The sequence below is a fragment of the Oryx dammah genome, unplaced genomic scaffold (assembly GCF_014754425.2).
Source record: "Oryx dammah isolate SB20612 unplaced genomic scaffold, SCBI_Odam_1.1 HiC_scaffold_8, whole genome shotgun sequence".
Taxonomy (NCBI): Eukaryota; Metazoa; Chordata; class Mammalia; order Artiodactyla; family Bovidae; genus Oryx; species Oryx dammah.
In genome coordinates, this window is record NW_024070192.1 from 8,002,792 (window position 1) to 8,143,088 (window position 140,297).

Here is a 140,297-nt window from a genome sequence, read left to right on the forward strand (position 1 = left end):
CAGGCAGATTCTTCACCTGCTGAACCACTGGGGAAAACCATTTCCAACAGTGCTGTTATACAAATACAGGCAGGTTGAATTGGGTCAGGTGCTGACACTATGGCGACAGTTAGAGATGCCCACAGCCCGTGTTTGGGTTCATGCGTCCGGAGATGAAAATCTAAAGGGACAACAGGCTTCAAGGCCATGGGTAAATAATATTTCCTTGATGGCCCTTAATCACTTAACTGAGAAATCAAGAAGTAGCAGGTGGGCATGTTATAAATAGAGCAGTAGATGACCAAAAAGAAAATCAGAGGGGGTTGAAGTAATCACCTTGGAAATCAGAATCCTAGAGCAGGGAGAAGACATGAGGACAGTTATATTATTGTATTTATTGGTTATTTCATTTATTTATTTTTTGGCCGTTCCCCATGGCATGAGGAATCTTAGTTTCCTGATCAAGGATTGAACCCATACTTCCTGCAGAGGAAGTGGGGAGCCAGGGAAGTCCTGGGGACAACTGTGTTTTGATATAAGCCTCTTTATTTCACTGAAACATTTGCATGTTACTCAGTAAAAATAAAAAAATTAAAGAGAAAACTTAGAATCAAATGAGACATCCTATTGAGAATTTGAAAACACAGTGCAATATTTATTGAGCAGTAATTATAGGCCAGGCTTTTGGAGCTATCTGTTAGGAATGAGAGATAAAAAAGCTATAGTCATTTCTCTTAAGAGGCTCACGAACCAACAGAGGGAACAGAATGTATGTTGAGAAAGTATGTAAGAAATGAATGTAAGTTGATGCGATAACGTGTTATTATGTGGAAGACAGGGCACACAGCCTAGGGCACGTTCTGTTTGAGGGCGACGCTTCAATCCACAGTGATACCTAAACTTTTGCTCCTCTTTCTTCACAAGTTTTCTGAATTATTTTTCCTTTTACTAAAGCAATGCGTGCTCCTTACTCAAAAGGCAGAAAATGAATTTCAGCACAAAAGGATGTGAATTTGTGATTATACTTTCTCAAAGAACCTACTGTTGACCCCCGAGGGCATGAACATCCAGATCCCTTTTCTTTGCCTATTATACTCACAAATGTAGCTGTATAATATCCTGGAATGTTATTTGGTTGTTTTCCTCCCTGTGTTTTCTCCCTTTCCCATTGGTGCCTGCCTCCCACCCACCACCAGCAGCCAATGGTCAGCTCCACGTTCATTGCCCCCATGGACACACGTGCAGACAAGAGCTGGAAAATAAAGAATACCCTGCAAGACCTTCTGGCTTTTCCCCTCCAAATACCTAAGCCCTCAAATGGGGAGAAGATTTGGGGAAATAGGTAAAATATCTTGGAGAGGGACCTTTCTAGTTCCTATGCCATCATCCCCTTCCTAGAAATATTTACTCTGGGAGGAGGAATGAAAGGAGGTGGGAGAGAAGGGAGGGCTCTAAGGACCCAAGATTAGAGGGCTCCTACTTCCTGGTAGCGTTACTAGGGTCTCTTAAGACCCCTGGAAGGAAGTGACTGCGTGTAGAAACTGGGAAGATAGAAACCACATCACAGAACATTCTCACGTGTAAACCAGGTGACACAGAAGAGCCAAGAGGTAGTGATGATGGATATCTTGCAGCAAGCTGATGGCTAAGAATCAGCTGCCCTCTCCTGGGCCTTGGCACCATATCAGACATCCTGGAGCCCTTGATGCCCTCCTGGGGATGGGGTAGAGGAGTAAGAATGGTTGAGGTTAAGTTTTTCTGATTCTAGCTAGGGGTCCAGAATCAGAAACCAGAAGGTTATAGAAAACACAGTTTGGTTCTTACACCAAAGCAAAATACGATACCAAACAGAAACCAGGGGACTTCTCAGGTGGTCTAGTAGCTAAGACTCTGCATCCCCAATGCAGGGGGCCCAAGTTTGATACCTTGTCAGAGAACTAAATCTCCCATGCCATAACTAAGACTCAGCACAGCCAACTAAATATATAAAATATTCACAACAATAACCAAAACAAGAAAACAGAATCCATAGGTCTGATTCCCAGCTCACTCTTCATGATTATCTCTGAAGCCAAAACAAAGATGCATGGCATCTTCTAGGATAAATTTGTTCCAGACTAGGGAAGCCAAGCAGACAGAGACCTGGTCTTTACACATCAGAGAGCAAATTGGAGATTGGCACCAAAACTTTTGTCGGTTTGGTGAACTTGTGTTTGTCTTGAAATGATATGAGAGGTAGACCAATAACCTAGGTTTGAAATCATAGAATTGTCTTAAAATCCTTATTACCACTGCCCCATCATATCTGTCACCAAATCCAGCTGATTTAACTTATTCTCAGTCTTTTATTTTTGGTCCTGCTGTCATCATAACCTTGCCCCAGGCCCCAAGGACTCTATCTTAAACCACTACCTTGGTCCTCTAACCTGTCTCCTTAAAACTTTCTGTGCCCCAGGGAGTTCCCTGGCAGTTCAGTGGTTAGGACTCATCACTTTCATTGCCCGGACCAGGATTCAATCCGGATCAGGGAACTAAGATCCTGTAAGCCATGTGGCACCGCCTAAAAACGAACAAACAAATAAAAACCCCACTGTGCCTGGCCATCTACCTAACCTACAATCTATTGACAGAGTAACCTCTGTAAAGCATACATTTAATCAAGCTACTCCCTTACTCTAAAATTTCTTAAAAAAAACAACAACCAGAAAATCTATTAATAATTTTCTGCTGCACCAGGTCTTAGTTTCAATGTGTGGGATCTTCAATTTTAGTTGTGGTATGTGGGATCTAGTTCCTGGATCAGGGATGGAATCCAGGACCCCTGCACTGGGAGCCTGGAATCTGAACCACTGGACTGCCAGGGAAGTCCTACAATTCTTAATAGCTACAGAACAAAGTTATTTAAGGTCACATTCATTTTTTTATCAGTAAGTGTTGACACTGTGTTACATATGTACAGTGTCTGGGACCTGTTCAAGTTATTGGAGAAATGGAGACGAATAAGACAGTTCCTACCCACAAGAAATTCATAGTCTGGCAGAAAAAGACACATTTAGGATTTATGACATCTGGATGGATGTGATGGAGAGACGTGGAGGGTGGTGTGATGCTGGGTCACTGGGGCCAGCCTGTCTGCGTTTGAACATCAGTGACAAGGGTGACCTTGGACAAGTGATCTAATCTCTCTCATCTATAAAGGAGTTGATGATGCTAATAGTATCTACTCTCTGGCTCGATATGTGATTAGTAATCATAACTCCGAGACCAGTGCTTAGTACACAGTGAACACCTTATCAGTGCTTATTAAATGACCCATCTGTCAGTCTCCCATTCCTGAAATCATCCTTTGCTCCTTTCTGCACCATTGCTTACGCTACTTCCTCCTTGCTTACGGTGTTCCTGCTTGCTGAAATGTCACACAGCCGTCAGGCACCTTGCAGATGCTCCCACCTCCACCGTGTTCTCCTTTGCCTCCCACCCCCATCTGCCTGGTTTAGATGACCCTTTTCTGTGTGCTCTGGTAGCATCTGTCTCATCTGACTTTACTGAGGACATTTATCACTACTAATAATATCACCCATGTTCTTTTGCTTTGTCTCTCTCCTCCTTTGGATTTAAAAAAAAAATCCATGTATTTCTTTATTTTTGGCTGGGCTGGGTCTTCATTACTACGCCCAGGCTTTCTGTAGTCATGGTGAGAGAGGTTATCCTCTAGTTTCGATGTGCAGGCTTCTCATTGCTGTGGCTTCTCTTGTTGCAGAGCACGGGCTCTAGGCACACGGGCATGGTACTTGTGGTGCATGGACTTAGCTGCCCCAGAGCATGTGCGATCTTCCTGGACCAGGGATAAACGTGTGTCCCCTGCACTGCCAGGCAGATTCTTAACCACTGGACCACCAGGGAAGTCCTCCCTTGGACTTTAAACCTCTTAAGAATCAATACATAGGAGGTAGTGGAGAAGCATGGGATTTGGAGCTCAAATTCTCTAAATTCAAATATCCGTTTTGCTACTTCTTGGTTCCATGGAATTCCCCTTAACATTTATGAGCCTCATAATCATTTTCTGTGAAAGAATATAAACACTAATCTTCAACTGCAATTGTGAAGATCAGAAATAACACGTGGAGGGACTTTCCCAGTGGTCCAGTGTGGCTAAGACTTCAAGCTCCCAATGCAAGAGGCTTAAGTTTGATCCCTGCTCAGGGAACTAGATCCTGAATGGTGTAACAAAGACCCAGTGAAGCCAAATAAATAAAATTAAAAACAAATAAATATCTTTTAAAAAGAAGAAGAAAAGAACACATGGAAAGGCCCCCGGAGCACAGATTAAGATCTGAAAATATTCTCCGACTCTCTAATGGCCATGGCAAGCCACAAAGTGTAAGCATCAATGCGATCAGTTCAGTTCGGTTCAGTTGCTCAGTTGTGTCCGACTCTTTGCGACCCCATGGACTGCAGCATGCCAGGCCTCCCTGTCCATCACCAACTCTTGGAGTTTACTCAAGCTCATGTCCATCAAGTCGGTGATGCCATCCAACCATCTCATCCTCTGTCGTCCCCTTCTTCTCCTGCCTTCAATCTTTCCCAGCGTCAGGGTTGTTTCTAATGACTCAGTTCTTCGCATCAGGTGACCAAAGGATTGGAGTTTCAGCTTCAGCGTCAACATTCAGCCATGCGATGATGACCTTTACAAACCTCGGGATCTGTGGTGTGTTCTGCACTGTGCGCCTCCCTTCCCTGTCTGATTTTGCTGCCACCCCCTGTCCAGGCAGCTCTGCAGGGAAGGGAGGGCACGACCAGTCAAACTGCAAAACTGCCCATCACTTTTGCCTCTCCCTTTCTCTCCCTCCTCTCCTTCAGAATATCTCCTGATTTCCCCCTTCTTGCTGTTCCACTCTCTCTTAGTCCAGATCCTTCTCACCTTGAGTTTTAATGGCTAAATGTGGCCCCAGCCCCCCTCCCTTCACACCAGGATAATCTGCCTGCGGAGTCGTCCAACTCCCTTGGGTGCCACTGCTGGTCAACCCAAAGTGGCAACTCCCTCCTCCTAAACCGTCCTGTTCATTTCTGGCCAACTCATCGTCTTAAAATAGTGCCGTCACGAGGCGAGGCCGCCTCCCTGGCTGAAAGCCTTTTGCAGCAGCGCTGTGTCCCACCTTCCTAAATGCCCTTTCTCTGCTCCCCAGAGGAAGTCTTCACTTCCCTGAGGTGGATTCACTCTCAGGTCAGCAGAGAGGACACTAATTTAGGACTTAGGCTGGCGCCTTTGTTCATCCTTTGCTCACCACACGTCTTTCCCTAGGCACTCACGCAAGCCCTCTCTCCTAGATGCCCATCTTCTCTTTGAACCTTTCAACGGACACAAACTCTTCTCCTCCGGGGACCACTATTGTTATTGCATCCACTGTCTCTGCTCTCTTGGGATGTAATAATATAAACAGTTTATCGAGACATCTCAGTATGTGGCCTGTTTCCTGTCCCTTAAAATTGTGGGCAGATTCAATAACTTTACAGTCACTTTCAAGGTCAGGACCATCTAAAGTGCATGTGCATCAAATAAGAGAGCGTCAAAAGGCATGAACAAGAGCTGGCAAAGCTGAAGGGAGAAATGCTGTTGTTTAGTTGCTAAGTCGTGCGTGTCCAACCCCTAGCTATCTCTTATATGGTCCTCTGTCCATGGGATTTCGGACTCCAGAATACTGGATTGTTGCCATTTCCATCTCCAGGGGGTCTTCCCAACCTAGGGACTGAACCCGCATCTCCCACTTGGCAGGCAGATTCTTTACCACTGAGCCACTAGGGAAAGCCGAAAGGAGAAATAGAAAAATTCAAAACTGTTTTGGAAATAACGCAATAACTTTTCTTCTAAAATTAAACATAGAGACTTCCCTGGTGGTCCAGGTGGTCCATGCTCTCAATGCAGGGGGGCCTGGGTTTGATCCCTGGTCAGGGAACTAGATCTCATATGCCACAACTAAAAAGATCCCTCAAGCTGCAACTTAGACCTCGTGCAGCCAAATAAAAGTATAAAAAAATGAAGTTAAACATATACTTTCCTTATAACACAGCAATCCCACCTCTAGATATTGACCCAAGAGAAATAAAACTATGTACTCAAAAAAGGCTTATACAACAATGTTCACAGCAGGCTTACTCATAATTCATAATAGCCAGAACTGGAAACTACCCAAACGTCTATCAGAAAGAGAATGAGTAAATAATGTGTGGCGTATTCATACAATGAAATGCTTTATAAACTTTAGAGGATCCTCAGATTCACCAGTAGCCCGAGAAATGCAAGTTAAAAAGAGAAACACGCTTTTACTTATCAGATGATTAAACTTGAAAACCATTTACAATATCCAGTGTTGCCTCAGAGGTTGGAGAGAGAGTTAACTTTCACACCTGCTTGTGTAGCCTTTTCTGAGGATGACTTGATGGTGTCCACTGACTTTTTTTAAAGATTTTTTTAATGTACATCATTCTAAACTGTTTATTGAATTTATTACAATATTGTTTCTGGTTTTAACATTTTTGGTTTTTTTGGCTGCAAGGCATGTGGGATCCTAGCTCCCTGAGCAGGGATCGAACCTGCACCCCCCAACATTGGAAGGCAAAATCTTAACCACTGGACCACCAGGGAAGTCCTTCCATTGACATTTAATGTGAACATATTCATTATCTTGGCAATTCCACTTGTAGAAATCTACCTACGGAAATACATAAGTGCCCAAAGGTTTGTGAAAAATGAGTGGCAACCCAAGTGCCCATAGATGGGGTTGGCTAAGCTATATCCATTCTATAGAAGCTATTCAGCCATGAAAAGGAAGGGAATAGACCTGTATGTGCCAACATGTAAGGAGGTCCGTGATATAGTTGATTTAAAAAGTCAACCAATGTGTACAGTGTGATACCTATCTGTCTGTCCGTCCATCCATCCATCCACCTGTATATCTATCTACCTACCTATCACCTACCTTTGTTGTTTAATGCTGTTTAGTCGCTAAGTCGTACCTAACTCTTTGAGACCCGATGGACTATAGCCTGTCAAGTTCCTCTGTCCATGGGATTTCCCAGGCAAGAACACTGGAGTGGGTGGCCGTTTCCTTCTCCAGGGGATCTTCCTGACCCAGGAGCTGAACCCATGTCTCCTGCATTGGCAGGTAATTCTTTACTGCTGAGTATCACCTACCTATCTACCCACTTATCCATCTATTGTAAGGGTTTGTCTAACACAAGTTAAAGAGCACAGACTATGGAACCAAAATGTCCAAGTTTGATTGCTGGCCTGCAACTACCAGCAGCATGAACTTGGATCCTTCATCTAAACCTTCTGTGTCTCACGCATAAAGCATTTAGAATAGCGCCCGGCATATACTGAGTACTATAGAAGCATTAGCAACAATAACATAGTAATTATTTCTACACCAAAGTGTTAAGGGTGGTTACCCATGGAGACTGGGTAATGACGGGATATCATAGGAGAGCTTTATTCTTGCTTTGCCTTGGTGTATTTTTAAAAACTTCATGAGGGTACGTTTTATTTTCAAATTCTAAGAGTAGTGAGATAAAATCATTCAAAATACACTGAATCTGGAAAGGTAGGGGTCTCTCCCTGCAGGAGATGTGTTTATCAGAAAAATGGCCTAGAGTGTCCTTTTGAAGGGTTCACTTGGGACCCAGAATTTCAGCTGCCCCCCTAAGTGAGCAATGTCTCATTTTACTGACAAACATCTCAGAGACTGTATGATTTAGAAATCAATGGGAGACTTCCCTGGTGGTCCAATGGCTAAAACTCCAAGTTCCCAATGTAAGGGGCCCAGGTTTGATCCCTGGTCAGGGAACAGGAAAGAATCTAACTGAAGTGCAGGAGACCCAGGTTTGATCCCTGGGTTGGGAAGATACCCAGCAGAAGGAAATAGCAACCTACTCCAGTATCCTTACCTGGAGAATTCCATGGACAGAGGAGCCAGGTGGGCTATAGTCCATGAGATCACAAAGAGTTGGAGATGACTGAGCAACTAACACTTTCACTTTCAGGCAACTAGATCCCATATGCCTCAACTAAATATCTCATGTGCTGCAACTAAGACTCGGTGCAGCCAAATAAATGAACATTTTATTTTTTTAAGAAAGAAATATATATATATATATATAAAGAAATTAATGGAATTCATGGGATAAATTATTTGCTTTAGTACACAGAGAATGGCATGTAATGAACCCCAAAGCTGAGGTTATTACTCACAGACCTAGAGGGGAAAATAGTTTTCCACGTATGCCTTCTGGAGACCAGACCAATAGTTCTCCAGCTCCTGCCTCTACCTCCTCTGTGTATAAGCCCCACGGCCCCCATTTTCCTGTTATACCACCTCCATGTCCCCCGAGTCTCCCCTTCCGGCTTCATAGCCCATGATTCCTGACAACCTTCGTGATCCCTGACACCACCTGTCACCGCAGAGGTGTCTCAGAAGTTCCCCATCCTCCCCGGGCTATCATTTTCCAGTTTCTTCTAATAAACCACAGGGAACTTGGAAAGGGCGGACTCTTACCTGCTAGGCTTTGTGTTAGGTTCCTTAATAAAGGAGGGCAAGGTGAAGAGGAAGAAGATGAGCACAGCCAAAAGCAAAGGCCCCTGGACAGTTTGGTCCAGATGACAGAGTCTCCTTGGGCAAGGCCTCATGTTTGTGGGTCCAGCCTTGCAGGGAATTTCTGCATGTCCTGGGGCCCTGATGTAGACAGCACACAGTTTAACTGCTCAGATCTCCTGGTCAGGGTGTGCACCCTTTTGTCTTAAAAACGAGCCACTGGTGAACGCAGAGTCTTTCGGAGTGTGCCAGGGAAGGGAGCCGCCTTCTCTGCCTTATGAAGGCTTAGAGGCTGGCGTGGCTTGAAGGAAGAGAAACTCCTTCTGTGCAAACAAGTTCACCTTCTTTTCCTGCTGTCTCTGAAGCCAGTTTCTGAATGTGGAACTTTAATGAGAAACACACACACGTTACATGGAACCTCACTTTTATCAGGTCGCAAACCCTGGGGGACCATCAGGTCGCAAACCCTGGGGGACCCTGGACAGGTACCTGGGCTGGAAGGGCCTTGTATAGCCTCCATCTTCAATGTGAGTTTTACAAGAAAAACACAGGGTACCCTTTCAGGTTTGACACCCCCTAGCCATCTTCCTCTGAGAGACTCTGCAGCCTTGGACGGGAGCTCTCAGAACATCTTGTTTCCCGAGTTATTTTGAAGGGTGGCTCTCAGTCTTGGGTGTCCATTAGAATCACTTGGGAAGCTTTAAAACATCCTGATGGTCAGGCTACACCTCGACGAGTCAAGCCTGAATCTCCGTGGAGAGCTAATTTCCACGCGTGGGTATTCTTTGCCCCAGGAGATTCCGATGTGTGGCCACGTTGAGAACCACTGATGTGCAGCGTTTCTGTTCAGTTTTCACTGCTTCTCAGGCAACGTGGTGAGCTTCGCATGCATAAATGCATCCCTCGAAGCCACCCCAGGAGCGGAACACTGTATTATCCACCTCGTTTTACGGTCGAGGAAACTGCCTCTGTGCAGGGGCAGCTTGCCCAAGATCACGGAGTGAGCCACTGGCTTGGGGGACTGGATCCAACTGACCCATACTTACTCACTGCACAGCAGTATCTCTGAGCCTCGATATGAAAAGCACAAAAACACAGGACACTTGGGGAAAGGGTACAACTCAGAGGAATAATATCAAGATCAGTGGTAGAAAACAGGAAATTCAGAGACGCCGCCCTTCCTAAAGTACTGTGGATTTTCCGTTTTTAAAATGACTCCTGGCAGTAAGATCGAACCATGCAGTCGAAGTGGGAGAGATGGAGCTTGGAACAACAGGGCTTTGAAGAACTTGGGACCTAGGCTCCCTGCTTAATCATCACAGTGTGCACTCCCCGAATGCACAGCGTCCAATTCTTCACCTAAAGTTCTTGGTTTTCACCCAGGTGATGTGCCAATAGATGCTTGGATCGCCTTCCCCAGGGAGGATGAAAAGGTACAAACATGATACTGTAACTCGTTGTACTATTCCAGCGGATGGACTGGAAGCAAGGAGAGAAAATTCGCTTAGTACTGGTCCTGTCTCTTGTCTCTCTGTCTCTGTGCACCTAACCTGTTAAGTGTTCAAACACCGACTCCATAATAAACATGTTCTTTATAGACTCATGTCCGCTCACAGCTCTTCGCCTTACCTGACACTTGGCCCTGGCTTCGCCTGTGCACTTGGCACACCCAGTTCCCCGACATCCTGGTGCCCATTTGCGACGCCAGGCAAACGCCCTGCACGGTGGGAAGGGGCTTTCTTACCCACCAAGTGGATTTGTCTAAATGCAGTGTCTCTTTCACCTCACCTCGTGTTTTGCAGAAGGCTCTGGCTATCAGTGTTCTTTCAGGCTTCCCCAGAGCGTGGAGATCTAGTTGAGCTCCTGGGCACCAGCTGAGCTGCTGTATACAGCCTGTCCCTCTCATCACCTTAGGGGTGGGTTGAATCTAGAGTTCTCAAAGCCAGTTGGTAGGGGCGGGTTCATTCAGTCTTCTCACTTCCTGGTTCTCAGATTCCAGTCCAATGTGCTTCTCTGGGTGTGCCTGGCCCCAAGGGGAGATGCAGAGAAGTATGAATTTTCATGGAAACTGGCTTGCCAAAAGTTTTTCAAATATCACGATGTTTGTGCTCAGCAAAGTCTCCTTTTTCTCTCTTATTTAAGCAAAGGTTTTTGACATGAATCTTCTTTATACACCAGCACATAGGATGTGTGGGACCTCACATGCAGATATGACTTGTTAAAAGATTATTTTCAGGGCTTCCCTGGTGGCTCCGTGGGAAAGAATCCACCTGCCAATGCAGGAGACACAGGTTTGATCCCTGGTATTGGAAGACCCCCCATGCTGCAGAGCAGCTAAGCCCCTGTGCCACAACGATTAAGCCTGTGCGCTAGAGCCCAGGGGCCGCACTACTGAGCCATGCGTCTCAGCTGCTGAAGCCCGGGTGCCCTGAGCCCGTGCCCCGCAACAAGAGAGGCCACTGCACTGAGGAGCCTGCCCACTGCGACTAGAGAGGAGCCCCTGCTCGCCACAGCTAGAGAAAAGCCCTCGCAGCAATGAAGACCCAGTACAGCCAAAAATAAATAAAAAAATTTAAAGATTATTTTCAAGGCAGAAATAGATGCACAGACATAGAGAACAAACATATAGACACCAAGAGGGGCAAGTGGGAGTTGGATAAATTGGGAGATTGGGATTGACATATCTATACTACTATAAATAAAACATAATTAATTAGAGCCTGCGGGTACAGCACAGGGGGAAGAAAGAAGGTACGATCTGTTTGTAGGACATTACTAACTTTAAAAATACATTCCAGTATATATTAGGTGCAGAAAAATACTATTTGATTCCACTTATACAAGGGACTTGGAATAGTCAGATTCATAGTGCCAGAAGGGCTTCCTGATGGCCCAGAAGGTAGAGAATCTGCCTGCCATGCTGGAGACCTGGGTTAGATCCCTGGCTCTGGAAGATGGCCTGGAAAAGAGAACGGCTCAGTCGTGTCCAGCTCTTTGTGACCCCATGGACTATGCAGCCCATGGAATTCTCCAGGCCAGAATACTGGAGTGGGTAGCCCTTCCCTTCTGCAGTGGATCTTCCTGACCCAGGAATCGAACTGAGGTCTCCTGCATTGCAGGCAGATTCTTTACTGACTGAGCTATCAGGGAAGTCCATATTATGTGATTTTTCCATAATAAAAAAAAATTAAAAAAGATTGTTTTCAGCAAAAGGCAAAATCATAACTCTCTCATGGATACGAAACATGAGAATGCGTTACAGATTTTATTCCAGGAGAAAACCAGGCAGATGTAATAACTAATTCAGAACAGAAGTGCAGAGGCATACGCGCATACAGAGCGAGGACTGTGAAAATGAATTAAATGGCGCAAATCGGGTTTTTCTGTAGGCAGGAGAGAGGTCACAGCCAGGGCATAATTTGCATGCTTATCAACAGCCCACAATCCACAGATTGTAAAGTTGTTCAAAGATGATGGAAAACTCAAGTCAGCTAACTTGGAGGGGTGTCCTCTAGAGAGCACATGTTTTTCCACAGAAGCACAACCGTTTTCAAGAGTGAGCGTGCATCTCAAAGCCAGTGCACTGGGACAACCCTGAGGGATGGGATGGGGAGGGAGGTAGGAGAGGGGTTCAGGATGGGGGACGCATGTACACCCGTGGCTGATTCATGTCAATGTATGGCAAAAACCACCACAATATTGTAAAGTAATTATCCTCCAATTAAAATAAATAAATTAATTTTTAAAAGACATAAAAATGAAGAACAAGGAAAATAAAAAAGAGTGAGTGTGCATGAGAATCACTCCAGGATTGGAATTCTTAAAAAAAAAATTGATATTTATTAATTTATTCATGGCTGCACTGGTCTTCGTTGCAGTGCAGGCTTTCTTTAGTTGCAGCTAGCAGGGGCTGCTCTCTAGCCGAGGTGCTCAGGCTTCTCACTGGGGTGACTTCTCTTGCTGCAGAGCGAAGGCTCTAGGGCTTGCAGGCTTCAGGAGTGGGGGCACGTGGGCTCGATAGTTGCAGCTCCTGGGTTCTAGAGTGCAGGCTCAGTATGTACGGTGCAGTTGCTTCGTTGCTCCGTGGCTCCGTGGCGTGTGGAATCTTACCGGATCAGGGATCAAATCCGTGTCTCCTGTCTTGGCAGGCAGATTCTCAACGACGGAACCACCAGGGGAGTCCTGGAATTCTTTTTTTCTTTTCTTTTTTTGGCCACACTGTGTGGCATTTGGGATCTTAGTTCCCCAACTAGGATTCAAACCCTGTAAGTGGAAGCACAGTCTTAACCACTCAGGGAAGTCCCAGGATTGGAATTCTTGCAAAATGTCAGTCATTGGATGCCCTCTGCTGTAAGATACACTTTATGATTTAGAGGAAGCTGGATTGAATGGAAAGAGGTTCAATTCTTTAGAAGTCACCTTGTCGGTTATATATCCTGTCTTCTCTAATTCTGTTTTCTGTGCCAGGCCCATCCCTAACTTTTTTTTTTTTTTTTTTAACAGCCTGAGATATAACTTATTTACTGTTCACCCATTTAAGTGCACAATTCAATCGATTTTAGTATAGAGTTGTGCAACCATACCATAATCTAATTTTGAAGCATTTTCATCATGCCCACAAGAAACTTTATTCTCATGAATAGTGACCCCTCCCCCAACTCTCTTCCTTCCCCTCCCAGCTGGAGGCCACAACTAATCTATGGTAAATCTTTGCAGATTTGCCTATTCTGGACATTACATGTAAATGAGATCATATCATGTGCGTGCGTGCTAAGCTGCTTCAGTTGTGTCCGATTCTTTGTGACCCCGTGGACTGTAGCCTGCCAGGTTCCCCTGTCCATGGGCTTCTCCAGGCAAGAATACTGGAGTAGGTTGCCATGCCCTCCTCCAGGGGATCTTCCCGACCCAGGGATCAAACCCACTTCTTGCAGGCAGATTCTTTACCACTGAGCCACAGGAAAGCCCGAGATCATATCAGATCATATGAAATCTTGGCTGTCTTCTATCACTTAGCATATGTTTTCAAGGTTTACCCACAGAGTAGCAGGAGTCAATGAGTCATTCCTTTTTATTCCTGAATAATAATACTCCATTGTATGGAAACACTGCATTTTGTTTTTCCATTTGTCAGTTCATGGACATTTGGGTTTTTTTTTCTCCCCACTTTTTGGCTATTATGAATAATGCAACTCTGAACATTCAATGTATAAGTTTCTGTGTGGTTATATGGTTTTGCTTCTCTTGGATAGATACATTGGAGTATGTCAACTGAGTTGTATGTCAACTATGTGTTTACTTTATTTTGTTTTATTTTTAATATTTATTTATTTATTTGGCTGTGCTGGTCTTAGCTGCAGCACGAATGATCTTTGATTTTCATTGCGGCATGCTCTCGCATGGTCTAGTTCCTTGACCATGAACCTTGCATTTGGGAGTGCAGCATCTTAGCCACTGGACCACCAGAAAAGTCCCTATTTATTTAATTCTTAACTAATTCTGTTTCTTGATTTGTGCAGAGTGTGCATCTTCTGATGTCTCTGCTCAGATTCTTTTTTCCCTTAGATTTCTTTTGGGGGGATACACATTGCTTTCTTTACTTATTTATTCTTGGCTGTGCTGGGTCATCATTGCTAATTCTTAAAACATTAAAACAACATATTTTAACCTGACTCCCCATGTCCTGCTCGGGAAGATCCACGTGCTATGGGGCCACTGAGCCCTCAAGCCAGAGCTACTGGGTCCACACGACCTAGAGCCGTGCTCTGCTACAAGAGAAGCCAAAGCCCTGCAACTAGGAAGTAGCCCCTGCTCACTGCAACTAAAGAAATACGGCGTGTAGTGACGAAGACCCAGCACAGTGAAGAAAACACGAAGCTGTATGTTGATGGTAATGGGTCATGCTATGGCAGCTTTGAGCACCAGACAAGTGGCCTAAGTGCTCGCTGCTCTTTAAGTCTGTACATGTACATGAGGTGAGGCCTTCTGCCGTGTGAGGTCCAGGGAAGTGGCCTTTCTTATCCCTGTCTGAAGGTGAGACTATTCTATACTCCCCTTTGGCCAAACTTTCCTTTTTTTTTCTAGCTAGAATGCTTCTGGTTCCCAAAACCACAGTATTTTTCTTAGTAATGGGTATATCCATTTCTTAGAGTTTTCTCATAGGAAGACCAAGGCAAAAATAATGTGATTTGGTGCAAAGGGGGAAAAAAAAATGGAACTTTCATTCATGAATAGTTGTTGTTTAATGAAGGAGTAGATGATTAAGGGTGCCCTAGGCAAGGATTCAATATTAAGTTGGCTTGCTAGCCTTTCTTCCATACAGAACGTTCTACCTCCTGGATGGTCACACTCAGCAAGTGTGCTTATCTTGGAGACTGAACTGGATCAAATGGCCTGTTGTGAGCCCTCTGGGCTGCTGGAAAGGCCAGGCAGACACTAATAGACTTGTGTGATGATGGGTCTTCAGTCTCTGGACACAACTATGGTATTTCTTATTCTTGTAAGGCTCCAATATCAACAATAGAACTCTTGTTCATTTTCTAAGATCACAGCTTACCATTCCCGAGGGCTTTGGAAGTCATCTACCATCCCATTGCTTCTCCTTTTGGAGGAATAACTGTCTGATAGACAGTGGGCCCCCATGTCATTGGGTATCTAAAAGCCACATGACATGGGGACTTCCCTGGTAGTCCAGTGGCTAAGACTCCAAGCTCCCAGTGCATGGGGCCTGGGTTCGATCCCCTGGTCAGGGGACTAGCTTGCATATGCTGCAACTAAAGACCCCATATGCCAAAAATAAAAGACCCCACAGGCATGCTGCAATGAAGATTCTGTGCTGCAACTAACACCCGGCACAGCCAAATAAATACATTTATTATTTCAATTCTTAAAAACAACATGACTTGAAATCAAAGTTTTTGCTGGTGAATTCATTTAACTTGCATTTGTTGAGTGATCACTAAACACTGGACTGCTAAGGAACTGAAAGCTGGCATGTGACTGTGTGGCAGAAGACACGTGGGTCCACTGGAGCCACAGAGGAGGAGGCCTGACCAGCACAAGTACAGCAAGGTTCCCCGGGCCTTGTTCCCATCATGGCCAGTGAGACCCACAGAATGAGACGGGACACAGACTCTCAAAAGGCAGCACCAGGAAGGCTGAGGATAAGACTCTAGCAGGAAAATTCTACCCTAGCCACATCTAGCCCAGATTTCCACCAGGACCTAGAGAAGAAAGCGTTGCGAATTAATGGCCAAATTGCTCGACAGGCCACCTGCAATGTTAATAATTGTGTGGAAAGTGCCTTTGTGGAGAGGTTTTCAGGATGGTGGCTCAGATGATAAAGAACCTGCCTGCAATACGGGAGACCCAGGTTCGCTCCCTGAGTCAGGAAGATCCCCTAGAGAAGGGAATGGCAAACCACTCCAGTATTCTTGCCTGGAGACTCCCATGGACAGAACAGCTTGGTGGGCTACAGTCCACGGGGTCACACAGAGTCAGATATGATTGAGCGGCTAACACTAACACTAACTTTTTCAGGATTGGCAGAAGCCTTTTTTCTTTTTGGCCACACCTCGAGGCTTGTGGGATCTTATCTCCCAGAACAGGAATTGGACCTGAGCCCTTGGCAATGAAAGCACAGAGTCTTAACCACTCAACCACCAGGGAATTTGCATGAGACATATTTTTAATTATTACTTCCCCTTTCATCAGTGGAAGGACTGATGCTGAAGCTGAAGCTCTAATACTTTGGCAACTGATGCCAAGAGCTAACTCATTGAAAAAGACCTTGATGCAGGAATAGACTGAAGGCAAAAGGAGAAGGGGGCGGCAGAGGATGAGATAGTTAGGTAGCATCATTGACTCAACGGACGTGAATCTGCACAAACTCCAGGAGATAGTGGAGGACAGAGGAGCCTCATGTGCTGCAGACCACAGGGTTGCAAAGAGTCAGACTCTACTTAGCCACCGAACAAAAATAAATATCAAGCACCTTCAATGTGGCAGATACAGTGATGAGCAGCACAGATCAAGTCCTGACCTCACAGAGATTAACTTTCTACAGCAGAGATGAGTCAATGAACAGACAGTGGTCAGTGCTATCAGGAAAAATGAAGAAGGGGAAGGGTGAGAGCTGTGATCAGGGACAGGCTCTCTGGGGAGTGGCCAGGTAAAGGAAGCAAGCCAAGTCACCAGAAATCTATGGGCAGAAACTGGGCTGAATGAATAGAACTAGAAATGTAGAGCCCTGAGTCAGGAGCACGCTCAGCACTTTGTAAGATGCGAATAAAGGTCAGGCAGCGTGGCCATGGCAGGAGCCGGGTAGGAAGGGATGGAGGGGGAGGGGGAGCGAAAAGCAAAATCACCTCCTCTTGACCCGGAAAACCTCCCCACAAAGGCAGGCGAGAAAGAAAAAAATTTCGTTGTTGACTAAGCATTAAACCAAAATGTGCGGTGTATCAGAGGCCATCCACTAATAAGAGAGAAAGACATCCCACCCTTTCCTACAGGCGAGCAGATACATCTCATCGAAAACATGTTCGCCTGGTAAACAGTGACTGCTTCTCAATCAAGAGGCCTTGGCAGCACCGTTTGTCACAGCGCTCATCCTAACTACCCTTGGTGGCTGTGTTCACTAGTTGGCTCTGTCATTTTTTTGGCCACACCATGCAGCACGAGAAACTTCCCCAAGCAGGGACTGAACCTCTACCCTCCACAGCAGGAGCATTGAGTTTTAACCCCTGGACCATCAGTGTGTTCACTAATTGACTTTATCCAGAGAGAAATACACACAGGCTTCTGAGCTCCCAGAGAAACTGGGAGATGAGTGGCTCTCACTCATCCTTGAGGGTGACATTTCCAAGAGACTTCCCTGGTGGTCCAGTGGTTACGAATCCACCCGCTAATGTAGGGGACATGGGTTCAATCCCTGATCTGGGGAGATCCCACATGCCCTGGAGCAACAAAGCAGTGGGCTGCAGCTCCTAAGCTCACAGCCCTACAGCCTGTGCTCCACAAAATAAGAAACGCCACCTCAATGAGAAGGCTGCCCACCACAACTAGAGAAAAGCCCTCACACAGCAACGAAGACCCAGGGCAGCCAAAAATGAAATGAATTAACTCATTAGTTTAAAAAAGGAGATGTCACAGGTCTGGTGAGAAGATTATTTAGCTTTAAGAAGTCACATACATTTCAAAGAGACAAAGAATCTGTGTTTTCCAAAGCAAGTGCTCTAAGAAAAGGGAGGAGGGACTTCCCTGGTGGTCCAGGGTTAAGACTTCACTTTCTAACGCAGGCAGTAGGGGTTCCATCCCTAGTCAGGGGGCTCACATTTCACATGCCTCAGGGCAAAAAACCAGAACATAAACAACAGAAGCAGCACTATAACAAGTTCAGGGCTATGCTATGCTTAGTCGCTCAGCCATGTCTGACTCTTCGCGACCCTATGGACTGTAACCTGCCAGGCTCTTCTGTCCCTTGTCATTCTGCAGGAAAGAATACTGGAGTGGGTTGCCATGCCCTCTTCCAGGGGATCTTCCCAGCCCAGGGATCGAACCCAGGTCTCTTGCATTGCAGGTGGGATTCTTTATCGTCTGAGCCACCAGGGAAGCCCAAGCATACTGGGGTGGGTAGTCTATCCTTTCTCCAGGGGATCTTCCTGACCCAGGAATTGAACCAGGGTCTCCTGCATTGCACGTGGGATTCTTTACCAGCTGAGCCACCAGGAAAAGGCCTTAAAAATGATCTACATCCAAAAAAAAAAAAAATCTTAAAAAAAGAAAAAGAAAAGTGGGGGAGAAAGGGTATCTCTTCCTTTACTTTCTACAGGGGAATCAAGCTTCTTATTCTTTCCTTGTATTTGTCCTTATCCTAGAAAAGCAGAACATGCAATTTATTCTACGTGTTAAGAGAAGCCACGGGGGGTGTTGAGCTGGAGCGGGTTCTAAATGTGGGGTGGGGGTGCTCGGCGGAGACTTGGCCCTCGGGTTTGGCCAGGAGGGGATGACGGGAGCTCCAGAAGGTTGTGGATGGTGCTGATTTCCTTCATGGTTTGTGCCAGATAATGTGAAAGCTCTGCTGAACACGGCACTTGCGGTGCTAAACACGTGTGCTTCTGTTTCTTGTTCGGACTGCTGTGTGATGCATGTCATGTGGTCATCAGAGAACACATCCATCTTTCTTCCACGTTTCTGGTATTTCTCCAGAACAACCTCTCTCACACAACTCAAGCTTCTTGTAAACGGTGGAAGTGAAGTAAAAAGCTTTGGGAAATAAATTCTGAGCAGTTAATTTTTTTAAAAAATTCTCTTATTTGGCTGTGCTGGGTCCTAGTTGGGGCATGTGGGATCTTTAGTTGCAGCAGGTGGGATCTAGTTCCCTGGCCAGGGATCAAACCCAAGCCCGCTGCATTGGGAGCGTGGAGTCTTAGACACTGGCCCACCATGGAAATCCCCTAAGGAGCTATATTTTTGATATAAAAAAGAATCAAAAGTTCAAAGCACGCAGAACAAGAAAATACTAATGGGAACCTCGGTGCAGCAAAGTCAAGCCAAGGCAGACAGTAACTCGTGTCGTCAGGACCACCAGCCAAGGTTTTGACTGTGCCCAGAGCCTGAAAAAGCAGGTGAAGAGGGACAGTACCTAGATCAGAGGGGTTTTATCCAGTTTCCCACCTGGGTCCTTTGTGCTTCGCTGCCATTTATATAACCACTTGCTGGCAGAATATGCCATTTAAACAGCTCTCTGAAAAGAAGAAACTAATTACATACAGTTTCTTTCATGCTTGCAGCGTCAACTCCACAACACAGAATTAAAATCGACAGCTCTGGCTTCCAGGCTAGGAGTTCATTCTCACTGGTTGAGAACCACCTGGTCCTTGGAGTTCAGGCCCCACTTGGGTATGTCATGTTCTCTGGCTTGGTTTTGGCCATTTGGTGGGAGTGTTGATGTTTATTTTAGAGCACTGACCCTTTCTCTGGCCAGCAGACTTTTCAGAAATAAGTTCATGGAATCTTTTCTCTGCCTCTAAAGGAAGATTTATTGTGTTTTGTTCTTAAGCTTTAGCCTGGCCTTGGCTCTCAGAAATGCACATTTAATTGCACACAGAACATGGGTTTATAGTGGCTTTTCAATGGAAACTTTTATCACCTAATTGTACCAATAAAGGCAACTGCTGACCCAGTCATATGATAAGAATGATTTACAATGGGACTTCCCTGATGTTCCAGTGGTTAAGAGTGCAGGTAGGAGTTCAATCTCTGGTTGGGGAACTGAGATCCCATAGGCAGCATGGCATGGCAAAAGCAACAAAAACAGGGGCTTCCCTGGTGGCTCAGTGGTAAAGAATCCACCTGCCAATGCAGGAGACACAGTTTCGATCCCTGATCTAGATAGATCCCATATGCCTTGGAGCTCTGCAACAAGAGAAACCACTGCAACGAGACCCCTGAGCACCACACCTGGAGAGCAGTCCCTGCCCTCTGCAACTAGAGAAAGCTCACTCTCAGCAACAGAGACCCAGCACGGCCAAAATAACTAAACAAAATTATGAACAAACAAACAAAAAATAAGGCGGCAGCAGGCCTGCCTCCAGAGAGCTCACTGTCTGGGATATAGCGTGTCCAGCCCTGGTTCTCAATCACAGCGAGCCTCTGTGATTCGCATTGATAGTGATGCCCTCCTTAAGGGCAAATAGACTCTTCCCTTCGGTATCTCATTCTTCAGATTCTCATAAAGGGAACTCTGAGATTTGTATGTTCACAGGGCTTATACTTTGCTTTCTCCGATTGCCTTCTGCTCCTTTGGACAATGTCAAATATTTTGTCTCCCCTTTCAGTTCTCCCCAGGATACCCTCTGCAGTTTTTCTATAGTCTTCAGCCTTTTCTGTGACGGTCAGTCTCAGCTCTCTGTTCCCCTTCACTCTTGATGTTGGTATCTTTCTTCCTTACTCAAGCCTATTTGTCTGGGCCTCTCCACTGTTCCTTCCTGGCTTCCTGCTGACTCCAGTGACTGATCTGAACACTCTTATAAGTGTTGAGTCTGACAGTAAGTATATTAGTTAGCATTTCCAAGTAGCATTTCCTGGAGTTCTGTCATGAATTCAGATCTTCTTCCTAACAATACTTTCTTTCTCCCTGAATGCTGAATCTGGAACTATTGCCCTTTAAAAAGACAATGGGGGACCTCCCTAGCAGTCTAGTGGTTAAGACTTTAACTTCCAACGTGTGTGTTCGATCCCTGGTTGGGGAGCTAAGACCCCACATGTCTCATGGCCAAATACTAAACCGTAGAACAGAAACAATGTTGTTAACAAATTCAATAAAGACTGTAAAACTGGTCCACACACACACACAAAAATCTTAAGGAAAAAAAAAAAAAACAGTTTCTTGAGAATTCCTGTTTTTAAGGTCGTACTAAAAGAGACTGATAGAGACTTTCCTGGTGGTCTGGTGGCTAAGACTCCACGCTGCCAATGCAGGGGGCCCAAGTTTGATCCCTGGTCAGGCAGCTAGATCCTGCATGCAACAACTAAGAACCAGTGCAGCTAAACAAATAAATTTTAAAAAGATAGAGACACTGATAAATGATTGCACAACTCAACAAATGATGCTTTTACTTTATTTTGAATTTTCACCATTACAACTTTTGAAAATTACAAGATCATAGCTAAAACTCTTTAGTGTGGGATATCAATTTTACCCATAAAGGCTAGATGAAAAACTCAAGTTTTGGCTCTGATGGCAAATTAAAATGCCTATGAACACATGATGTTTGAAACTTAAAAACAATTTAAGTGATAAAAGCTAGATAATCAAATGGGCTTCCCTGGTGGTTCAGTGGTAAAGAATCTGCCTGCAATTCAGGAGACCGGATTCCGTCCCTGGTGCGAGAAGATCCCCTGGAGAAGGGCATGGCAACCCACTCCAATACTCTTGCCCAGAGAATCCCATGAACAGAGGAGCCTGGCGGGCTGCAGTTCGTAGGGTCGCACAGAGTCAGACACTGTTGGGGCCAGTGTGAGAAAAGCAAGAGAGACCCCATCTTGAAGCCAGTCATCCACCTTAAAGACAGGATGTGAATGGGGCCTGAACCCTGCCCAGGAGTGAGGAAACCGTTGCTAGTGAAAACCAGGTCTCCTGGAGACTTCCCTCTCTACAGATGGCAAACGGAGATTGTAGATAAGGTCAGGGTGCCCCTGTTAGATTAACCATGGAGACATCCCCCCTTGATGCATGATCATTGATTCCCCCCTCTAACCTTATTGTTTGTTCTCCTAGCACCTACTTGTTGTAAAACTCAATCATATACAACAAAGAGGTTGCTAACATGTAACCAGTCATGTAGTGGGGGGTATAAAACTGGGCCTCTCAGAAACATCAGGGTCCTTGTTGGGAACTGATTCCCCTTGGACCCGCTGGCGTAATAAACTGTACTCCACTGTCTTGAGTGTCCTCTGAGGTGTGTTTTGCGACTCCGGATTCCACAGCGACACGACTGAAGGGACTAACAGCAGCAGCAGATGATTAAATCTGCACAAGTATAACTATATCCTTTACCAAAAATGATACATAAGGAAGAATTCAACTATTTTTTATGTTTGCACGTCAGATGCTGTCAAGCAGACTGTGGTGTACGATCCGTAAGCCTTAAAAAATTTTAACCTAAAGGCAAACGGAAAGATTCGGTAAATTTTAATTTTCCAAAGGTTCTCAGAAGAAATTACCAGAAGCAGCCTCCAGTTTATAAGGCACAGTTGGACAATCCATTTACCCCAAACGAACCAGCTGTGTTTCGAGGCAGTGGTGTGAGACCATGATCTCTGTGGTTGCACCCCCTCCACGCAGAAGCATCACTCTTCAGGTGCAAGAGTGCATAAGGAGAAGGAACAGACTCACCTTTCATTACTGCATCAGCTACTGGCTTTGTTATACATAGAATTTTAAATGCCTGATTACAATTGTACAACAACAATAACCATACCAATATTTATCCCAAAAGGTAATCATATGCTCCATGTTGTTGTTGTTTAGTCACTAAGTTGTGTCCGACTCTTTGAGACCCCATGGACTGTAGCCTACCAGCCTCCTCTGTCCATGGAACTTTGCCAGGCAAGAATACTGGAACGGGTTGCCATTTCCTTCTCCAGGGGATCTTCCCAATCCAGGGGTTGAATCTGCGTCTCCTGTATTAGCAGGCAGATTCTTTACCACTGTACCACCTGGTTCCCCCTTAATTCCCAACCCAGGGATTTCCATTTTATGCTCTCCACACCAGAGAAGCTAGGAAGTTAAGCCTTGAAAAGAGAGGGAGTGAGAAGCGCCTTAGAGCCAGACCACACCCATGCCCTGCCTCCCCTGTCCTCCCAGCTGCCAGGGTCAGTGCCCCAGCTTGTGCGAGGGAGAGGAGCTGAGGAAGCTCTGCCTCAGATATGCAAGTGGAATTTGAAACAGCTGGCTTGAGTTTCAACAGCCTAAAGTGACTGAACCTGCCCAAGACATTGTAAGGGACAGGAAGGGCAACTGGCAGAATGGTGGGGAGGCGGTGCTTAGAAAATAGAGAACTGCGCTGAGGCTCAGTGAAAAGACTGCACTTAGAATCTTGTCCGGACCACAGTTCTCCTCCTCCCCAGTCTCCCTCCTCTCTGATACCTGCAGTTGTGTCCCAAGATGGCCCTGGAGCATTTTCTGCTCTGCTTCCATTTGGAAACTTAGCAGTCAAATGCGGAGAAGGTAATGGCAGCCCACTCCAATGTTCTTGCCTGGAGAATCCCAGGGACAGGGGAGCCTGGTGGGCTGCTGTCTATGGGGTCGCACAGAATTGGACACGACTGAAGCGACTTAGCAGCAGCAGCAGCAGCAGCAGCAGTCAAATGTGCAGGCTCCTTAGCATCCCAAGGGGAGGCAACCTCTTCTTGTCCTTTGACTTCAGACTTCCCGTTTTTCCCTGGGAGCTGTGGAAACCCAGCACCCAGCATATCACTTAAGACGTCTGTTCTTTCAGATAATTCATGAGCGCAAGAGAGAGGATGGCTGATAGAATAGCCATTCCCCATTGAGGAGCCCTTCTAAACTACAACGGGAAGGACTCTAACCAAGAACAATGGTCTCCAGAGATGCACAGGCGGGCTGACTGAACTGGGACAAAGCGACTCCTCTGAGGCACTGGATGTGTTTATGGCTGGAGTTCTGTTTTGCTCAATTACCTAATGTTTATACAGGTGTTCTGACCCTTCCTTGACAGACTTGGATGCCTCAGATCTGTGTTTGTACCTCTAGTTGACTACAATAAATTAATAGTGTTAGATAAGAAAAGACAAAGAAACCTTCCAGGCCATCCAATTAAAAATGAAAACTGAGTGTACTCAGGGATTATATCCCAAGTCACGCCAGTGGACAACGGCCATATGTTCCTCCCTGATTTTCTTGGTCAGAAAAACTGATCCGCAAAGGCCAGTCTGAAACTGCTGTCCCCCCAGACAAGGGGGATGGGGCAGGGTCGGTGGGGGTGGGGGAAAGCCCTGCTCCAGTGGTCTCATTCCCCATCAACAGCAGCATCATCAGAATTCAGTTCCCATCTCAAAGCCCTGGTTCACGTGGAAGGAAACCAGGGATCTTCAGAGAAATGGTCATTAGGATAAGGAATAGTTAAGGTACAGATGAACTTGGGACGTCTTGTTTTGCCAGAAAGCGAGGAAGCTATCAAAGACTAATTGTGTTAGCAGATCACAGAATCTACTAAATAATTGGCCTGTGCTCTTCAAAAATGTCAAGGTTGCGAAAGATCAAGAGACTTGGAAGCCATTCCAGATTATGGGAGACTAGAGAGACAGGATAATTAAACGCAGTGCTTAACCTTGAATTGGATCCTCAAGTAGAAATTTTTTTTTAAATAAAAGACGGGATGACTGGCAAATCTTGAATAAGATCATAGACTGAAGAATAGCATGGTATCGATGTTAAGGTCATGGTTATTTCAGAGCACGTCCTTGTTCCTAGGAAATACACACGATCGTGTGTGGCTGCTCCGTCACTCCGTCTTGACTCTGTGACCCCCTGGACTGTGGCCCCCCAGGCTCCTCTGTTCGTGGGATTTTCCAGGCAAGAATACTGGAGTGGGTTGCCAATTCCTCCTCCAGGGGATCATCCTGACCCAGGGATCGAACTCATGCATTGGGAGGCATGTTCTTTACCACCTGAGCCACCAGGGAAGCCCCCCATACACTGTTGTATTTGCAGGTAAAGGAACATTACGCGTGCAGATGGGAGGGAGGTTCAAGATGGAGGGGACATATGAATACCTGTGGCTGATTCATGTTGATGTATGGCAGAAACCAACACAATATTGTAAAGCAAATATCTTGCAATAAAAATTTTTTTAAGTTGTATATATGAAAGAGAAAATGATTAAGCAAAAGTGGTGAAATGCAAACAATTGGGGAATCTACATGAAGGGTCTGTGGGAGTTCTTTGCCCTACTCTTGTAACTATTTTGTAAATCAAACATTATTTCAAAAATTTAAAAACTTACCAAAGGGGAAAAAGGCTCACAGGAGCCGATGTAAAAAATGTTCTCTCCTATTCAAACTGTATTTTAGTGAAAGGAAAGAACTGATAAAAGACAGTTATTTATAGAATTTCAGTAATAAGTGCAGGAGGGATAACAGAATTAGAAAACCACCATCTTAGCAACCCCTAAAGCAATAAGCATCAAGGCTAAAGCCATGAGGTGGGATCCTGGAGGGATAAGACTGCCTCCACCCAAGTTCATTGGCCAGTCCTGGCACCGCTAAACATGGTACCACCTGTGAAGAGTTCTGGCCAAAACCAACGCACTTGAATATGGCAAGCGGCTAGGGGTAACCACCAGGTCCCAGGAAACACAGAGTGTAATGAACTGGGGAAACTACACCACGAGGTCCCCACCTGCCAAATCCGGTGGAAGAGTTTATAAGACACATGAATGACCTGGTTTCTTTAGCAAATCAACGTGATTTTTTTTTTTAATGGAGGAAAGATTATTATATAAATGATTAGAGGCACAATCATTAAATGTAATGTGTCGCCCTTGGTTTGATTCTGATCTGAAAAAAAAAAAAAAAACAACAGCTAAGCAATCAGATTAGATGAGACTGAGGAATTATTAATTTTATTAAGTGGAACAGTTGCACATGATTTTTTTTTCAAATACTCATAAAAAATGCATGTTGATGTATTTATGGGTAAAATGACATAATGTCTGGGTTTGGCTGAAAAAGACTTGCCGGGGTGAGGGGAGGAATTGAAATAAGATTGGCAAAACATTGGTAATTGTTGAAGCTGAGTGATTAGCGCAGAGGGTTTTGTTTTGTTTTTGTAATTTTTTTTTAATATAGTTGATTTACAATGTTGTGTTAGTTTCTGGTGTACAGCAGAGTGATTCAGTTATATATATACATCTTTTTCATATTCTTTCCCATTATGGTTTATTATAAGATATTGAATATTCTATACAGTAGGACCTTTATAGTAGTTTATATGGAGGGTTTTACTACATGGTTCCCTCTATATTTGCATATGTTTGAAAATTTCCATATAAAATTACTTAAAAAAAAAAGAACTTTAGCCATCAGGGAAGCCCAGAAATCTATTACCAAATGCTATAACTTGTTCACATAAAACCATAAATAAAATAAAGCTCCCTCCCTATGGTGAGCTGCCTCATTGGGGAGAACAGCTTCTTCTCAGGGTAGCCAGCATCCTATGACTGATGGGCATAGTGGTATTAAAAGCTGGTCCTCACACCCCATAGGCTCTGAAGGGCCATCCCATCTTGAAAACTCCCCACAGGGTCTGTTTTGGCCTCTATGGAGATTGTGTTGGACTTGAATTCTCCCTCAATCCAGTCCTGCCCCCTTCCCTTCTCACCACGGGTATTGACTCCAGGAGGACTTCCTAATGAACCTCTTCTATGATAATCTCCACATTAGAATTGGTTTCCCAGGGGCCCAAGCTGCCACACACTTTTCCCATAAGGACTATATCACATAGAACATCAAGTTCTTATCACAGAGCCAGGCACAAGCTCATAAAAAACATTAGTTGTAAATTGTTACACACCCAAGGCATGTCTTTATTTCCACCCCCTGATGGTTATAGATTAAAAAAAAAAAAAAGATTAAAGAGGCATCCACAATATGTGCTCATGTTGCCATTTGGGCTGAAATGCCACCAAACACAAACAAAAGCAAAAACTATATATATCAGAATCAAAAATATATATATTTCATATACCATGATTCATATATCATGCCATTCATCTATTTAGTATATACACGGAGTTGTGTAAACATCATCACAATCGATTTTGAGTGCTTTCATCTCTTCCGCCAAATACCATCTTCCTCCTGAGCCAATTCTCAGCCGTAGGCAACCACTAATCTCCTTCCTGAGTCTATACATTTGTGTGTTGTTGTTTAGTTGCTAAGACATATCTGACTCCTTTGCGATTCCACAGACTATAGCCCACCAGTCTCCTCTGTCCACTGGATTCTCCAGGCAAGAATACTGGAATGGGTTGCCATTTCCTTCTCCGGGGGATCCTTTCCACCCAGGGATCGAACTCGAGTCTTCTGCATTACAGGCAGATTCAGATTCTTTACCTTTGAGTCAAAAAGAAAGCCCCATAAATTTACTTACTCGGGAGATTTCATTTAAACCGGATGATGCAATATGTGGGGTTTCTCCTTTTGCTGCACTGCATCTTTGTGCGGGGCATGGGCTTTTTCTAGTTGTGGTGCATGGGGGCTTCTCTCTAGTTGCGGTGCTCGGGTTTAATTGCCCTGTGGCATGTGAGATTTTAGTTCCCCAATCAGGGATGGAACAGGCATCCCCTGCATGGGAAGACAAATTCTTAACCACTGGACCAAAAGAGAAGTCCCAAAGTGTGGTTTTTTTTGTATCTAACTTTTCTCATTTAGCTTGAAAGTTTCAAGGTTCATCCATGCTGTAGCAAGTTAACTACCTCATTCTTTTTTATCACTGAATAATATTCCATTCACTTCATGGGAAATAGATGGGGAAACAGTGGAAACAGTGTCAGACTTTATTTTGGGGGGCTCCAAAATCACTGCAGATGCTGATTGCAGCCATGAAATTAAAAGACGCTTACTCCTTGGAAGGAAAGTTATGACCAACCTAGACAGCATATTGAAAAGCAGAGATATGTCCGTCTAGTCAAGGCTATGGTTTTTCCAGTGGTCATGTATGGATGTGAGAGTTGGACTGTGAAGAAAGCTGAATTGATGCTTTTGAGCTGTGGTTTTGGAGAAGACTCTTGAGTCCCTTGGACTGCAAGATCCAACCAGTCCATCCTAAAGGAGATCAGTCCTGGGTGTTCATTGGAAGGACTGATGCTGAAACTGAAACTCCAGTACTTTGGCCACCTCATGCGAAGAGTTGACTCATTGGAAAAGACTCTGATGCTGGGAGGGATTGGGGACAGGAGGAGAAGGGGACGACAGAGGATAAGATGGCTGGATGGCATCACTGACTCGATGGACATGAGTCTGAGTGAACTCTGGGAGTTGGTGATGGACAGGGAGGCCTGGCGTGCTGCGATTCATGGGGTCGCAAGGAGCCGGACACGACTGAGCAACTGAACTGACCTGAATATTCCATTATTTTGATTTATCACATTTTGCTTGTCCATAAATCAGTTGATGAATGTTTGGGTTGTTTCCACCTTTTAGCTCTGACAAATAATGTTTCCATGAACATTCATTTATAAGTTTTTGTATGGACATGTCTTTTGTTTTTCTCCAACTTTATTGAGACATGATGACATAAAAGTGTGTAAGTTTAAGGCGTATGATGGGTTGATTTAATATATGTATATATTGCAAAATTATTTGCATGACCTTCATCATGTCACATAATTTTCCACGTCATCACATCACATAATTGTTTCTTTTTCTGTGGTGAGTGTAAGGGTATGTTTCCATTTCACTCAGGTATATAGGTAGAATTGTGAAGTTACATGGCAATTCTTTGTTTAATACTTGGTGGAACTGCCACTGTTTTCCAAAGCAGCTGAATCATTTTACTTTCCATCAAGAGTGTGGGGCAGGGGACTTCCCTGGTAGACTCTGCACTTCCACTGCAGGGGATGTGGGTTTAATCCCTGGTCAGGGAACTAAGCTCCTACATGCCATGCAGTGAGGATAAAAGGTTTAAAAAGAAAGAAAAAAAAAAAAAAAAGTGTGTGACAGTTCCAATATTCCCACATCCTCACCAACACTTGTTATTGTCTTTTTAAATCAGCGTCATTCTGCTGCTACTGCTGCTAAGTCGTTTCAGTCGTGTCCGACTCTGTGCGACCCCATAGACGGCAGCCCACCAGGCTCCCCAGTCCCTAGGATTCTCCAGGCAAAAACACTGGAGTGAGTCGCCATTTCCTTCTCCAGTGAGTGAAAGTGAAAAGTGAAAGGGAAGTCGCTCAGTCATGTCTGACTCTTAGCAACCCCATGGACGGCAGCCTGCCAGGCTCCTCCGTCCATAGGATTTTCCAGGCAAGAGGACTGGAGTGGGGTGCCATTGCCTTCCCCAGGGTCATTCTAGTGGTCCTGAATGGATGTCTCCTTGTGGTTTTGATTTACATTTCATTTGCATGTTGAGCATCTTTTCATGTGCTCATTGGCCATTTGTATATTTTCTTTGCAGAAAAGTCTATTAAGATCCTTTGCTCATTTTTAAAAATTGGATCATCAATCTTTTTTGAATTCTGTTTTCTTCTGTAGGAGAATGTTATGTCCTTCACAGAGTTGTGAAGATTCCTGAGAGAACACTGGCAAGGCATTCAGCAAGTGTTCTGAAAACTTAGGGAACCTATCTCGCACCTTGCCTTTCAGCTAGGCATTTTGCATTACATCACCTAGCATAGCGTTTGTGCTTGAAGCCAGACTCAATAAATGTCTGAGAGGGTAAATGTGCCAATTCACATCACTCAATATTCAGATCTGAATCCTATGTGCTTTGACTCCCTTGCTCTCATTTCCTCCATTAAACCTTTTCTTCCTGGAACAATTTTCTTAATTTTATTCCCTTTGCCAGCTGCTTCCTCTCCTAAAACTGAACTTGGAGCATCATTGACGCTAATTACAAGAGAACCAAAGACACCACCTCACACAGTTCTGAAGTAAGTGTGATCAACCTTTGAAGAAGCTAAATAACTGACAACCTGTCAGTCTAACCTGTCCCCTATTGGAGCGCTCACAAAAGGTAATTGAGGCATCTAAAGAGGTGAGGGGCAGGGGGAAGAAATTTATAAAGAAATTCTGATTGCAGACTGTGGATTACTTAACAGTTCAGTAACCTCTGATGACTCGGCATGCTCTGGGGCATGGGTCTCTTTTTCATATTGTAGAGGACCCAGGCCGCCATCAGGCCCAAAGATTCGCTGTCGGTGGAACCCGTCTAGGGCTGTGGAGCCTCCAGTGGGCCGGACTTGGGTGTCAGAATGGAAACAATTTGACCATTCATTCCAGGAGGCTGAGTCCAACTTGATCTCACACTTAACTCAGCGCTTGCTTTGATAAACCTCAGCCTAAGCGCCTCGGGCATAATGTGAAAGGGCGAGCACAGATGAAAGAAGGTATGACTCATTTCACTTTGCCCCTGCTTGAAGGTAATAGCAGACACCTTGGTGAGAATATATGGGTGTGTAGAGTTGCTTGATCGGAGGATTTGTTGGATTTTGCCTAAACACCGAGGGAGGTCTAGGGTGTGTTGGATTCTGAGGAGGGACCGACCGTGGCCTGGGAGTCCAGGGCGGGCTTGAAGAGTCACTGGGGTGCAGGGACCGGCTCGAATTCATCTTCGTATCACTGGTCTAACATGGTGGTTGGCTTGCTCACTTGCAGGAGCCTGGCTTCAGGAGGGAACTGGAAAGCGGCCCTAGGCGGGACATGTCGCCATGTCGCACCGCTAACCGTCAGGGATCTCGGTGAGGGGACGGATCTTCTGACTTGAGCTCAGTGGGCGTGGCCGCCGAGAGGCGCTGGACTTACAAGGTAGCCCTGTGGGCGCGCACTCTGCGGACACCTGGTTCCCGAACCCGCTCCAGGCTGCCTCCGCCGCAGCCCAGGAGCATGGCAAGGCCTCGCGCGGGCCAGATGAGCCAGCCTGCGCTCCTTATTGGACAAAGGCTCTTGTCAATCACTGAGGAAACCTGACCGGACACTGAGGATGCGACCGGACTCACCGGACTTCCCGCCTCGGAGGGAGACGGGGAGGGATGGGAGGGTGCGGTACCCAGTGACAATCAAGGGCTCCCCCTTTCACGATAGATTAGCAGATGCTTGAGCCACTGAGGCGCCGCAAGGGATATTGGCCCTGGAAAGTGATTGGTCCAATCTGCGGGCGTGTGGTTCCTCAGACTATATAATGTAGGCGATTAATGACCGGATGAAAATTGTGCCGCAGAAACCTCTGAACATTTGAGTGGACGTGCAAACTTTTTCATAAGAAAAATGCAAATTAAAATTTTACTGAGCTAACATTCTGACCTATGAGATTGGCGGAAGTCCAAAATTCAACAAGGTTCTCTGTTAAGGACAATGCAATGGCCCTGTTGGAATCTAATTTTTTTTCCTCCAGACATTATGGTTGTTTCCTTTTGCTTTCAGTTTGCAGGGAAGGCTATGTGTTTGTTGCACTGACTCCCAGACTAAGAACAAGCTCTGATTCTGCAAGTACATTTTCCCGAAGGGGCTTTGATTTTCCTGATCTATAGCAATGTTGATATCTGGTAGGACATATGGGTGTCAATTCAAAATGGGTTTAAGTGGACTCTTCTGGCCACTGGTGTCCCAGTGAAGCAGACGAAGTGACAGAAATCATATAAACAGAACGAACGTGAACGTGAAGTCGCTCAGTCGTGTCTGACTCTGCGACCCCATGGACACCAGGCTCCTCTGTCCATGGGATTTTCTAGGCAAGAGTACTGGAGTGGGTTGCCGTTTCCTTCTCCAGGGACTCTTCCCTACTCAGGGATCGAACCCAGGTCTCCCGCATTGTAGACAGAGGCTTTCCGTCTGAACCACCAGGGAAGTCCTATATAAACAGAAGCCAGGGCTTATCTGGAAATGGCGTCAAAACCACCCAAGTGATGGTAGCAAGCCAGCAGTGCTTCTGCAGACCATCAGAGGCACAGATCCTGGGCAACAGAACCACTACCCAGGAGTGTCACGTATTCTGGGCACTCAGACACTGGCTTCCAAGTCACCATCAGGTGACAGAGTGATCCTGTCTATCTGTACCCTACCCCTTTCTCACAGAGCCCCAGTGAGGTCCAGTGACCTGCTCCTCTGCATGACTATGTGCTTAGAGGATGCTGGTCCCAGCCCCAGACATCTCAGCCAACCATGGTGGTCCCATGTCCTTGCTAGTGATTGGTGAAGGAATGGACACATGACATTCTGGCCAGTTGGCCTACCTGATTCAGGGGCACCTGAATCAGTTGCCTTACTCCTAGAGACACAAGCAAGAAATGTACCTTTTCCTGCTTCTGGATGTGACATCTGAACTCCTGCAGCCATCTTGCAACCATGAGGAGAGCTGGTTTGTGACGAAAGCCTACTGTGCAAGGAAGTCCAAGTTAAGAGAGTTATAGCTTGGGCCCTGACTCTTCTGGACTTGCAGCCATTCTGCTTTTGGACTCTTCTCATGCCCTGGTTCTCCTCTTGTTTAAGACAACTGAATTGGACTTTTCAGTTCTTTGCAGTTGGAACACCTTAGCTGCACTAAATGTAGAAAATTTCCTGCAATTTACTTTTTCTGCAGTCATAAGAATTTTGACTCAAGTACCCACAAGTCATTTGTTTGTTTGATAAAATGAGAGAAGGACTGGAAGAAGGAGGCAAGGAAAGAGACATAAAGTGGCTGCATGGCAGTGCAAGTTCTGCTGACATGCATTCAGGGCGGGCAGGAAGACAGAAGACAACCTGGTTGGGGGGGTTGTGGGGGGGCGTTCCTGGGACACGAGAGAGGAAACAAACAATACTTAAATCATAACATTTTAAAACAGCGGTGACACAAAAGATAAAAATAATATTTAAAAAAAGAACAAAAGTACTGACATTTGGATACAACAACAAACACAGAGAGCAGACCCTCCTGTTGTGAACAGTCAGCAAAGAAGCTAAAGCAATTACTGTGACAGATGGGGGAAGGGGCCTGGGAAAAACTCTAACAAGCAAGAGAGGAGGAAAGAAAGTTCACTGTGTTCCCTGTAATTATTAAATTGAGGTTCGTAAAACACCACTGCTGCGTTTACCTCCATGTGTTTAGTTTTATTTCAGCAGATAAAAAATATTTTCAAGAACTTTCTTAGGTTATCCCTTTAGCGTACCCTCTTTAACTCAGTTGGCTATGGATTTTTCTGCCAGTGGGGTGATCAGAAGCAGGATCTGGACAGCATGGAAGAACCGCTGTTATTGTCATCATTGTGCATTCACTGACTCACAGAACTTTATTGACGTGCTAAGGTGGCCCAGACACTCTTCATGAGGTCATTTTGGCATTTTATTGAGTGCTAGCTGGTGAGGTTTTCTTTTCCTGCTTGTGCACCTGGCTTCTCCAAAGGTCTTGATTTTTATTTGTTTGTTTATGGCTGTACCTCGCAGCTTGCAGGATCTTAGTTCCCTGACCAGGGATTAGACCCACATCCTCGGCATCCACGGTTCTTAACCACTGGGCCAGCAGGGAATTCTCCTCCACAGGACTTTAATTTCTCTCAAGGTGGGGACTGTGCTACGTATTTTATTTCTGTTGACAGTTTCTAGCATTTGCGTGATGAGCACTCACAGAAATCTTAATTATATATAAAGTTACTGTCATGGTTAAATAAGAGACACTCTTAGAGGGTCCTAACTCTGATACTGTTGCTTTGTTCCAGGATGGAAGGTGAATCTTTGAATCAGACTTTTTGCCTTTTTAGAGATGCTCCCCTACGGCTTGCTTCCATACAGTGACAGAAGCTTCCAGAAATTCTTCCAAGGCAGAGGAAGGTGTAGTGTTAATAGGCTGGATACTCAGGCAGCGGGACCTGATACTCTTCCTTACAGCATCCCTGAATCTTTTCCACAGTGAGCTGGGTTGGAGGGGGATGCAGGAGGTGGGGAACTGAGGCTTCAAGCCAGCCCTTCTGGGCTGGTGCTTGCCTAGGATCTAATTGGGATCAGATGACAGGCTCAGAGGGGAACCCATGTCACAGCTGGGGCCTCCCCAGCAAACAGAAGCCAAAGGACTCAGGGACTGTTTTTCTCCTTTGAGGACAACTGTCCTGACTCCTGTAACATGATATCTAAGCTGCAAGATCTGAGAAACTCTGTATATGCTACATCTCTACATCTATGTATATAAGATAAAAGGAAGCCTACAAAAGTCTGAGAATATCAAGGGTGTGGGTCCCAGGTCGGGGCAGAGTCATGGCCCAGCTGTCGCAGCCCAGCTGCCATGGCCCAGCTCTCGCAACCCAGCTGTCACGGCGTCCTGCCAGGCGGAGGCGGCCTACATGTCGTAGAGCCGGAGCTGCTCCTGCACGTCACCGTCGGACATCTCGCCAAAGGTCTCCTTGTTGTCCTTCATGAGCTTGAAGATGGCAGCCAGCTGTTCCTTCTGAACTCTGTCAAGAAGAAAGGATAAAGAGGAAAAAGGTGCTCCCAGGCCAGGGAGAGGCAGAGGCTTGTGCATCCCACAGGGTCAGAATAAGGAAATGAAACAAAGACAAAACCCGCTCTTAACACAGGAGCTCGTTTGGTCTTAAAAAAAAAAAAGCCCTCTACTAACTGGGGTTCTAAGTCTTGGGGTCTACCCTGGAGATTTGGGGACCCCAGGTTATCACTCAGGATCTCGTCACTGCACTTCCCCACAGGCCTCCCTTTAATGTTGACTGCTCATCTCCCCGGGGGGTGGGCCACAAGGAACCAGAGGTGTTCCACTAGGTGACTGGAGAGCCTGTGAAGAGACCTGTTAGAAACAGCCTTCGTTTAGCAGGGGTCCCCGGCCTCCAGGATCTGATGATCTGAGGTGGGGCTGATGTAATAATAATAGAAGTCAAGTGTACAATAAATGTAATGTGCTTGAATCGTCCTGAAACCACCTCCTCCCCCGGTCCCAGTCCATGGGAAAGCTGTCTTCCACGAAACCAGTTCCTGGTGCGAAAAAGGTTGGGGACCGCTAGTTTAGACGGCTGAGCCAAAAGTGGAGGAAGGTAAAACACAATTGGCTGGGAAACGGGCACGTACAGATGTGTACGCAGGATGCTTGGCCCAAGGGCAAGGGTGGGTATGGGGTCTCACTGCTGAGAGGAAGGGGCGCCTTTTTCCAGTCTGCACAAGGACACCTTAGAGCCAGTGGGGGCCCTGCCCTTCCTACCAGGGAACAGGCCTGGCTAGAGATCAGTTTTCTGTTCACCACACCTGGGCTGGAGGGTTGGGGGCTGAGACTGATGTTCTGTCATCTCTGTGAAGCTGGGCCATGTCATCTGACCAGCACAGGACACCTCCCAGCAGTGCAAACATGAAAGGGTGGGGAGACGCTCAGCTGCCGCGGGTTGCTTTCTTGTTGGCTCTGCTCTGCTGTGCTGTGCTGTCAGCCTGGCTGGGCCCTGCATGCTGGCACTGGCTCACCACACCAGTTTCAGGCTTCTGTGATTCCTCCCTCCACCCTGTACCAGCGGATCAGCACGGGCCACCTTCAGAGGATGTCAAGCAAATGGCAAGTCTGCTCTGGTCCCTGCAGACCCACCAGGAGGCAGGGCCTCAGCACAGCCTCTGGGTACCCTGGATTTGCAGGGCACAGCACTGCCCAGCCGGTACCTCCATCCTGCCTAGAGGGGCTCTCGATCCATGTCTGGTCTTACACTTGTCCTAACATATGCCTTGGGCAATAATCCTCTATCTCCAAACAGCAGGTTGTTGGTTTTCTGACTAGAGCAGCAGCTAGAAGCTAAAATACTGAAGTCCCACATCCAAGCCTCTCTCAGTCACCCTGCAGAAGTTATTTCTACAATCTGCTTTCCTATCCAGAGGAAAAGGAACCTGTGAGAAGTCCGCGGCATCCTACCACCTGAAGAAAGGAATACTATGGGTCAAGAGGCTGTGAGCTGAACTCCTTGGATGGAATCCAGATGTACAAGTGGGCACCCCCCAAAGGAACACAAATCCTCCATGTGTCTCTTAATGGCCATGGTGCTTGCACGTCCTAGGATGTCGTAGTTTGCTGGAGAGTAACAGGCACCAATTGAGAGAGAGAGAGAGAGAGCTCGAATTTTAATGGGTTCAAAAAGATTATTTTTGAAAGACAAACCAAAACGGAAATAAACACGCAGTAATCAAGACCATCTACTCAAAGTTTATTGGACCAAAGGCTGAATACAGAAATCCAAGCCATAAAGAGTACATGAGGTTTGGTGCCTGCAAGCCACATTCAGAAAGTGTCCAGACAAACTTCATAACCTGGAAAGAGTCACCTGTTTTTTCAGTCAGACCCTGGCCTGGACAAGGACATCTCTTACTACCACTGTGTGGGGCAGGGACTACTCACAAGAGCACATCTGCTATTTGTTACATGGTTCTGTGTGGCTCTTCCTTTGTTCCCTGTTCTGTCCTAAACCCATGAACCTAAAGTACTAGACCCGGAAGAGAAGGTCCCTGGAAATGTAACATGCCCTGGGAACTGACATTGAACATTTCCCAGCCTGGCATTAGATTTAAAAAAAAAAGAAATTTTCCTATAAACTTAGTGCTTTTAAAAATGTTTTAACCAATAAATCTAAAAACTGCAGATTAGTTTGGTATAGTATAAATATTGTCAAATATAAAATTCCAAGAAACGGATCTGGGACCCCATCTGACGATTGGTGAAGTTCTAACTCATCTAAGAAACCGAGGAAAAGGCAGAATTGATACGTCCATTTTAAGCGATCACTATCATTATTTCTTCTGCTAAAGCAAAGGTGGAGATGCAGCTGAGCTGGTAAGAACATGGTGAAAAGGCCTCTTAGCAACAAGAGGGCTGGATCCAAGCCTGCTCTAAGTGGAGGGTAAGGGCCAGAGAAAATCAACAGCTGGTTCTGGTGCTTTGCTGCCCACGCATCAACCATTGTCTCCCTCACCCGCCAATCCAGCCAGCTAAAGACAGAAGGGAAGTGGGCCCTAAGGGGGAGGAGGGCAGTTGACCCCCCTGAGCACCCAGTGGGCCCAGGCAGCACCCCATCATGTGTCCATCACACCTCAATGTCTCTCTTGGTTTGGCTTCAGTGATGAAAAGCAGAAGGGCTGGCATGAAACTATACTGATTTTAAAATGATGGCATTGGTGACATTGGTGATATCTCAGGTGTAAAGGGTGTGTGGACGACAGGAACATTGAGTGACAAGGAAAATAAAGGTCCAGGAAAACCCTTCAGCTAAACAAAGCAATCCACACAGACAGGGAGGAACGCCTCTGGAAGGAATCACCCCGGGCATTGTGGACCCTCCCGGCCAAGGAAAGTCCTGGAGTGGGGGTCGACTCCTGGAAGATTTATGTAGGAAAATGCACCCCAGGAGCCCACTTGCTCCTCTCTGGGGCTTCCACTGTATCGCTCAAGTTTTAAGATGCCAAAAGGAAAAGCCTTTAGGAGGAGCCTAAGGATAACTTCATTATTCCTCGGTTCTGTAAAGAGAAATAAGGGGAAAAGATCATTGATTTCACTCATACCATCTTACTGCGGGAAAAGAAGAGGGGGAAACAGGGTGAGGAAGGGGAACGTTTGGAATTGCAGAAGCCAGCCCAGACGCTAGGATCCAGACCCCAGGGGAGTCACTTGCAGCAGGATGGCCCACTAACCAAAGCTAGCCTGAGACCCTCTGCCAGGCCTACAGGAAGCAGGTCAGGCTCCATGTGTGGGTAGTTAGGCCAAAAGCACCCACTTGTAGGTCAGTAGACAGGTCAAGTCCTTCATGTATGTATTTAGTTCAGATCCCACAAATGGACAGTTAAGCAGTCCCAAGGAGGGTCCTAAGTGTGGGGGACTGAGCCGGTTGGGATCCCACACATGGGTAGTTAGGCAGGGAGGGTCCTCAGGTAGGCAGTAGGGCAGATGGGGCCCATGTATTGGTAGTTTCGCAGTAAGGTTCCACTTGTAGGTAGTTGGTCAGGGTGGACCTTCAGTTAGATAAGTGGGCAGGTCAGGGCCCATACATTGATAGTTGAGCAGGTCAAGGGCCCAGTTGTAGGTAGTTGGCAGACTGGGACCCACATGTGGGTAATTTGGCAAGTTAGATCCCTCAGTTGGGTAGCTGGGCGGCTCGGGTCCCCGTGTGGGTAGCTGATCAAGTAGGGGTCCACTTGTAGGTAGCTGGGCAGGTTGGGTGCTACCAGTGGGTAACTGAGCAGGTAGGGGTTGCTCACATTGGTAGCTGAGCAGGTCAGGGCCCTCATTCAGGTAACTGTACAGGTTGGGTCCCACAGGTAGGAGCTGAGTGGGTCAAGTTGCACAAGTAGGTAGTTAGGCAGGGCAGGTCCCACTTGCAGAGTGTTGGCAATGAGTGTCAGACTTTAGTTGGGCAGGTAGGGTCCCTCACTTAGATACTTGGGGGGTTCAGGTGTCCATGTAGATAGCTGAGCAGGTTGAAGCCCAATTGTAGGTAGTTGACAGGGAGGGTCCCACATTGGGTATTTGAGCAGTCTGGATCTCGAATGTAAGGGGTTGAGCAGGTTGGGTCCTCAATTAGGTAGCTGGGCAGATTGGGGCTCACTTGTACCTAGTTTAACAGGGAAGGTCCCTTAGCAGGTAGTTGGCGGGGAGGGTCCCCCAAGTGTCAATGAGCAGGGCGGCCAAATGTAGGTGGTTGGGCTGAGGCCTCACCTATATTTAGTTAGGTAGATCAGACTGCAAGGGTCAGATACTTGGCTTTGTGGCCGTTCTAAGCTGGTCCTCTCACCAGAGATTATTTCCTGTCCTTGCTACGTGGGTTTTGTCCCTTCTGGGGACAGTGGCTTCTAAGGACATGTGCTCCCCAGATGAGGCAAATGGCATGTGCGCCTTTTCTAAGGGACAAGTTGAGTACTCTACCCAAGTGAGCGCTGAGAGCGCCCCGGGGGGACCCAACGTTATCCCTCTGGCGCCCTCATGTGGACATAAGCCAGCATGTGTTTCTAGAAATTCAGGCTGGTGGATGATTCACGAACACGTCAGGAGGCAGAAAACAGAAGATCCATTCACCTTTGCCAGTTATGCATTTCAAAACATCATCCACTAGAGTGGTGTCCACTTCCAAAAGGGTCAGGCCAGTCATGGGGACATTCAGAATGGAGTGGGTACTTGGGTCCCGGGTCCTTATCAGAGCTAGCTGGTCTACCCCCTGGGTTCCACTTTTCCCTGGTCCGGAAGATGGGAAGAAGGGATGGTGTACAACGAAAGGGGTGCCCAATGGTCCCTTTTTTCTTCTTTTTTTTTGCTGCCAAGCTAGAAGCCAGCCAAGCTCTCCAGTTTCACTAGTCTTGGGTGTGAGCAGCGGTGTCTTGCTGCGGGGAGCAGTCACAACCTGTAAGTCCCCCATCCCAGCCACATTCTGAAGCTGCATGTGGCACCTCCCAGAAGAGCTGCGGGGGGAACCCATACTACTGTGTTGGCCGGCTTAGTGAATTTAAAGTCAAGAATTTGCAGCATGGGCTTTTAATCTGCTTGCCACGTGATGGGGACCCTGAATGCCAGGAAAGGAATTAGAAACAAGCAGAGTTTGGTTGATTAGAATTTGACAGTCAAAGAAGAGCACACACTTCTCACTGGCCTCTGGCTTTAGTGGTTTGACAGTATTTCTCACCCTGACAATCCCAAGGCAATTTTCTGAACCCAACCGGGACCAGAGCTGTCTCATGCCCGTCAGCTCTCCTGGTCCCCAGGGGATCTATCTCGCTGTAGATGGAAAGACAAAGCCACACTTGCCAGCCTCTGCAACCCCAAGCATCACCATGCGAGGACCATGCGAGAAGGGTGGGCATCATGGGGCCCCATGCAGTGCTGAGTGGGCTGACCACGTGCAGGGACCACGTGCAGGGAGAGAGCAAGCAGACCCCACAGGCAGACGTGTGGGGCAGCCCCGGGAGCATGCTGGGAGGGGCGGTAATGAAAATGAACATGAACTCCAGCCCCGTCCTGGGAGGACCGTGTTCACGGGCCATGAAGTCCGCCAGTCCCTCCTTCTCAGCTTGGGCAGGGCTGTGATAACCAAGCCTGCAGGTGAGGAGGTGAGAAACCTTCACCCCAACAGCAGCACTCGGGCAGTCTCCACCCCCACAGGACAGCACTCATCTGGAGAGCCCCAAAGATCCAGCCGGGAAAGATCCATCCCGCCCCGGGCAACACAGAGTCTGCTCTCTGGACACCATGGAGGAAGGACTTTCCTTCTTTCTGCCCAACGTTCCCGCTCTGAGCCCAGGGACGGTGGCAGTCTGACCCCAGCCGATCCTGCCATCCAGTTGGCTAACTGGCCTTTCCCTTTCTAATGGTCCCTCACATCTGCAGCGGACACAGAATAAGCTCAGGGTCCTGGCCACAGCCTCTGCCCACAGGGGCCTTCGAGGGACCCACAGGCATGTCAAGCCCCCTCCATTCTTAATGCTGGGCTGCACACCTTTTCTGGAAAGGGCCAGGTTCCGACTCTTTTAGGCTTTATCGGCCCCGCGGTCCCTCTGCTACTACTCAGTTCAGCCCCTGCAGTGCAAAAGCTGCCACAGACCACAGAAAAGCAGGTGAATGCAGCCAGGTTCCAATCACACTGGATTTACAGAAACAGGGCCGTGGTCCTCTGCCAGCCCTTGCTCTGATCATAAGTACCCACCTGGCCCACAAGTTGGCACAGGGTTTCTGCTGGGCACTGTTCTACTTTCTTTTGTTGTTGTTCGGTCGCTAAGTGGTATCTGACTCTTTGTGACCCCGTGGACTGCAGCACATCAGGATTCCCTGTCCTTCATTATCTCCCGGAGTTTGCTCAAACTCATGTCCATTGAGTCAGTGATGCCATCTAACCATCTCATCCTCTGTCGCCCCCTTCTTCCCTTGCCCTCAATCTTTTCCAGCATCAGGGTCTTTTCCAGTGAGTCGGCTCTTTGCATCAGGTGGCCAAAATATTGGAGCTTTCTTAGGGCAGGACTAACGCTGCAGGGGTGAACACCACCTCCTGGGGACGACAGTTTCCCCCCAGCCTCACAAGGGGGCGCTGGTCCCCCAAGCAGCTGGTTCATTAGGTCCAGGAGGGACTTGGGCCTCCAAGAACCCCTCGGCTGTGGGAAAGGGACCTGCTGGCCCAGGAGCCTTGAGCTGGATGAGAATGAGCCGGCCGGGGTGCACAGAAATGAATTAATCGGTTATGAAGGCGGCGGAGGAGGAGAGATTTAGATCACAGTCGTGATGGGGCCAGTCACAGACAGGGTGAAGGAGGCACCGCTAATCTAAGAAGTCAATCTCCTTACCAAAAGGATTTGCAAGAATATTTGTGGCTCAGGACCTAAGGAACTTGCTACAGGGAAGTGAGGTCAGAAGTCAGCTCAATCCTGAAATATAAAGGCAGCAAACCGGGTCACACCCAGAGGCCGTGGCACGTGGGCACCAAGGAGTGGGGGGACACCTCCCTCAGGCTGGGCTCACCCTGCCACCCCTCCAACCCTGGGTGAAGAGCCTTCCGGGCCAGGTTTGGAAGGATTGGCGGCAGCTCCAGGAGGGGAATAGGGGTTCTCGTGGGCAGAGCACCTTCTGACTCCTGAGTGATGCTGGGTGTGTTGGAAATAATAGAATCTAGATCCTGGAATAACAGAGCCTCCATTCCTGACCCTAGAACCCAGCTTGTGGGAGCCAGTGGGGAGTGATCGCCCAGCCCCTCCGGGTTACCGGGCTCAGGAAACACGCCCCCATTTGTTAATAGATGTGTGCCTGAACCAAAAGGACCCCAGGCCACAGGCTGGCCTGTGTCAGACCACCGGCTCTTCCGCCTGATCTGTCATCGCTGTACTGCTGCTCCTTAGGAGGGAAGCCCATGGGTCAGCGTGGGTGTCCGGCTGGCGGCACGCGGGGGAAGAACCCAGTCCTAAAAATGAGCTGCTGCCGTGGCTGCAGCTGCCTCAGAGCTCCATGGAGCAGAACAGATAAAAAAGGACTGCTGGCCCGGTGCTGGGGTGGGGGTGGGGGAGCGGGGCGGTGCTGGCGGGGTAGGGCGGGGGCGCTTGGCTGCCAGGCGGATGAGCAGGAAGAATCGTGCTCTGTCCTGAAGTGATGGATTGGTTTTGTCATGAACTCTACGTGTACCGTGAACAGCCGGATCTGCTTCAGGCTCTTCCCAAGCATCTCGCTTTCTCCCTTTTGGTGGGGGAGGTGGGGGGCAAGAAAGGGCTCGGCCGCCCTCTCTCCTCCCTGTCACTCGCTCCTCCAGAGTTTCCCAAGGCTACTGTTAAGGGGGAAACAGAGCCAGGACAGGGTGGGGGGAAAAACTCTAAAACGGAAATGGGGCAGTGGGGGCGTGGCTTGTAGGAGGCCCGCCTCCTCTCCGCGATACAGCGAAGGGGCTTCCGGCAGTGGCACCAGAACCCCAGAAAGCTGAGCAGCCCGGAGGAGGGCCGCGCGGCCTACCTCTGTTCCTCCTCCAGCTCCTCCTTGGTCATCATCTTCTTGTACTGGTTTCCCCGCAGCTTCCCAGGGCTGTATTTGAAGGAGAAGGCCTCCTCACCCCCTGCGGAGACGACACCCAGTATAGCCGGTTAGCGTGCCAGGCTCTCCAGCAAATTTAGTCCGCTTTCCCTTCCTTAGTTTCCAAAGAACCACGTGGGCCAGGGAGGGCGCCCGCTTCAGGCTCTGGGGCAGACAGGGCCCCACGCCCACCCCAGGCCTGCGCCTGGAAGGATCTCCCCACACCCCTTCCACTCAGGAACTCTTTTTAGGAACTTGACCCGGGGATGAGGTAGCCAGAATGAAACCTGCACAGACGCACATACCCACACACACACACCAGCCCCCACCTCCCCAGGCCATTTGGTTCCATCCATCCTCCCAAAGCGCTTCCCAGGCTAGTGTTAAAGAATCTGCCTGCCAATGCAGGAGACTCTGGTTGGATCCCTGGGTAGGGATGATCCCCTGGAGGAGGGCATGGCAACCCATTCCAGTGTTCTTGCCTGGAGAATCCCATGGACAGAGGAGCCTGGCGGTCGCAGAGCTGCACACGACTGAAGCGACTTAGCAAGCACACATGCATTCTCCCAAGACCAGGCTAGACCATCCTCAGAGCTGCCTGTCGGCCCCTCTCCCTCAAGGGCTCTGGCCAAACAGCTGTCCCCAGGGCTTTTCTCCCCCTCATCCTGATCCTCCCTTCCCAATGCTGCTGTGCTCATTACACAGTCAGACAGAGGTCACTTATCTCTGGGAAGCAGGCTGTGCCTGGGCACTGCATTCCCTGCCTCTCCTTGGGTCCCGGGCATAGAAGGCAACAGGGACCTGCGACCCTCCTGCCGAGGTCCTGGGCCTCCCGGGCTTGAGAGTGCCGGGCCTGCCATCTAGGAGCAGCATGTCGGCAGGCCCCTTCTATGCCCCTCCTCCCACTGGTGACTAAAAATCTAAAAAAAAAAATGCATCCAGCCCACAATGGGACAAGGGATAATGTGGGCTTGTCCATGGTGTGTTTAAATAGGTCATTAAAACCAGTACTTAGGGGGACCTCCCTGGTGGTCCAGTGGCTAAGACTCTGAACTCCCAATGCAGAGGGGCCTGGGTTCAGTCCCTGGTCATGGAACTAGATCCCACATGCTGCAACTAAGGCCTAGCATCACCAAATAAATAACTGTATTATATATATATATACATATATATATATAAATGGCTTCCCAAGTGGCTGGCAAAAAATCCACCTGCAATGAGGGAGACCTGGGTTTGATCCCTGGGTTGGGAAGATCCCCTGGAGAAGGGAACAGCTACCCACTCCAGTATTCTTGCCTGGAGAATTCCATGAACTGTATTCATGAACTGTATAGTCCATGGGGTCATAAAGAGTTGGACATGACTGAACGACTTTCACTTTCGTATATATTTTAAAGTACTTATTACTGAATGGGTGTTCCTGGGTTTGCCAAATCCAGAGCAGCCTTCGTAAGACCTTGTAGCTGCTTTGGAACATACAGAAGGGCAGTTCTAGAGGCCTGAGGAGGGCATACCAGGGTAGGTCTGGACAGAGAAAAACAGGCACGTGTGATGTGGGGAGAAGGCTGCAGGGCAGAAAAGGAAAGAGCTGTGAGCATTCTCCTGGCCAAGTGTCCAGTGGAGAGCATTCCCTCGGGAAGCAGTGCCCTTACATGGACCTTCAGCTCAGCAGGTGGAGGGCAGACAGCCTTCGGCCAGCCTGGGGGACCGAGGCTGAACAGCTTGTCTTATCTAATTTCCGTTAATGTATAAAGAATTGAGTATGGGAAACGCAGAGACCAGCAAATCACCTTCCCACACAGATGTCTTCTTTTTCAGTTCTGTTCTATGTCACTCAAAAGTCAGGGAACTCAAACACCTCCACATCCTGCCCTGGGGCCACCCAGACGGTCTCCAGCTGGGGGGTGTCCCCAGTGATCAGACAGGCTGGCGTGGGCTCCAGGCAGGAAAGGGCTGCAGCCTCTGAGCCTCGCGTTCTCTCTGGGCCAAAGGAAGAAGGTTCTGGATGCAAATTCAGAACCCGGGGGTTGTCGTGGGGGCGATGTTTGCTCTCACCACAACCTGACTGACTTTGCAGGAGAATCTGGCCCCCAGGGCTGAGCATTCCCCTCACCCCACGTCTGGACAGGGTTTATTCAGCAAATATTGATATTCAGTGAGCACTCTGCTGGGGGCTTAGCAGGGAAGAAAGCATACAGTGGGCAAAGAGGAGTAATCAAAATAGCAGAGTTTGCAGTAGGTCCTGAGAGCTCTTCAGCAAAGGACAGTGGGAGGGGAGAGGAAGGTGGGGAGAGGCTGCTTGGAAGTTTAATGGCAGCGGGGAGGGCTGTCAGGAAGGGCTTTTCAGGTGATGCTGCAGGTCTGGGGAGGCGGATCTAGCAAAGCAAGGGGGCCGGGTGACAGGGAGCAAGGGGACAGGGGGACATGGGGCGAGGAGCCAGGGCTCCAGGGGAGGCCATATTACATTTCTCTTAAGGTATAAAGAATTGAGGATGGGAAATGCAGAGACCAGCTGAATATTTTTTGCTCTTCACTCTGTGCTTGGCTCTTCATTCATTCTGCAGTACTTGCTGAATGAATGAAGAGCACATTCTTCCTCCTGGTGAGCTGGGGCTGGGGCTTGGTGCTGAGACTGGATGAGCCCATCCCCCTCCCTGGAGACCCCCGCTCCCATCAGCTGCTCTTCCCTCCAGGCTGAGCACAGCTCAGGCTGATGAGCCAAGGGGCCACAGCATCATCAGGAGCTTTCAACAGCTCAGGGCTTGGACTGCGACATCCGGGGATCTGGGAGCCAAGCTGAGCAATTTGGGGCCATCGTTTGAGGGGCCGGGGGTCTTTGGTGGTCGGGAAAGAACCTGCCAAGGGGCAGAATCACACAGAGCTAGTCTCAGAACGAGCTTGCGGCCACGCTGGCTTCTGGACCTCAGGAAGAGGCAACGGACAAAGAAAACGGATTAACCTCGACGTCAAGGTCATGGTGTTGCTATGTTTTAGAAACATAAAGCAGAAAAATGCTGCCAGCTGGGTACTACTCAAGGTTTTCAACCTGTGGGGCGGGTCTGATGATGCTTCTCTCCTGGGCTGGAGAGAACAAACCTCTAAAAAGACTTTTGCTCAATCCCATATGGTGACCGAGGGACACAGACACATCCAAGGCGGCTAGACCAGGGAGGGTTTCAACTTGAGAGCCCCCCGGGGAGGGGGACTTCCTTATGTCGTCTTCTGTGAATCCGCCCAGTCACTTAGGGAAAGCACCTTGGTGAACACTAATTAATTAGCAAGCAGTACTGCTCACTGCAAAGGGCCTGGGGGCCTCTCCTGTGCGCTTCTGACAGCTGGGGCCCTATGCCTCTCCTGCCTCGGCCTCCAGAGGGCTGCCAGGAGGCGGCCTGGGGGATGGGCACGGTCCAGGAGCAGCAGTCAGATAAGGAGGGAGGGCCCCATTGACCCTGCACATGGCTAGGTGTGGGGCTGCACGTCTGAGAGTGTTCCAGAAGAGGGGTCTGCTGAGTCTCCCCTTGTCCTGGCCCCCAGGGCCGCCAGCAGCCTCAGCTTTTGCCTTCTGCATTCCCAAATCACTAATAGGATCCAACAACGTGGTAAGGACAGGCCCCAGGGCCGTGGTTCCTGCAGACGATCTGAGAGAAGCAGCAGCAGTGGAAAGGGAGCCCCTAGCAAGGGGCTGATGTTCCCCCCTCCACCCACACCCTGCACCCCCCAGCCTTCTGCCCCACCCTCTTCCTCTAAAGCTGTCTGGATAGAAACCCAAGGCCCTTTCCTCCAGGGCCTCCTGGTCGGGGAAGCCTCCTCACACACCCCCTCCCCCAGTCCCAGCCCAACCCTGGCTGCCTGGCCCACACCACCAGCCCCAGTTACCGCATTCCTGCAGCCCTTTCTTTCCGGGGGCCCTGCCAGCTGTTGACTTAAAAATCACAGCAACAATCCCTCCTTTTACAAAAGCCCTAAAATATTTCAAATGTACACAAAAGTACAGCAAGCAATAAGTCTTCGGTGTACATGCCATATAGATTTGACCAATGCTGACATTTTGCTATTTTTGCTTCAGCTTCTTCTTCTTCCTTTTTTTTTTTAAATAAAGAAATAAAACATGACAGATCCAGCAGAGGCCCCACCCTGTGTTGGGTCCCATCTGTCTGGGGCGCTGGTCCTCGTGGGTGCCGTGCCCAGATCAAACACATTGCTTTCCACCCAATTAAGTCTGAATTGGTCCATTTCCTCAAGGCTCCCGTTCACTCTGTTTCTTCCACCGGCTATCTAGGATCTGATGGCCACACAGGTCTGGCTGGTCAGCTAGAGCTGCTTGGAAATCAGACATTTCCTCTCCAGGGAACTTTAACCTGCAGAACCCAAGAGGCGGCCCTGAAAGTGGCTTTAGTCTCTGTAAAATAGGTCTGAGGTATTTGAGAGAAACATGAAATGCACAAAGTGGGGATGAGAAGGGAGTTAGGCACCGCAGGAAATAGAAGGTCAGCGATGGGCCGTCTGTATTTACAGGCAACTCATATTTTATAGAGGGCTTCCCAGGTGGTGCCAGTGGTAAAGAACCTGCCTGCCAATGCGGGAGACGTAAGAGACTCGGGTTTGATCCCTGGGTCAGGAAGATCCCCTGGAGGAGGGCATGGCAACCCACTCTGGTATTCTTGCCTGGAGAATGCCATGGACAGAGGAGCCTGGTGGGCTACAGTCCATAGGGTCACAAAGAGTCGGACACGACGGAAGCAACTCAGCATGCAGGCATGCATACCGGATAGATAGAAAATCGATGGCCGAAGGAGCAAAGCAGGTGAGCAGGGAGATGGGTGCGAAGGTGGGGTTAGAGAGGAGCAGGCTCCGACCTCAGTGTTCTCCAGGTTGCATCAGACCCAACTTCTCAGTCCTTCTCCCCCATCTCTCCCCCTCTACCATCCACTCCCCTTCATCCTGCCACTCGAATCCTCATCTGGGGAAGCTAATGGACCATGCAAAGCCCAGCCCCCACAGCCAGAGGCGATAATGCTGGCCCCCTGGGGCAGCGCTGTGCAACCTGGAGACTGGGTCCCACTCACCGTCTTCCTCCTCAGGCCCTGCCTGCGGTGAAGCCTCCTCACTGTCCAGCTCCTGCTCCTCTTCCTGCAAGACAAGGAGAAGGGTCAGTGCCCAGGCACCCGGGTTACTCTCAGATCCCATCATTCGGTGTTTGACCCCTCGGTCCAAGCGACCTGACCCCTGGATCTGCTGTTAGGAGAGATGTGCTTGTGGACTGGAAGTGGACCTCAAGGATATGGGGCAGCGATGGACAGGACGTCTCGGGGAGAGGCAGGGGCCACCCAGGGACAGCCTGATCACGCACAGCACCCCCACTGTCCTTTGAGCGTGGTTGGGAGGTCCTTCCTGAGAAGGGGCCACGGTCAACAGCAGGTGGAAACAGGGATGTCAGTGTGAGTGCCAGCTGTCCGAGGTGATGGGGGGGAGACTCTAGGCCAAGGACCTGTGTTTTTTACCTTGACACTTTGGGTCCTTTGCCTTTTTCAGGTGGGTCAAGTGGTGGTTGCCACTTTGATAAGTGGACTGGGCGACTCCCGCCTTCCACTACAGTGAGTAGAACAAAAGACACGTGGGACTTCCCTGGTGGCCCAGTGGTTAAGCATCCATGTTTCAATGCAGGGGATGCCGGTTCGATACCTAGTCCGGGAACTAAGATCCCACATGCTGCAGAGCAACTAAGCGTGTACACCCTAGAGCAGGTGTGCCACAACTAGAGAAAGCCCACGTGCCACAACAAAGACACAGTGCAGCCAAAAAAAAAAAAAAAAAAAACACCAACCAAACAAAAAAAACCCAAAAGGCAAGAGAGGAAAGCTGGTGGGGTCTCTGGAGTCTGGGCCAGGCCGAGCATCACAGAGCAGCCATGTTTGCGCTCACAGTCTCCACCTCTGCTTCCTCCAACCTCTTCTCTGTCCCTGACTGTTTCAGATCGCATTTTTCCCAAAATTGGAACTCCACCTCCCTCAGCCCAGTTCTCTCCCATGGACGCACGGACAAAATAAACAGCAGGCTGGAAGGAATGTCCCGGGATGGCCTTGGTGGAGAGGAAGGAGTGACTTCAACTTGCAGGAATGTTGGAGGATGAGAGGGACGTGGCGGAGCTGAGGGACTGGAGGGCGCGGCGAGGGGACCGAGGAAGCCCAGCAGCAGACAGGGCAGAGCAGGCAGGCGGAGGAGAGGGGAGCGCAGACCCGAACGGCCGCCCCGCAGGGCACGAGGCAGCACAGCTGACAAGCCAGACCCAGGCCTCCAGGCTCTGAGCCCTGGGCTCCAGCATCCGCAGCCTCTGCAAACTGCGCAGGCAGGCTCCCGGCCAAATCAGAGCAAGCCGAGCTGGGAGACAAAGTTTGCACAAGGCCAACAGCAAGTCATGGGACTCCCCTCGTGGTCCAGTGGCTAAGACCCCATGCTCTGGGGGAAGCGGGTTCGATGCCTGGTCAGGGAACTAGACCCCACGTCCACCGACTAAAAGATCCCACATGCTGCAACTAAGACCTGACACAGCCAAAATAATTAATTGAAAAAAAAAAAAAAGCCAGTTGTAAGTGGCAAACCCAAAAGGCTTCCCTTGGGTCTCTTGTAACTCTCTCTTGATGGAACCCACAAGATGCCTCCAGGAGGAGCAGTGTGGGAGGCGGGAGCTGGTTCTTCTCCACTTAGCAGTTTACATGCAGCTCAGCACCACCTGGGGCTTCCCAGGTGGCTTAGTAGTAAAGAATCCAGTTGCCAAGCAGGAGACACGGGTTCGATCCCTGGGTCGGAAAGATCCCCTGGAGAAGGAAATGGCAACTCACTCCAGTATTCTTCCCTGGAAAATTCCATGGACAGAGGAGCCTGGCTGGGTACAGTCCATGAGGTCGAAAAGAGTCAGACACGACTAAGCGACTCACACACACACACACACACACACACACACTCATAAATGTGGAGAAAATGTTTTCTAGAAGCACGTGCAAAATGCCATTAACCGAGACTGCTTTTGGAAAGAGGAGCGGTGGGGGCGGCCTTTCCTTCCATCTTACCCATTTCAGTATAATTTGGATTTTCTAATAATAAACATGAACTGCACTTCTAAAATGCTACACAGGGATCGCTGAACAGTGAGCCTGAGGCTATTATACATATATTTTCCTTTAAGAAAAGAAAGAAGGGAAAAAGAAAAAAAAAAAAAAAAGATGAAGCTAATCAGAGCCGTAGCCCAGAAATAAGTCTAATATCAAGACGAGAGAGGAGACCAATTCTCCTATTGTGTGTGAGGGACACGAAGGTTAAAGGAAAAGCAACAAAAAAGCAAGCACACTCCCTTTGTGAAGGAACTCACCATCCAGTAGGAAAGATATAAACCCAGATAATTGCCACGCAAGAGGGGAAATTCAAGAACTGATGCAGACTTCTTTAGTCCAAAGGGAGGCAGCGTCATTTGACCTGCCAACACTCCCTCAGGGGAAAGGCTGGTTTACATTTGAATTCTGCTCTTGACTTTTGAAGTGTGGTGCTTTTCAAAACTGGACTTCCCTGGCAGTTCAGTGGTTAAGACTTCATCTTCCAACGCAGGGGGTGCGGGTTTGATCCCTGGTTGGGGACCTAAGATCCCACATGCCCCACCACAAAAAGCCAGAACATAAGCAACAGAAGCAATACTGTAACACATTCAATAAAGGCGTTAAAAATAGCCCAGGTCAAAAAAAAAAATCTAAAAAGAACTGGCTCTAACCCATTGGTGGGTCATGAAAGCAACTTAGAGGTTGCTACTAGCATTTTAAAAATGTGCAGCCAATGTCTCATTGTGGTTTTAAGATTTAATAATTTTAGGAGCACAAATGCTCCAAACAGCTCCCAAAATGACATTTGAAAGGTTATTTACATTTAAAATATATTGACGTTTCTTAACTAAGCTCATATAATACCACCGTCCAGTAGCTCTAGTTGATTTTCAGATTTTGAAAAAACATTCATGGGCGGATGGTCAGTGACTAATAGGATTGCCTTTGTGATTTCAGCCCTGTGATCTTATGGGATTGGATGCACACGTGACAGTTTGGATGTGACCTCAAGGGAGGTCGACCCGGTGTCTGAGGTGCCCAGAGTAAACTCCTCTAGCTGCCCTGTCTGTCTGGATTCTGGCACTTACAAAGACTTAAAAGGAAAAATACAGCATTCAAATGTCAGGAAACTAAGTATAAAAGGAATTTAAATAAGTAAATACTCAAACGATGTGTTTTGTGGGTTTGCAGCATTTACACTTCTTAGGTTATTTAGACTTAAAACTGCACAAGACTTTGAGGGCACCCTGTATCCCAGAATTATATTAAAGACAAATACTGGTGTGTGTGTACGTGTGGTAGAGGTAGATACCATTTTAAAAAGCTTCTGTGACTTTATAAACGTGGGTGCAATTTAAATAGATTTCTTATGGTGAGACTTGACGTTTGGAAAACACTGCTGAATCCGCCATTTACTTTTTTCTGCCTGCACAGAAACCCCCTTCTTTCAAAAGGTGTTCTTTGAAGCCTGTGGTCCTGGTGGGAACTGCCAGACAGGCAGTCAGACCACCCCAGCCCCGCCATGCCCTGTGATGGATTTGACAGGCGGATATGAACCATGGGCCTGATTTCTGCTTGGGCACAAGGAACCTCTGGTCCCAGAGCTGAGAGCTTGGGAGATGGGGGTGACCCAGGGTCACGGGGTGGAGAGTCCCTGGCTGTGATTTGCCCCGAGGTCATTCTACCCCAGCCTCCCCTGTACGTGAGCGACTCAAATCCTGGTTCCACGAAAGCTCACCTAAGCTGAGTTTCTGTCACCAACATCCAGAGTCCTGACCACTGTCACTGTCCACTCACATCCCTCTCTGCAAGCCCAGAACATCTCAAGTTCTGCCAGGAGGCTGTTGCCTGTTTGACATACCAGCTGCTCAGCAGCGGGAGGTGGGGAGTGGGGGCTGCTCCAGGGAGGTGGTTACTTACTGGGCTTTTAGATAACAGAATAATGGAAAGGCTTCCATTATTAAAAAAAAAAAAAGTTAAAAAAAAAATCGTTCAATTGCATTTTGCCCTTAGTTTATAAAAAGTGTGTACCCAGCAGTAAAACAAAAGTGCTGGGGGCTTCCCGGCGGTCCAGTGGTTAGCAGTCAGCGCTTTCACTGTGGAGGGTGCAGGTTCAGTCCCTGGCTGGAAAACTTAGGATCCTGCAAGCCATGCCCTGGGGCCAAAAAATAACCCCAAACAAACAGAGCAAACCCCAAAAACCAAATGTGCTGATACCAACAAGAGGGTCAGGTTTCAGAAACAGAGCGCTTAAGACAACCGTGGAAGCCCTTCTGGAGGTGGGAGCTCTTAGCCTCAGTCCAGTGCTCTGCATTTCAAGGTGGTGAGCTGTGTGCACAACCGCAAGGGAAGAGAATAAAGTGAGACCATGTGCAAAATGCCGGAGCCTTTGTCTCAGTAAGGATTTTACTGGGAATTCCCTGGTGGTCCAGTGGTTGGGACTCAGCACGCTCACTTCTGGGCCAGGTTTGATCCCTGGGTGGGGCAAAGGAGGAGCGCTCAGCTGAGCCCTAGTGGTGCAGGGGAGGCCTCAGGAGGGACGAGAATCCTGAGCTGGGTCTGAGAAGAGCTGGCCCGGCCTAGAACATCACAGCTTTTTCAGTGACTCCTTGGCGTCTTGTGTGACCGCAGGGAGGGTGTGGCAGGCCAGGAAAGCAAGGCCTGGACCAGAGAACTCACATGGGACAAGGTACTGAGGAGCCACCGGGAATTTAACAATGGGGAGAAAGAAGATAAGAGCTGCAGTTGGGAGCTGTACATGGGGATGCGCTGGCAAGACAGGAGGCAGGAGGGACTGAGTGCAGGGCTTCACCCGTGCTGGTCCCCAACAGCAGGCCTGAGGCCAAGACCACACCCCAGTCAGCTCACTGACCAGCGTCTTAGAGACTAGTTTATATGCTGCTGCTGCTAAGTCACTTCAGTGGTGTCCGACTCTGTGCGACCCCAGAGACGGCAGCCCACCAGGCTCCCCCATCCCTGGGATTCTCCAGGCAAGAACACTGGAGTGGGGTGCCATTGCCTTCTCTGCTAGTTTATATACATATATATATAGAGAGAGACTCTTTGTGACCCCATGCCCATGGACTGCAGCATGCCAGGCCTCCCTGTCCCTCACCATCTCCTAGAATTTGCCCAAGTTCACGTCCAGGGCATCGGTGATGCCATCCAGCCATCTCATCCTCTTCTCTTTCTGCCCTCAATCCTTCCCAGCATCCGGGTCTTTTCCAAGTCAGCTGTTCACATCAGGTGACCAAATATCAAAGCTTATATATCTAGTTCCCAAACCAGGGATTGAACCCAGACCCCCTGCATTGGGAGCATACAGTCTTAACCACTGGGCCACCAGAGAAGTCCCTGGGTTACTTTTCTAATTCAGCTTTTCCATCAATGGAGGCAGGTGGAGGGATGGCCTCCTGACAGCCTCGCCAAGGCCAGGAGCCCAAGACAGGGGTCCCCCAGAGGCCAAAAGGGGAGGGTGGCAGAGGGGACAGGGAGGAGGTTGTAGGGCACAGAGGGGCTTGGAAGGAGGCTTCTTGGAGCCCCTAGGAGCCAGAGGCACACGCTGCAGACAGCTCATTGCCATTTATGGCTGCCCTGGCTGATACACAGGCTCAAGTGGAGCAGAGATAGGGAGAGATGGCTGCAGAGACAGATATCTTTTTGTCTGTCTGTCTCTCTTTCTGCCTAAGGAGGTGAGTCTGCCCTGGGTCCTGCAAACAGGGTCTGTTGGACCCTGAGACCACCCACCTGAGCTGCACCAACACCTCCATCCCCACACCCTTCCCAGTTAATCCAGACTGATTTTAAACTTAGAGGACCAGGGCTCCACCAGGCAGGCATCGAAGAGGCCCAGCTCCTCTGTAGAGGCAAAGACTGAGGTAACAGGAAGCTCTCAGGGGCCCACAGCATCCCTTGCCCTGGCCCGCAGCCTGGGACAGACCAATCAGCTGCCCGGTCTCCAGAGAAGGTTTCTGAGAGGGGCCCCGAGAACAGGCAAGGCTCAGGGGCTGCCTCCCGGCTCCCATTAGGCGGGAGCGGATTTGACATTGCTGGCAGTCCTTCCAGGAGGATTTCATCAGGCAGTCAGGCTTCTCATCTTCGGCACTCAGAGGGAAGCGCCGGCTGTGGGGTGAGCCGAGACAGCAGCAGAGCCGGCGCCAGTGCCCGGGGCGTGGGTGCTGGGTGGGGAGGATGGGCCGGCAGAGGTCACGGCAGTTCTTTGCCTGCACCATCAAAACAACTCTGCCACCCCTGCCTCCAGATGAGAGCTCCAAGCTGAGGCCGCTCAGGCCAGCTCCACACGTGCAGCTAGAAAAGGCTCATCCCCTGTGACAAGGAACTTACATCTCATGCCTCAGACTGGCCCTTCTCAACCTGTCCAATTTTCCTCTGCAGTCACAGCATCTTGACTCTTCATCATGGCCTGGGAATGTAGATGCCAACCTGCCATTTCCTTTCTATGGAGCCAAGACACATGGCAGGTGGGATCTTAGTTCCCTAACCAGGGATTGAACCCACTCTCCCCACCTTGGGCTTCCCTGGTGGCTCAGAGGTTAAAGCGGCTGCCCGCAAGGCGGAAGACCTGGGTTCGATCCCTGGGTCGGGAAGATCCCCTGGAGAAGGAAATGGCAACCCACTCCAGTATTCTTGCCTGGAGAATCCCATGGACGGAGGAGCCTGGTGGGCTACAGTCCACGGGGTCACAAAGAGTCAGACACGACTGAGCGACTTCACTTCAATTCACTTCACTTCACTTCAATTCACTTCACTTCACTTCATTCCCCACCTTGGAAAGCCATCTGGGATCCACCTCTTCCTTCTCCCCGCTCCTGCCTCAATCACTCAGTACCTTCATGGGCACCACAGGCACTCCACTCTCCTGCAGTCATCTCTTCTGAGGATACCTTAAAATGATGACTTTATCATGTTTTTCCTTCTCAAAGCCCCATAATGGTGGTTGCCACGTTCAATCCGAAACTCCCCTGGCTTTTGAAGCTCTCTGGCTTCCAGACTCAGTGAGGTCAGTGTCTAAGAGCTTCCTGGGAAGTGCTGTCCCCTCCCACCCACCATGCATGTCTGGGGTAGAGGGTAGGCTGGAACACAGGGTCATCCTTGGGACCACAGCCTCAGGCACTGATCTGTCCTTGGCTGTTCACCCCTGAGCCCTCCTCCTTCCCCTGAACAGGGTCTTCTGAGATCACTGGATCCAGCTTGCACGATCTTGAGCTCAGTTACTCTACCCTCGGTCGGCTGAGCCCTGGAGCCCTGTGGAACTGCCGCAGGGACCTCTGCCAGGGGAGAGGGAGGAGCCAAGGGGCTGAGACCACCCCCACCCCCACCCGGAGCAGCTCCACTTTTCCTCCATGTGCTGGACTTCCGTCTGTATAAGACTGAGGAGGGTAAAAGGTATTGTGACTTTTAAAAAATCTTAGAAGGCAGGCTTCCCTGGTGGTCTAGTGGTTAAGAATCCCCCTACCAATGCAGGGGACAAGGGTTTGACCCCTGGTCCAGGAAGATCCCGCAAGCCATGGCGCAACTAAGCCTGTCATGTGTTACAACTAATGAGCCCAAGCTCCAAAGCCCACGGGCCGCAGCTACTGAAGGCCTCCAGCTCTAGGGCCTGTGCCCTGTAGCAAGAGAGGCCTGTGCACCGCAACGGAGAGGAGCCCCCACTCGCCACAGCTAAGAGAAAGCCCCCGTGCAGCAAGGGAGACCTAGCATAGCAAAAAATAAATGAATAACTCTCTATCAAAAATGTTGGGAAGCCACTGATTTAATGTGGCTTCTACCCAATAGAAAACACCCGTGGATCAAACCTTTGATGAATTGCTAGTTGTCCAGTCTGTGTTTGAACTTGTCTTACATCGGGGAGATCACTAGCTTACAGAGCCGTCTGCCTCTTTGGAGCATAATACACGACTTTAGGGATGCTCCGCAGGCAGGCGACACGCAAGGCCGTGGGGACATAGAGAAGTAGACTCCTGCTGCCCAGGGCGGTTCTGCCCAGAGCCTGCCTGTCAGCAAGAACTGACAGAGTTTTCTTGTCTTTTTGTTATTATTGCAGCTTATTCAATCGGCAGGTACTTTGGGGGTGCCAGTGTCTGCCAAGTCTGTTTAGGAGCTGGGGGTGCGGCTCTGGATGTGGCAGGCACGGACCCTGTTCTCACACACTGACATTCCGCCGCGGCAGATGGCACAGGCTGAAACAAAAGATGACCTCAGCCCGTGCTGAGTGCTGAGAAGGAAGTGAGCCCGGATGGGGTGACGTGTTGGGGGAATTCATATCCGCCAAGGTGGTCAAGGACCCAGAGACTTGATAAGGGAGGAGGAGCAACCATGAGGATCTAGGTTGGGGAGGGTCCGCCAGGCCTGGTGCTTGGGCTGAGCAGAGGGGGGCGGCTGAAGAAAAGGCTGAGGTGGGGTCCTGCTGGGCCTCAGGGGCCCGGGGAAGAGGGTGAGGATTATTCTATCAGCCACTGAGGGGCTTTACGCAGGAGAATGGATTTGCTACCTGTGGTGCTCATTAGAGAGGGCAAGGGAGAAGTCTAAGAGGCCACTGGGATGGTGCTGGGCTGGGTGTATATATTTTGACATCCTCAGCTATTTTAAAATTAATTAATTAACTTTAACTTTTGACTGCACTGGGTCTTTGCTGTGGTGTGTGTGGGGGGGCACAGTGGTAAAGAATCAGCCTGCCAATGCAGGAGACACAAGAGACTTGGGTTCGATTCTTGGGTCGGGAAGATCTCCTGAAGAAGAAAATGGGAACCCACTCTAGTATTCTTGTCTGGAAGTTTCCACGGACAGAGGAGCCTGGAGGTCTATAGTCCATAGGGTCACAAACAGTCGGACATGACTGAGTGACTCACACACACACACACATGGGTTCCCTAGTTGCCTGTGGCACATGTGGGATCTTGGTTCCCTGACCAGGGATAAAACACAAGCCCCCTGTGCAGTGGAAGGTGAATTCTGAACCACTGGACCACCAGGGAAGTCCTGCATCAGCAGTTATTGACCTGGAGGCCCACGTTGGCCAATGTGTTCTGGGAGGTGGCAGGGGTGGCCTGGGCCCAGATGTGAGTCCTCCACTTGATATTATGAGCACAAGCTTTTCTAGTAAAAGGAAAGCACCGGGTAATCCTTGGACTCAAAGGGCAGGGGTTGGGAGAGAGGGGAGTGAGACTGAGAACTTGCATATCGCCCCAGGGCACCAGGAGTCAGCCTGCAGGCTGGTGTGGTCAAACGTCCAGACTAAAAGGACCATCCTGGACTCTGACCTCAGATCCCAACTGAGGGCACATTCACAAGCCCCAAACACTAACCCTAAGCCACTCTGTCTGGCTCAGACATCAGCCTGCCAGATTCAATCCTATCAGATTAACGGGTTTTGGCACTGTTCCTACAAATAGGATTTAGAGGACATCAAAAGCTTCATTAAAAAAAAAAAAACCACACAAAAAAACCCTGAGGCAGCAATCAGGCATCTACCAGACCCTCAGTCAGTGAGAATTAGGTTGAATTCTCATCTCTATATTTCAGGATTAACAGAGAAGGTCAAGGATAGGGAGGAAAACCAAGGGACTGATCAAATCAGTCTGACTAAATCAGACTGACCAAATCTGAGAGGGTCAGAAGAAATGAGATCATTGTGTTGGGGAAAGCCAGGCTGAAGAATTTTGAACATGACTAACTCCGAGGATAATAACAGAACACAGATGGCCAGCATTTAAGATCTCTACCCAAGGAAGGGAAACCAGTTTTAGATCATGAGGAATAAAGAAAAAGGACTGTCTGACCCTATAGTAGGCTTATTGATTTTCATAGGAGGCCACTGGGCCAGAGGTATTTTCTTGTCCTGAGATTGATCTCAGACTCTGAGTGTTCAGCAAGTAAGAACTTGGCCGGGAGAGTGTTAATGCCGAGGTCACAGAATTAGACCCTTGCTGAGGCCAGGTTCAGGGCTGTGTTAACCAGATGGTTAGCAATGTCTGCAAGGACTTCTAACTTGAAAATACTAAACAGGGACAACCACTGGTGGTCCAGTGGTTAAGAAGCCGCCTTGCAATGCCAGGGAACTTGGGTTCGATCCTTGGTCAGGGAACTAAGATCCCCATGCAGCAGAGTAAGTAAGGCCGAGTGCTACAACGACTGAGCCCACACGCCACAACTAGAGAGTCTGTGTGCCGCAACCAAAGATCCCACGTGACCAACCAAAGATCCCACGCGACCAACAAAGACTCTGAGCGCCAGAACTAAGGCTCGACACTGCCAAATAAACACATGTGCGCACGCACACACATGCTCGCTACCCAGGTCATGAAACAAGAGCTGATGGCTAGAAAGAAAACAGTCCTGGATTGCAGAACTCCTTTTAGCTCAACCCCTCCGTTTTGTCGATAGGAAAACTCATACCCAAAGTTAAATGGCTTCCCCAAGTCTCCAAGGCTATTCAGAGGCAAAAATACTAGATAAGCAAGTTCCCTGAATTCTTGCATTTCGATTTCCTTCAGGCCATTCAATCTCACTGGCTATTCTTTAGCTATTCACTGTAGCCAGGAGAAAGGGACCCATGTGCCCACCTCCCTGGTGAGAGAGAAGGAATGATTGCTATTAGCATCCCAGCCTTCCTTTTTGGTTCGGACCAAGCAGCGAGATATCAGAAGGACAGCCAGTGGCTCTGTCTGTGCATCAGGACCCGATAGGAGGAGTTTCTGGACTCCTGTTCCATTTATCTGTCCTCAACAAGGGCAAAACCGAGTGCGGTCAGACTCAGGTTGTTCCAGAAATGCTCTGGCCACTAGGGACTTGGCATTTCTCAGAAAAAAATGTCCACCGGAGGTCTAAGTTGGTCTCAGCCCTCCCACGTTGTAGTCTGGGAAGGAAAGGGCTACAGAAGAGAAGCTGTCTAAAAGTGAACACGCTCAATATTTTATTTCTAACTCTTTGAAGCCAGGCACTTTTTTTTTTTCCCCCTTAAGGTATGTTCTTTAGGAATTTATTTTTCCCACTAAGCAGAAAAATTTAAACTGACAGCTACATTTTCCACATGCAAACAAAACTCTATCGCTGAAAGAAATAACAAAATTTAGCTATTAGGAAAGCCCCAATTTCTTTCTCATATGAAAAAAATTAAATTATGGGCTTAAAGAACTTTGGGCTTCTCTGGTGGCTCGGACAGTAAAGAATCCGCCTGCAACGCAGGAGACCTGGGATCCCTGGGTCGGGAAGATCCCCTGGAGAAGGGAATGGCTACCCACTCCAGTATTCGTGCCTGGAGAATCCCATGGACAGAGGAGTCTGGCAGACTGTAGTCTGTGAGGTCGTAAAGAGTTCCATGGGACTGAGCAACTTTCACTTTCACTTTCAAAGAACTTTACAAAACATACCCTTTTACACAACTAAATGTGGAACTCTGCTTACAGCCCTCTGCGTCATCTTGTTTAGTTGATGTTCAGTTCAGTCGCTCAGTCGTGTCCGACTCTTTGTGACCCCATGGACTGCAGCACCCCAGGCTTCCTTGTCCATCACCAACTCCTGGAGTTTACTCAGACTCATGTCCATTGAGTCTGTGATGCCATCCAACCATCTCATCCTCTGTTGATGTACATTGTTGTAATTATTGTGAAGAGACTATTCCCGTGATTTTTTTTCTTAATTTTTAATATATATGTTTATTTATTTGGCTGTGCCACGTCTTAGTTGCGTGTGGCATACTGGATCTTTGATCTTCGTTGTGCCTGGGGGATCTAGTTCCCTGACCGAGAATGGAACCTGGGCCCCTTGCGTTGGGAATGTGGAGTCTTAGCCACTGGACCCCCGGGGAAGTCCCATTATTCCTGTCTTGTGCTCAGCTTTTTCCCCTTACTTACGTCTACCAGTTTGCTAACATTTGGATTCTGTCCCTCCACCCCCAGAAAATCACTAGATCCGTTGCAGACTGTTTTTGTATCCCCCAGAATTTATATGCTGTTCAGCATATGAACCAACCCCAGTTCTGAACCCCTACTTGGAGGTGGGGCCTTCAAGAGGCAATTAGGTTTAATGGGGTCATGACCTTGGGTCCCCCATGATGAGATTAGGCCCTTAGTAGAAAAGGAAGACACCTGACTGTTTTCTGTGCTGTGTGAGGACATAGCAGTCGGCCAGCTGGGAAGTGGGTTCTTATCCGGAACCGAATCTGCTGGTACCTTGATCTTGGACTCCTCAGTCTTCAGAACTGGCAGAAATAAATGTCTGTTGTTTAATGATTTTTTTTTTTTTTGGCCACTCCACAGGGCATTCGGGATTTTAGTTTCCTGACTAGGGATTGAACCTGTACTGCCTGTGGTGGAAACATGGATTCTTAGCCAATGGACTGCCAGTGAAGTCCAATCTATAGTAGTACTCTGTGTTATAGGAGCCTGAGAGGACCAAAGGACAAGACTCAAAGCGGTAAGAACAACTGCCAGCTACCGGTTTGGCCATCCACTAAATGGACTTCTGTTAGGAGAACAGAAAGTGGGGCTACATTGACATCACAAAGCTCAGGACACAAAAGAGAAAAAGAAAAGAAAATACAATAAAGAAAAACAATTAACAAAGGTCAGGCAGACGATGTGGGATGGGATTTACCTTCTTGGTCATTCTGAGAAGGCTAGGGGCTTTGCAGCTCCCTGGGGAACAGAGCTGTGGTGACAAGGCTGGTACCAAGATGGGCCCAACAGCAAGATAATGTCAGAAAGGCGAACAGGGGCCCAGCTGCATGGTGAGGGCAGACAGAGGAGGCTGTGCAGCTCAATCAAATCGGCACCCTCAGAGTGCCTGAAACACCAAGCCCTTTCCTGAGAAACTCCCCGTCAGGTTCCTCTTTCCCAGCATTGGATGTTGGAAAGTCCCAAACCTACAGAGAAGAATAATACAATGAACTCTCCTATACCCTTTCACTTAGATTCACCAATTGTTAACATTTTTCCATCTCTGTACTCTCTCTCCATACACATCCATGACTTGTGTGTGTGTGTGTGTGTGTAACTATCTGAATCATGACATGTTATCCCTAGATGTTTCAGCATGCATCTTCCTAAGAACATTTTTCTATATTACAATGCCAGCATCATGCTCAAGAAAGTTAGCATTGATACAATAAAATGATCTAATAAATCATTCATTTGGAACATGATCCAATTATCTCTAAAATATTCTTTATAGCTTCCCACCCCATCCAGAATCCAATCAAGGGCCAGGTATTTCATTTGTCTTTCCTGTCTCTTAGTCTCCTTCAATCTCTAAGCGTCTGCATTGGCCAGCAGCCTTAGAGGAAGTCCCTTCTCCATTTCTGAGCCGATTGAGGGCCTGAGCACCAGGATGTCTGAGTCCTGGCTCAGACAGAGCGATTCGACTCCACTCCTACTGAGTGACATTGATCCTCTGTCTATGACCACTGTTTGGCATCCTATGATACAGCCCTGCTGGAATCCACGTCTCCTTTAGGCGAGAGGTCGGCAAATCCTAAATCTTAACCTGTACCTTGTGGACTTCCCAGGTGGCTCAGTGGTGAAGAATCTGCCTGCCAATGCAGGAGACATGGGTTCGATCCCTGGAACAGGAAGATCCCCTGGAGAAAGAAATGGCAACCCACTCCAGCATTCTTGCCTGGAAGATCCAATGGACAGAGAAGCCTGCTGGGCTACTGTTCATGGGGTCGCAAAGAGTCGGACACGACTGAATCGACTGAACAACAACAATGACCTCAGCACCGGAAAGCACTGCTTCCTGGCCTTACAAGGGACCAGCTTTTGTTCTTGACATCATTCTCCATAATTCTCTGTGACGGTGGGCATGCCCGCCTCCATCCCTGCACACTTCCACACTAATTCCTCAGAGAAATGACAGGCAGTTTAATAATGACACTGCTCTCCGCTCAGCCTCCCCAGCCTGCCTGATCTAACCCCTTTTCCCTCAGCGGTTGCTCAGCCTCCCAGCCCATCGAGGGCTTTCATGCGACTCGATTCTCCTGCACCTCGGGGTCTCTTCCCCGTGACCCACAGCCACAGCGGAAGGCAGCTTCCCTGGGCTTTGGATGCTTCTCAATAATCAGCTTTGTGAGCCTGGGCAGCAGCTGCCCGGGGGCCTCCCAGGCCTCGCTGGGAAGGAAGATGATTGGATTAGAAGGGGCTTGGTTAATGGAAAAAGCAGGGGGGAGGGGAGAGGTGAGTTAAGTGCTGCTCTGCCAGGCTGGGGCTGGGCCTGCCTGCTCTCCCACTGCTACCGTTCCCTTAGTGACAGATAGACCCGAGGCTGGCTGACGGCAGCCCCAAACCCAGACATGAGTTACTTTTCCTGGCGGGCCTTCTGGCCTGCTCTCCAAGACGGGGCAGCACGGTCATCAGGAGAAAGTACTGAGACCTGCTCTTTTTCTCCCCTAATATTTATTTATTTAGCTGCACTGGGTCTTAGTTGCAGCATTTGAACTCCTAGTTGTAGCATGTGGGATCCAGTTCCCTGACCAGGGATGCAATCCAGGCCCTCTGCATTGGGAGCTCGGAGTCCCAGCTACTGGTCCACCAGGGAAGTCCCTGGGACACGCTCTTGAAAATGCCCAAGTCCATTTCCGGACAGTTTCTTAGCAGCTTCTTCCAGGGTAATCCCACAGGCAACAAGGCAGAGGAGTCGGAAACAGCTGATATGTGTCCCCAGCACCTGGCCCCGGGCCTTATGCACAGTTGGAGTCGACAGGGGCTTGATAGCTCAGAAGAGGCTGGAGACCTGAACCCAAAAGGGAGGGGCAAGACCTCCAAGGGAGGAAAACAGACTTAATTCTCCTGTTGCCTGGATCATGTCAGGTCAGGACGTGGAGACGAAGGACGGACACGCAAGCCTCAGCTGTCACGGTCATCCGCTCCGGCAGTGCATTGGGTTCAGCTCTGAGTCTGTGCCCAACACATGAGCCTCCATAAGGCGCCTCATCCTTCAGAGCCTCTACTCACCCTCACAGGACTTGGTTTCTCCTAGGGAGAGGCAGATACGGCTGCTTTTTAAGCCACCACGAAACCCGTTACCTAGATATATTGCTGACAGCCTAGAGGCCTTGTAGAAACTTCTTTCAGAAGCACTGTAATCTGGAAGATCAGGAGATGACCGAGCACTACTAAAGGACTTTAAAAATTTTTTCATTAATTAATTTTTGGCTGCACCGCATGAGTGCACTGCCTGGCATGCGGGATCTTGGCTTCCCGACCAGAGATTGAATCCAGGCTTCTGCAGAGGAAATGTGGAGTCTTAACCACTGGACCACCAGGGAAGTCCATAAAGGACATTTTAAACTTCAGTCCAGAACCTGCCTCTGGATGAAAAGGGGCCAATGTGTTCACTGTAGGAGCATGGCCGATTGAGAACAAGTGGCAGCCTGAGGATAGCCCCTATGCGTCTCCTGTTCCCAAGAGAATCCTAAACACGGGAGCAAGGCTAACACATCAGCACGTGTCCAAACCCTACCTGCCAACACCACAGGTGAGGGCAGCAAGAACAGCAGGGCCTCTGTGCTCCTTGGGAAGAATACAGCAGCCCTGCTCAAGCTGGTTAGAATACACTCTAATGACACAATTAGTCACCCTCTTGTCAAGCAAAGCACCTGCTCACAGGGGGTCTGGAACAATTACTCAGCATGCCTCCACCCAGCCTTGCTGCCTCCTCCTCCCGTCAAAGGGTTCTCTCCAGTATAAACCACTGTGTCCAGCAAAATTCAGAGTGGGCACTGCAGGCACACTGACAACGCACCAAAACCACTTGCTCATGGTTTCCACCGTCCCAGCCAGCCTCCCTCGCAAGGAAAGGAGCCTAGGAGTCAGAACAAGGCGTTCTGATCAGGCTCTGGGCCCTTGGCACTGGCCCCAAGGTCCAAGGGAGCTGAAATCCTGGGAATGTGCGGCTAGCAAGTAGATTTCCAATGTCAAGAGGTACATCGGGGAATTCCCTGGTGGTCCAGTGGTTAGGACTCTGTGTGCGCTTCCACTGCTGGGGGCCCAGGTTCGATCCCTGGTTGGGGAACTAAGATCCTGAAGCTCTTAGTTCTACTAAGGACTACCTCTCTGGCTATTCTGAAGCAATACTGAGGGGTCAGGACAGAGCTGAAGGACAGCAGAATCAGGAGGGTAGGCTTTGGGGGTGCTCAGCTGCACTGCAGGAAGACTTTATCCTGCTTGCTCACTGCACACTGGCCAGGCTTATCTGCAGGCCCAGGTGAGGTGTGCAGAGCACCCTGCAGTTTGAAAAGGACAACAAAAAGGACTGCAGTGGTCCCGTACTTTTCTTTCAGCCCCACCCAATGGGTTTCACACATAAATGGCTCAGGAATCCGAATTCCAAATTGGCCTAAAAAGAAAACGCAGTTTTCCTTCTTTAAGTTTTCTATTTTATTATATTACTATCAGGACAACCGCCATCCTTGAAGCCCTGGAAACAAGCCACATACACGTGCGTTTGAAATCCCGTGGGCTGGAGGGTGAGGGGTGTGTGTGTGTGTGTGTGTGTGTGTGTGTGTGTGAGGGGGGTGGGTGTGACCCGTGCCAGGGGAGGAGAGGCCAAGCAGAGGAAAGCCAGCCTGGCGACAACCCACAACTCCAAGGCTCTGCCACACTTCGAGGGAGGGCTGAGAGTCTGCACGCCGGGACCTTCCCTTCCTGCCGATCGCCGGCTCTGCCCTTCTTGGGGCAGCTCGGCCCGAGGCTGGGGGCCCGATTCTCGGCTCGGCCGGGGGCGCCAGGGGGTGCCGAATCGCGGGGGGAACCGGGCCCCGGGGTGGGAAGGGGCGCCCGGGAGGGCGGGTCCGTACCTGCCTCTCCTCGGCGGCCTGCTCCTCCGCCTCCGCCGGCGCGGCCTCGGGCTCGTCCGGTCGCGCGGGCTCCCCCAGCCCCTCGGGCGCGGCCGCCGGCTCCGCGGCGCAGGGGCCGGGCGGCGCGGGCTTCACGCTGGCCTCAGCCGGAGGAGCGGGCTCTGGGGGCGCGGGCTCCGGGGGGTCCGGGCTCGCGGCCGCTCCGCGCCTCACCAGCAGCCACGCGAGCAGCAGGGCCAGCGCAGTGGCCAGCGCGGGCAGTGCGGCCAGCAGCTCGGCCGGCGCCTCCATCGCGCCGCGGCCACCCGAGTGCCCGCCCGCGGGGACCCCGAGGGAGCCCGCCTCGCCCCGCCCGCGCCCCGCCCCGGGGCGGAGTCCTCGCCGCGCCACGCCCCCTGCCCGCCCCCGACCTCCTCGATCCCCGGGTGGCTCAAGATGCTGGGGACAAGAGCCCATCGGGAAGCGCTCTTGAGACCCAGGTAGGCCCGACACTTTAGGCTTAGGCTTCTTTTTAAAACTAGGGTGAAATACCCAGCATTCCGGGGTCCTTTTGGCATCATTTTAGCCCCGCACAAGTAATCTTTTGAGCATTTTGGAATTGCTAGGGCTTCCCTGGTGGCTCAAACGGTAAAGAATCTGCCCGCAATGCGGAAGACCTGGGTTCGATCCCTGGGTCGGGAGGATCCCCTGAGAAGGGTATGGCAACCCTCTCCCGTATTCTTGCCTGGAGAATCCCATGGACAGAGGAGTCTGGCAGGTTACAGTCCATGGGGTCGCACAGAGTAGGACACGACTGAGTGACTAAGCACAGCACAGCCAGGGAATGCTGAGGGCAAGGTAAAGGCTGTAGGACAATGAAAGCCGAACACCAGCTCTGCTTACTTTCAGCCGCTTTCTAGACCCATCGCCAGTGGCTTTACTCTTTGGCCATTCTCACGGAGGACTTTTCCAGGTGCTGGCCCGTGAATGCCCCATTCCGGTCTGGACCCAGCAGGCCTCCACACAGCCTCAGGGTGTGGAGGCTGCCCCTAAGGACGGGTTCAAGGTCAAATTCGACTTTCTCTACAGTCTTTCTTCTTTGAATAATTCTGTAATGTAGGAGAGGGTGGAATGAAAAAAAAAGACGTCTACCGTTTTTGCTTCTCCAGACCCTTCCAGGGCTGTTACTGAACCGTGTAGCTTGGAGATAAATGTAACAGAAAACCTTTTTCCCTTAGCACTCCCAAACCCTGCCCTAGTTATTTAAAAAAAAAAAAAAAAACAGTGGACAAAGTTTGTAAGGTGCCATGCCAAGCATAGGACTAATATTGAAAAAACCAGCCCCCAGGTTTTTGCTTAGAATGCATTCTTTTTTGGGAAAAGCAGTGTCTGAGTTGATAGCTGATGTAAGATCCTGGAAGGAATGCTTCTTTTTTAATTAAAAAATGTATTTTACTTTTATTCATTTGGCTTTGCTGAATCTTCGCTGCAGGTTCTTTAGTTGTGGCATGGAGACTCCTAGTTGCAGCATGTGAGGCCTACTTCCCCAACCAGGGATGGAACCCAGGCCCTCAACCACTGGACCATGAGGTCCAACCCACCCATCGCCCGCCCCACCCAGTGGCTCTTTTTAAAAGGAAGATGCAAGAACACTCTTAAGCTTCCTCTTGAGCTCTAGTTACAACAAACAAGATTCCAACAGCAGGGTGAGCTTAATCCTGCAACATCACATAACGTTAGGGGGACACACAAAGGGAATTTTAGCGGAGGTTCATAAAAATGCCCACTACTCTGAAATGTGGAATGAGGTTCTTCTCCTGGCTACCTTTCGACTACTGGGGGACTTTCACCCAAAGTGTTTGGGCCTTATTTTTGTCACCTGTGTCCTCTGTTTTGAAGTGTACGGTTGACTCTTAAACAACATGCGTTTGACGAGCATGGTTCCACTTACATGCGGATATTTTTCCATTAAACAGGAACTGCAGTACTATGCAATCCGAGGCTGGCTGCAGAACTGTGAAACTTGGATATGGAGGGCTGGCTCTCAGCTTTTCTTGAATTTTCCACTGTGTATAGGGAGGATCGTACCCCTAAACCCTGAGTTGTTCAAGGGTCAAGTGTATTTTTAAGAGGTCCTTTTGTGCGGACAAACTCAGAACACTCTGTTAACTTTCAGATGAGTAACAATGAAAACAAGGACAAGACAATGCAAAAAACCCAACTCCAAATCAAGTTGCTTTATTTAAAATGACGAACAAGTTTCATCGCAGTCCAAGTTAAAAATGCCAATCCAGTGGTGACTGTCCCCCAGCACTCACAGGACTTGTTGACAGTCCCCACAGGAAAAACTAAAGCAGAAACAGCAGGCGCTCAGCGTGCTTGACTTAACGACTGAGGAGGCACCAGGTACTCGGCAGATGGTCCCAGTTCCTCTGTAGTGCAGTCCCCGTGGAGAGAGCAGGCGAAGTCAGTTCTCCTGCTCCCAGAACAGAGGATGGGGGTGAGGTGTTCAAAGTTTTTGAACTTGAACTACAGATGAGACAAAGTTAAAAGCCATCCTGGGAGGGCTCCTGCAGTTTTGATGTATCATCGTGACAGCAGCTAGGGAGGCAGGAGTGAGGAGAAACCAGACTCCACGTGGAGCCATCAGCAGGACCCAGTACTCGTGACAAAAACACTTATTTGTGGAAACGCTACATACAGTTCAAGAAATATACGGCTGCGTGCTTAAATGCCTACTTCCTAAACAGTACTTTTTACATTTACCACAAAACCCCTGTTCCACTCCAACTCTTATCTAGCATCTTAAAGTATATAGAGGCAGAACCTCTAAAAAATTTGTAAAGCACTTGTACCAGCAATTTTTGTGCTGCTCCTTAAATACCTTTTGCTGATTTACAAAGAAGCTGTGTCCTCAGTTAAAAATACAGCTAAAATTAGAATTATGTTCCTTTATGAGGATCTCATTAACTTGGACTTAGAAAGGGCTAAACTTGCTTTTCTGATCATGGAGATGGACGTGTACAGTTCTCCCTGCCCTGACCCATTCGTAGCCCTTATGAACAACAGCACCCTCACAGTCTGTGAAGATCTAGGAGGTCAGGGATCTGGGCTTGTCCCTGTGGCGTCTCCAACACCTAGAACAGAGCCTGGAGCTCCGTTTGTTGAATGTTTTAATAATGAACAAATGGGCATCTACAAGCTAAGCAAAATGTGAACGATGTTCCTGTTTTTCGTGGCTCTCCCCTCACAGGAGTCACCTTCAACATCACGGCACTACGGACCTCAGAGGCACCTACCAGTGTGCGACACTGGCGACCTCGGGCTGATGGTAAAGCCTTTCGTGACCTCCCTCGTCTCCACAGACCCAGATGTCCTGGGTCCCCGACTCTGGTCTCACCCACCCCGATCCTCCTCTGCAGTAGTTACTAGTCTAGAGCCTTTCTTCTAGGACCCAGTTTGTTGGTTTTTTAACATTTATTTATTTGGCTGCACTGAGTTTCAGTTATAGCACGTGGGATCTTTGATCTTCTTGGGGTAAACATGATCTTTAGCGGCGGTATGTCGGGATCTAGTACCCTGACCAGGGATTGAACCCAGGCTCCCTGCATTGGGAGTGCAGTGGCACAGCCACTGGGCCACCAGGGAAGCCCCCCCACCAACCCCCCGCTATTGGTTTTAACATCAGTTGTCATCTCAGAGAATAACCTCTAAAAATAGTTTAATGTTTTATCTTTCTCCTTACTGTCCTTGACACCACTCAAAGGAGCAGCTCATGCCAGGTGGGTAGAAGGGTTGGTTTCGGAACAGATGGGCCCTTGGACCCCACTTCCTGCCTCAGTGACCACCTGGCCACACTCCACTGCTTTCTTTCCTCACCTCGGCCCTACTTTTCATCCACAGCAGTGTGTTTGCCTGGCACAGTGACAGTAAAAGGCAGCTGCTGAAACTCACCCGGCTAAGACAGTGAAGGAGGGTCCCATAGTCCTTCACGGGGTGGCGGGAACCAAGTGGCATAACCTGTGCCACCCAGGCACTTTCAGGAGAGGGGACTGTGGGCCTGTCACACAGGCTGGATCTCTTATTTCTGGATGTTGTTTATTAACCAGGAATTACCTTTGGCATCTGGGGAAGTAAAAATGGGTGGCTAGGCTCTCCAACCAAACTTCTACTTCACCATGCTCACCACGCCCCCTGGCGGCAGGCGGCCTGTCCGGCGGTTTGATCCTTTACACTGAAGCTGAGGGAGAAGCAGCTGGTAGGAATTGGAGAGGAAAGGGAGTGACAGCCCGGCAGCAACACTGTGGGGAAAAAGAAGCACTTTCAAGATGTCAAGAAAAGTTTTTTAAAAAGGAGGAGGAATGCCGTTCAGATATGAACGCGATCTCTGGATGATCCCTTCAGGGTCTGGATTCCTCACACCTAGAGATACTCCCCGGGCTTCCCTGGTGGCTCAGTGGTAAAGAATCTGCCTGCAACGCAGAAAACTTGGGTTCAGTCCCTGGGTTGGGAAGATTCCCCTGGAGAAGGGAATGGTACCCCACTCCAGTATTCTCGCCTGGGAAATCCCACGGACAGAGGAGCCTGGAGGGCTCCAGTCCAAGGGGTCACAGCATCAGATACCACTCAGTGACCGAGCACTCACAGGACAGACACGCCCGGGGGCCAGAGGGTGTGTGTGTGTGTTGGGCAGCGGGGGGCAGGTAGACTGATAGTAGGTAGACTGATACTAGGAAAAGAGCAGAAGTTCCATCCAATCCACACATGAGTTTTAGTTGCCCTTTCAGAATGCAGAAATTTGGGCAAAGACAAAATAGGGGACCAGCCTTCTAGAGTAAAGCCACACGACCAACCCAGGGAGTTAGGAAGGGACGACTGGTCTGTAGACAAGTAAACAGGATTCCCTGATCACACCCACTTTAAGGGAGGATTCTGAGAGCCAATGGGTAGGACTCCAGATGACGGCCCACTCCTCTGTGCCTGCTGGCGCTGGTGAGACTCCTCTGCCTTCGCCTGCTAGTGCCCTTCCCTCCCACAGTCCAACCTGGAAATTGTCATTGGATGTGTCCTGACAGCCTCCTCTTATTTTTATAACACTTTAGTTGAATTTGGAGACAGATGAAGGCAAGCAGGTGAATCGAGAGGGCAAGAGATGGAATCTGCTGGTCAACCTCTAACTATTTAAACCAGAGTTATTTAGAAACCTAAACAGATCCCAAAGACCGGAGGCACCACCTCTGCATTTATTCCTGGCTGCTAACAGGATTGCCCACCTAATGTCTCCAGGTCCAAGATATGAGGCTGTTAATTACGAAGCCTCTTAAGAGAGCGAAAAACTTCTGACTCAGGGGTCATGTACGTGGTGGGAAAGACACGGACAAATTTGTAAGAACCTGGTCCTGTTTATAACTTCAGTTTTGTGATGACAACACATTGAACACCCTTCCCACCCTGATCATAAACCCAACAAGCCCGATGTGTCATCCTTCCCCCACAAAACACACCACATGAAAATATCCTTGGAATCTCACAGCCTCTCTGACCACAGAGAAAAGGTGATGAACACTAAGACCGCACTAGGCAGTGGGTGAGTGAGTGGCGCTGGCCCCCGGCCGGGTTTCTGCTGCCAACTGCATTTCTGGACGGATGATGGCACACAGGAAGGCAGTGCTCTCGGGGTCCTTCGTTTCCATAACTGGTTCACACGGGACTCAGAGTCCACTCACCACTCTTGGCATCTCTGCTTGCGTGCAGCCGGCTACGTGTGGATGGTGGGAGTCCCTCACCAACACCAGCAAGGCGGCAAGGCATTCAAAGGACCACAGCCCTCCAGGCTTGCAGTTGGTCAACCAGCGCGATTTTAAAGAAGCACAGAACCTTCTCACCTGACGTCACAGCGGCCTTCGGCGCTTCGCCGAGCGTGCTGAATTTTTTTTAACTTCTTGACAATCTAGTCTCAGTTAGCAGAGAAAAAACAGCATTTGACTGGAGACATGAGCTTGGGCCAGAGAGGATTATCCAAATTCAAAGAAGACAAAGGAGAAGGTAGGAGCAGAAGACAGGAAGACAGGTGAGTGGCTGCCAACAGCTCCCACGGAGCCCCCTCAGGGAGAGCTTCAGCTCAGGGGTGAGCGCGGCCTCCACAAGTGTCCCTAATCCTGTCAAGGAAAGTACAACCGCTGGTGATCAGCAGGTGGACAGCAGGGCTGCTGCAAAGGAAGGAAAGGTTAAAAGCAGAACCCCCAGGGCCCCGGCTGAAACAATGGCAGGGCCTTCTCTGAAGACTTTCCTTACAGAGCATGAATACAAAGTCATACCCCAGGGGCAGATAAAAGTCTACAACAATAGAAACCAGGCAAGAAGAGAAATCTAAGGCTGGAAAGGACAACTAAGGCTGAGAACTGCATGATCCAGTGGGATCAATTCATCTGCTTAGGACACCCCAACAGCTCCCACGGGATGCCAACCAGACCCCAGAGAATGAGGAAGAGATGACAGAGAGGAATGTGGGTCCTCCATTGCTGTCACATTGAAGCAAGTGCCAGGCTGCTTGGAGACACAAAGAACGTAACAGCGGCATCAGCTGCAGTGGGCAGGGACTTCGGACAGAATCCCAAGAGCTTCAGGATTTCACTGTCTTCCCAGAAACCATCCCTCTTAATGCCGCCCCAGTGACACTTCAGCTAGCAGCACGTGGACAACAGGGCTCTGGGGTTTAAAGACCCGGGACGCAGGCAGGGTCTGCACACTTCAGTGGGAGCCTGGCATGCAAAAAGGTTAGCTTATTGATTTTATCTCAAGTTTTAACTTATTTAGATCCAATTGAGGTTTTCTTTTTTTAATTAATAATTTAGTTTGTTTAGGCTTGTGGGATCTAAGTTCCCCAAGTTCAGGGACTGAACCCAGAACCTTGGCAGTGAAAGCTCAGAGTCCTAACCACTGGACCACCAGGGAATTCTCACTCAGGTTTAACACAAAAACAAAACCCCGCTGGAGACATGATTGAGATTTTATTTAAAAAATCTGCAAGTGCTCCATGGAGCAGTGGCAAACTGGGAGAAAAAGCAGGAGGCCACGCCTCAGACTCTTCAGAAGCTTGGGGACAACTTTTCAGCGTTCCCCCTGTACTGCGATAACGAACCATCATTTCCCCATCGAGGGCAGCCACCACCCACCAGCAGAGTCAGTCTTTTCTCCCAAGGTCACAGCAAGAAGAGCAATGAGAGGAGATTCTGGTGTTCTCCAGGAAAAAAAATTTCAAAGATATAAGATGAATTTAACTTTTATTAAATAACGTCAAGGTTTCCCTTGGCACCATTCACACAGATCCTCACCCTTATGCATAAAACAAGCCACGTGCATTTGCACTGGTAGCAGAGAAGAAAGCTACTGTCGCAAACACTGAGTGAACGGCTCCCGTGCCCTAAAGGTCCTCATTCTCTGGCTTTCGCCGGCCCTCCCCGTCTGCGGGACCCACGGGGCTGCCCCGGGGCCCTGCCGCAGGCTGCAGGCGCGACCTCGCACACAGACGACAGCCACGCGCGGTCACCTGGAGGAGCTGCGCTCTTTGCTCACGCAGTCATCCTGCGAGGTGGTGTCCCCGTTCCCGACCATGCTGCATGTCCGCCTCTTCTTCCTGCGGTGCATCGTGCCTTCGCCTTCAGAGCCAGACTCGCACTGGATGCGGAAGGAGAAAAACAGGGCGTCAGTCGGAGGCAGCCAGGGACTGAACCTGGGCCCTCAGCAGTGAAAGCAGAGTCCTGACCACTGAACACCAGGCAACTCCCTCTAGGTTTATTATTTACCATCCACGGAAATTCCTAACGTGGGCTTTCAGTCTGGAGAATGCTTGAAGTTTTCAATCCCGACCCCACTGTCCCCAGCTGTGTCATCCTGCATCATTTACTTCACCGAATCTTCAGCTACTTCTCACCCCTAGAGACCACTCTGCGTGCATGTGTGCGTGCAGGTGAAGTCGCTTCAGGCATCCCGGACATTTTGCGACCCTATGAACCATAGTCCGCCAGCTTCCTCTGTCCACGGCATTCTCCAGCAAGAATACTAGAGTGGGTTGAGGGGATCTTTCCAACCCAGGTATCGAACCCGTGTCTCCCGCACTGGCAGGCAGGTTCCTTACCACTAGCACCACCTGGGAAGCCCAGTGACTATTTTAACGATTAATAAACAACTTCAGAGCTATAAAATGGGCAAACTTTACCCCACAGAAGGACTGGGGACAGCTGTAGTTCTTGGAAAAAGAAGGTGAAACACCTCTCCCTCCTGGGAAGGAGGCACAAAGTCCCCTCTGGTTTTTCCAGGGTGCCCTGCGCTGGAGGACTGGACAGTGAGCGCAGCCTCACCTCTGAGTCTGAGTCAGACGAGCTGGAGCTGGAGGAGCTGGAGGAGTCGCTGGAGCTGTCGGAGGCGATCCCTGTGGATTCCTGCAGGTCGACGGAGTCAGCCAGGACTGCCAACTCTGGGTGCTCCTGCTTCAAGATCCTGAGGGACGAGACACGTGCTCTCAGTGCGGCGACAGCCACCCACAGAGCCCCAGACTCAGGGCTGAGCCCTGCCTCTGCTAGGCGTGCCGGCACGGTGCTGAGGATAGACACGGATCCACAGGCCCGGCACAGAGCCCCCTGCTGGTCAGGCTTTCCTGAAAGGAAAACTAGCCGCACACAACTTGCTGCTATCTGAGCTCACAAGCCACGTGTGCTGCCCACAGGAGGCCGCACGTCCCTGAGTCAGTCTCAGGAGAAACCGTCTCTCTCCCTCGTACTCTTCCCTGCACCTTCCTAGCTGATGTTTTTAACCTCTCCTTTCCACAGCACAGTGCTCAGTGATGGAAGCTGGGCTCGGTTAACGTTCTATTTGTTAAGAGCAGAAACTACGAGGTTTGTGAGAGGTAAGAAGCGTCGGGTGACAGAGAGGGTCCCCCCTCACTGGAAGGTAAAGCTGGACGGGACTGTTGAGGGGCAGCCGCCAGCCCGCCCCTTAGGGACCTCGTCTGGCGGCCACTGCAACCGGGGACAAAAGACACACTGTTCGGGAAGGCCTTTCGGAAGGACCAGATGGCAGCACACAGCGGCCTGAGGGATGGAGTCAGTGGGCCTCGGACGCCCGAGAGTCCGGGGAGAACAAAGCCACCACCCTTGCTGGCCCTCTCAGCAGGGAGGCTGAGCACTGAGCAAGCCGGGATCCCTCTCTTACCCCGAGAGCTGGTCCCTCCAGGTCAGGGTTGGGACACAGTGGCACGGGGTGGCTGGGGGTGGCTTGCACTGCCGCTGCCCGTGCTGTATCTGTTCTGTGGATAAACAGAGGAGCTAAGTCTCCAGGGCAGTCACCTCACTCACGAGAACTGAAGGTAATAAGCTCAAATGGGGGTAAAGCTTTTGGAATAAGGAAAAGAAAACAACCAAAATCAAACCCAAACAAAAATGGCTTTCTTTGCTAGAGCTAGCTTTGAGAAAAAAAAAAAAAACAAACAAACGAAAACAGAAAATGAGGAACAATCCCAGTTATGACCATGTTTGTTGGGACTGCCTGGCCTCGATCAAACATGCATTCTGAGCCTGTCACCTCGAGGCTGGCAAGCATCCTGAGAACTGGCCCTGACCTTGGACCCACTCTCTTCTACCCATGAGGTTTTGCAGCCCCAGTGTTTCCCAGGCCTGACTTAAACTCAGCACATGTTATAGCAGCAGTGGACTCTTGCCATTGTATCTCTGGGGTAGAAGTTGGAGCAAAAGCAAAAAATAAGAAAACAAAAATGTCTCTCACCTATACCATTTCCTTGACAACTTTGGTCTCCCTCTTACCGTCTTGTGCCAGACAACAGGGAAGTTGGTACTGCTGGCAAAGTTCTGGGTGATGGCAATGGTGGTGTCAAGATTGAGAACAACGTGCCACCAGCCTCCTGAAATCCAACAAATAAATGGTTAAACAGGAATGGGCTCTACACACAATCGCCCTACAACACAAATTTCACATAACATGTAACACAAACTTCAGAAACTGGGGATTCCTGTCGACAAGGGAGAGTCTTAAGACAGCCAGGACCCGGTGTGCTTAGCGGTCTTCCTGAGGCAGGAGCCACCAACCACCTGCTTGTGCAAAGTTTCACTGGAGCCTGGACACGCCTGCTTTCCTGCCCCCTGGGCAGAGCTGAGCACTTCCGACAGAAACCATCCTGCCTGCAGTGCCTAAAATATTTTTTCTCTGGCTCTTTTACAGAACAAATGTGTCCAGCCCTGTCCACCCAAAGCTGTGACCAAAACTGTAAAGGCAGCAAGTTCTTCGGTTCCTAGGAAGAGGGTGTATATCTTAAATACCCTCAATTCTAACACTTAGCCTATCAAAACAAAGCGTAATTTTCAGGTGTGGGATTTCCCACCTCTTGGCTTTTAAGTAACGGTTTCCTGACTCAATCCCCCCAGTGCTACACTGTGTCAAAAACCCCATTTATGGAAATAAGCACAAGTCACTGAACACACACAAAGATACTGGGTAACTAGTAGGAATAAAAATGAATAGGCTCTCCAGCAGATAAGAAGTTTTTCAATAGTCATTATACACACAGGCTACAAGAAAGCTGGACAGCAGCCCCCTGAGCAGGTGATTACACAGCAACACGTCACAGCCAGAGGCAGGCCCCAGTCAATTCACCCAGAGTCAGCATGCAGAGGGATTTCTTTGACTCACTGTATAAACTGTGCTCCAAAATTACAGATTACTGAAATCAAAGAAAGTATACCTGGTACAAAAACAGTCTCTCCTGGTTTCTGTAAGATTTCCAGGGGTTTGAATTCGGGTGGCCAGGTTGGAAGCTGCGTCCGGGGATAGATGATGTTAAACCAGGTAATAGCTTCATCTTGCTGGTTCCCTCCTTCTTCTCGGGTCACCTTGATGAGCTCCCTAGGCGTGCTGGTAGGGAACAGGCACCAGCGCTTGTGGCCCTGAACTAAGGCATTCCAGGCACTGGTTCCCAGAGGGTCGATGTGGATTCCTGTTCCGGACCGTGGTGGCCCCATCACAAACCACCTAAAGGATGGAAACATCCAAGATGTGCAGTGTAATTTAACTACATACATGCCACAAAAGCAGCTTTCAGTTTTATACAAATGTTATTTTGAAAACTATGCAAATTCTGATATACAGAAATGCTGAGTAAATTGTACATGGGCTGATCCCTAACAGAAAAATCACTGATGTGGCCTACTGCTGGACTTTAGCTATTAAAATGTCCCTTACAGAGACTTTCCCGATGGTCCAGTGGCTAACACTACGAGCTCCCAATGGAGGGGGCCCAGGTTTGATCCCTGGTCAGGGAACTAGGGGCTTCCTTGCTGGCTCAGCAGTAGAGAATCCGCCTCTAATGCAGGAGATGGCGGTTTGATTGAGATGACCCCCTGGAGTAGAAAATGGCAATCTACTCCCGCATTTTCCTCTGGGAAATCCCATGGACAGGGCAGCCTGGAGAACTACAGTCCCTGGGGTGGCAAAAAAGTTGGCTACGACTGAGCGACTAAACAACAACAAAAGGGAACTAAATCCTGCATGCCACACTTAAAAGAGCCTGCATGCCGCAACCAAGACCTGGCACAGCCAAAATAAATAAATATTTAAGTAAAATAAAATGTCCCTTACAGATCACTGGTTCAACTTTGATTGCATGCTTGGATCACGTCGGGGAGCTTTCAGAAATCTGATGCCCAGGCAGCATCAGGCAGGAGTCCCTGGGCAGGTATGGGAAGCCCTCTAAGTTCCATATGCAACCAAGGCAGAACCATTCACTGTTTCAGAAAAAAGATTAGTTGCCAGAGAGAAGATTATAACCACATCACTGCCCAGTATTTACCTGTAAGGGGGCCTGCGCTTCTCCCCTGCGTACTGGAAAAGGTCATCGGTGAAAAACTTGGGCACCTTGTAGTCTTCCAAAAGTTTCCTTCTTTTGGGGTGTTCCCCGTAGCTGCTGTCAAAGATGTAAAGGGGGCTGTCATCGCGGGTGCTCTCCATGTACTCGATGTAGTATTTCATCTTCATCTTCACCGAGTACCCGTCGTTGTCCTCGCCACACTTGAACTTCTGGTTCCGGTATTTCCTTTTGAGGCGCTCCAGAGTCCACTTCTCCTGCGCAGACCAGCCCTCTTGGGCATTCAGCAGAACCACGGGCTTGTATGGTCTTTCATATCGCTCCACAAATTCTTCCACCGACAGTTGTAAAGCGTCTGCCCTTTCCACATTGTCCTGAGGGAATCAGAAAAGACCCATCGAATTAAAAAGAGAGAGAGAGAGAAAAGCCCGGTGGCAGGTAAGGGTGTTCCCCAAAGCCAATTAGCAATCATATGCCCAAGGAGCCAGATTCTAGTTCTGGCTCCTCTTAGGGAGGAGAAAGGACTTGCGTGCATTCGGGCACAGCAAAACCGCCATCCCACCAAGGAAGCGGGGTTTCGCGTCTCCCACTTGTGGCCTTGAACACCCAGGTTCCCTATGGCCCTGCTGCCCAAAAGGGGTGCAGGGGTGACAGGCCTCGTGGAGGGCGTCAAGGGCGTGGGGCTCCAGATGCCCCCGGCAGGCGCGGCTGCGGCGAGGAGAAAGGAGGCCCGCCCTGGAACGGGCGCCGACGACCCCGACCTCCGCGGGGTGCGGGCAAGGCCATCGGAACCCGGTCCCGGGAGAGGTGCGCACAGCCCCCGGCGGATGCCCGTGGTCCGCCCGGCCCGCGATCGCGGCCCGCTCACCGCCACGGCCGCCGGGTTCAGTGGGAAGCTCTCGTAGTAGTTGTGCCGGGTCCAGTCCAACGAGTCCTTCAGCTCCGGCCGCGCACTCCGCTTGGCCTCGCGGATCCGCTTCTTGCTCTTGTGGTTCATCCTACCAGCTGGTTCCGCGACGACCTCGGCGCAGCTCGCTTCCTGCCACCAATGCGCCGCCCCTCTCCCCACACACACACTCCCAGACTCGGGCGACGGCAGCACCAAAACGCCCTTCGTTCCGGCCCGGCGCCTTTAAAGTCGCCTTCCAGAAGATTCACTCCGTAACCACCTCCTGAGCCTCCGGTTGGACCAGTGGCTGCTGTCTTCCCCGCCCTCCGGCCTCTCGCGATAAGCCATTGGCCTCTGCGTCTCCGGGGCCAGCCCTCACACAGGCCGGATATCCGCCATGTTGGGAAGGTCAGCCCAGTCGAACTACCTCTTCGTTGCGGCCCCGCCTCTCCTGCGCCCGCTTCCGGTCGGTCACTTCCGGTCGCGCAAGGTGTCTTTTTTGGCTCTCTTCCGGCCGGCTAGCCGCCGGGTCCACCTGTTCTGTGTCTCGTTTGCCTGGTGTGGGGGTCTGTTCTCGCCGCGTGGTCGTTTCGTCGCTCGAGGGGTGCTTCCCCCGCTTGCCGTCGGGTAGTAGCGACCTGACGTGCGCCGGGGAGACGGCCCGAGCCGACCCGGGGGTCCTCGCGCGTGCAGCTTGGCAGCCTGGCAGCCCGGCGCTCTCCCCTGCTCCCGGCCCGCACGGAGGCCACCGACTGCTCTTCGGACGAGGGTGGCCTCCGAGGGCAAGTGGTCCGGGCCCAGCGCTTTCGGTTCTCGGAGGGGTCGGGTCTGGGAGATGAGGGGGCCATACTGGAGGTGTGCGTCCCGCAGGTGCGTGCCAAGGCACCCGGCGGGAATCGCCTTGGGGCGGTAATGTTTCTCAGCCGGCCTGGGGCTGTAGGGACGGGTATAGGGGAGGCGGTCAGGGGCTTTTTCATTCAGCCTTCGGGTGAACCCGCAGAGCCAAACGGTTTGGTATGAAGCCTTTTGGCAGATTAAATGTCGAGAAGGGGAACTTCTCCATACCTAATACTTCTTGCTGGGAAAGTGACATTCTTGACACCTAATTTTTTTAATCTTGTTGAAGGGCGTGTTAATTGAGATTTATCTGGGACAGGGGATTCCAACACTCATTGATCAAATAAAGTTTCTGGGGCTTGGCCTTGCTTCCTTTCAGCTCATGGCTGCCCCCAAATTCTCAATAGCAATTATATATTTCTTATGCGTCCGATTTTTCAAAGCATTTTCACGTTGCAGCTTTTCATTTGATTTTAACAGCAGCTGGTGGGGTAGACCTTGGCAGTAACGGTTTTGAATATGAGAAACAGGTTAAGAGTTGAAGGCTGGTGTGGAATCCGTTTCTGGCAGTCTCTAAAAGCCTTCGTGTTAAAATTCTCCTTTGGATTTCTTCCCAGATTTAGGAAGTGGGTGAAGATACACCTTGTGAAAAGATACATCTTTAATTAAAAAAAAAATGTTGTAATGGGGTATTGTTGAAGATATGTCTTTTTTCTTTAATTACCTAAATCTGGATAACTCACACTTCAGATCAGAACTCCTTCATTGTACTCCAGGGTAAAATCCACCAGGGCAGGCATTTTTGTTTTATTCACACTTAGTATATTTTTTTAGGTAAGAAGTGTATTTATTTAGAAACACACTCCACAGACAAGAGTGGGCCATTTCAGTGGGTTAGTGCAGCCTAGGCACTAATATTTTTGTTGAGTGTATTGAATGATTATGTTCAGACCTTCAGTTCCTTCACCTTTGATATTTTTACCTTTTCAGCCTATCACCCTGGCAGGGGCACCCTTTATGAAACAGACTTGCAGTTTTGCAGTTTAACAGTCACTAACTTTGTATACTTTGTACTAACTAGTTTTCATTGAATTTTCCTGACATTCTATGAAGATAGTGTTTTGCAGTTGAGGAAACTGAAGCACAGGTTAAATAACTTGAGTGAGGTCACACAGCTAGTATTGATAAATTACATTTCTCAAGTTTGAACTCAGGCAGGCTTATTCCAGAGTTGTGAGCTGTTAACCTTGCCTCCCTAAATACCATCCTCATGATTCAGTGCCGCCCCAAAGGCTTTACAAGTTGCCTGCCTTCCTAACTCCAGGACAGCTCTACTCAGACCTCATCTGAGATGCCATCCTAGAACCACACTGTTCCTCCTTAGCATTAGCACGTTCCTGCTTGTGCTGTTGCTCAGTTTTGTCTCTTTGTGACCCCATGGGCTGTAGCCCGTCAGCTTCCTCTTTCCAGGCGATTTCCCAGCAAGAGTACTGGAGTAGGTAACCATTTCCTTCTCCAGGGGATCTTCCCAACCCAGGGATCAACGCCTGGCCTTCTGCATTGCAGGTGGCTTCTTTACCACCTGAGCCACCAGGGAAGCCCGTTACCAGGTTATGCCTAGCTTAAACCCTCCAGTATCTTCTCACTGCACTTAAATAAAAAGCTAAACTTCTGGTGGCCTACAAGGCACCACAAGTCTGGTCTTTGCTTCCCCTCTGACCGATGTTTGTACTATGCAACCCTGCCACCAGCCCTCAGGCCCACACTGCCAGGGAGAGGGCCCTGGGAGAGGCCTTGGCCTTTGAATCATCCTCTCCCTATCTTGAGCAACCACCTTGTGGTCACTGCCCACCCCCATTACTCTCACATCCCTGTTACACTGTGCTGGTAGCATTATTACCGAAAATATTTGCTTGTTGTCTCTCCACAGTAAGATACACACACACACACACACATACATATATATATACACACACACACATATTCCATGAGTTACATCCTCAGCCTAAAATAGCCACTAAGCCACAAGCCACTCAGGCCCTGGATAAATTCTAGTTAAGTGAATTATGAAGAATGTTTATCACAAAAAGGAAAAATAAGTGCTTATCACATTTTATTATGGTTTTATATTCCCTCTCCCCCACGCAGGGGGCTTCTCTGATGGCTCAGTTGGTAAAAGAATCCACCTGCAATGCAGGAGCTGCTGCCGCTGCTAAGTCGCTTCAGTGGAGACCCTGGTTCAATTCCTGGGTCGGGAAGATCCACTGGAGAAGGGATAGGCTACCCACTCCAATATTCTTGGGCTTCCATTGTGGCTCAGCTGGTAAAGAATCTGCCTACAATGTGGGAGGCCTGTGTTGGGAAGATCCCCTGGAGAAGGGAAAGGCTACCCACTCCAGTATTCTGGCCTGGACAATTCTATGGACTGTAGTCCACGGGTCACAGAGTCAGACATGACTGAGCGACTCACTTCACTTACCCACCCACAGGAGGTAAACTAGAGAACAAGGAATTGTCATTTTTGTAATGGATGCCAGTGCCACGCATTCAGTAATTGTATAAATATTCTGACTTCCAGCATGTTGTTTATGTTATGTTGTTATTTATGGGATATAAAACATTTCTTTTCAGGTCCTGCATCTTCAATATGGAATGTATGTTTGGCCCTGTGCTGTGGTCCTGGCCCAGTACTTGTGGTTTCACAGAGGATCTCTGCCAGGCAAGGCTGTCTTAGAGGTAAAAGTGCCCTTGAGGTTTGCAAAAATCCTAGATTATAAGTCTGTATGCTGGTTATTGCGTTTTGTTAGATATTTTTAAGTCAGGGATGATGTGGTCAGTCTCCATGGCAGGTGAGTTAAAAACACTTTTTAAAGTATAAGTGAAACCCATTGACTAATCTTAAGGAATCTTGGCGTGGAAGCAGTCTTTGAGGCCATCTTTCTAGGGTGTCCCAACAGGGTCATCCAGGCTCTACTATACCACTGCAGCCTTTCTTGAAAAACTGCTTTCATCTTTGAAAATCTTGAGATTAGTTTTAAAATGTATACAGTGCTTTCTCACTACTCCACCTGGCTTGACTGCTGAAAGGCTTACAGAAGTAAACTTAAGTCATTTGCAGAAATGGTACTATGCTTAAACCCAAAGGCTGAAGACAAATCAGAAGGTTAAGGACACTTATCTTTTGCAAAAGCATGTAAATGAAATGAAGGCATTTGGTGCATAATTCGGGCTCAAAGTAGTGACGGTTTTTAGCTACTCAAAAAAGGTTGGGAATCTGAGTGCTGACCCTTGAACAGGAAGTATGTTTCAATCCATAGCAATAGTAATGTTTATGAAGGGACTTCTTAGTATTATGCAAAGTGTAAGTCCTTTGCTGCCCTAAAGACCCAACTGGAAAAATCCCAAGTAAAGTCATGCTGTAGACCTGTCAGACTTTAGCCATGTTACTTAAAATTGGTAGTAACTTAATGGCTTGTGGTACATTCAAGTCACCCACTGAGCTTCTAGAGACCTGGTATCATAATTAGCAGCTCCTTATAGATCATGAGAACTAAAGTGACTGAAGGTCACTATAGTGCTATAATGCCCTGGACATCCTAAACAATGGAACTGCTCAAGATATGGTCCCATTTGGAAATGGTTGATCCTCAAACAGCTCAGTGATTGGAGCACCCACCCTTCACAAAACTCAAAATCCATGTAAAACAGGTGGTGGTTCCCACATCGCAGGACTCAAGAAACTGGACTGCAGAGTCCTAGTTACAGAGCTTCCCAGTTCAAACCTGTAGTTGCAGTTGAGGGCCCTTTAAAATGGTGAAATAGACCAACTCCTTTGACCCAGTTAGAACTGTCATAAGTTTAAAGGAAGTAAGTGTTGAATGGTGTTTTATAGACATGGAAAATTCAAATTTACACTGACCCTGTACTTAAAGGCCAATGCAAGCATGAAATGAGAAATCATTTGCCAAGATCCACAACTTGTTGCAGTTCTAAGCAAAACCTTTGAACTTATTAGATTGGTGCTGGAGTGAGCCTTCCAGGAATCGTGGCTGCAAAATGTGGAGCTGAAGTTACACTGTCTGACAGTTCGGAGTTGCCTCACTGCCTAGAAATCTGTCAGCAAAGCTGCCAAATGAATGATCTGCCTCAGGTCCATGTTGTAGGACTCACCTGGGGTCATATATCTCGGGATCTTCTGGCTCTACCACCACAAGACATTATTCTTGCATCTGATGTATTCTTTGAACCAGAAGGTAAACCTTTTTTTCTTCTCAGGAGTCAATTTAACCACAGATACAATGGAATTAAAAGTTTATTAAAAAGTCTTTTCTTCCCAGACTTTGAGGACATTCTAACTACAGTTTACTTTTTGATGCAAAAGAACCCCAAAGTCAAATTGTGGTCTACTTACCAGGTAAGAAGGTAAGCCTGAATCCTGGTTTACTCCCAGTTTTATTAAAGTTAATGCAAGCCTTACTACTCATTCAGTGTCTAACTTAAGGAAAAAATGAGAACATATCTAAAGTAAAACAAGAAAAGCTTGTTTTTTAAAAAGTAATTTATTTTTTTCAGTGCTGACTGGTCACTTGAAGCTTTGCTCTACAAGTGGGACATGAAATGTGTCCATATTCCTCTGGAGTCTTTTGGTGCAGACAAAGAAGATATAGCAGAATCTGCCCTTCCAGGAAGACATACTGTTGAAATGCTGGTCATCTCCTTTGCAAAGGACAATCTGAATTACACCTAAAAACTGTTTCGGGACAATGTCAATACTGCTCAGCAACCTGGCAAGCCAACTATGTGACTCAGACCACTTCAGCTTCTTGAGTACAGTGGGTTTGAAGATGGTCAGATCTGCTGGCTTTAGACTGTGATGGGTCACATAACCATTAAGACAAAAATTAAAACTATAATAAAAGAACCTGGATTGTTCCTAAATTATTAAAATAGGGCATAAATTAGGTTATAAGAAGGGGGTTATTCAACTTTTAACAAAGTGCTACCTTAGAGCATTGAGGAGAGTAGGTGCTGACCTGGCATTTCCACTTTTTAACTTGGGGTGGGGGGGGGAAATCAACTACCAAACATTCACTTTCATTCTATACAGTCAGTAACATTCACAAGATAATTGCACAGGTCTTTCAAATAAATGAGAGGGGAAAAAAGATCAACAACATATTCTGAGAAAAGCTAACACCAAGAAAACGTTTTAATTAAACTACAGAAACAATGGCTATAGTACAGAATATTCATGAGCAAAAAGATACACCATGTTATAAGTACTTACAAAATTACAAACCATTTGTTTGCTTCCTTAACATTTTCCATATTTTAAGTTCGTACATGAAGATGATCAGATTTACCATTTTGGGGGGAAGAGGAAGAAAAAAAAAAAAGGTGTATTTATCATCGCTAGATGTGCTCACTGTATGCTCCATTATTTATATGCAAGGCCCGGGTGACTGGAAGTGCAGTTGTCAGGCATTTTAATAAACTGGACAGCCATTTGTTTCTGCACGACAAGGCATCTTTACACAGGAGCAATCAGGAGAAAACAGGAAACAGCCAAGCACTCTGCACTGCAACACGCCACCTTAACAGCTAACCAGCATTACTCAACTGCTACACAACTGCGCCTAGTGCACAAAAATACATAAGAGAAGAGATTAGAATTGTGTTTGGTAAACAATCCTTCCCAAAAAAAAAAAAAAAATAAAAATCAAGTCTTTTCACCTGAAAAGTCTTTATACAAATTTGGGTTCTGTTTACCATTTAGACCTGAAGGTAAATAACATATACAAATAAATTTACACCAACTTTTGTAGGGTTTTAATTTTAAGGTAGGAAGGCAATGTTGAGTCAATCTCTTGACAGCTTTAGGCTGTGTGTAATGGCTGCACACGTTTCCTTAAAAGTCAGGAGGCCACAAATTAGGTTACCAATCTGTTTAATTCCAAACAAAAAAAGTCAGCACTATATAAACAAAAAGGAAAATTTACCTCAAATATCCAAGTCAATAATGAAATCTGAAGTCGTTCACCTTACTAAATTACAAGAAATTTGAATAACAGCAAAAAAAATGGCACATAAAATGAGTTTGCCACCTGAGGCAAAGCTTAAAACAAGTAAAAAGTTAGACAAAATGTTACAAAATAACCTTTTCAATAGCCAGTTGCTTGTTCCAAGGACTCTTCTGATGGACTGAGTACTACCGGGTAAGTGGTCCTTTCCCCCAAGTCCTTCTTTATGTTGCTTGTCGACACATCTAGGTTTGAAAAGAAACAAGCTCAGTTTACCTTCCATTAACAAAATCACCAAAAGTGCACATGGTTTCAATTTCAGTACTTACTAAGGATCTGGTGAAACCAGTAGGTTACAGAAAGGTTCCAACCAGCCATTATCCATTTTTTTAAAGGCCCAATTAGGAAACTTTCACAAAGGTTACCATCAGCACTAAAAATGTGTGTTTATGTTATGTATTCTTGGCCAAATGACCAAGGTGAAAAATGGTAAGGGGGGATAAAAAAGTAGAAAAAAAAAAAAAAAGGATGGGGGAGGGTTGGGCTGTATCCAAACAAAACAATTAGTCAGTATATTTTAAGTTTTTAGTTTTCAAATGAAACCATTGGCATTTTAGAATGCTTTAACATCTGAGCTACTTAGGGCCCTTTCCTTTTAAAAAATAGGACCAAACAATTTGAGAGTTAAAGACACACTATCCTTTCCCCACCCAGTGCAATCAATACCTGTAAACTTTTGATTCCAAAAGTTCATTGCTTCTTTTTCGCAATTCGTTTGCCACATCCATTAGAATATGAAGTCCCAGTCAGTACAACAATAGTTGAACTGATTGTTTTCTCTAAGAGGATAGTGCATCTTTAACATTTAAAGACAAACCTGCTCCAATACACGCCCACAGAAACTGGTCCCTGGAGGATCAGCCAAATCAGTTAAAATCTGCAATACTGGCCAATATTCTTTTATCAAACAGGAGACCGCAGCTTTAAAGGGGAAAATGCAGACGTTGGATAAAAACAGCAAGAAATAGTCATTTTCATTAATAGGTCTCAAAACAGTTCATGAAACAGCCATTATCTAAGCTTTATACACATCCTTTCTGCAGACCCCTCTTCAGTATAACTCCCAAAGCCGAGTTAGCTCAGAGCAGTACTCCTAACATCAGGAGCCAATTTTATGTTAATACGGAACAAAACAACTACTACAAACCCCATTTCTGAATTCGGGCCGTGAAGTCTCGGAGTCGCGCGAACCTTACCATTTGCTTAAGAGGACACCGCTCCTTCCTCTTCCGGAGACTTGGGAGGACTCTTGGATCGCGACCTGGACTTGGATTCCCTCTTGGACACGGGTGGAGGACTCCTGGACCTAGACCTGGATCTGGACCGCGAGCGAGATCTGGAGACCGACGAGGACTTGGACTTGGATCTTCGCGCCGATCTGGACTTGGAGGTGGATCGCGATCTTGAGCGAGTGCGGGACCGGGACTTGGAGCGGCTGTAGCGAGATCGACTCCGGGACCTGGACCGGCTCCGACTCCGGGATCTGCTGCGGCGACGCCGCCTAGGGCTGCGGACAGGGACAGCGGCGCGTCAGGGTTCGGCGGCCCCGCCCGCGTGCTCCCGCCCGCCCAGGCCGCCATTATCTCGCCGCCAGACGCCATTTCCCTGGTCGCGAGCCCGGGTCCCCGCCCTCCCGCGCCCCGCCGACTCGGCCCGACCGCCACCACGTGTCCCCGTGGGCCTTTGTGAGTCAGCCAGGCCCTCCCGGAGCCCCGGCCGCGACGCCCGCCTGCTTACCTGCGGCTCCGACGTCCGTAGCCGCCGCCCCCGTACCTGCGGGGCGGGGGGCCCCGGCGGCTATGGTGCGAATCCGGGGGGCGGCCGTAGCGTGCCATTTGCACCCGCAGCTCGCGGCCGTCCAGTACGGCTCCGTCCATGGCATCCATGGCGTCCTCGGCGTCGCGCTTGTCGTGGAAGCGGACGAAGGCGAAGCCGCGGGACTCCTTGGTGTAGCGGTCCCGCGGGATGTACACATCGCCGACGCGCCCGTACTTCTCGAACACGCGCCTCAGGGTGTCGGGCGAGGTGCGGTAGGTTAGGTTATCCACCTTGAGGGAGGTCATGCCCTCCACATCGGGAGGCGGGCGACCGTAACTCATGGCTCTGGAGAGTCGGGCCGGGGCTACGCGCCGACGAACTAACGCCCCGGCGGGCCCGCGAGCTCGGCTGCAGCGGCAGCGGTTTCCTCAGGTTAGCTCGGCTCGACGCCGCGCCTCTTTCCTGGCGGTTGGTTTCCGCGTGGAGACGTTTGGAAAGGCCGAACTGGAAACGTCTAGAAGAGAAGGGCCCAACCGACTCCACCAGAGAAGCAACTGGGCCGGCGGCGGCTGCAGCGCCCGTTTATATCCCTCCTCACAAAATGGCGCCCGCGCCACCCGGAAATGAATCTTCTGATTGGCTCATCTCACCCCGCCCCTCAACGTCCCTGCCACGCGCCCCGCCCCTGTCCGGCGCGCTTGCGCAGAGTCGGCGGGCGGGTCGAAAAGCGCGGAGTCACTGCAGCTGGGAGGGGGAGCGCGATTGGCCGACAGTTGGAAAGCCCGCGAAACGCTCCTTCCGGCTGCGAGGCCCGTTGTGACAGGAGGAAAGGGAGGGGCTCCCCTGCTGGGCTCCGCCTTCTTTTCGTGCCAGTTTCTAATCTCTCAGCTTTGCTGCTGGAACCTCCGCCCTCTCTGTTAAGGGGTATTCGTTCACCTTGCCCCTCTGTGGTTCCGTCTCCTATGACCGGCTTCGCGGCCTCCAGGCCTCCTTCCTCAATTCCTGACTCCTTCGCTGGGTTCCACATTTTAGCCTCCGCCTTTCCGGAGCCCTCGAGGTCCTCCCTGCTCCCTCCGAGTGGATGCGGGAGCCCTAGCCGCGAGCTTGCGCTTCCCCGGCCGCCCTGGACTACAATTCCCAGCGAGCCTAGTGGCCGGCGTCTCGGCTGCGGTCAGGTGACCGGGTCGCCTGACCTGAGGTGAGTCAGGGCGAGGCGGCGGGGCCGTACCGGCTGCTACATCTCGCCCTTGACTGCTGATCCTCTCTTGGCTCCTCAACTTGGAGCAGCAACGTTCTTTCCTCTTCTCAAGGTGTTGGGTCCTTCCCTACTCGAATCGTGTGTTAGAAAGTTCCTAGCTAAGCCTGTGGGGAGAACTTCACCCTAAGCTCCGAATTCTGCTCCAAGACCTGGAAGTTGACTGCTTGGCTGCCCTGCTCCTGGATCTGCCTCCTCTCACCATCTCATTTCTTCTCCCAGGATTACAGTGGGTTCACCTGGAGGAGAGCTGACTGACTGCCCTGGGGTACTGCTGACTTCCAGCAGAGTTGAGCCAAAATGTCCCCGGAATCTAAAAAGCTTTTCAACATCATTATTTTAGGAATTGCCTTTATGTTTATCTTCACCGCCTTTCAAACTTGTGGAAATGTAGCGGTGAGTTGGACTTTGTTCCCCTCCTTTGCAGTGTTTGTCATAATGCATTCCAAAAATGATAACGTTATGTCTAATAGTACGCTTAAGTTTCACCTTTTATTTTGTCTCCTAACACTTCCTCGTTTTCCCTGATAAGATTTGAGTTCATGTGTCAGACATCTCTTAGTGGGGTCGTTTATTTCTCTGATCTGATTTGGGGTTTATATATTGACCTATTCATTTTTTTACCTGTATTAAGGACTATATTAGTACTTGGACAGTTAAGGGAATAAACGTAAAGCCTAGTTATAGATGGTCTTCAGCCCGCCCCACCCGACCTGCCCGCCTTTGGTTTGCTTTCCATTCTGTAGTCCTTTCCCTTCTCTCCTGTTGGGATTTCTGTATTAAGTATCCAGCATCTTGAATTTTTACTTTATTCTCACTACTTGGAGACAGATTTTCTGAGGGGGAGGGAGATTACAAAACGTTTTCATTGATTAGTTTTATTTTCTACACAGCAAACTGTCATCAGGAGCCTAAATAGTACAGATTTTCATGGCAGTGGATATACCAGGTATCGTACTCTATGATTGGTTCTACTTTGTATATCCTAGAAATTGCTTAAAAGTTCGTCAGAGTCACAGACAACATAAGATACTGTGATTGGATTGTTTTTTCTTCTTTGTATCTAGACTGTTAAGGTGATGAGTTTAGGTTTCAAGTAGAATTAGACACTGAGTTTGAAATAGGAGGTTCAAAACTTAATTGCTGTGGTATTTTAGGAAATTGCTTTTATGTGATCAGTTTCCTTGCTCAGGTTAATGTGTGTAAAGCACTTAGCAGAGTGGCTGGCATTTAATAAGCACTCAGGTATTGTCATAATTACATCTTCCCAATCCTAAACAGAGGATGTTTTATAAGACTCTTGAAATGTTTGTTGGTCTTCCTGTTTTTCTAATTTCATAATTATTAATATACTGTCATCAGGAGCTTTTAGATTTCAGTTAAGGTGTTTAAGGTGTTTATTGGCAATTTTACAGGTGGAGAAAATGAAGTGAAAAGCTCTTCATAGGTCCCTAGTACATTGTGATTGAAGTTGGGAATGTAACTCATACATGCATATAAACACAAACAGATTTCTTAATTTCTCTATGGTTAAATGTAGATTGTGGTCAGCTCCCCCTTCCACCCTCCCCAACTCTTCTTATTTGGTTCTTTGTTATCTAACCTCAACCTGATCTTATGTATAATACTTCAGAGTATAAGAATGTTAATGTCCATTTTTCTAAGTGACTAAAGACGCTTACTCCTTGGAAAAAAAGTTATGACCAACCTAGATAGCATATTGAAAAGCAGAGATATTACTTTGCCAACAAAGGTCCATCTAGTCAAGGCTATGGTTTTTCCAGTGGTCAGATATGGATGTGAGAGTTGGACTGTGAAGAAAGCTGAGCGCCGAAGAACTGATGCTTTTGAACTGTGGTATTGGAGAAGACTCTTGAGAGTCCCGTGGACTGCAAGGAGATCCAACCAGTCCATTCTGAAGGAGATCAGCCCTGGGATTTCTTTGAAAGGAATAATGCTAAAGCTGAAACTCCAATACTTTGGCCACCTCATGTGAAGAGTTGACTCATTGGAAAAGACTCTGATGCTGGGAGGTATTGGGGGCAGGAGGAGAAGGGGACGACCGAGGATGAGATGGCTGGATGGCATCACGGACTCGATGGATGTGAGTCTGAGTGAACTCTAGGAGTTCGTGATGGACAGGGAGGCCTGGCGTGCTGCCATTTCATGGGGTCGCAAAGAGTCGGACACGACTGAGTGATTGAACTGAACTGAATAATAATATCACAATTTTTACTAATGTGTTTTCTTCATATATATATTGTAAAGAACAGGGGAAAGAATCATTGGTATTTGAGAAATTTATACAAGCTAAAGAATGATTTACTTTGGATTTATAAATAGTGGCTTATAAACTTTTGAAATGGTCTTAGTCACACTTTGCTACATGTATACTGGGACCAGGGCTGCAATAGCTGAATAATGTTCAAGTGAACCATTCAGTTCAGTTCAGTCGCGTCCGACTCTTTGTGACCCCATGAACCACAGCACTGCAAAATTCTTCAAGCCAGACTTCATTAGTACGTGAACCGTGAACTTCCAGATGTTCAAGCTGGTTTTAGAAAAGGCCAGAGGAACCAGAGATCAAATTGCCAACATCTGCTGAATCATCAAAAAAGCAAGAAAGTTCCAGAAAAACATCTATTTCTGCTTTATTGACTATGCCAAAGCCTTTGACTGTGTGGATCACAATAAACTGGAAAATTCTGAAAGAGATGAGAATACCTCTTGAGAAATTTGTATGCAGGTCAGGAAGCAACAGTTAGAACTGGACATGGAACAACAGACTGGTTCCAAATAGGAAAAGGAGTACGTCAAGGCTGTATATTGTCACCCTGCTTATTTAACTTATATGCAGAGTACATCATGAGAAACGCTGGGCTGGAAGAAGCACAAGCTGAAATCAAGATTACTGGGAGAAATATCAGTAACCTTGGATATGCAGATGACACCACCCTTATGGCAGAAAGTGAAGAGGAACTAAAAAGCCTCTTGATGAAAGCGAAAGAGCGAAAAAGTTGGCTTAAAGCTCAACATTCAGAAAACAAAGATCATGGCTTCTGGTCCCATCACTTCATGGGAAATAGATAGGGAAACAGTGGAAACAGTGTCAGACTTTATTTTGGGGGGCTCCAAAATCACTGCAGATGGTGACTGCAGCCATGAAATTAAAAGACGCTTACTCCTTTGAAGAAAAGTTATGACCAACCTAGATAGCATATTGAAAAGCAGAGATATTACCTTGCCAACAAAGGTCCGTCTAGTCAAGGCTATGGTTTTTCCAGTGGTCAGGTATGGATGTGAGGGTTGGACTGTGAAGAAAGCTGAGCACTGAAGAATTGAGGCTTCTGAACTGTCGTGTTGGAGAAGACTCTTGAGAGTCCCTTGGACTGCAAGGAGATCCAACCAGTCCATCCTAAAGGAGATCAGTCCTGGCTATTCATTGGAAGGACTGATGCTAAAGCTGAAACTCTAATACTTTGGCCACCTCATGTGAAGAGTTGACTCATTGGAAAAGACCCTGATGCTGGGAGGGATTGGGGGCAGGAGGAGAAGGGGACGACAGAGGATGAGATGGCTGGATGGCATCACCAACTCAATGGACATGAGTCTGAGTGAACTCCAGGAGTTGATGATGGACAGAGAGGCCTGGTGTGCTGCGATTCGTGGAGTTGCAAAGAGTTGGACACGACTGAGCAACTGAACTGAACTGAATTGAAGCGCAGCACGCCAGGCCTCCCTGTCCATTACCACCTCTCGGAGTCCACCCAAACCCATGTGCATTGAGTCAGTGATGCCATCCAACCATCTCATCCTCTGTCATCCCCTTCTCTTGCCCTCAATATTTCCCAGCATCAGGATCTTTTCAAATGAGTCAGCTCTTCGCATCAGGTGGCCAACATATTGGAGTTTCAGCTTCAACATCAGTCCTACCAATGGACACCCAGGACTGATCTCCTTTAGGATGGACTGGTTGGATCTGCTTGCAGACAAGGGACTCAAGAGTGAGCCATTATGTTGAGTTAAATAAATTCTGGTTTAAACAAGTTATAGCTACATGATTATTTATAGCAGTGAGATTTCATGCCACTGCCAGGAGTTGTCAGCTAAATCTGTAGGGCAGACTGGTTGATGAGGGCCTCTGGAATCAGATTCCCAGGGATGAGATTCTGGTTCCACCATTGACTAGCTGTCCAGCTGTACTTTTGACAAGTTACTTGACCCCTCTGTATTTCACTTCTCTTTTCCATAAAAAATAATATGTTCTTCATGGGGTTGTGTTAGCTGCTATAATAATTCACTGGTATATTAAAAATCATATTGTCCAAGGCAGACTGATTCTTTTCATTTAACAGGACTTCAATATTTTGAACAAGTGAAAACTTTAATGTGACATTCAGTGCAAGGATGTAGTTATGAATTCTGACTAAAGAATATGAGTGGTTATTGCAAAAAAACCACAAAACTGTAGACTCTAATTAGGTTTGAAAAAAATTGAGCTTTGAGACAGTGTTTCAAGAGTTTTTTTTTTTTTTCTCTTTTGTATGTTATGTGTGCAGCATGGCAATTATATATGGAGTGTTCTCTGCTTCAAATTTGATTACACCATCAGTGGTTGCCATTGTAGGACCTCAACTCTCTATGTTTGCTAGTGGTTTATTTTACAGGTAAGTAATCCCGTTTTCTTTTATTTAATTAGAATGCCTTCAGCTTCTTTCAAGGACATAGTAAACTTGTGCTTTGAACTTGCTGACTTGGTTGGAATAGATTATAGGTAGTGTTTTAGAGGTTTGGCTCTCTACTTGATGCTTAGTGGTACTATTGTTATAAAGTGATGGGATTTGTGTATATTTGCTTTTCTTTTGCCACTAATGTATATAATATCCAAAAACCTCTTTCTATAGGCTTGAAAAGAACTCAGGTAATAATCTTATTTTGTATCAAGTAGATTAATGGGAATTAAATTTTTTCTGGGCTACAGAACTGTAGTCCCACTGTGTGCTGAGCTCTTTGGCAAAGGCAAGTCGCAAACCTTCATTCAATGTTTGAGTTCACAAATTTGAAATAGTAAGTTAAGAAATGACATTTGTCCTCTTTTTTCCAACACTGGAGAAGCCCTTTATAGCTTGAATTTTGAAAGAAGAGATCCCTCAGAATTGATTCCTAGAAGGCATAATTGACATTCTGTTTCAGGTATTGTTTGACTGTAATACGTTGACCTGTTATATTTTAGCATGTACATTGCCGTTTTTATCCAGCCTTTCCCATGGTCCTTCTACACAGCCTCTGTTTTCATTGGAATTGCAGCTGCTGGTAAGCATTTTGACTTCTATTTTCTGAGTCTAAGAGTATTGTTTATATGTTTAATATATAAAGCTAAATGCTTTCATTCCATTGATAAACTTTTGATTTGAATTTTAGTACTTTGGACAGCACAAGGAAACTGCCTGACAATAAATTCAGATGAGCACACTATTGGGAGAAACAGTGGAATTTTCTGGGCACTCTTACAATTTAGGTAATAATTCTTATGGCTCCATCTTTCCTATAATTTTTTGGTCAGACCATTTTTTTAGATCCCAATTATGTTGAGAACTCAGATCTTTTTACATGAGTTAAGTTCCCAGATACATTTCATAGAGATTTAAAATTTTATGGGATTACTTAAAGATGCATGGATCTACCTCATTGAAATTTATTATTAGCAAATGGAAAATAATATTAACCATAATGTATATAGCATTTGCTATACTTTAGGTGGCTCACTGGTAAAGAACCCGCCTGCCAATGCAGATTGGGTTCAATCCTGTGGAGCAAGTGTATGATACCCACTCCAGTATTCTTGCCTGGAGAACACCAGTGGACAGGGAAACCTGACAGTCCGTAGGGTCACAAAGAGTCAGATAGGACGGAAGTGACTTGCAGGCATGCCTACTTTGTACATATCTAACATGCTACTGGGCTCTTTAATCTCAGTAATAGTTACAATCTCCTATGATAAGAAGGTATTATCTCCAACAAAAGCTTAACTAAAAGTTAAGTAACTTATCCAATCATGTAGATTCCAAAGGCCATTTGGAATCTGGCCTTTCCAACTGCCCACCCAGTTATGCTACTTGACAACCGTTAACAATTAAATTTTCAAACAGAGACTAACTCTATGGCCACTGAAGGATACAGCATGTTATGTATTTCCACAGTAAAAAGCAACAGCAGGCATGCTGTCATGGAATCTGTCCTGAGGATTTACCCTCATATCCTAAATGCCTAAAATTTTGGCTTTGGTAAGGCTTAACAAAAAAAAGAAATGCAAAAAGGCAAAATGGTTGTCTCAGGAGGTCTTACAAACAGCTGAGAAAAGAAGAGAAGCTAAAGGCAAAGGAGAAAAGGAAAGATACGGCCGTTTGAATGCAGAATTCCAAAGAATATCAAGGAGAGATAAGAAAGCCTTCCTCAGTGATCAGTGCAAAGAAATAGAGGAAAACAATACAATGGGAAAGACTAGAAAATTAGAGATACCAAGGGAACATTTCACTGCAGAGATGGGCACAATAAAGGACAGAAATGGTCTGGACCTAACAGAAGCCGAAGATATTAAGAAGAGGTGGCAAGAATATACAGAAGAACAATACAAAACAGATCTTCATGACCTAGATAACGACAATGGTGTGATCACTCACCTAGAGCCAAACATCCTGGAATACGAAGTCAAGTGGGCCTTAGGAAGCATTACCAGCACCCATCTCACACACTAGCAAAGTAATGCTCAAAATTCTCCAAGCCAGGTTTCAACAGTATGTGAACCATGAACTTCCAGATATTCAAACTGGATTTAGAAAAGGCAGAGGAACCAGAGATCAAATTGCCAACATCTGTTGGATCATCGAAAAATCAAGAGAGTTCTAGAAAAACATCTACTACTGCTTTATTGACTATGCCAAAGCTTTTGTGTGGATCACAACAAACTGTGGAAAATTCTTAATGAAATGGAAATACTAGACCACCTGACCTGTCTCTTGAGAAATCTGTATGCAGGTCAAGAAGCAACAGAACTGGACATGGAACAACAGACTGGTTCCAAATCAGGAAAGGAGTACATCAAGGCTGCATACTGTCCCTCTGCTTATTTAACTTATATGCAGAGAAATCCTGGACTAGATGAAGCACAAGCTGGAATCAAGATTGCTGGGAGAAATATCAATAACCTCAGATATGCAGATGACACCACCTTTATGGCAGAAAGCGAAGAACTGAAGAGCCTCTTGATGAAAGTGAAATAGGAAAGTGAAAAAGTTGGCTTAAAACTCAACATTCAGAAAACTAAGATCGTGGCATTCGGTCCCATCACTTCATGGCAAATAGATGGGGAAACAGTGGAATCAGAAACTTTATTTTTTTGGTCTCCAAAATCACTGCAGATGGTGACTGCAGCCATGAAATGAAAAGATGCTTGCTCCTTGGGGGAAAAGCTATGACCAATCTAGACAGCATATTAAAAAGCAGAGACATTACTTTGCCAATGAAGGTCCCTCTAGTCAAAGCTATGGTTTTTCTAGTAGTCATGTATGAATGTGAGAGTTAGACCGTAAAGAAAGCTAAGTGCTGAAGAATTGATACTTTTGAACTGTGGAGAAGTTCAAAGAATTGATGCTTTTGAACTGTGGAGAAGACTCTTGAGAGCCCCTTGGACTGCAAGGAGATCCAACCAGTCCATCCTAAAGGAAATCAGTCCTGAATATTCATTGGAAGGACTGATACTGAAGCTGAAACTCCAGTACTTTGGCCACCTGATGCAAAGAACTGACTCACTGGGAAAGATTGAAGGCAAGAGGAGAAGGGAACAACAGAGGATGAGATGGTTGGAAGGCATCACTGACTCTATGGACAGAAATTTGAGTAAGCTCCAGGATTTGGTGATGGACAGGGAAGCATGGCATGCTGCAGTCCTTGGAGTAGCAAAGAGCTGGACACGACTGAGCGACTAAACTGACCTGAAGGCTTAACAAATATGAATATTGTTTTAAGGGGTTGTATATCTGGAGTGTAAGTGAATGATTTCTTCCCTGTTGCTGTTTAGTCGCTGAGTCCTGTCTGACTCTTGTGACCCCAAGGAATGTAGCCCTGCCAGTCTCCTCTGCCCATGGGATTTCCCAGGTAAGAATACAACAAAGGAGTGGGTTGCCATTTCCTTCTCCAGGGGATCTTCCCAACCCAGGGATAGCAGGTAGATTCTTCACCACTGAGCCATCAGGGAAGCCTGATTTTTTCCCTAGGAAAGTGCTAAATAAAGTATTTGATTAGATGCAGATTAACGAAACCATTGATATTTTCACCAGTTCTTTAAAATACAGAATTTTAGAGGTAGAGTAAACTTGTTTCCTGGATGTCATTTCCAGACTCCAATACATCACATGTTTCAAAGTGAGTCAGGTCTTTGGAAGCTGGTTCTGAATCAGGTTGCTCTCATGTGGAAGGAGACTGAGTTCCCTCTGGGTCAGTTGAGTTTTTCAGAAAGAGGGTGAAGTCGATACTTCTGAATGACTTACGGCAGGTAGATAACTTCGTTATGTAGGCCTCTCTCTCTCTTTTTTTTTTCTAACAAGGAATGGAAAAATTATTTTAAAGCCCATAAATATGAAAATAACTTCCCAACATCCTCTCCCTCCTTTTCTTCCCCCAGCTTGTTCTTTGGAAATCTCTACATATATTTTGCTTGGCAAGGGAAAACTCAGATATCAGGTTTGTTTTATTCACTGTGCTTTATTCAGATACATTCAAAGCAAAATAGCAGTTCCATGAAAATTCCCAGTATGCCTGGTTCAGATTGTTCTAGTGAACTTTGGTACTCTTAAGTCCTCTCAGATTTTTGCTTTTAATATCTTCCCTTGGATTATATTATTATACTAGGATTTACAGCTTGTGACTGCGCTTCAAGTAGCGTCTCAAAGTGTGGGAGAAGATTGTGTATGTGTGGGTAGACTAATCAGTTGTCAAAAGAGTTTTTAATTCGGTTGTTTTGTCTATACTCTGATTAAAAGAATATGATTAAGTTCTTATGCTGTTTTTCTTTTGGCTTATAAGTATTTCTCTAACTGAAAGACAGAGGTGGATGTATCCTATTTATCTCTTTGTCCTAGGTTTTTACTGATGCAGTAAAGTAAAATTAGTGATAAAGTATGTGAATAGTTATAAACAAAATACTGAACATGATACTGACTCTGGAATTGTTTGTGTGACTAGTGCTATCTACTTTCATCTTCTTTTTTCTCTCTAGAGAGTGACCGAAGAACAGTGTTTATCGCCCTAACGGTGATTAGCCTTGTGGGGACAGTACTTTTCTTTCTCATTCGGAAACCAGATTCCGAAAATGTCCTGGGAGAAGATGAATCTTCTGATGACCAGGACTTGGACATCAATGAGTAAGAAGTTGGAAACGTTCCTTTCTATTTTAAGCTATATTTTGAATAGATAACAGTCTAGAAATTACAAACCTGTTATAGCCCTAACTGATATCCAGTATTAGGCAGACATGAGAGGAAAGTTTTAAAGCAAATCAGCAGGGAAAGAAGATAAAGAGGACTTGTCAGGGAGGAAGAAGGGAAAGGAAGATAGAGGTGGGGGAGGTAGCTAAAAGGTTTGTGGAGGGATTTTAGTCTCATCCCAGGTCACTTCCTGTGTGACCCTGGACAGTAGCAGTGTTCCCTGGACTTTCTCTAGGCCTCAATTTCCTCCTTCAGTTCAGCAGACATCTTCTGTGTTTTAATGTGTGAGGATATGGGCTCATAAAGTTAAATAGAAAATAGTCCTCGGTCACTTTCTTGGATCCAGGCTTCAAAATTTCCAGTCATGTGGTACAAGTGAGTGGCAAGGCCACCAACAGTCATCAGAGATGAGCCGTGGTTATACCCACGCTCTGGATTTTGCACTAACCTGTGATGGTAGTTTCCACTGACATAATCCCTGCAGGGAAATAAGTACATAGTCCTGTTTTTCTAAAAATTGTGAATAACCTTGAGCATATTTCTTATGTATTTGGCTGTGCTGTGTCTTAGTTGTAGTATGTGAAATCTTGGCTGTGGCATGCGGGATTTTTTAGCTGTAGCATGCAGGGATTTTTAGTTGTGGCATGTGGGTTCTTTAGTTGTGGCATGTGGGATCTAGTTTCCTGACCAGGGATTGAACCCAGGCCCTCTGCATTGGGGGCATGGAGTCTTAGCCACTGGACCACCAGGGAAGTCCCATGTTGTTATTATTAATTTGTTTTTACAAAAGTTTATTTTTAAATGTACAGCAGGCTCTAAAACAACACTTCAATCTAGCTATAGGTGGCAACAGATGTCATAGCTGGAAATCCAGATGTTTAAATAGGAATGGAATTAAGGGCCTTTATTTCCTCAGGCACAAGGAACAGCTTGCTTTTTAATAGATTTCTTAATTCCACTTGTGGCCAGGGGGCCATTCCCTGAGAACTCTTCTTTCCGTTTCTGCTTGAATGTCTTATCTTCCTCATCCATCCCCTCGGCCTGGTTCTTGGGCTGCTTCAGCGGCTGCTGCTTGCCATCTTCAAGTGAAGCCAGACATGGAGCCTTCTGCCCCTTTCCCAGGTCCTGCCACTGAAAGCAGGGGCCTGTTTAAGTTGTAAGTAAAACTATCTAAAACCTTGCAGGTGATTTCTCTGCAGGTCATTATCTAGATTTGAAGAAAGGGGAATAAGAAGTCTTTACCACTCTTGTGTTACATGAATTGATAAATTGTGAAGCTTGCCTTATAGAATTTTATCTGTTGTTAAAAATTTTGCATTGAACTTTCTGTGCTGCCTTTTTAAAGCCCCAAAAAGGCATAAAATTCTCCAGTCACAGGATCATTAAGCATTCAGAATTTGCACTGTTCCAAGCAAAAGAGAGGTGTTTATACAAGTATACATATGTATATATATCACATATTTTTAAAAGCATAAACCAATGGATATTGGAGAAGGGGTGTCCAAATGACACAAACTTAGCAAAAATTCAACATTCATTCAGCAAATGTTAGGGGCTGTGAAGACAAATACAATCCATCCCTGTGTTCAGGGAACTTCATTGCTAGATAAGGGATCATGTAACTGTCATAAGGTGCAGTGCGGAGTGGTTCTGCTCCACCTTGTAGATCTTTCTCTCTTCCTGAATTGTCTTCCCAATCTTGAAACGTCTATGTCTTTATTCTATAAAGAGCACCATGCATGCACCAGCCATCTTCCAAAAGGTAGGGAAGAAGTAATGAGCAAGACAGAGAAGTCCCTCTTCTTATGAAACTTAATTGTAGACAGGCTGGTAGTCACCATGCATGTTAAGAAAACAGCAGAGTGAGTTCTACCAGACAGTGAGAGAGGGGGAGGTGGTGGAGAGCAGCGTGGTGAGAAGGTGTGAAGATCAGCTGATGTCTGTTGCAACAAAGGCCAGGTATGGAAGAAAGTGTGGTGGCTGCCGGAGGCCCTGTGGGATGCGCACAGTGCAAGTAGGAGCATCCACAGCGGACAGAGATGACTGCATCAGGATATGGTGGGGGTTTGGATTTTGTTTTATTATTATTTTTTTGATTTTGTTCTTGGTGTGATCGGAAGGCACTGAGGACGTGCATGGGGTCTGACTTTAAAGGTTCCCTAAAGTGGAGTCCACTCTGAATGATTTACAGTGAGTTGATTATATTTCAATAGTCTATAGCCTACAAATCAGTTCCTGCTTATTTGGGGCCTGGAGTGTGAAATAATATATCCACCCTGGTGGCTCTGTGGTAATGAATCCGCCTGCCAAGCAGGAGGTGCAGGTTCAGTCCCTGGGTTGGGAAGATCCCCTGGAGAAGGCAGTGGCAACCTGCTCCAGTATCTTGCCTGGGAAATAACAGAGGAGCCTGGCAGGCTACAGTCCATGGGGTCACAAACAGTTGGATACGACTGAGTGGCTAAAACACCACCACCACCACCCAATCTTATCCAAGTACAAGGTGAGGGTACTATCATTAAATGGAGTCTACAGAGTACTCGCTTCCAGGGATGGCATGAGGTGTTTTTTTTTTTTTAATTTAATTTATTTTTAATTGAAGGATAGTTGCTTTACAGCGTTGTGTTGGTTTCTGTCATGCGTCAGCATGAATCAGCCATAGGTATACATATGTCCCCTCCCTCTTGAGCCTCCCTCAGGCATGAGTTTTTATGGTGGGGGAAAATGTTTTCCTGTTGGTTAAAACATATTACCTTTTTTGTGTCACCTGCTCTCCTTTAGGTTTTTTTCTTTCAGTTTGTTTGTAAATGATATCTTTTCAAGATCTAGGAGTAGACTTGGCTGATAGGATGAGAAGTGTAATTTCTTACAGACTTTCTTACCATGACCTGCAAACACTTACCCTTAAGTTACTGTATCTCGTTTCCTTCTCACAGGTAAGTGATAGTGTCCCTGTTTTATAAATGAGAAAGTAAAAGAGAAATGAAGCCACTAGTCTAAAACCACACAGCTAATAAATGGCAAAGCAAGACTCCACATCGAAGCCCACGTTTTTAACCAGTTGGTGATACTACGCCCAAACCCATATAGCTGGTGATGGTGTTGCTTTTAACACTGAAGAACCACAGAGTAATTTTTTACGTAGTTGGAGTGGTGGAAATTGAGCCCTCACGATTTGCTCTTATAGTTTAGAAACAGCAAGGTAGAGGAGATTTTTGTCCTGCCTGAAGTATCATTTCTTTCATTCCTTTAAAATTTTTTTTCCTTTTTTTGTCTGGGTTGGGTCTTTGTACAGCTTGTGGGCTTTCTCTGGTTGTGGCTAGGGCTTTTCATTGTGGTACATGGGCTTTTCCTGACAGGCTGTAGAGCATGCAGAGAAGTACCATTTCTGAAAAAGACATGCATGACTCTGTCATAAATTTAATGTGAGCGAATCATGTTCTGTGGTTAATAAAGAGCCACCCAAGTAGCACTTTACTCACAGTCTCTGAAGCAAGGACACCTTGGAGCAGGGGGCATTGAGGCCACTGAAGTGTTTACCACATAGAGAACAGAGCTTTTACAGACTTAAATGAAAATGTGGTCTTTTTTTGTTTGTTCTCTTTTTCAATTTTCTGGAGAAAAACTTTTTTCTCTTTGTCTTTTCAGGTCTCCCCAGAACAACATGACAAAGGCAGTAGATGCGTTTAGTAAGTACTTTCTGCACCGGAAGTGCAGGAACTGTTCAGGAAGAGCTCCCCCCCTTTCTCTGGTAGCTTTGCATTGACAATACCCCAGTATTTTCAAGTTTCCAGGTATACTGCTCTGAAATCCGCTTGTCTCCTCAATAAGTATCTCTAACATGAGGCCTGTGAGGGATGGAGAATAATTCAGTGCCCTACCTGAGTGCATGTGTGAGGGAGGCCTGAGGAGGCGGGGGCAGAGGTTTAGGAGTATATAGGAGGAAGCAAGGACACAGACCATTTCTTCAAGCATTGCTTGTCACTCCTGAGAACAGAGCAGAGGCTCAGGTGACCCAATAATGTGTAAAACCATCTCATCTGTTGAGGGCTCTTCCTGCCTAAACCTCTTGGTGTGTTTTATTTTGTTCTCACGACAGATCTGTGAGTATCATATAATACATACGTATCATTATCTCCATTTTATAGGGAAGAAAACTGAGGCTTTGGCAAAATTATTTACTCAAGGTCAAACAAGGAATTTCCTTCTTGTTATGAGAGGCCTAGAAAGACATGTTGGCTGCTTTGGTGAACGTGCAGTCAGGCAAAGGGAGGGTGATGACTTTCAGGCTTATGGGCTGGTTCATCCAGCTTCGGTAAGACTTGATGCAGCCTCTATGCTCTGAACCCCCGCCTCTGAATGTCTCTTAATATTAGCCAAATTCAGGATGTACTTTCTAGATAGTTGTACCAGCTTTGCCTCAACTTCTCTGTAAAATGAGACACTAACACAGTGAGGGCCTCATGCTTTTTATCACGGAGCTGGTTGGTTACCTATTGTAGGGTTTGGTAGTAATAGGATATTGGGCTTTTGGGTTTGAATGGGGAGAAAGAAGGTAGCAGCTAAAAAAGATAAGGCATATAAGGTGTTACAGGGCAAGAAAATTTAAATTTAGGCAATGGTTCCTGGAAGGTGGGGAGCAATATGAAGTTAGGAGGTGGCAATGAAGCCAAAAGTAAAGAGAAAGGGAAAAGACTGTCCAGGCTTTAATTTGCTTGTGAGCCAATGTTTCATTTATTATTTAATCATGATATTCCTTCAGTTGATGCTGTAATAGGTATTGAGTAGAAAGGATTCCTGCTTATTTAAAGGCACTTAAGTTCCTCAGCTCAATATGTATATGTTTAATGCAATTCTAGAAAATTTCAATGAAGATTTTTAAATTTATTTTTTGGTCCTGATAAAAGGTTCCTCTGAAAGAATAAACATATCAATAGCCAACAGAATTTTTTAAAAGAACTTTCCCTAGTGAATATCAAAACCTATTATGAATTCATTTGAAAACACTGGAATACAGACAGCACTGGAACAGAAGTTTAGACGCAGGTCTGTGTTCATAAAGGAATGTGGAATACTGTAAGAGTCTTAAAAGCAAGGCCAGACAGCTGACTGCATGGGAAAAGTGTGAACTCATACTTCCCATCTTATACTAAAATTCCATGTAGATTAAATGTAAAAATGAAACCATAATAGAAAGAAATTAATTTGGTAGAGGAAAGCCTTTCACAGGTCTGTCAAACAGTAAGGGGAAAGTATGTTCTTTTTTACCTAAAATATAAACTTTCGATCTCTTACAATAATCAAATAAAATGGCAGGGAAAATATTTACTGTATATGATAAAGGGTTATGAACCAATAAGAAAGGTATGCGTTAGAACTGTGGTGTTGGAGAGAAGACTCTTGAGAGTTCCTTGGACTGCAAGGATATCAAACCAGTCAGTCCTAAAGGAAATCAGTCCTGAATATTCATTGAAAGTACTGATGCTGAAGGTGAAACTCTGATACTTTGGCCACATGGTGCAAAGAACTGACTGATTGGAAAAGACCCTGATGCTGGGAAAGATTGAAGGCCGGAGAAGGGGATGACAGAGGATGAGATGGTTGGATGGCGTCACCGACTTGATGGATTTGAGTTTGAGCAAGCTCTGGGAATTGGTGACGGACAGGGAAGCCTGGCATGCTGCAGTCCATGGGGTCTCAAAGAATCGGACACGACTGAGCAACTGAACTGAAGAAAGGCATAAACACTCCAGTAGAAAAAAAGTTATAAACAAAGGAAAGTTATTAAAAACTGTAAGACGTTTTCTATTAAATTTCCAAAGATAGATAAATCTCAGTATATAGGCTGTAGGTACTTAAATGCACAAGACCACATTGTTAAGAATATAGTCCTCATATTACTTTCTGAAGATAGATTTATAAGTAAGAATCAAAAGCCTTAAAAATGTTTATCCCTTTACTCCAACAATTCCACTAATAGGATTATCCTCAGAAAATAATTAAGAATTTCCCCCAAGATTTAGTTACTATTTATATTAGTGAGAAATAGAAATAATTTAAATATTCAAATACAAAGCAGCTATCCAATAGATTATTGTAGCCATTAAAATGATTACTACAAATGTTAAAAAATGTTTGCTTTGTTATATGAAAATAAATTGTAAAACAGTATAAGTAGTGAAATTTCTTTTTAAACAGCATAAAGCCTGGGAGGAGACTCATTAAGGTGTTAGATTATGGTTATTTTCCTTAAGAGAATAACTTTATTGAGATGTAATTCACATAGTATACAGTTCACACACTTATATAATTCAGTGGTTTTTAGTATATTCAGAGAGTTGCACAGATATCACCATAATCAACTTTAAAACCTATTCAGGCAGTTACCTGGTCTAGTGGTTAGGATTCAGTACACATATGGCCAAAATTAAAAATTTAGAACCTAATTATCACCCCCAAAAGAATCTCTTTGACCATCAGCAGTCAGTTCCCATTTTCTTCCCATTAGTAATCACTTTCCATTTCCTCTCCCAACCCCAGCCCTAGCCCTAGTTATCCAGTAATCTACTTGCTGTCTACAGATTTGCCTATACTGGACATTTTGTATAAGTGGAATCATAAGACTAGTGGTCTTCTGTGACGGGATTCTTAGCATCAGTTTTTGTGTGGACATTGTTTTCAGAGTTCTTCGCTGTGTACCCAGGAGTAGTGGGCTTGCTGGGCTCTGTGTTATCTCTGTGTTAAATCTTTTAGGAGCCTCCAGGTTGTTTTCCAAAGTGGCGGTACCGTTTTACATTCCCACCAGCAATGGACGAAGGTTCCAATTTCTCCACTTTCTAGAGTTGTCTTTTTGATTATAGCTATCCTACTAGCCCCTGATGGTTCAGACAGTAAAGAATCTGCCTGCAATGTGGGAGACCCGGGTTCGATCCCTGGGTGGAGAAGATCGCCTGGAGAAGGAAATGGCAACCCACTCCAGTATTCTTGCCTGGAGAATTCCATGGATAGAGGAGCCTGGTGAGTTATAGTCCAGAGGGTGGCAAAAGTTGGACACGACTCAGTGACTAACACTATCCTAGTAGGTGTAAAGTGATTTTTTCTGGCTTTGATTTGCATTTCCCCAATATCTAGGTGTTGAGCATATTTTTATATGCTTATAGGCATTTCATCTCTTCTTTGGAGAAATTTCTGCTTAGATCTTTTGCTCATTTTTTAAATTGGGTTATTTGTATTATTATTATTATTTTGGCCACACCGTGTGACTTGTTCCCCGACCAGGGATTGAACCCCAGCCCTCAGAAGTGGAAGTGCTGAGTCTTAACCAGTGAACTGCCAGGGAATTCCTTGTCTTTTTATTATTGAATTGTAAGAGTTCTTTATATATTCTAGATGAAAGTCCCTTACCACATATAATTTACAAATATTTTCTTCTATTCTTTAGGTTGATTTTTCTTGTTAGTATCTTTTAAATCATAGAATTTTTAAATTTTTGATGAAGTCTGATTTATCTACTTTATCTTCTGTTGTGTGTGCTTTTGGTGTCCTAGGAAGACTCCAAGTCAGAAAGATTTGTTCCTGTATTTTTTTTTTGTAAGAGTTATATAATTTTAGCTTTTACATTTTGTTCTGTGATCCATTTGAGTCAGGTTTTATAGATGTTGTGATATAGGAATCCAGCATCATTCTTTTGCACGAGATCAGTCATTCTAGCACCATTTGCTAGAAATAACTGTTCTTTCTCCCACTGAATTGTGTTGGCACCCTTGTTAAGAATCAAATGACTGTGACTGTAGTTTATTTCTCAATATGCCTGTTCTTATGCCAGTGATTATTGTAAATTTTGAGTCTTATCTTTGTTCTTTTTCAAGATTATTTTGGCTGTTATCAGTCCTTTGAATTTGCATATGAATTTTAGGATCAGTTTGTCAATTTCCTCAAATGAATTATATTGGGTTTTTTTTTTTGATAAATGATTTTTTTGAGAAGTTTTAGGTTCACAGCAAAATTGTCAATATACAGAGATTTCCCATACATGTCCTGCCCTCACCCATGTGTAACCTTCCCTGTTATCGTTGTCCCCCATCATTGTACTTTTGTTAACAACTGATGAATGTACAGTGACACAGCATCATTACCTAGAGAGTCTGTTGTTTACATTAGGGTTCCTGCTTGGTGGCGTACGTTTTATAGGTTTGGACAAATGTATGAGGACATGAATTCACCATATAGGATCATACTAGATTATTTTTCTTTTTAGGTTATGTTTTAAAATTTCCTTTTGTTAGCTAAATCTTCTGATTACTCAGAAGCAAATATGCTTTGCTAGTATGATTTTTCTAATTAAAAATACTGTTTTAAACTTTATTAATCAAGTATTTTTTTCTGGAAGTATATGAAAATGATTGGTGAAAATATCTTACTGATTTTAGTCTCACTTTATTTTAGTGAAATTCAAGAAAAAAGCTATTCTCTTTTATATGGAGAAATTCAGGACAGAGTGTGACTGATGTGAGTTTCCTAGTCATCCACTGAGTAGGAACTGAAATCTGGATCCCCCATTAGTTTAGGATCCTAGATAAGTGGCCTTAAGTTATGAAATGTGAGCAGGTTCAAGACAGTGAAAATGTGCAGCTTTTAGAAATGCATTTTCCACTGTAGATTTCAACTAAGTTAAGCAACAAAAATTAAAAATTAAAGGGATCAGAAACAACTGAGCAGAACTAAGGTTTCAGTCCTCAGATCCAGAGACTGAGAATCTCAGGAAGTGGTGGTGTCCCGGCTTGGGGTGCTCAAAACCCTCTGGGCTGACTCTGACCTTGAGTCCAGCCTTAAAGCTGCTCTGGGACAGTTGCTTAGAGAAGTTAGCACTTTGCCAACTGTTGACTCCCTAACTTTTAATCAAGTCTGTTGGAATAGTCTGTTGTTTTGTTCCGTTTCTTTTCGCTGTTTCATGTTTTATTTGTTTTCATGAGAGCTGGAAAAGGTGTTAGAGAAAACACAACTCTAGAATATATTGAAATCAACATTTTACTTACAGGGCAGGTTTAGTTCATATGTTAAGCATTTTAATCTGAATCATTAACCTGTGTCTCTGTGTACTGGCATTGTTGACAACAAGTAATAATGAATTGATTGAATGAATATTTTAGAATTTTTGTTCGGTTGATTAAAATCTAGTTAAGTACTCCTAATTTTTTTTTTCTTTTTTTTGGGCAGAAAAGTCTCTGAAGTTATGCGTCACCAAGGAGATGCTCCTTCTTAGCGTTACAACTGCTTATACAGGTAATGGACTTAATTACAGTATTGGTTTTCTGTAACTGCGTAATGACAGTAAGTGTCAAAAACAATAACTGTGTTACTTTCTCACAATTCTGTACATTGACCTGTCTCAGCAAAATGGTTTTTCTGATGGTCTCAGTTGGGGTCCCTTGTGGCTACTTAAGTTATAGTGTAGCTGGGGCTAAAACTTCCAAGGTAGTCTCATTGCAGGTCTGGAGGGGTCTGATGCAAGCTGGATCTCATCTCTCTCCATGTCTCAGCATTTGTGTGACTCCTTCCCATGTTGGTGAAAGCAAATCACAGGGCCAGCCCAAATTCCACGTAGGGGAGGATTCTGTACAAGGGATTGAAAAGCAGGAGGCTTGATTCATCTCAACCAGTGATTTTAGGACAAAATGGAGTACTACAGAAAATAATCATGAGTAAATCTTTGCAACTTGGGTATGAATTAAGATAATTTCCAATAAAACAGGATGAATTCTATGGCTTCCAGTGATAATGTGATGTGGTAATAGGTGGAATAGGCTTAGGTCTTAAGGAAATCTGTTTCCTTGTAAAAAGTTGCTCTGATATGTCAGTTATTACTTTTGCCTTTACAGTTGACCCTTGGACGGTGAAGGGATGGATTAGGTGTGCTGACCTCCCCTGTGATCAGAAGTCTTTGTGTGACTTTAGTCAGCCCTTTGTATCTGTGCCTCCTGGTCTGCACAGTCGATCAACTGTGGACCCTGTAGTACTCCAGGGACCTGCACGGTTCAAGCTCGATTTGTTCAGGGTTCAGCCCTATGTGCCTCATGGGTATAGGTAGAAACATCTTATTTTTAGGTCAAATAGAATGAACATTAAACGTCTTCAAAATTCAGGTAAGGTTTTGTAATGTTAAGGAATCGGGTCTTCTACTGATTGGCTCTAATTTTTTACCCAAATTTTAAAAATTTCTTTTCCTGGGAAAACATGTTTAATTAAAACTTTGTCCTTTAAGCAAAAGTAGATAGTAGGTATTAGTCTTGCCATCATATGTTCCTGTTCCCTTGGAAAGCCATTAATAAGGATAATGAGCACTTTAGTTTCCCTGTTACAAGTTTATGTTAATTATGTCCTCTGTCCACACCCTTTCTGTGCAGAGTGACTGTTTTAACATAACGCTGTCTTTGCTTATTTGAGTTGTATGTTCTAACCTGAAATATGTGACAGTTGCCATCTCGTGGCTAATTCCTTTTCATCAGTTATGTCACGTAAAATTATGCTCTGCTAGGGGAGTAGCATTTCAGTCTGAGTGAATTTTGTTTTATACATGCATAGCTCAAATACTACTAGACGAAGAAAAAAACAGAAAAGGGAGCCTGTGTTTTCAATACAAAATCCAGAGCTTTGTGATCTGCAGTTGGTTTACTCTAAGGGTGTAGAGACTTGAATGCAGAGAGCTGATTATAGGACTTGAGTATCTGGATTTTGGTACCCACGGCAGATACTGAAGGACAACTGTAATTTAAATCTGACTCTTTTCTAAAGGTCTGGAACTGACTTTCTTCTCTGGTGTATATGGAACCTGTATCGGTGCTATAAATAAATTTGGAACAGAAGAGAAAAGCCTCATTGGACTTTCTGGCATTTTCATCGGCATTGGAGAAATTTTAGGTTGGTTTAAAAAATTTTTTTGCATTAAATCAGTTTGTTACAGTTATAATGGAAATTTTAAGTATATTTCACTTCTCTGTCCTTGGATTTCTATTTCTTTGCTTATTTTTATCCACTTGGGTATGTCTGGTTTTTCTTTTATTATCACTGTTCTAAAACTAAATTATAAAACTTTTGCCAAGTAATTCAACACAAAGCCATAAGTAAGAAAACATAAAGATTTTTGCTTTATGTTTCCCAGATTTTCCTCTTAAAATACTTAGGGAAGGTGTATTAGAATCCCTGAATTTCTTGTTCTCTGGATCTCTGACATCAGTTTTATGTGCAGCAGTACAGTTCAATTCTGACACTAACTCCTAGAGTTAGCAGCAGACCACACAGGTTCAAGGGTACAATCCTGCAAGGCCAACCTCACTTCAGACGCCAGTCCAAGTCCCGAGTCCCCAGGCCACCTTCACTTCTGTCCAGCTTGGCTATACATTCAAGGGTTCCTACAACACCCCTGGGAAATGCTATACTTACTGTTAAAGTTTATTAATAAAGGGTGCAGATGAACAGCCAGATGAAGAGCTACTTAGGGCAAAGCCCAGAAGGACCCCTGGTGTAGGAACCTCTGTCCCCTTGGAGTCTAGGATGTGGTATCCTCCCGACACATGAGGTAGTCATCATAGGAAGCTCTCCCAAACCTGTTGTGTGGGGATTTTTATGCAGATCTCATCATGGTGGATTAAATCATGGCAGACTCAATCTCTAGCCCTTCTCCACTCCCCTGAGATGGGAGGTGGGGCTGAACATTCTAGTTTTCTAATCAAGACTGGGTCCTTCTGGCAACCACCCTCCATCTTGACTAGAGCCACTCCCACAGTCCCTCAGGGGGTCAGCATTAACTCAGGTGTGGTTGGAAGGGGTTAGTTAAGATAACTAGAGACACTCCTTTCACTGAGGAAATTGCTAGGGTTTCAGGAGCTCTATGCCAGAAATCGGGGAGAAGAGGACAGGCCAAGACCACACCGCTGCTTTGATTGCACCACCAGTTACTCCTGCAGCAGCGGCCCGTGCAGCACTTGCAGTAGTGGATGCTGTGTGACGCGTGAGGAGCTTCCCCAGAACTTTCTGTGCATCCATTGTATGAACAGAACATGGAGCTTATATTTTGGGGGAAGAACTCAGGCAGTAAAAAGTATCTGAAACTTAGAATGTCAGAGTGATAAGCACTATGGAGAGAGGGGGGGAGGTTGGTGTATTGTTTTGTTCCCTATAGTTAATTTTACAACATTTTCATTGCCTTTTTCCAGGCAACTGCTAATGTACTTTCTCTGTAGATTTGTTTATTCCAGACATCTCATGTGAATGGAATCATACAATTTGTATTTTTCTGTTGTCCCTGGCTTCTTTTACTTAACACAGTGTTTGCAGGGTTTTTTCATGGTGTAGCATGTATCAGTACTTCATTTCTTTTTTCTTTTTTACTTCATTCCTCTTTATTACCAGATAATATTTAGTCATGTGGATCTACCACATTTTTATTCATCCATTCATCGTGTCATGGACATTTGGGTGGTTTTTGCTTTTTGCCCATTATGAATAATGCTGCTGTGAACATATCTGTATAGTTTTTGTGTGATCTTATGTTTTATGTAAACCTAGGACTGAAATCGCTGGGTCAGGTGATAACTCTGTGTTTGACTGATTTGTCTAATGACAGGTCCTATTTTCGTTTTCCTGTTTCTTTGCATGCCTGGTAATGTGGATACTAGCCATTGTGAACTTTACCTTGTTGGGTGTGGAATAACCTTTACATTCCTATTCCTGTTCTGAGCTTTGTTCTTGGATGTGGTTCATTTGCTTGGAAACAGTGTGACTTTTTGAGTCTTGCTTTTAAAGTGTGTTGGATGGAACCAGAGTAGTGCTCAGAGGAGGGCTAATTCTCTCTCTCTCCCAAGGGAAGGCCCTTTCGTGAACACCTAGTAAATAATATTTCCCGTCTGGCTGGTGGGACCAGGTACTCTTCCTAGACCAGGGTAGGGCACTAATGCCACTAATTCTCTTGGAAAGTTCTTTCTGATCTCTGCTGCTGACATCCTGTGCTGATCAGCTCTCCTTTCTGATGCCCTGTCTTGGAAACTCAGGCACCTTGGTCTCCCCAGACCCTGAGCTCTGTCTCCTCGACTCAGGGAGGCTGTGGGCTTCCTCCTGCCTTCCCTCCCCTTCTGCCCCTCTTCCCGGTCTCCTTCCCCTCTCCTCCCGCCTCTGCTTCCGCCTTCCCCCTTTCCGAAGCCCATAGCCTCTCAGTCAGCTAGGACAGCTGTGGGCCTCACCTCATTTGTTTTCTCTCTCTCCGAGATCACTGCCCTTTGTCACCTGAGAACCTGTGTCTTCAAAACCATTGTGTCATATTTTTTTTTTTTTTTTTTACACTGGGGGTAAATTCAGTTCCTGTTATTCCATCTTACCTAGAAGTCTGTCCTGATTTTTATAATTTCGTTTGTTTCAACAGTTATTTCTTATTTTCTGTATTTGTGCTTTCTTTTTCTTATTTTACTAAATTCACTATTTGTCCATTTATTTTTTCAAAACTAAATTTTTGATATGTTAACTTGGCCTTGGATTTTTTTGTTTGTTCATTGATCTTATAGGTGGAAGCCTCTTTGGCCTGCTGAGCAAGAATAATCGTTTTGGTAGGAATCCAGTTGTGCTGTTGGGCATCCTGGTGCATTTTATAGCTTTTTATTTAATATTCCTCAACATGCCTGGGGATGCCCCCATTGCTCCTGTTGAAGGCACTGACAGCAGCGCTTACATCAAACCCAGGTACAGTGGCTGCCCTTTTTCTAGTAAGTTAAGGAAGGGCAGGAGGTAAAGGATGGCTTGGAACTTAGAATGGAGCAATTAGTCCTTTTCTGTAAGTCTGTTATAAGGCCATTTGTCGTGTGTTAATGGAGCCAGAATGAGTTTGAATAGAAATCCATAGAGAATCTCAAGTTATTTTTGTGATTGTTGGTTTTAACCTTTCTCCCCACTAAATCTTTTTCTTGATCTGTGTAGGATCATGTAAGTGTCTGATTTGAATTTTTTATCTCTGCCTTTTGAGCATTGAAATCTCTAGAAGTTTGGGCTTCAGGGAAGAGCAGTGAGGAATGAGGGGTGATCTATCTGCTGAGTCGGCCGCCCAGTCCTTTCACAGTGTTTATGGCAGTTCTGCGGGTGTCATTTTACTGCACTCGACCCTCAAATTCATTGTCAACGTAGGCATTTATGTCTGGATCCACAAGCCAAGGGCAGCCCTATCCCAGACACAGTGTTTGCCCCCCTGATAGTTAACAGACTCGAGTTTGCTAGACTGTGAAGGTGACAGCGTTTGGGCCTAAGTTCTTACTTTGTAAATTCCAGTGTTTATTCATTCTTGTTTCATAAACTTGTTTAAATTGGAGAGTAAAATGTTTTTGTGGGTGAGTTGCTGTTATGTTTTAAATGACTGTAACAAATATTACTATTAATGCTGACTCTCAATTAATTTTATTTTAATCAGCAAAGAAATTGCCATCTTCTGCAGCTTCCTGTTGGGTCTTGGAGACAGCTGCTTCAATACCCAGCTGCTTAGTATTTTAGGTTTTCTCTATTCTGAAGACAGTGCCCCGGCTTTTGCTGTCTTTAAATTTGTGCAGGTAAATTCTTCTTTAGACTGTGTTTAAAGGTGGGTCTTTTTTAAGAGGTATAACTTCATTTTCTTAACGTTTCTTAAATGAAAGTCCAGGAGATCCTTTAAAAGGATTTCTGATCAGAATGAGGAGACAATAAGTACTGTGATCTTTTTTGTCCCATCACTTGTATAAGAGATTTTACATTCCTGCCTCTGCGACTCAGACTTCTTTCAGTAGATGCTAGAATTCATGGTGTTCACAGATAACAAGTGTGCATCTCACTGTGCATGCACGTAATTTGATCATTCCAGTTTTTTTTTTTTTTTTTAAACAAAATACTGTTTTAAATGGGGCTTCCCTAGTGGCTCAGACGGTAAAGCGTCTGTCTGCAATGCAGGAGACCCGGGTTCGATCCCTGGGTTGGGAAGATCCCCTGGAGAAGGAAATGGCAGCCCACTCCAGTATTCTTGCCTGGAAAATCCCATGGACCGCGGAGCCTGGTAGGTTACCGTCCATGGGGTTGCAAAGAGTTGGGCACGACTGAGCAACTTCACAGCAGACTATAGCTTACTTGATTATTCCCAGCTCTCAGCGGGACTTGATGGTGTGTGTCTGTGAGCTAGTGACTAAGGAGGTGCCCTCTAGATGCAGAAAGAGCAGGGAGCAGTGACAAGAAGCCTTGGGTCAGAGCTGTGGGGTTTGTTGTGGAGTCGGCTGGGTCACCTGTGCATGTTTCATGATCTGTTTTGTCTTCTTTATTCTTAGTCCATTTGCGCAGCCGTGGCATTTTTCTACAGTAACTACCTTCTCCTTCATTGGCAACTCCTGGTCATGGTGATATTTGGGTTTTTTGGAACTGTCTCCTTCTTCACTGTGGAGTGGGAAGCTGCTGCCACTGTAGCCCGGGGCTCTGACTACCGAAGTATTTGAAGAAGGGCGCCAGTGAGAGGAGGCCGCCTCTCCAGACCCCCGGCTGAGCGGCAGGGCTGGGCAGAGGAGGCCGCTCTCATCTTGACCATACCTTGGAGGCTGTTTAGGATGGAAACTCCGAGATCTAAGACTGCTAAATCTGCCAGAGTTGGTATTCAGGTTTACAAATATTGTTTAAAAACTAGTGAAATAAGGGAAACTTGTTCTATCGGTCATGTTGTTCAAAGATGTTGTTTTTCAGTTCATCTGTCTCACATTCCTTATGATCATGTTATAAATGTAAATGTTTTCTTCTGCCCCCTGTTCTCGTTGAGAGATCACGCTTTGACTGAAACCACTAGGCCATATGTGTGAAGACTCGTATGTCGTGTGAAGACTCCTACAGGGCGTGGCTGTGTGTTACTGTGTAGTAACAGGGAGCATGTGCCACCCCATGTGTGTCTGGGAAGGACGTTTAAGTAAATCATGTAACCCTGAAATGGAATCTTTGAAAAGATTTGCACATTTTTGGTAGCTTTTCTTGTAGTTCATAGCAAGAGGGGTACTAATCAAGTATTATGAAATGAGGTAAAAATCGTCTTCAAGTTTTAAAAATAGAAATCTTACATTTGTAAATGAACAGAAACACACTTAAGAAAAAAATACACATTTACTGGTGGAGGCTTTTGCTAGTAATTTTTCTAGAGGATTTAGTGCATAAAAAACAAACAAACCCAGAGCATGTAGTGAAGTCTAAGCTATGGTGGCAGACAGTTGTCACTAAGAAGCACCATTCCATATGCATGTCTGGGGGTGAAATCTAACTATTTGGGGAGATGTTTAGAATGGAAATGTTAACTGTAATCCACAAGAGCTTTAAACAGTTATTTTAATTGAGATATAATTCAGAAATCATAAAATTCATCATTGTAAAGTATACAGTTTAGTGGCGTTTCAGTACATTCACAAGGTTATGTAGCTATCACTACTGTCTTTTCCAGAACATTTTCATCACCCCAGAAAGAACCACCCTGCCTACTAGTAGACATTCCCCATTCTCTTGCCTGGCACCGGTGGTAGGTAATCTGTTTCCTGTCTCTGTGGATTTGCTTCTTCTGGATATTCCCTCTAAATGGGAAAGCTCACTTTTAAAATTGAAAATTAACTGTACAAATCAAGAGTTTTATGGCAAAGTAGATTTAATCAAGAAGACAATATTTTGTTTTCTATTATTTTTAAAAACCTGCTTAGCAATTTTATGGAGTGTGACTTTCAGACTTGATGGCAATTGCAGGGAATTGTGGTTAGCTGGAACCCTTAGAGAAGTTGCATTTGTATGGAACACTAAACTCTTTTGCTCCAAGTTGTAAAATTTTGGTTTTCTTTCTTGAAGTTGAGATAAACTCAGTTGATAGTTGATTTTATATAAATTATAAATGCTGTTTCAGAATTAATAGAAATGAATTTATTATCTCTTTAAGCACATTATTGTTTACTCAGATGTATTTGTTTTCTATCACTGTATGACAGATTACTCCAAAACTTAGCCATTTCCCTGGTGGTTCGGATAGTAAAGAATCTGCCTGCGATGCAGGAGACCCGCATTTGATCCCTGCATTGGAAAGATCCCCTGGAGAAGGGAACGGCTACCCACTCCAGTATTCCTACTTGGGAGAATTCCATGGACAGAGGAGCCTGGCAGGCTATAGTCCATGGGGTCACAAAGTCAGACATGACTGAGCAAATAACAGTTTTTTTCACTAAGCACATTATTGTTTACCCAGATGTATTTGTTTTCTATCTCTGTGTGACATATTGCCCCAAAACTCAACCCTTAAAAACAAGACCTATGTATTCTCTCATAGTTTCTGTGGGTCTAGAATCTCAGCATGGCTGAACCAGGTCCTCCAGCCAGCTCAGGGTCTGTCACAAGGCTGCAGCCAAGGTGTGACCCGGGGAGGACCCACTTCTCAGCTTAGTCTCATCCTGGCAGGAGTTGATTCCTCACAGGCTGTTGGATCAGGAGTTTTAGTTTCTCACGGCTGTCCGCATCAAAGAAAGCAAGTGAGAAAAGCCAGAGGGAAGTGCCAGCAAGTCATAAGTCACTGTCTTTTATCACTTAATCTTGAAAGTGACATCTCATCACTTTTGCTGTATTCTCTTTACTAGATGCAAGTTACTAGTTCCCGGCCACACTCACAGAAGGGGGTGGGGGTTACACCAGGGAGTCACTAGAGCCGGGATCCCCAGGACCGTCTCACAAGGCTGCCTGTCTCCCGTCCAGCTGGGAACTGGGCCCTGCATTCCCGTGTTCCTCACTCTCCCAGGCTCAGGCTCCCTTTGCTTGTGATAGATCTGTAGAATTAGGCTGCAGAGGTTCAGTAGCCTCTGTTAATACCACTGAGTACATTCTCCCAGGGCAGCCGCAGCCTCTTATCACCACTGGTAGGGTTCCTGGTAACTGCTTTCACAAGAGAAACGAAAGGGAGTGAGGGGAGTCTATCAGGAACACGCCTTCTGGGCCGCCTCCCTCTTGTTGTTATGTGTGATGTTCTTCGCCTTAAGTTCTGTACTCACATTTTGTGTTTGGGTGGGTTTCGTTTTGTTTTTTACTCAGTCTTTAAGTCTGTAAATAGTGTTGGCCTTGGTGGGCTCTTTATTTGACTGATAACAGCTCATGTTTGAATTTGTATTATTATTTGAATTTGAAATGTGGTATGAAATAAAGAATTTAATTTTTATGCTTGTCTTATGTACTCTGTCAAATAATTTATGCTTCTGAGTAAGTAAGTCTTCACTTTGTGTCACATGGGTGTGTGTGTGTGTAAGTATGAGTGTGCTGTTCTTTAGCTGCAGATTTCTATATATTGAAATTTGGCTTAGCCCTGGAGCAACCTTTATTGAGTCACAACTGTTTTACTCTGTGTGAAGGAGTCCCCCCACCCACCTCTTCTCCCCTATACCCAAAGGCTTGAATACCTTAAAACCGAGGCTTTGGCTGTTTACATTGAGGTTTGCTTTCCTCTGGGAGTTAAGTTCTCAAAATACAAAAAAAGTTGCCAATTAATAAAGTGAGGACATAAGAAAAACTGAATCCTTGGTAGGAATGTAAAATGGTGCTGCCTTTATGGAAAACAGTAAAGTAGTTCCTAAAAAATGTAAAAGTAGAATCACCATCTGATCCACTGATTTCCTGTTTGGGTGTGTACCCCAAAGAATTGAAAACAGACTTGAAGAGGTATTTGTACAGTTACGCTTGTAGCAGCATTGTTCACAATGGCCAAAAGGTGGAAACAACCCATGTCCATCAGTAGATGAATGGATAGAGTATGACCTATACATACAGCAGTATGCTGCCTGCTGCTGTAATAGGGGGCTTCCCTGGTGACTCAGCAGTAAAAGAATGGTGACAAAAGGAGAAGGGGGCGGCAGAGGATGAGATGGTTAGATAGCATCACCAACTCAATGAACTTGAATTTGAGCAAACTTGGGGAGATACGATCCAGGAGGGCTTGGCAGCCCACACCAGGATTCTTGCCTGGGAAATCCCATGGACAGAGGAGCCTGGCAGGCTACAGTCCATAGGCTTGCAAAGAGCTGTACGTGACTGAAGCGACAGCACGCACGCACCGCGAGACGGTGGAGGGGAGCCAGGCGGGTTACAGTCCATGGGGTTGCAAAGACTCGAACATGACTTAGTGACTGAACAAGAGCTGTAACAGGAACAGAGCTGGTTGTCCTGAGGGGGCGGGGTCAGGGGTCCTGTTCAGTCAGCTTCGCCAGGGTCTCTGGGCCGGCAAGTGTGCTGGGGGCCCAGGGAAAGGCTGAGGGCTGGGTCTCAAGAGCTCCAAGGCCCTTCCCATGGCTGCCTGCCCAGGCCTTGAAGCAGCAGCGAACTCTTCCCCTCTTGCCGTCTCCTAATGGCAGCAGCTGTCTCCATGGGTCACAGTCCAAGGAGGCCCCAGCAACTGGAATGTGTGGACACAGTCATTAAGGTAAGAGCTTAACGGAATTCCCTGCGGGGCCAGTGGTTAGGACTCAACTCGTTCATTGTCGTGGCCCAGGTTCAATCCGTGGTTAGGCAACTAAATTGCTGCAAGCCTCAAGGTGTGGCAAAAAAAAAACACTAAAATTGTGCGGCCCTGCATGATATGTCTCAGGCAACCCCAGGACTACTTGTAAAATGGGAGATTTGCTAGCAGGAATCAGGGGTACTCTCAGGGTTTATTACAGTGACCTGGTAAGGATACATAGCCAGGTCATCAGGGACAAAGACCCTGGGGGGGAGTCTAGAAGAATCCAGGTACATGCTTTCTTAGGCTTTCTCTCCCTTCCCTGATGGTCACCCAGAGCTTCCTGTTGCCTCTGCATCAGAGATGTAGCAACGCACGCGATGTTCCTGACCAGGAAAGCCTGCTAGAGACGCACCCAAGGGTTTTACAGGGGCTGGTTGCAGGCAGCCTCTGCCTGGCATTTGCCAGGATTCTAGACTTGCAGAGAGAAAGCAGGTGTTTATTTAGCATAAACCACATTGTTTGGGACTTCCCAAGTGGTACAGTAGTAAAGACTCCGTCTGTGATGCGGGAGACTTAGGTTGGATCTCTGGGTCGGGAAGATCTGGAGGAAGAAATGGCAGCCCACTCCAGTATTTTTGCCTGGAGAATTCCGTCGACAGATGAACCTGGTGGTAGTCCATGGGGTCGCAGAGTCGACACAACTGAGCGACTTAACACTTTTCACACGTATAATTGAATCACTTTGCTGTACAACAGAAACTTACATAACATTATAAATCAGCTATATTTCAAAAAAATTTTTTTGATTAAAAAAGTTAGTTAGGGACCTCCTTGGCAGTCCAGTGATTAGGAATCCGTGTTCCCACTGCGGACGGCACAGGTTCCATCCCTGGTTGGGGAACTAAAACCCCTCAGGCTGCAAGGTACAGCAAAAAAAAAAAAAAGTTAATGTCTAATTACATAATTAGCCAAGATGTCTCATTAACATAAATACTTGGGCTTGTTTCACTGGCTTCCTTTGCTTTGGTTTCCAGCAAGTAAAATATGGTTAAACAACTCCTTACAATTCAACTCATACTACTTAAGAAAAAAATTTTATTTTCTAAAAAATAAGGACACATAGTTCACGAAAATGGTCTGACTCTTAAAATTTTGTGTGATTCTTTTGGCTTGTTTCTTTATAAACTTTTTATTTTACTCAATTGTAAAAAGGTAGATTTCTCTCCCACTCCCACCCCGATTGAACCCGGGCCCCAGGAGTGAAAGCCCTGAGTCCTAACCACTGGACCACCAGGGAATTCCTGACTTTATGTTATTTTCATTTTCAGTTTTTGTTCTTTTAAAGTAGACTGTTGAGGTCCTTTAATGGACCAGAACCTGGTGGTCCGGAGTCAACGATAAGAAACTAAAAGAGAGAGAAAGAGGCTGATATTCCTTGGTTTACGCAGAAAACCAATAAAGCTCTTGAGAGCTTGCACTGCTACACGTAGGCACCAGGCACCCTCTCGAGGGGGTAAAGGCACAGTGCCTCTTCTCGAGAGGGTCTTAGAAGCCCAGGCAAGAAAGTGAGCTCAGCGGGCTTCTGCACTCCAAAGAACTAGCCTGAGAGAGAGAGAGAAAGCAAGAAAGACACAGGGACCCAAGCTCTGATGGAGCAAAGGTGTTTAATTCAACATAGTGCAGGTATATATATTGTCTTACAAGGTAGCTATTTTCAGCAAAAATAAAAATCAAAAGTCCAAATTATCATAAAGCAATCCATATCAAAGAGAGAGGGTTGTGAATAATCACTTTTACCTATGGTTCATAAAAAGGAAGAGGGTTGTTAATAGTTACTTATCACCATATGGAAAAACTAATGAAGGAAATACCTGCATTCCTAAGGCCCAGGAGTGGTTTGCCAACTACTCTTAATTCCTGAATATTCAGGAATTAATAAGGGACAGAGGATTCTTGACAGATCCAAAACAGCACACAGGAAGCCTCCTGTTAAATGATTCCTGACAGTAGACTTCATTTTTTAGAGCAACTTTGAATTCGCAGCAACATGGAGAGGAAGGTTCAGAGATTTTTCTTATCAACATGCCCCACCAAAGTGGTACATTTGTTGCAGTTAATGATCCTATATCGACACCTTGTCATCACCCAGAGTCCTTAGCTTCGGCGTCTCCCTGGTGGTCCAGTGGCTAAGACTTCAGGCTCCCATACAGGGGGCCTAGGTTCCATCTCTGGTCAGAGAACTAGATCCCACATGGGCAACTAAGACCTGGCACAGTGAAATAAATAAAACGTATTTTTTTTAAGTCCTTAGTTTACATTAGGATTCACTTCAGTGTTGTACATTCTATGAGTTTAGACAAATGTATAATGACTGGTATCCACTATTATAGTATCTATCATACGGTGTAGTTTCACTGCCCTAAAATTCCTGAGTTCCTATTCTTCCCTCCCTCCCTGGTAACCAACCCCCAGAAACCACTGACTTTTTTTTTTTTTTTTTTTTACTGTGTCCATAGTTTTGCCTTTTTCAGAATGTCATATAGTTGGAATCATACAGTATGTAATCTTTTCCAGATTGACATCTTACATTTAATAATATGTATTAAGTTTCCAACATGTCTTTTCATGGCTTGATAGCTCATATCTTCTTAGCACTGAAAACTATTCCATTGTCTGGATTGTTAAAAAACAAGACATCAGGCCCAAATAGAGTGGCTTATGGTAAATTCCAGGAGAAGGCAATGGCAACCCACTCCAGTACTCTTGCCTGGAACATCCCATGGACGGAGGAGCCTGGTAGGCTGCAGTCCATGGGGTCGCTAAGAGTCAGACACGACTTAGCGACTTCACTTTCACCTTTCACTTTCATGCACTGGAAAAGGAAATGGCAACCCACTCCAGTGTTCTTGCCTAGAGAATCCCGGAGACAGGGGAGCCTGGTGGGCTGCCGTCTATGGGGTCGCACAGAGTCGGACACGACTGAAGTGACTTAGCAGCAGCAGCATGGTAAGTCCATGTCCCCAGACGGAGACTTAATTTCAGTTTCAGCTCTCCCAGAAATGGAATCTTAAACGAGTCAATCAGGAATTGCCTGACCAATACTAGTTAGGTAATCTACCTGATATTGACCCCTACCACCCACTAAAGAAAAATAACCTCTCAATAACCGATTTGCTTTTTGGCCTAGTATAACTTCCTTGTTCCTACTTCCTCTGTCTTTCTCTATTTTTTTTTTGGCTGCTTTGTGCAGCTTGTGGGATCTTAGTTCCCTGACCAGGGATTGAACCCGTGCCCTGTGCAGTGAAAAATGTGGCGTTCTAACCACTGGACTGCCAGGAAATGCCCAAGTCCTTCATTTTGTAAAGCTCCTCAGACCACCTTTCTATCTGCTAGATTGGATGCTGCCTGTTTCAAACCAGTGTTTGCTCAAACACTTAAAAATGTTTATATGCCTTGGTTTACCTTTTAACAGGATGTACACAGTTTATTCACTTACCAATTGAAGGACATCTTGGTTGCTTCCAGGTTTTGACAAGAATAAAGCTGCTCTAACCATCTGTGTGCAGGGTTTTGTGTGGACATAAGTTTCAACTGTCTTGGACAAGTACCAAAAGAGCACAATTGTAGCATTGTATTATGGTAAAGAGGATGCTTAGTTTTGCAAGAAACTACCAAACCATCTTCCAAAGCAGTCGTATCGTTTGCCCTCGTCCCAGCAAAGAGTGAGAGGCTCCTCTTGCTCTGAATCCTCGCCAGCATTTGCTGCTGTCAGTGTTCCCAGATTCTGGTCATTTTCATAGGTGTGCAGTGGGATCTCATTATTTTCAGTTGGGTCAACAAAAATGGCTTCCCTTGGTGCTCAGATAGTAAAGAATCTATCTGCAATGCGGGAGACCCCAGGTCAGGAAGATCCCCTGGAGAAGAAAACAGCAACCCACTGTAGTATTCTTGCCTGGAGAATTCCATGAACAGAGGAACCTGGTGGGCTACAGTCCATGGGGTTGCAAAGAGTCAGATACAACTGAGCGACCAACACTTTCACTTCTTCACTTTCAACAAAAATCAGTCCATCTAAGAAAGAAAATGGAAATTTTTATTCAAGCCAGATTTGAGGATTTTATAAAACCCGAGAGAGCATCTCAGAAAGCTCTGAGAATAGTTTTGCCCATTAGAAGTCAAGGCACAGGTATATGAGTTTTTTTTTTTTTTTTCCTTCTGAGACAGAGGGCTGTAGTTTAAATGATGTATTAATGACAGCTTACACAATCCAGATCTGAGTGTCATCAGATCATGATGGCTTCCTGTGGCATTTTATAAGATAAACAAGGAATGTTGTCTTCTAAGGAATTGCCTTGTTGATGCTAGGAGAGCGCTGCTTTTTTGAATTGAGCAAGTACTCCTGCTGCTGGGGGAGGTTTGGTTGATGCTCAGTGCAGATGCCCAATGCACAGGAGTGGGGAGAGGAGAGGTTCAAGGGCAGAGGAAATTCTTCATGTTTAAATTTTTCTGGTTCTGCCATAAAATATGAATTTTATTTCGCAGTTGCTTTTCTTTGATGATGTAAAATGTGGAACATCTTTTTAGGTGCTGGGTTGCCACTATCTTCACTGGTGAGATGTCTGTTAAATTCCTGTTCTTTTTATATTTTGGATAGTAGTCCTTTATCAGATGTTGAGCTGCGTGGTATATGGGATCTTAGTTACCTGACCAGGGATCAAACCTGTGGCCCCCTGTGTTCAGTTCAGTTCAGTTCAGTCGCTCAGTCGTGTCCGACTCTTTGCGACCCCATGAATCGCAGCATGCCAGGCCTCCCTGTCCATCACCACGTGCAAAGTTTTATCCACTGGACTACCAGGGAAGTCCCTATCAGGTGTATCTTTATATTTTCTGCCAGCTCATGGCTTATCTTCTCACTCTCTTGAGAGTGATTTCTTTTTGTTGGTTCATAATACACTAAATTTTAATTACTGGGAAGCACATTTCTATTCATCTGGTAAGTCAAGAAACTATGTTTCACAGTGGCTTTCAAACTGAGATTGTTTTCAACTTTGTGCACAAATGGTCTGAAGATGCCATCACGACTTCCCTGGTGCATTTGGCTGTGACTGGTTGGTTTCCTGAACTACTATTAAATCTAGAAGGTTTGATATTCTTATCGTGAGTAGTTTTGCCCAACTCTGTGTGAACTGAGATGGATAATTTTAAGGAAAGCTGATTGCTGTTTTACAGACATCAGATCCACAAGAGGCCCATTTAGGCATTTCTTTCTAACTTCAATTCATCGGTCCTCCTTTCTTGTTTTCTTCCCTAAAATGTTGTCAAATATTCCCAATTCTTCAGTCTTCTTTGTTTATATTCTAAATCTGTTTGACTTAAAAAAAAATGATTTCATTCTATTTCACGTTTTAAAAAGGATCTTTTGGGATAATTGTCAAATGAACTGAAAAGCAAAGTCTTTGGATGAGTCATCGCGCAGACACCGGGAGGGAAGAAGCAGATTTGTTTTTTCTCTACTTATTTTGTGTGGTTACCACTATTCGAACAAAAGAGGAGGTAGTAAACGTTTTCAGTTCACGTGCTGGGGAAGGAGACTGTTGGTTAGACGGTGCTTTCAGAGGAAGCCGTGCCAGGGGTCTGGGTTTGATCTCGGCAAGGCGGCAAGGCAAAAACTGTAAATGCTGGTACAAAGTTCATTACTAGAGCCGTAGCACAACATGCGGGAGAGCACACAGAAAAAGAGTTTGTTTAGTTAAGCTAGAAGCAAGGTAGAGATGGAAAGGGCAAAAGGGTGTGGGCGTCCCCCTCAGGGAGGAGGAGCACAGGAAAGTGCCAGCAAGTCATTTTTATAGGGCAGTCCTTCCAGGTCTTTGTTTACCTTTAGCCAATTATCTGGTTTCTTTTTCCACACCTGACCTACCCTGGGGCCCTTCCCTGGGTGCACACACACCTATCAGCCAAGATGGTACCCTAAGTGAAGGCTGCTGGGAGGAGCAAGACTCATGGCCTGGCGTTATCCCCTGACTTTTGACCCACAAGGAGCCTTTCTGCACATGTGTCGTGTCTCCCTTCTTCCAAAAAGGGGGGAAGTGGAGATCCCTTAATCTTTTACTCAAACAGGGTTTTGCCCCCTGTTTGTCTTTACCACGACTATTGTCAGAAAGTTGTGCAGGGTCTGGCTATTCACCGCTCAAAAGCCAATAAACAGGCCAGGTTGGTGGAAAGGAAAGTTTGCTTTATTTCAGACACCGGCAACTGCGAGGGGCGGGGGGCGTAGGGGGCAGCGGGGGGGCTGTAGGTGGACATCTGTCCAAAGGCCAACTCCTCCTCACTGGCAACCAGTGGGGCAAGAGCGTTTATAGACAGAAGGAGGGGCTACGTGTAGAAACAGCACAGTCAGCTCTGACAGTCACCTTCAAATTGGTCATTGGTGCTCTGACCAGAGTCATCTTGTTTTAGGTACAGTTAATCTTCAGTTCCAGGGTTAGTTTGTTTTCCGTTACTTTGAGGCCAATTCTTGGAATCGTGGCAGCTTATATGCCACGGCTATAGCCTGGTCATCATGTAGTTAACTTCTTCCACCTGGTGAAGTTTTCACTATAAGACAGCTCACAGGATATGGTTCAGAATACTATCTATAACCCTTGCTGCTGCTGCTGCTAAGTCGCTTCAGTCGTGTCCGACTCCGTGCGACCCCACAGACGGCAGCCCACCAGGATCCCCCCCGTCCCTGGGATTCTCCAGGCAAGAACATTGGAGTGGGTTGCCATTTCCTTCTCCAATACATGAAAGTGAGAAGTGAAAGTGAAGTCGCTCAGTCGTGTCTGACTCTTAGCGACCCCATGGACTGCAGCCCACCAGGTTTCTCCGTCCATGGGATTTTCCAGGCAAGAGTACTGGAGTGGGGTGCCATTGCCTTCTCTGATCTATAACCCTTGAGAAGGCACTAAATCGCCTTGAGGATGCTTAATGACTACATTATTATTATTTGATTTCTTTTGTTTCTGCATTTCTCAGTTCTCTGATTAAACATATTCTTTGACTAAAGTTGTCCACAGACAAAAGGCAGGCAAAGGATCTGTGGGGGTGGGGTGGGGGGCAAGGACCGCACGGTTCTGCTCTGTTTCACTATTACCTTGATTAGTGCCGTGACTATTACCTTAAGGTGTTTACAAGAGACAAAGACTGGCTATTTACCCTGTTTCTGTTGTTATCTCCATTTCAGAGGGCAAAGGGAGGCTGATTGTAAATGCCTGAACTGGGGCCTATCTATCTCTTGTCTCAGGAAATGCAAAAAGTTTTTAAGTATCCAGGCTGAAGCCCACTTCTTTGTGCCCCAAGAAAGAGAAACAGGAGGCCAGTTGTAAGTGTCTAACTTGGAGCCCACTTCTCTCCTGCCTCACGCTGGGTCTCATCCTGCAGGAGCACCTGTAGCTACCCCTTGGTGCCTGCTTCTGAGGGGAAATGCCTTGTTTTGTGTCTGAAATTTACTTAAGACTGCAGGTCATCCCCGTGGCAGCAGCAAACTTCCGTTGCCCGAAAACCAGGTTTATCTCTTGGCTGTTGAGCCAAAAGACACAAGCAAGCCAAACAGTAGGAGAAGGAAGGATTTATTGTTTGCAACAAGTAAGGAGAACACCAGGGATATTTCCTGAAGCCGTTTTTCTCTGAACAGCAAAATCCGGGAAACTTTCAGCTAAGGGTGCTATTCATGAAGGGGCTGGAGAATTCAGCCTAGAATTGGGGCAAAGGTCAACAGAGTCCAAGCTTTAGCTGATTGAAGTCACGAGGGTCAGAAAAAGGTCAACATCATCATTGCTTAGTTTCAGGTCTTGCAGGATTCAAAGACGCGTGTCAGATGGTGATGTATATCCCTTGAGGAGGAACTGGGACTCTGTTTTATGCTGAGCTATTGTTTCCTGACTGCTTTTCCTTTATCCGGGCATTTCCTCACTTCCCTAATTAGTAATTTCTTGAATTTGCTCTTTGGAATTTGAGGAGGCCCAGGAGACTAAAGCCTTTTTCTACAAACAAGAAAGGCCTTTGTACCCAGAAGGCCTCACTGGGTCCTGCTCCATTTCCCTTTCACTTAGTGACTGAAAAAAAAAAAGTGCACAACCTAAGTTTTTTTTTTCTTCCAACCTAAAAATTGAGAATCATGTTTTATTTGGTGGACAAACCTAGAAAGTGTATTAAAAGGCACCAATATTCAAAGATTTTAGGAACTCTGTGCCAGGAATCCAGGGCAAAGACCAGATAGATGTATTTTTTATTATACCACAGTTATGCATCATATTAATAGGATAAAGGACAAAGCTACATGACAATTTACATTGCAGAAAAAGCCCTTGACAAAACCCACCACCATTCATAATTAAAAACAAACAAAAAATAAACACCTCTCATTAAGGTAAGAATAGAGAACTTCGGTATAAATGGAGCATTTATGGACAAGCCCATAGCTAATACATTTGGTGTGAAAAAATGAATGTTCTTTTCCTCAGGTCAGGAGAAAAAGAGAGGCAAAAGTGTAGGACTTCCCTGGTGACACAGTGGATGAGAATCCACCTGCCAATGAAGGGGACACGGGTCCGATCCCGGACCCAAGAAGATCCCACATGCCTTGGAGCAACTAAGCCCTTGCAGCACAACAGAGCCGGCGTGTGGCAACAAGAGAGGCCACCACAATTAAGAAGCCCACACACCACAACCAAGAGGAGCCCCCACTCGCCACAACCAGAGAAAGCCCGGGACAAGCAAGAAAGACCCAGCAAAGCCATAAAGAAACAAAAAAACAAAAAGGCAGAGAATACACTTCTGCACTAAGACAAAAAAAAAAAGTCACCTAGATTGATAAAAAACGAAACTGTCAATCTGTGATGAGTTACTCTTGAATGTAAATAACCTTGAATGTAAATACACACACACAAACCTGCTAGAACTAATGAGTTAAGCAGAGCCTCAAGACACAAGCTCAACATTCAGAAATCAATTGTGTTTCTATATACTAATACTGAGCAATCTGCAAATAAAATTAATGCATTTCTAGTCACAATAAGAATAAAATACTCAGTAATAAATTTAACCCCCAAATGCAATTTTTGTTTTCTGGAAACTACAAAGCGTTGCGGGAGAGAAATTAAGGCTGTTAAGTAACTGGAGCGAAGTTCCACAGTCATGGATTGGAAGACTCAATATTTTTAATGATGGCAGTTCTCACCTCATTGATGATAAATTCAATGCACTCTCTATCAAAATCTCAGCTGGATTGTGTGTGTGTGTGTAAATCGACTAGTTGACTTTAAAATTTATAGAGAAATGCAAAGGACCTGGAATTGGCAAAACAGTTTTTTGGGAAAGAAAAAGCTGGGACTTCCCCTGGTGGTCCACTCAGAAAAACTGTAGTTGGGGTTCAGGCCAGCTCAGTCCAGTTCAGGTGTGGGCTGCATGCTCTCCCTTGAGTTCTGTGTGGATCAGGGGCTGCAGCCATTTCTGTTGTCTGTGCTTTCTTGTTTCAGCCATGACTAGCTAGCTGTTCAGTTGCTCAGTCGCGTCCGACTCTGCGACCCCATAGACTGCAGCACGCCAGGCTTCCCTGTCCTTCACTATCTCCCGGGGTTTGCTCAAACTCATATCCATCAAGTCGGTGATGCCATCCAACCATCTCATCCTCTGTCATCCCCTTCTCCTCCTGCCTTCAATCTTTCCCACCATTGGGGTCTTTTCCAATGAGTTGGCTCTTTTTCATCAGGTGGCCAAAGTATTGGAACTTCAGCATCACTCCTTCCAATGAATATTCAGGGTTGATTTCCTTTAGAATGGACTGGTTGGATCTCCGTGCAGTCCAAGGGACTCTCAAGAGTCTTCTCCAGCACCACAGTTCAAAAGCATCAGTTCTTCAGTGGGATCTTATTTCCCTGACCAGGGATTAAACCGTGTCCCTTGCATTGGAAGCATGTGGTTAAGACCACAGGACTGCCAAGGAATTTCCATTTCTATGCTTTGGGGTGAAAATTTTTATCCTCCTGCAGCCTTACCTCTAGAATAAGAATTCACATTTATGTGACCTAATTTTGCAGAGCTCTTTCAAGACTTCTTTTTTTAAATGTATTTATTTGCTTGAGAAAATTTAAATTACTGACTTCTTGATTCACAATGTTGTGTTATTTTCTGCTGTATGGCTAAGTGATTTCGTTATACACATGTATGCATTCTTTTTCATAATCTTCTCCATTTTTTTTTATCACAGTATATTGAATACTGTTCCCTGTGATATACAGTAGGACCTTGTTGTTCACTCATCCTATATATAATATTTTGCATCTGCTAATCCCAGACTCCCGGTCCTTGCCTCCTCCACCCTCTTCTCTCTTGGCAACCACAAGTCTGTTCTCTATATCTCTGAATCTGTTTCTATTTTGTAGATAAGTTCTTTTGTATCATTTTCTTAAATTCCACACGTAAGTGATATCAGTATTGTGTTTGTCGCTCTCTGTCTGACTTACTTCTCTTAGAATGATAATTTCTAAGTCCATCAAGCACTTCTTCATGGAGACTCCCAAGAACTCAGTACAGAAGTTAGGAGAGAGGGGGTCAGCATCTAATATTGTGACTCGCAACTGAATTCAGAGAGATGGAGGCTTGCCCAGGAGGGCAGGGAAGTGGCACAGCCAGCTCATAAAAGGCTTCCTTACAACTGCACTTGGCCCCATGGCCTCTCAACAGCACCTTTGCCCAGGTGCTCAAGAATTCTACAAGTTGAATTAAGAGCTTATCTGGGACATCCCTGGTGGTCCAGTGGTTAAGGACTCTGCACTTTCACTGCTGAGGGCCCAGGTTCAATCCCTCATTGGGAAACTAAGATCTCACAAGCTGCAAAGGCATAGAGCATCTTATTTAGTTATTTGGTTATGGTGGGTCTTAGTTGCAACATGTGAACTCTTAATTGCGGCATGTGGAATCTAGTTCCCTGACCAGGGATTGAACCTGAGCCCCCTGCTTTTGAAACTTGGAGTCTTAGCCACTGGACCCCCCAGGAAGTTCCACATAAGGTATCTTTTTTTCTTTGATCCAGTCTAAGAGAATTTAGTTACTGAGCGCATCAGAGTGGCTTGTTGAGTCGCTGCTTTATCAAGATGTGGGGAGTGTCCCATTATGCGGCCAGGGTTTATTGAAGTTCCGATGATGTTTGGGATATTTATTACCAGGTGAGAAGAGTAGGTTAGGAAGATTTCAGAAACCTCTAGGAGGGAGTAAATTGTTTAAACATCCCAAGTGCCTCTGAAATTAAAGCACAGGGCTGAGATGCTCAAGCGGGTAGAGTAGCCTGCGGGTCCCAGCGTTTGCTGACTCCATCTGGTTCGTCTTTCTTTCCAATATCCTGCTCCTCCGTGCAGATTTCTCACCACTTGTCTCTCTGTGTTATTGGAAATGGCAAAGCATCCACAGTTAAGCCGATTTAAACCCAGTCGAGCCTGCAAGCATTAACACTTATGCTCGAAAATGGGGAAAATGACAGAGCCTGTTGTCGAAAGGTCTCGCTGCACGCTTTACCGGTGTTGCCAGGGGGGAAGAGATGAAAAACGGCCTTGAGGGGACTGCAGAGTGAATTTCATTCCATGCAAAGAAAAATGAGATTTAAAATATTTCGAGGCAATAAAGTACCTTCAAGTGCCTGCACTGGGCAAATAAACCAGACTCACAGGAGTTGGGAAAAATCAGAGGAAGGAGCAGGCTCTGTGCCACACTGGGGACTTCAGTGCCACAGAGATTCACTGTATCTTCCAGTTGTGGGGGCCTTAGAGTCGCTGGGAGCCTCGGCCTTGCGTGTCCCTGTCACCATGGTTTTCAGTCTCCTGGGTGATCTAAAAGCATCTTTTTCTTAATTATTTTTTTTTTCGATGTGGACCATCTTAAAAGTCTTTATCGAATTTGTTGTAATATTGCTTCTATTTTATGGTTTGGTTTTCTTGGCCGTGAGGCTTGAGGGATCTTAGCTCTCCAACTAGGGATCAAACCCATACCCCCTGCCCTGGTAGGCGAAGTCTTAACCACTAGACCACCGGGGAAGTCCCTAATAGACTTAATTTTTACGAGCAGTCTTAGTTGATTGCAAGATTGCGTGGGAAAGTACAGAGATTTCCCATATGCCTTCTGCCTCTACAGATGCACAACCTTCCCCACTATCAGCATCCCTACCAGAGTGAGACATTTATGAGCAAACTCCGACCTTGTCCCCCAGAATCCACAGTTTACACCAGGGTCCACTCTCGGTGGTTCTGTGAGTTTGGACAAACGTACAGTCGCATGCATCCACTGCTATAGTACCATACAGAACAGTTTTGCTGAAGTTTACTTTTTAATGCAGATTGCAGACCATGGGGAACACTTTGCATGTCAGATCAGCCTGGTGCGATTTCCATGCAGCTTCACCCAGCATCTATAACTTTGGTCAGTTATCTGTTTTTTTAAAAAAATATTTATTTGACTGTTCCGGGTCTTTCTTAGTTGTGGCATTCGGAAACTTTAGGTTGCAGCATGCAAACTCTTAGTTGTGGCATGCAGAATCTAGTTCCCTGACCAGGGATCAAACCCCGGGCCCCCTGCCTTGTGAGCACAGAGTCTTAGCCACTGGATCATCAGAGACGTCCCTGGTCAGTTGTCTAGTAAATGTACATTGTTTGTTCTGAGGCGGAGCAAGTGAGAGACTTGCAGTAGGTCACTGTAAAATCCTCCCAGCTGTTGAAAAATGTTTAAGTCATGCTCTCTTATTGAGATAAATTTGGCAAATACCAAGCACCCACTATGGTGTGTGTGTTTGTGCTTAGCTGCTTCAATCGTGTCCGATTGTTTTTGACCCTATGGACTGTAGCCCACCAGACTGCTCTGTCCATGGGATTCTCCAGGTGAGAATACTGGACTGGGTTGCCATGCTCTCCTCCAGGGAATCTTCCTGACCCAGGAATCAAACCTGCATCTCCTGTGTCTCCTGCATTGCAGGAGAATTGTAGATTCTTTACCCACTGAGCCACTAGGAAAGCACCCCCCGCTCCGCCCCCTGCTCCCCCTGCACCTGCGTGTATTAATACACCAATACACTATGGTGTATTAAGGAGCAAAAGTCACAGTTCTGCCCTCCTAGAGTTCTCAGTCTACACAGCATCATTTAGAGGTGGGGGCACGTGTTAACTACAGACAAGGGGTAAGCCAGGATTTGCCCAGATAATACAACAGAACTTTCTTATGAGACGATGCAGTTGGCTTGCAGGTCCTAGCAGGCCCTAGCAGGCCCTAGCAGGCCCTACAATAAACCAGTTCGAGCAGAACTCCAGATGTCAGACCATGGGGCAGATGTCCTCTTCCAAACTTCCTTCTGCCCTCCTGGGGTTGGTGCTTACTCCTATGGGTAGGAGAGTAAGAATGACAAAAGGGAAACCCAGGTTCTGGTCTCTGTAGGGGGTCTTTAGGCTGGCCACTGGCACTCTCAGACAGGGTTTTCTCATCTGATAAGGAGGGTTTGGACACAAGGGCCTCTGGGATTTCTATTTGCCAGGACAGATTATTAAAAAAAAACAAAAAAACCACAAAATTTATTTATTTATTTGGCTGCTCCAGGTCTTAGTTGCAGCATGTGGGATCTTAAGTTGCGTCAGGCAAACTCTCAGTTGCAGCATGTGGCATCTAGTTCTGACCAGGGATTGACCTGCCCCCGCCCTGCATTGGGAGTGCAGAGTTTTAGCCACTGGACCACCAGGGAAGTCCCTAGCCAGTACAGATTCTGCTTGTCACGAAGATGGGGGCCCTATAAGACCAGGTCCACCTCAGTTTCTTTTCATGTCCTTGGGCAGCCAAATACCCCTAGTCCTTAGCTAGAGCTTCAGGTGAGTTCCAAATGCTTGGTCAGAAGTTTCAGCGATGGCCCTGCTTGCCACATTTGTAAGTTCCAGGTGGAATGTGTCTCTTTCCAGATAGGGAGTGTATAGGAATTACTGTGCTGGTTTCAGTCTTGAAGGAAAGAAACCTCAGGGAGATCGGGCTCCTGTCCTCTCGTGCCCTGCAGAGGGCGTCCCGTTCTTGCAAATGCATCCTAGTGGTAGTTGCCTCTTTTCTGTGTGCCTGAAGACCAGACCTGGGATGTGAGAGGACTTGAACTGGCATGGTAGCTCCGATGCCATATAAACCTGGATGCAGCCCCTGAACAAAGCTCCTGCTGCACTGACTCTCCTCTTTGTGCACTTCTCCCCTGAGTTGCTGCGGAGACATCCATCCTTGTCCTGTGGGCTATGGTTTGCATTCTGTGATGTTCCTATTTAACCACCTGCATTCGCAAATGGTCCCTCTCTTTCATCTCCTCTTTCAAAGGCACTGAGAACTCGATTCACGGAAAATAGAAAACCTTTCCAGTTATTACTCTTTTGAAAGCGGCGTTGCCTAAAAACATAACATACAAGCTCTAGGAGGAGAGATTCATTTGGCTCTGTTGCCCTTGACCTAAGAAGAAAATGCACAGGAAGACTGTGGAGTAACAGTTAAAACCAATACATAAATTCATTTTTAACCAAGCTTTAGAATTCTTAGGAAGTACAGTAGAATAGGAATGTATATAGCCTTGGTGGTGGTGGTTTAGTTGCTAAATTGTGTCCAACTCTTTGTGACCCCATGGACTGTAGTCCGCCAGGCTCCTCTCTCCATGGGATTTCCCATTTAAGAATAGCTGAATGGGTTGCCATTTCTTTCTCCAGGGGATCTACCCCACTCAAGGATCAAACCCAGGTCTGCATTGCAGGCAGATTCTTGACTGACTGAGCTTCTATGGAAGCTGTAAATGGGTTTAGAACCATTTATCCATAATATCGCTGCTGGCTGCTACATGGAGGCTTGAGTGCTAAGTGGTGGCGCAGAGGAGGGGCCCCAGTGCATCCTCACGGGACTTCCTTACTGTGGAGCACTTACAGCTGAGGGTGGGGAGGGGAGGACGGTCGCAGTGCTATTTCCCCAGTCCTCTGTGCTCTCTGTGGTCCCCTATGCCTTTCTCCATGAGTACAGTACGGTACCCTTAGGCTGGCTCCAGGGGCCACTTTCCTAGTAAGGTTACTTGCACAGGGTCCAAGAAGAGGGCAGATATATTTTGGGGACCACCATTTGGAGACTGTGCATTGGGGTGCAGCTGCAGCTGGGTTTCTGAGCCATCCTTCCCTCCCAGGGCTTCGGAAACCTGGGGCCTCGTTCCCCACCCTCTGAAAGGTGGACCACCTCTCCCACACCTGCAGCCTCCCTCTCCACCTACAGCCTCCTTCCTCACCTGGTGAACCACTCCCGGTCTTAAACACGAAACCAACCGAAGACCCTTTTTCTCAAGACCACTCCCCCTGGAACACCATCCATTTTCCTCCGCTCAGAAAGGCGGTCTGTGTCGCCGGTCTCCCGCTGGGTTCTGCACCATCTGAGTCTGGGCCTGCCTCCTGAGGGGCTCCCGTCACCGTGACCTTCTCTGCTGGATGGAACCCCCGGGATTCTCCATCTCTTCACCACGTTTCCTGGGTTGGAGGCTTCCCCTCCCTCTGGCCGTGGAAGAGCTTCCCACTGGGAATACATGGACCCACCAGGGGTCTGTCCTGGGGAGAGTGGATCTCAGCTTGACCCCTCTCTAGCTGCCTGTCGATTTTGAGAAAGGTACCTCTTCTCTGGTCCTTGGGGGCTTCGCAGGCTGCGGAGACCATCAGATGGTGGGGTTCAACACGTGTGCCGTGACTTTTATGGCTAGGGGTCCTCCCAGCGAAGGGGAGCTGGACTTCCCTTTCCTCTAGACTACGCTCTTTTGTTAACGTTCATCTGTTTGACTGCGTCAGTTCTTCGTTGCAGCACTCAGGATCTTTGTTGCTTCATATGGAATCTTTCACTGTGGCCCACAGACTCTGAGGCATGTGGGCGTCTTAGTTCCTTGTGTCCTCTGCATTGCAAGGTAGATTCTTAACCCCTGGACCACCAGGGAAGTCCCTCCTGATTCTGCCTTGAGGATGAGACCAGAGGGTGGGGAACGAGGCCCCAGGTTTCCGAAGCCCTGGGGTCTCTTATCCAGCACAGCCTCACCCTTCCCATGTGACTGAGGTTTCTTCCTGGGACTCTCCAGTGCTGGAGAACCAAGCCCCACGCCCACTGGAGGGCGGGCGAAGCTCTGCTGATGAAATTCTAAGCAGATTAATGAAAATGGGGGAAAGCGTTTCTCCTGAACTATTCTCCAGCTTCCAGAAAGCAAAACAATCAATGAAGGATCTTTTCATGGAGGTATCAGAGCCTCTTTCTGAGGGGTGGGCACATGCTCCAAGACTGGGGATTTTTTTTTTTTGTCCTTTTGGCCAAACCCTAAGATTCCCCTGGTGGCCCAGATGTTAAAGAATCTGCCTGCCAATGCAGGAGACACAGGTTTGATCCCTGGCTAGGGAAGATACCCTGGAGAAGGGAATGGTTACCCACTCCAGTATTCTTGCCTGGGAAATTCCATGGACAGAGGAGCCTGGCGGGCTACAGTCCATGGGGTCGCAAAGAGTTGGACACGACTGAACGATTAACACTTTCACACTTACTATCCTCTGACCAGGGGTCGAACCTGGGCTCCTGGCGTAGGAAGCTCAGAGTCCTAACCACTGTCCACCAGGGAAGTCTCATCCTAGCAGTTTATTGTGGGGGAGAAGTGGGGCCCCAGATGGCTCTGACTGGCTTCATCTCAGGAAGCCTCAGGGATTCTCCCTGTCTCATCAGATGTGTGGAGTTAGTCCTTAATGCCAGAAGGGAAGTGCCTTTCTGGGGCAGGTCTGTAGGGGAACGCCTTAGAAAGTTCCCTCCATGCGGAATGGACAGCCTTATATTCTTTTTTTCTTTTTCTTTTTTTTCAAAGACAAGGGTCCTCCTCTAGGGCAGCTTCCCCCAGAAAGAGCAAGGACAGAATCTGTATAACCCAATCTTGGACATCCCATCACTTCTGTGGTTTATTAGAAGCAGGTCTCCCGGTGCAGCCCACACTCCAGGGAAGGAGACCCCACAGGACATGGAGGCGAGGATCACAAGGCCAACATGGAGGCTGCCTGCCTATGGGAACGTATATGTGTCTGGGGGAGTTTGGTTCTGCAGGAGCTATTAACACCTTCGGATTTATAGGTCAGGAGCTTTCTGGCTATCTGAAAGAGATAGGCCTGCTTGGTGGCCCATTAATTTATTTGACTTTATCATGTTGTACACTTTGCCAACAACTTGCTTCTGCCTGCGATAGAGCGTCCAGGTAAAATCCACAAATTGCAGATTTGTAAAACAGGAGGTAGCAGCAAGGATAAGAAAATCCCAGCTCTGAAATATCAGATGAAGCGTTTGCCACCTGTTGTAGGTTTGTAGATGGGAGCTCTGCCTGAAGGATGGGCAGGTGAGACTTCACCCTCCAGGGCAACTAAGCCAGACCATCCTGAATGCAACCACAGGACGGTGCTCAGCCTGGAGACATCAAGGTCCTAGATGGAGGGGTCTCTCCATTGCCAGTGCTGGTAAAAATGACTTGGCAAGGCTCAGTTCTGACCGGAGGGGCCAACCCCACTGAGCTGGCCTAACTGGGAAGGGAACTGGGGGAGGGTGAGCAGGAATAAGGCTATTGTCTTCCCTTTCCTGAACAAAGACATATTTTAAAGCACCTTAGATTCCCAGGAATTTACAGGGCCCTCAGTCCCATTCCATTCATTTATAGGGAGCCCTAGAATGACTAGGCTTCCCTGGTGGCTCAGATGGTAAAGAATTCACCTGTAATGCAGGAGATCCAGGTTCGATCCCTGGGTGGGAAGATCCCCTAGAGAAGGGATTGGCTACCCACTCCAGTATTCTTGCCTGGAGAATTCCATGGACAGAGGAGACTAGCAGGCTACAGTCTACGGGGTTGCAAAGAGTTGGACGTGACTGAGAGACTAACACTTTCACTAGAATGACGACTTTAAAAAAGTGTTTATTTGGCTGCACCAGGTCTTAGTTGCGGCATGTGGGATCTAGTTCCCTGACCAGGGATCAAACCCACGCCCCCTGCCTTGGAAGTGCAGGGTCTTAACCCCTGGGCTGCCAGGGAAGTCCCTACTTCTGCTTCTTTATCTTTTCCTCCTTCTCCCGTGGTCTATTGCCCCACTCCCCCTGGCTCTTCTGGGCATGTGGTGTGGTAAAAAGTACATGGATTTGGGACAGGACAGACCCTTTGTGATTCTGGCCTCATGACTTGCCAGTGATCAGACTTCAGTTTTCCCTTCTATAAAGTGGGGACAATATTGCCTACTTTGTGAAACTGTATGAAAATTCAATTATTTACACAAAAAGCCTGGCAGAATTACAGACATGTGAAGTATCAGGCTCTCCTTCCCTTTCCCTACCCCCTAAAACAAAACAAAACAAACCCCCCAACTTTTCCTCTATTGAATGCTGATTGTTCATTTGGGCTTATTGTGGAGGAGCATTTCTTTCTTCTCTTTTTTTCTAATTTTTGGATGCATCGTGTAGCATGTGGGTTCCTAGTTCCCTGACCAGGGATCAAACTTGTGCCCCCTGCAGTGGAAGCATGGTGTCTTAACCACTAGACTGACAGGGAAGTCCCTGAAGGGGCATTTCTTTTGTGTGGAAAGTGAGGGACACGGGAAGGTTACGTGTGTGTGTGTGTGTGTGTTGGTGAGGCTGGGAGGGTGGCCCTCTGAGAAGGAAAGGACAGAGCGCTGCTCTGATTGCATTTCATTCCAGGAATGTCTCCCTGCAAGTGACATGCTGGGGATACAGGACATTGATGAAATCCCCTCCCTGGAACAGCCCCAAGCAGCTTCCCTGGTCCCTTGTGGGGGCACAGTGGCAAAGGAGCCATACAGAGTGTTATGGACTGAGTGTTCCTGTCTCCACACTCACGAGCTGAAGCCTCAGTGCCCGTGTGATAATGGGAGATGGGATCTTTGGGAGGTAATTAGGGTTAGACAAGGTCACATGGGTGGAGTCCCCATGATGTGATCAGTGTTCTTACAAGCAGAGACATCAGAGCTTGCTCCCTGTCGGCACCATGTGAAGACAGAGCAAGGAGGAGGCTCTCTATAAGCCAGGAAGGGAGCCCTCACCAGACCCCAAACATGCTGCCACCCTGACCTCAGACTTCCAGCCGTTAGGTCTGTGAGAAAATAGATTTCTGCTGTTTAAGCCCCCAAGTCTATGGTGTTTTGTTATGGCAAGTGAGCAGAGAGCCTTCCAAACGGCCCCTCTGGGAGCTTCTGCCTTACCCAGTGGCAGCTGCTGTTCAGTACTCTTACACGGTGTCATTTTCTGCTGGAGGCTGGGACTCTTGGATCGATGAGGATGCATCCTTCTTAGGGAAAGGTTATTGTCCAGCAGAGGTAGGAAGCGAAGAGACACTATTGGGTCATAGTCCCTGACATTTGGTGTTGGTTTAGCCGCTAAGTCGTGTCTGACTCTTGCAATCCCATGGGCTGTATAGGCCACCAGGCTCCTCTGTCCACGGGATTCTCTAGGCAAGAATACTGGAATGGGTTGCCATTTCCTTCTCCAGGGGATCTTCCCAGACAAGGGATCGAACTCAGGTCCTCTACATTGCAGGCGATTCTTTACTGACCGAGCCACCAAGTCCTTTGGCGGCCTCCCAGGATTGGGAGACCCACTCCAGTGTTCTTGCCAGGAGAATCCCAGGGACGGGGGAGCCTGGTGGGCTGCTGTCTATGGGGTCACGCAGTCACGACTGAAGCGACTTAGCAGCAGCAGCAGCAGGACTGGGAGAAAGACACAAAAGTTGAGTAAGACCCAGGGTGAGGTCAGATACAGGAGTCTTTGGGCATCGATTGGATTATGTTCTTTCAGTGGCCACCTGCAAGTTTTGTCCCTGTAGAGTCCTAAGGGCCTCTTGGGGGCTCAGTTACAGAGGATGGCCACTCATCTCGAGGAGAAGTCCTCCCAGCCTTGGGGGGCTGCCCTCATCGCTGATCCCTGTAGCTTCAGCAAGGAACCCCAGAGAGTGGTCTCTCTGTCCAGGCTCTGGCCCTGCACCCCAGAGCACTGCCCAGCCCCTGTTATCCTAAGGCCTCTGAGGACCCAGGGGCCAGGCAGGCCCCCAGCCTGCTGAGCCCTGGGGGACATCAATCCCCACCCTCACACAGACACATCAGCACTGCACCTCCCCCAGAGATGGTCCCTTTGTTGCTAAACTTATTTTTGCCTTGTCTGTGTCCAATTATGCTTATTTCTTCCACCACTTGCCTCTGCGCAGGGGCGGAGAAGGGAACAAAAAAGGGAAACTGATTTGCTCTCATTGTGTCCACAGAATGCACATGTTCTTTGTGAGACTGAAACGTCTGGGAGTCTGAGCTTTGAAAGCTCATCTTAAACGGTCTAATTGTCTGATCTCAGTCCTGGTTTGGCGTCTTGCGTTTGGCATTTTGTGGATTTGAATTGGGAGAGACGGTGGAGGGGGTGCTGGGGGACTGCCTAACCGGTGGATATTTTTAGCAAATCGAAGTTTGTTTTTCTGGGTCAATTCTTTCCTCTCTCATCACCACCTCCCAACCTGTGGCATCCGGTCTTGTCACTTCCCATTGCGTCTAGGACCTGGGGCGAGGCCACCCGGTGCTGCTCTGTTAGTTACAGGATGGATGGTACAAGTCTGACAGTATCCCTGGAGAACCCAAACCAGGGGCCCCGCCCAGCCCTGTGCCCAGGGAAGAGGATGCATGTTTATTGACTCCCTGTTTGTGCCAGAGACTAGGGGCCAGGGGCTTCGCGTAAGTCAGCAGTTCTCAAAGTGGGGTCCTCATGAAGCCTGTGAGTTTGTCTTTTTCCTTCTTTTATTTTGATTTGTTTATTTATTTTCATTTTTGTCTTCCCCAGGTGTTCGTTGCTGCGTGCGGACTTTCTCGAGTTGCGGTGAGCAGGGGCTATTCTTGGCTGCCTCACTCATTGCGTGGCTTCTCTTATTGTGGAGCACAGGCTCCAGGCACTTGGGGCTCAGCAGTTGCAGCGTGTGGGCTCTGGACTTGTGGTTCCCGGGCTCTAGAGGACAGACTCGACAGTTGTGGTGCAGGGGCTTAGTTGCCCTGTAGCATGTGGGATCTTATTCCCCAAACCAAGGATTGAACCTGCGACCCCTCCATTGGCAGGCAGATTCTTCCCCACTGGACCACCAGGGAAGTCCTGGAGCTGGAATTCTTAAGCGGGAGAATTTGGCCTGTCACACTGAAGTCAGGAATTGCTGCTCTTGCTTTGGCCTCAGTGAGCAGGTGGGCCCTCTCTGCTCCCTTATTTACAGGGCCTCAACCCGCCGGGAGCATCCTTGGGAATACTTCCTGTTGGACCCAGGTGAGTGCCTGGATGGGTCCTTTGGTACCTTTGGGTTTCAAACCAATGCAAATGAAGGAAGCAAATGAAATTGCTCCTGGGGAGAGGGGCTGAGGGCCCTCATGGGTAGGAGCTGGCGGCCAGCTGGCCTCTGTTAAGAGGGTGGTGGGGAGATTTGGGGTGAGCTCCGATCAGGGTGCAGCGGGGCCTTCAGGATGGTCTCACCTTGATTCTTGTCCAGTGACTCAGTGGTAAAGAATCTGTCCGCAATGCAAAGACTCAGCAGACACAGGTTCTATCCCTGCGTCGGGAAGATCCCTTGGAGGAGGGCATGGCAACCCACTCCAATATCCTTGCCTGAAAAATCCCATGGACAGAGGAATCTGGTGGGCTACAAGTCCATGAGGTCGCAAAGAGTCGGATCTGACTGAAGCGACTGAACATGCACTCACACCTTGACTCGGGTCTGTCCTGAGCTAAATGTGAGGACCTGGGCTGCTGTCAGCCCACTTCGCTGCCCCCTCCCCTTATTAGAGTAGCAGCAGCAGCAAACCCACCTCCCTGGGAGCCTCAGCACAGAACCACCCTAATTATGAGGCGAGAGAGCCTCAGCCCTGCCTCTAATATCTCTAATTATAGCTGAGGCTCCAAGGAGCACTCGCGCTAATTTGCTCAATGTATACACACTCCCCACCCCTCCCCCACTCAGTGTCTAACTTTAACCCCTTTGCTTCTGGGGGGGGCAGTTTTCTGAGCGGGCACCTATTGGGAACTGAATTGTGCCCCCCTCCCTGGGTTTACATGTTGAACTGTAGCCTCCAGCACCTCAGGATGGGGGTACTGGGAGACTGATCTTTACAGTGATTATATTATATTAAAATGAAGTCCTGGGGACTTCCCTGATGGGCCAGTGGTTAGGGCTCCTGTAGTCTGCTCCAGGGGGCATGGTTTCCATCCCTGGCCGGGGAACTAAGATTCTGCATGCTGTGTGGTGCAGCCAAAAAATTAAATAAAAATTTAAAAATAATAAAATAAGATGAGGTCATTAGGGTGGGCCCTAACCCACTATGACTGGCATCCTTTATAAGAAGAGGAACTGAGAACATAGATGGACACAGAGGGAAGACCCCACGAGGGTCCTGCTAGCCAAGGAGAGAGGCCTCAGAAGAAATCAGCTCTGCCCACACCTTGATTTCAAACTTCTAGCCTCCAGAATTGTGAAAAAATAAATGTTGGTTAACACCCCACCCCCTGCTTCCCAGGTGGCTCAGTGGGTAAAGAATCTGCCTGCAGTGCAGGAGACACAGGAGATGCAGGTTCGATGCCTGGATTGGGACGATCCCCTGGAGGAGGGCACGGCAACCCACTCCTGTATTCTTGCCTGGAGAATCTCATGGACAGAGGAGTCTGGTGGGCTATGGCTGTCCATAGAGTTGTGAAGAGTTGGACATGCCTGAAGCGACTGAGCACGCATAGCACCCCACCCCATCCCTGCGGCCTTTTGTTTTATAGCAGCTCCGGGAGCCTGATCCAGCCCCTTGGAGGGGAGACAAACTTGCTGCCCGAGAAGCAGGAAGGGCGTTCCTTCCGTCTGAGGAGGCTCCCCAGGGAGGTCAGGCTCCAGGCCCCGCCTGTGGTCAGCTGGTCACATAGAGCTGGGCCTTCTCCTCTGGCCAGTGTAGGGGTATCCAGTGACATCGGAGGGAGGGGCTCAGTTATGTATCTCGGTCGGTCTACGCTTGCAGGTGTAACGTGCACACGAGGACGCGTTCCATATACCTGTTCCTCCCTGATGGCTCAGAGGGTAAAGAGTCTGCTTGCAATGCAGGAGACCTGGGTTCGATCCCTGGGTCAGGAAGATCCCCTGGAGAAGGAAATGGCAACCCACTCCAGTACTCTTGCCTGGAAAATCCCATGGACAGAGAAACTTGGTAGACTACAGTCCAGGATCGAAAGGAGTCGGACACGACTGAGCGACTTCACTTTCACTTTCTACGTATCTGGTGTTGGGTGTGTACAGACAGGAAAGATGGATCAAGTGTCAAGACTGAATCCCCCTCCTTCCCATGAAGCATGCAATGTACCCTTGCTTTCTTCTTCTTTTTTTAAAATCAACTTTATTGAAGTATCACTTGCAAAATTCAAATGCATGTTTTAAGTATATCAACAACATAGTCACCTTGTCATCAACACTATAATCAAGATACAGAGACTTTCCCCCCAGCCTTATAGAGGTGTAATTGTTGAATAAAATTTTGATATTTTTAAAGTGTGTGCATGCTAAGTTGCTTTAGTTGTGTCCAACTCTGTGCAACCCGATGGACTGTAGGCCGCCAGGCTCCTCTGTCCATGGGATTCTCCAGGTAAGAATACTGGAGTGGGTAGCCATGCCCTCCTGCATGGGATCTTCCAGATCCTGGGACTCTTGTTGTGTCTCCTGCATTGGGAATGGTTCTTTACCACCAGCGCCACCTGGGAAGCCCTTTTATATGGTACTTCATGGTGATTTGATATACGTATGTGGCTCAGCTCATAAAGAATCTGCCTTCAATGAGGGAGACCTGGGTTTGATCCCTGGGTTGGGAAGATCCCCTGGAGAAGGGAAAGGCTACCCACTCCAGTATTCTGGCTGGAGAATTCCATGGACTATACAGTCCGTGGAATTGCAAAGAGTCAGACACGACTGAGTGACTTTCACTTCACTTCACATTGTGGAAGGCTTCCCACCATCAAATTAATTAGTGCATCCATCCCCTTACATATTTATTGTTGTGTGGGTGTGAGAACACTTGAGTTCTACTTTCTTAGCAGATTTTAACTATACAACACAGTATTATCAGTTATTGTTGCTGTTTACTTGCTAAGTGTGTCCAACTCTTTTGGGACCCCATGGACTGTAGCCTGCCAGACGCCTCTGTCCGTGGGATTTTCCAGGCAAGAATATTGGAGTGGGTTGCCGTTCCCTTCTCCAGGGGATCTTCCCAATCCAGGGATCAAATCCATGTCTCTTGCATTGGCAGGCGGATTCTTTACTACTGATTATCAGCTATAATCACAGTGTATTATGAGATGCTCAGAATTACTGGCCTTATTCATCTTGTAACTGGAAGTCTGTAGTGTTTTTGCCAACCTCTTCCTGTTTTCCCTACCCGTCAGCCCCAGCAG

At 47.0% G+C, this 140,297-nt stretch overlaps 6 protein-coding genes and 1 long non-coding RNA gene across 18 annotated transcripts in view; 3 read left to right on the top strand and 4 right to left on the bottom strand.

The window, feature by feature from the left end:
• Window positions 1-8,945, bottom strand: part of ST6GALNAC1 (ST6 N-acetylgalactosaminide alpha-2,6-sialyltransferase 1) — a 17,000-nt gene extending 8,055 nt beyond the window's left edge. Inside the window, exon 1 of the mRNA XM_040244576.1 lies at window positions 8,532-8,945. Coding sequence (XP_040100510.1) covers window positions 8,532-8,662 — 131 coding nt within the window. The 5' untranslated portion in view covers window positions 8,663-8,945. The remainder of the gene's footprint in view (window positions 1-8,531) is intronic.
• Window positions 8,946-29,517: 20,572 nt separating this feature from the next.
• Window positions 29,518-33,948, top strand: LOC120866791. Its single transcript, XR_005721740.1, has 2 exons — window positions 29,518-30,226; window positions 31,227-33,948. It is a non-coding gene; the product is annotated as an uncharacterized LOC120866791 (long non-coding RNA).
• Window positions 32,637-64,481, bottom strand: MXRA7 (matrix remodeling associated 7). Its single transcript, XM_040244642.1, has 4 exons — window positions 64,168-64,481; window positions 47,334-47,397; window positions 42,211-42,310; window positions 32,637-34,225 (listed from the first exon to the last, which is right to left on the bottom strand). The coding sequence occupies exons 1-4, from the start codon at window positions 64,456-64,458 to the stop codon at window positions 34,111-34,113; spliced, it is 570 nt and encodes a 189-aa protein (XP_040100576.1). The 5' UTR covers window positions 64,459-64,481; the 3' UTR covers window positions 32,637-34,110.
• Window positions 64,482-66,362: 1,881 nt separating this feature from the next.
• On the bottom strand, window positions 66,363-77,176 carry JMJD6 (jumonji domain containing 6, arginine demethylase and lysine hydroxylase). Of its 5 annotated transcripts, none has more exons than XM_040244593.1 (8): window positions 76,887-77,176; window positions 76,004-76,392; window positions 74,900-75,186; window positions 73,965-74,062; window positions 73,357-73,445; window positions 72,507-72,645; window positions 71,696-71,823; window positions 69,194-70,355 (listed from the first exon to the last, which is right to left on the bottom strand). In XM_040244593.1, the coding sequence occupies exons 1-8, from the start codon at window positions 77,013-77,015 to the stop codon at window positions 70,268-70,270; spliced, it is 1,347 nt and encodes a 448-aa protein (XP_040100527.1). In that variant the 5' UTR covers window positions 77,016-77,176; the 3' UTR covers window positions 69,194-70,267. The 5 variants fall into 5 exon arrangements, 4 of the variants coding, with proteins under 4 accessions (XP_040100530.1, XP_040100527.1, XP_040100529.1 ...); XM_040244595.1 differs by having other exon boundaries at window positions 69,194-70,304; window positions 76,887-77,171; XM_040244596.1 differs by lacking the exon at window positions 73,357-73,445 and having other exon boundaries at window positions 66,363-70,304; window positions 73,927-74,062; window positions 76,887-77,158.
• Window positions 77,177-77,401: 225 nt separating this feature from the next.
• On the top strand, window positions 77,402-83,457 carry METTL23 (methyltransferase like 23). 2 transcript variants are annotated; one of them, XM_040244639.1, is made up of 5 exons: window positions 77,402-77,777; window positions 80,376-80,480; window positions 81,760-81,997; window positions 82,082-82,166; window positions 82,317-83,457. In XM_040244639.1, the coding sequence occupies exons 2-5, from the start codon at window positions 80,397-80,399 to the stop codon at window positions 82,489-82,491; spliced, it is 582 nt and encodes a 193-aa protein (XP_040100573.1). In that variant the 5' UTR covers window positions 77,402-77,777; window positions 80,376-80,396; the 3' UTR covers window positions 82,492-83,457. The 2 variants fall into 2 exon arrangements, with proteins under 2 accessions (XP_040100573.1, XP_040100574.1); XM_040244640.1 differs by lacking the exon at window positions 77,402-77,777 and having other exon boundaries at window positions 80,392-80,463.
• Window positions 82,923-86,193, bottom strand: SRSF2 (serine and arginine rich splicing factor 2). 5 transcript variants are annotated; one of them, XR_005721728.1, is made up of 5 exons: window positions 85,562-86,193; window positions 85,021-85,331; window positions 84,642-84,745; window positions 83,902-84,009; window positions 82,936-83,380 (listed from the first exon to the last, which is right to left on the bottom strand). XR_005721728.1 is itself a non-coding variant. In XM_040244632.1 (3 exons), the coding sequence occupies exons 1-2, from the start codon at window positions 85,921-85,923 to the stop codon at window positions 85,028-85,030; spliced, it is 666 nt and encodes a 221-aa protein (XP_040100566.1). In that variant the 5' UTR covers window positions 85,924-86,191; the 3' UTR covers window positions 82,923-84,009; window positions 85,021-85,027. The 5 variants fall into 5 exon arrangements, 2 of the variants coding, with proteins under 2 accessions (XP_040100566.1, XP_040100565.1); XR_005721727.1 differs by lacking the exon at window positions 84,642-84,745 and having other exon boundaries at window positions 82,923-83,380; window positions 85,562-86,191; XR_005721726.1 differs by having other exon boundaries at window positions 82,936-84,009.
• Window positions 86,194-86,373: 180 nt separating this feature from the next.
• On the top strand, window positions 86,374-114,536 carry MFSD11 (major facilitator superfamily domain containing 11). 3 transcript variants are annotated; one of them, XM_040244590.1, is made up of 14 exons: window positions 86,374-86,780; window positions 87,060-87,233; window positions 87,731-87,786; window positions 91,397-91,504; window positions 92,071-92,150; window positions 92,259-92,355; window positions 95,518-95,576; window positions 96,112-96,256; window positions 99,965-100,005; window positions 105,533-105,598; window positions 107,108-107,233; window positions 109,870-110,044; window positions 110,763-110,898; window positions 111,640-114,536. In XM_040244590.1, exons 2-14 carry the CDS (start codon window positions 87,138-87,140, stop codon window positions 111,802-111,804), a joined length of 1,350 nt encoding a protein of 449 aa, XP_040100524.1. In that variant the 5' UTR covers window positions 86,374-86,780; window positions 87,060-87,137; the 3' UTR covers window positions 111,805-114,536. The 3 variants fall into 3 exon arrangements, with proteins under 3 accessions (XP_040100524.1, XP_040100525.1, XP_040100526.1); XM_040244591.1 differs by lacking the exon at window positions 86,374-86,780 and adding an exon at window positions 86,795-86,918; XM_040244592.1 differs by lacking the exon at window positions 86,374-86,780 and adding an exon at window positions 86,795-86,892.
• Window positions 114,537-140,297: the final 25,761 nt, after the last annotated feature.

Bases quoted from the DNA above. Each gene is read 5' to 3' on its own strand.
- MXRA7 (XM_040244642.1), bottom strand. From the start codon at position 64,458: ATGGAGGCGCCGGCCGAGCTGCTGGCCGCACTGCCCGCGCTGGCCACT. The intron at 42,311-47,333 runs GTGAGTGGGACC...TCGTCTCCGCAG, and splicing joins AGGGCCTGAGGAGGAAGACG to GGGGTGAGGAGGCCTTCTCC. The intron at 34,226-42,210 runs GTAGGCCGCGCG...TCTTCTTGACAG, and splicing joins GAGCTGGAGGAGGAACAGAG to AGTTCAGAAGGAACAGCTGG.
- JMJD6 (XM_040244593.1), bottom strand. From the start codon at position 77,015: ATGAACCACAAGAGCAAGAAGCGGATCCGCGAGGCCAAGCGGAGTGCG. The intron at 72,646-73,356 runs GTAAGAGAGGGA...CTCGTCCCTCAG, and splicing joins TGGAGGGACCAGCTCTCGGG to GATCTTGAAGCAGGAGCACC. The intron at 71,824-72,506 runs GTGAGGCTGCGC...TTCCGCATCCAG, and splicing joins CGTCTGACTCAGACTCAGAG to TGCGAGTCTGGCTCTGAAGG.
- METTL23 (XM_040244639.1), top strand. From the start codon at position 80,397: ATGTATGTTTGGCCCTGTGCTGTGGTCCTGGCCCAGTACTTGTGGTTT. The intron at 80,481-81,759 runs GTAAAAGTGCCC...TGAACTTATTAG, and splicing joins CAGGCAAGGCTGTCTTAGAG to ATTGGTGCTGGAGTGAGCCT. The intron at 82,167-82,316 runs GTAAGCCTGAAT...TATTTTTTTCAG, and splicing joins TCTACTTACCAGGTAAGAAG to TGCTGACTGGTCACTTGAAG.
- SRSF2 (XM_040244632.1), bottom strand. From the start codon at position 85,923: ATGAGTTACGGTCGCCCGCCTCCCGATGTGGAGGGCATGACCTCCCTC. The intron at 85,332-85,561 runs GTAAGCAGGCGG...CCCTGTCCGCAG, and splicing joins TACGGACGTCGGAGCCGCAG to CCCTAGGCGGCGTCGCCGCA.
- MFSD11 (XM_040244590.1), top strand. From the start codon at position 87,138: ATGTCCCCGGAATCTAAAAAGCTTTTCAACATCATTATTTTAGGAATT. The intron at 92,356-95,517 runs GTAATAATTCTT...TTCTTCCCCCAG, and splicing joins TGGGCACTCTTACAATTTAG to CTTGTTCTTTGGAAATCTCT. The intron at 105,599-107,107 runs GTAATGGACTTA...TCTTTTCTAAAG, and splicing joins CGTTACAACTGCTTATACAG to GTCTGGAACTGACTTTCTTC.